Source organism: Cynocephalus volans, chromosome 3 (assembly GCF_027409185.1).
Source record: "Cynocephalus volans isolate mCynVol1 chromosome 3, mCynVol1.pri, whole genome shotgun sequence".
Taxonomy (NCBI): domain Eukaryota; kingdom Metazoa; phylum Chordata; class Mammalia; order Dermoptera; family Cynocephalidae; genus Cynocephalus; species Cynocephalus volans.
The window spans coordinates 34,423,095-34,567,273 of NC_084462.1; the positions used below are offsets into that span (position 1 = coordinate 34,423,095).

At 37.3% G+C, this 144,179-nt stretch overlaps 1 protein-coding gene across 1 annotated transcript; it reads left to right on the forward strand.

The window, feature by feature from the left end:
* Positions 1-20,436: 20,436 nt before the first annotated feature.
* Positions 20,437-87,195, forward strand: SEPTIN14 (septin 14). Its single transcript, XM_063089247.1, has 7 exons — positions 20,437-20,450; positions 23,102-23,288; positions 26,867-27,028; positions 43,864-43,960; positions 61,542-61,710; positions 62,934-63,066; positions 87,016-87,195. The coding sequence occupies exons 1-7, from the start codon at positions 20,437-20,439 to the stop codon at positions 87,193-87,195; spliced, it is 942 nt and encodes a 313-aa protein (XP_062945317.1).
* Positions 87,196-144,179: the final 56,984 nt, after the last annotated feature.

Genomic DNA, 144,179 nt, shown 5'->3' on the forward strand with positions numbered 1-144,179 from the left:
TCATTAATGTATCAATCACCTCAAATATTTATCATTTCTTTGTGTTGGGAATATTCAAAATTCTCTTTTCTAGCTGTTTGAAAATATACAATAAAGTATTATCAATTATAGTCACCCTACAGTACTGTAGAACACTAAAACTTATTGCCCTTATCTAAGAATAATTTTGTATTTATTAACCGACCTCTCACAAACCTTCCTCCCTCCTCCTACCTACCATTTACTAACCATTATTCTACTCTCTAGTTTTGTGAGAAGCTTTCTTTCTGTTTATGAGTGAGAACATGCAATATGTATTTCCCTTTGACACTCCATTCTTTCTTATTGGTTTATGAGTCTGTTTTTATGCCAGTACCATGCTGTTTTGATTACAATAGCTTTCTAGTATATTTTGAAAAGAGGATGTGTGATGCTCAAGATTTTGCTCAAGATTGCTTTGTTAGTATGAATATTTTAACAATATTAATTCTTCTAATACATGACCATATGATATATTTTTATTTATTTGTGTCTTTTTCAATTTTTAATCAATGTTCTATTGTTTTAGTGTAGAGATTTTCTTACTCTCCTTCCATAAATTTATTTCTAAGTTTTTTTTTTTTAGCTTTTGTAAGTGGGATTGTTTTCTTGCTTTTTTTTTTTTTTGACAGTTTTCTGTTAGTATATAGAAATGTTACTTACTTGTGGTATGTTGATTTTCTATCCTGCAATTTTATTATACTAGTTAATTCTAACAGTTTCTTGGTGGAGTCTTTAGGGTTGTCTAAACGTAAGATCATGTCATCTGCAAATATGGACAATTTAACTTCTTCCTTTGTAATTTGGATGTCTTTTATTTTCTCCTGCTTAATTTCTGTAGGTAGAACTTTCAGTACTATGTTGAATATAATTGGCAAAAGTGGGTATACATGTCTTTTTCCAGATCCTATAGGAAAAGTTTTCAACTTTTTCCCATTCAGAATGATGTTACTTGTGGATTTGTAATATGCAGTTTTTATTGTGTTGAAGCACATTCCTTCTTTATCTAATTTGTTGAAAGTTTTGATCATGATGGGATTTTGAATTTTGTCAAATGCTCTTTCTGCATCAAGTGAGATGATCATATGGATTTTGTCCTTCATTCTGTTAATGTGATGTATCATGTTTATTGATCTGTGAATGTTGAACTATCCTTGCATCCCTGAAGTGAGTCTCACTTGATCATGGTGAATGATATTTTTTAAATGCATCTTTGAATTTGGTTTCCTAGTTTTTTGTTGAGGATTTTTGCATTGATGTTCATCAGAGATGTTGGCCTGTAGTTTTCTTTTCTTTGTTGTGTTCTTATCTGGTTTTGATATCAGGGTAATGCTATCCTCAGAATAAGTTTTGAGGTATTCCTCCTCTTTAATTTTTTGGAAATGTTTGAGAAGTATTTGTATTAGTTCTTTTCTTAAATGTTTTGTGGAATTCAGTGGTGCAATTATCAGGTACTGGGCTTTCTTTGGTGAGTGACTTTATTACTGGTTGTTGAAATGTACATACTAAACAAAGCAATCTAAAGATGTAATGCAATTCCTATGAAAATACCAATGTAATCATTCACAGAAATAGAAAAAATAATTATAAAATGCATATAAACTCACAAAACACCTTGAATAGACAAAGCAATTCTTAGAAAAAGAAGAAAGCTGTAAGCATTATAGTACCTGACCTCAAAATATACTAGAAAGCTATATTAACAAAGGCAGCATGGTTTTGGCATAAAAACACACACATAGACGAATAGAAAAGAATTAAGATCCCATAAATAAATTCACACTTTTAAAGCCATTTGATTTTTTGACAAAGGTGCTGAGAACAGACAATGAGGAAAGGGCAGTTTATTCAATAACCGATGTTGGGAAAACTGAATATCTACATACAGAAGTATTAAATCAGACCCTTATCTCTTGCCATATACAAAAATTAATTCAATGTGGATTAAAGACTTGGATGTAAGATCTAAAACTATAAAACAATTAGAAAAAAACATAGGGGAAGAGCTCTGCAAAATTAGTTTAGGCAATAATTTTTGGGGTATGAACTTAACAGCACAGGCAGCAAAAGCAAAAATAGACAAATTGGATTATATAAAACTAAAAATTCACACAGAGAAAATATTTGCAAACTATACACCTGACAAGGGGTTAATATTCATAATATTTAAGAAACCCTTCAAGCAACCTAATAGCAAAAAGGCAAATAACTGAATTAACAAATGGATAAATGACCTGAATAGATGTTTCTCTAAAGAAGACATAGTAATGGCCAAAAGGCATATGAAAAAAAAATGCTCAGCATTACTAATTGTCAAGGATGGGCAAACCAAAACCACAATAAGTTATCACATCACTCTTGTTAGAATGACTATGATAAAAAAGACAAATGATAACAAGTCTTGGCAAGGATGTGAAGAAAAGGAAGCCCTTGCACCCTGTTGGTGGTAATGTAAATTAGTACAGTCACTGTGGAATATTGTATGAAGGTTTCTCAAAAAATTAAAGATAGGGGCCAGCCCCATGGCTCACTCAGGAGAGTGCAGTGCTGATAGCACTGAGGCCACAGGTTCAGATATTATATAGGGATGGCAGGTGCACTCACTGGCTGATCATGGTGCAGACGACACCAAGCCAAGGGTTGCGATCCCCTTCAGTAAAAAAAAATAAAATTAAATTAAAAAATTAAAGATAGAACTACCCTATGATCCTGAAATCCCACTACTGGGAATATATTTAAAGGAAAAATATCAGTATGTTGAAGAGATATCTCTATTCCCATGTTTATTGCAACACTATTCACAATAGTCAAGTAATGGAATCAACCTGTTTATCAATGAATGAATGGATAAAGAAAATTTGGAACATGTACAAAATTGAATACTATTCAACCATAAAGAGAAGGAAATTCTGTCATTTGTGATGACATTGGTGAACCTGGAAGAAATTATGTTAAGTGAAATAAGCCAGGCACAGACAGACAAACATTGCATGATCTCATTTATGTGTTGAATCTAAAAAAGTTGATCTCGTAGAAGTAGAGTGTAGAATAATGGTTAACAGAGGATGGGGTGGTCATCGAGAAGGGAGATGGGGAGATGTTCAAAACTATATAATTGCACTTGGATAAGAGGAATAAATTCGAGAGATTATTTACAGCAAGGTGACTATAGCTAAGGACGATATGTTGTATTCTTTAAAAATGTAAAGAGAGTGGATTTTAAGTGCTCTCGCCACAAAAATAATAACTATGTGACATAATGCATTTGCTAATTAGCTAGATTTAGCCATTCTACAATGTATACATAATTATAAATATCATGTTGTACATGATAAATGCATACAATGTTATCTATCAATTTAAAAATTGCTTTGGTTTTTTGGGTCTTCTGTGCTTCCATATGAATTTTGGAATTGTTTTTCTATTTCTGTGAGAAATGTCATTGAAATTTTGGTAGGAGTTACATTGAATTTATAGATCACTTTGGGTAGTATGGACATTTTAACAATCTTAATTCTTCTAATCAATGAACACAGGATATCTTTCAATTTATTTGTGTCTAAATTTATTTAAATCAATATTTTATAATTTTTGGTTTCTAGATCCTTCACATCCTGTGTTAAATTAATTTCTACATCTTTTACTTTTTTTGATATGATTATAAAAGTGATCATTTTCTTAATTTTGGGGGGTAGTTTATTGGTACTTCATAAAAATTCTAATTTTTGTATCTTGATTTTGTATCTGCGATATTACTAAATTTTTTATTTGTTTGAATTAGTTTTGGTGGAGTCTTTAAAGTTGCTTTATATAAGGTAATGTCTACAGCATACAGACACTTTACCAATTCTTCTTCTATTTAGATGCCAATTATTTTTCTCTTCCCTATCTGCTTTGGACTTGTAGCACTATACTGAATAGAAGTGTTGAGAGAGGGAAGTCTTGTCTTGTTCCTGATCTTAGAGAAAAAGCTTTTAACTTTTCCACATTGAACATTATGTTACTATAAGCTTGTCATATATGGTTTTTCTTATGTTGAGATTAATTTCTTTTATACCTAATTTGTTGAGAATTCTTACCACGAAAGACTGTTGAATCTTTTCAAAAGGTTTTTCTTCATCTGTTGAAATAATTTTGTGCTTTTGTTTTCTATTTATTTAATGTAGCACATTTATTTATTTTTTTTTAATTTTTAATTTTTTCTTACCATATTCATTGTTACAAATCATACCTATTCTTTATGCCCCTTATCCAATCTCTCCTCTTCCCTCTCTCCATTCCACTTTTTCCTCCTCCTTCCTCTACCCCCTCCCCTCCCTACTCTAATAACCATAGATTTGTTCTCTCCATCTGGTAGATAAATTGTTCCTATGCTGGTTTGTTGCCTAGATGATCTGTCCAGTACTGAGACAAGTATGATCACTTCCTCCCCATTATCATAAATGAGATGCTTCTTCTGTTACTCTGGAGTGTTAATGTAGTACATTTATTGATTTGCATATGTCAAAACATCCTGATATCCCAAAGATAAATCCCATTTGATCATAGTGTATGACTCCTTAATATCCTGTTGAATTTGATCTAGTATTTTGTTGTGGTTTTTTGTACCTCTGTTCATCAGGGATATTGGCCTTTACATTTGTTTTCTTGTAGTGTCCTTTTGTGGCTTTGGTATCATGCTTGTGCTGGCTTCATAATATGAGTTTGGAAGTAGTCCTCTTTTTTGATTTTTTGGGAAGACTTAGGAGTATTGGTATTAGTTCTTTAAATACTTGGTAGAATTCAACAATGAAGCCATCAGATGCTGGGCTTTTCTTTGATGGGAGAGCTTTTATTATTGATTTGATCTTTATACTCATTATTACTCTGTTCAGACTTTCTATTTCTTCATGATTTAGTCTTGGTAGGTTGTACGTTTCTAGAAATGTATCCATTTCTTCTAGTTTTTTTTGAATATTGACATATCATTGTTCATTTGTGGTATTTGTTGTAATGTCTTCCCTTTCATTTTAAATTTTATTTATTTGAGTCTTCTCTCTCTCTCTCTTTTTGCAGTCCACCTATAGATTTGTCAATTTTCTTTATCTTTTCAAAGAAGCAACTATTAGTTTCATTAATCTTTTAAGTAGTTTTTTATTATGTATTTTATTTACTTTGCTATAATCTGTTTATGTCATTTATACTAACTTTGGGCTTGGTTTATTGAGGGATAAAGTGATACTTGGTGTGATTTCAGTCTTCTCATATTTAAGTGTTGTTTCATAGTCTAACATATGATCTATCCTGAGAGATCATTTATGTGCTCTTGAGGAGAATGTGTATTCTGTTGCTGTTGGGTGGAATGTTGTGAATATACCTGTTAGGTCAATTTCGTGTATAGTGTAGTTCAAGTCCATTGTTTTCTTTTGATTTTCTGTTAGGATGATCTATCTATTGTTTAAAGTAGTATTTTGAGGTTCTCTACTATTATTGTGTTGCTGTCTGTTTCTCTCTTCAGATCTCTTAATATTTACTTTATATACATAGATGTTCTGTTGTTGGTTGTGTATATATTTACTATTGTTATATCCTCTGTATGAATTGACTCCTTTATCATTATATAATAATTTTCTTTGTCTCTTTTTAGTTTTTGACTTAAAGTCTATTGTCTGATATAAATATAGCCACTCCTGCTCTCTTACCATTTCCATTTGTATGAAATATCTTTTTCCATCCCTTCACTTTTAATCTGTGAGTGTCCTTGAACTTAAAAAGTGAGTCTTTTGTAGGTACCATATAGTTGAGTCTTGTGTGTGTGTGTGTGTGTGTGTGTGTGTGTGTGTGTGTGTGTGTGTGTGTGTGTGTGTGTGTGTGTGTGTGTGTGGCTGGTATAGAGATCTGAACTCTTGATGTTGGTGTTATAACACCATGCTCTAGCCAACTTAGCTAACCTGTAAACCCCACCCCCAGCCCTTTTTTAATCTAGTCTGCCACTTTGTGTCTTTCGATTGGAAAGTTTTGTCCATTTTACATTTAAGATATTTATTGATGGGTAAAAACAGCTAACCTGCAAACCCTACCCCCAGACCTTTTTTTTATCTAGTCTGCCACTTTGTGTCTTTTGATTGGAAAGTTTTGTCCATTTACATTCAAGATATTTATTGATGGGTAAAAACTTACAATTAAATTTTTTTAATTGTTTTTTGACTGTTTTGTAGATTGTTTCTTTCTCTCTTGCTGTTTTCCTTTGTGATTAAATGATTTTCGGCAGTGGTATGCTTTAATTTTTTGCTTTTTGTCCTTTGTGTATCTATTTTAGTTTTTTGTCTTGTGTTTACCATGAGGCTTACATAAAACATCTTATAGTTATAACAGGCTCTTTCAAGCCAATAACAACTTAACTTTGATTGCATAAAACAAAACTGTACCCTTTTATTACCCCTCCCAACATTTTATGTTTTTGATATCATAATTTACATCTTTTTATATTGTGTATGTGTTAATCAATTATTGTAGCTGAAAATATATTTAGAAGTTTTGTCTTTTAACTTTTATGTATAGATATAAGTGATTTACACATCACCAGTGTAGTATTAGAGTATTCAGAACTTGGCTATATACTTGCTTTTACCAGTGACTTTTATACTTTATGTATTTTCATGTTACTCAAAAGTGTCTTTTTCTTTCAGCTTGCAGAACTTTGTTCAGCATTTCTATTACAAGGCAGGCTTAGTGGTGATAAACTCCCTCAGTTTTTGTTTGTCTAGGAAAGTCTTTATCTCTTCTTCACTTCTGAAGAACAGTTGGGACAAGTATAGTATTCCTGGTAGGCAGGTTTTTTCCCCTTCAGTATTTGAATATATTATCCTACTCCATTTGACCTGAAAGATATTTATGAGAAATCTGCTGATAGACATACTGAACTTCCCTTGTATGTGATATACCTCTTTTATCTTACTGCTGTAGGATCCTATCTTTGTTTTTGGTTTCTGACAATTTGATTATATGTCTTGGAGTGTTTATGTTTGGGTTGGATCTAATTGGAGACCTTTGATCTTTCTGTACCTGGATGTTTATATTTCCCCCCAGATGGCAAAATATGCCATTATTTCCTTAAATAAATTTCTGCTCCATTTCCTTCTTCTGTTTCTTTGGGGGTATTAATAATTGCATGTATTGGTTCACTTGATAAGTTTTATAATTATTGTAGTTAAAAAAATCTTTTTCATTCATCTTTTTCTTTCTGTTCCTCTTACTGGGTAATTTTAAATGACCTGTTTTTGGGTTTACTGTTTCTATCTTCTGCTTGATTCACTCTGCTATTGATGAGTTTTATTGAATTTTTCAGTTTAGTCATTAGGTTCTTACGTTCCAGAATTTCTATTTTGTTCTTTTTTCCCATCTTTTTGTTGAACTTCTCCTTTTGCTCATGATTTGTTATCCTGATTTTATTGTATAGTTATCTATCTGTGTTCTTTTGTAGCTCACTGAGCTTCTTTAAGATGATTATTTTGATTTCTTCATATGGCATTTCCTAAATGCCCATTTCCTTAGTGGTAGCTACTGGTGCTTTATTTCATTCCTTGTGGTGTCATGTTTCTGATTGTTTGTAATCCTTGTGGCCATGTGTTGATGTTTGTGCATTTGAGTAAGTTGGTACTAATTGCAGTCTTTGCAGACAGGTTTCACTAGGGAAATTCCTTCACTAGTAAGTCTGTATATAGGATCTGGGCAGGCTGTCCCAGTGTGGTATGCAAGTGGCATTGCTGCTGAAGTTCATAGGTTGTTGGCTTGGTGCTTGGGTCTGCAGGTGGGTGGCCTTGTGCCTGTGCTTATGGGATTGGGCATAAAACCTGGGTCCATGGGAGCTGGCCTTCCATCAGAGTCCCCTGGTGTAGACCTGTTGACTAGGCCCATGGGCCTGGACCTGAAGCCTAGGACCTCAAAATTGTGCCTGGTGCTTAAACATATATAAGGGCTGCCTGAAGCCTGGGTACTTGAGGGTTAATCTGGTGTTGAGACAAGCTTACATCCTGAGTTTCCTGGTGCTGATATGAGTCTGGCATCTGGGTCTGTGGACATGTGTCTGGAGCTTGAGTCTGTGGGAGTGGGCTTGAGTGCTGGGTCTGCAGGGGTCATACTAAAGCTTCAGTCCATGGGGGCCATCTTGGTTCCAGACTGTACTGGTATGGTCCTGGGCTCTGAGTCTACTGGAGCCTGGGACTGCAGTGACTGTCTTGGAGCCTAGGGCTGGCCTATTGCTGGAGTGATGCCAATTTTTTTTTGTGATGTGGTCAGAGATCTGCTGTCTAAGAAAATTTTAAGTATATGGTACGTTATTATTAACTAAAGTCAGTATGCTGTACATTAGATCTTTAGCACTCACATCTTATAATGGAAAGATTATAACTTTTGATAAATACTTTCTCTTTTTCTCACCTCCCACTGAACTAACTGATGCCATGAGTTTGAGTTTTTAAAAAATATTCCACATGTAAATGAGATCATGCAGTACATGTCTTCCTGTGTTTAGCTCGTTTCCCTTAGTATGATGTCCTACAGTTTCATCTATGTTGCAAATGGTAGTATTGTCATCTTTTTAAAGGCTGAATAATATTCTATTATATATATATATAATACAACTTTTCTTTATCCATTTATCTATTCATGGACACTTAGGTTGTTTCTATGTCTTTCTTGGCTATTGTAATAATGCTGCAATGAACAGGAGAGTGCAGATATCTCTTTGAGATAGTGATTTTATTTCATTTGGGTATATACCCAGAAATTGAATTTCAGGATCATATGATAGTTTTATTTTTAGGTTTTTGAGGAACCTCCATGCCATTTTCAATAATGGCTGTACCAATTTACATTTCTACCAATTGTGTGCAAGGGTTCTGTTTTTACCACATTCTCACAAACATATCCTGTCTTCATATTTTTGATAATACCAGTCTATCAGGTGTGAGAGGATATCTCATGGTGGTTTTGATTTTCATTTCCCTGATGTATGTAGTGATGTTGAGCATATTTTCATACCTATGTTCACCACTTGTACATATTCTTTGGGAAAATATGTATTCAAATATTTGCCCATTATAAAATTTGATTATTTGTTTATTTTTTGGTATTGAGTTGTATGAGTTCCTTATATACTTTGGATATTAACACCTTATTTGGTATATGGTTTACAAATTTTTCTACCCTTTTATAGTTTGCCTTTTCATTTTTTTGACTTTTTTTCTATGCAAAAACTTGCTTATTTAATGTAGCCCCATTTAGGTATTTTTGCCTTTCTTGCCTGTGCTTTTGGTGTCAAATCTAAAAAATCACAGCTGAGATCAGTGTTAGGGAAATTTACCCATATGTTTTCTTGTAGTAGTTTTACAGTTTCAGATCTAATGTTTCAGGTCTTAAGTCTTTTACTCATTTTGAGTTAACTTTTGTGTACAGTATAAAATAAGAGGCCAATTTTTTTTATTTGCCTATGATTAATCAGTATTCTGAATATCATTTGTTGAACAGGCTGTTGTTTCCTTATTTCATGCCTTGGCAACTTTGTCAATAATCAATTGACTATAAATGTATGAGATTATTTCTGTGCTCTCTATTCTGTTCCAATGGTCTATGTGTCTGTACCATGCCATATTGATTACTATAGCTTTGAAATATACTTTGAAATTAGGAAGTGTGATGTCTTCAGATTTGTTCTTATTGTTCCAGATGGCTTAAAACTATTCAAGGTATTTTGTGGTTATATCAGAACTTTAGCATTGTTTTTCTATTTCTGTGAACAATGTTATTAAAATTTTGATAGAAATTTCATTGAATGTATAAATCCCTTTGGGTAGTATGAATATTTTAACAATATTAATAATTTTTTATTCAGGGAATTTATTTTTAATTGAAATGTATTGATTGCACATATTTATGGGATAGAGTTATATTTCAATATGTGTACAAAATGTGAAATGATCAAATCAGGGTAGTTAGCAAATCAATCACAAAACTTATTATTTCTTTCTAATGAGAACATTTAAGTATCTCTTCCTAGCTATTGGATAACATACAGTAAACTATTGTTACTTATAGAGGCCTGGCACTACTATACACCACTAGAACTTATTTTTTCTATCTAGCTGTCAATTTGTGTTCATTAACCACCCCAGCTTTTAAGATTCTCTCTTTGTCTCTGAGTTTTGCCAATTTGACTATAACATGTCTTGGAGAATTTTGGGTTGAATACGTTTGGAGATCATTGAGCTTCCTGGATCTGAAGATCTGTGATTTTTCCTATACCTGGGAAGTTTTCTGCCACTATTTTGTTGAATATGTTTTCAATGCAATCTCCGTTTTCCTCCCCTTCTGGAATACCCATGACTCGGATATTTGAGCGCTTAAGGTTGTCTGATATCTCTCTCAGATTTTCTTCAATGCCTTTGATTCTTTTTTCTTTCTTTTTGTCTGCTTGTGTATTTCAAACAGCCCATCTTCAAGTTCAGAGGTTCTCTCTTCAACTTCGACAAGCCTGCTGGTTAAACTCTCCGTTGTGTTTTTTATTTCGCTGAATAACTTCTTCAGTTCAGCAAGTTCTGCTACATTTTTTTTCAGGACATTGATTTCCTTGTACATTTCCTCTTTCAGGTCCTGTATACTTTTCCTCATTTCATCATGATGTCTAGCTGAGTTTTCTTGTATCTCATTCAATTTCCTTAGAATTATCACTTGAAATTCCTTGTCAGTCATTTCAAGGGCTTCTTGTTCTATAGGATCTAGAGTTTGAGATTTATTAACTTTTGGTGGTGTACTTTCTTGATTTTTTGTATTTCTGGTATCTTTTTTTTTGATGTTTATTCATTGTGGCAGGGGGTTTCACAGTCCACCGGTTTGAGACTATTGACTAACTAAGATGTTACTGTGGTTGCCAATTTGGTATGACTACCTCCGTGACTGCTCCGTTGGCCTCTAGTGCCTTGTGTGTCTGGTTGCCTCGGGTCTTGGTCCTCTCCGGGGAGCCACCTCTCTGGTCAGCTTGGACTCTGCTGGGCTGCTGGATCACGTACCACAGGGTGTGTGATCTCTGCTGAGCTTTCACTTCCCGTGCAGGACTTCTCCCTGTTCCATGTGCTCTGGCCTAGGCTGTTGGATTGTGCAGTGGAGACCCCACAGGGTGTGTGGTTTCTATCGAGTCTCCGCCTCCCTGGCCGGACGTCTCCCTGCTCTGTGCACACTGGGCTGGGCTGGGACGTGTCTTCTGCAACCCTCATCTATCAGCTGGGCCTTCAAGACCCTGCTCGGCACCGCCTCGCCCAGGAAGTCAACCAGGTTTCTGCTAGGCACAGACGACCGGTCGCTCTGGGTGCCTTTGTAGCACTGTGTAGATCTTTCTCGAGATTTATCACCTTCCTCCTGGTATCGTGGTTATTTGTGTACTTGTCTTATCTCCCACACCAGAGCGTGAGCTCCTCGGGGGAGGAGCCTGCAGCACACTGTTCACCTTTGTATTCCCACAGCACCGACTGAGACCGGTGCCTGCCTGCAGTCAGCTCTCTGGCAGGTTCAAGCGGACTTGGGAACTCTCCAACCACACTATTCCTAACCAAAAATTGGTTAGGCGTTTTTCCGAACTGGTGGCCGCAGAGATGGAATCTGCCTCCCAGTAACAGGAAGTTTATGGGGGGCCGGAGTCCAGGGTGTGGTGGAGTGACAGTCGGCCCCACCCGTACTTCCTTGCCCTCCCGACGCTGGCCGGGGACGACCCATGCCACCAGGCCCGCCAGAGAACCACAGAGGGAGTGGGAGGGGAGGCCAGCCTGCAGGCCCTGGGAAGCCCCGCGCTGGGGCAAGCAAGTGGGAAGGCTCAGTGAGGAGCCGAGCCGGGCGAGGAGGACAGCCTTGGCTGAGCCCCGCCGGAGCTGCCACACCTGAGAAAATGGAGGCAGCCCCAGGGTGGTGAGTGGCCCGGTGATGCAGGCGGAAGCCTGGTCGGGGGTCATTCACAGGGCTGTGCCAGGTCGTGCGCTCATTCTCTGCCTCTGGTTTGTCGCCTTCCCCGTTCTCGGTTCCCGCTGCCTCAGGCTGCTCGCTCGGTCCCGCGGTGCGGCTCGGGCCCTCCCAGGAATCTTCTTTTATGCCGGCCTGAAACCTTGAATCATGAATAGGGCAGCTGGCCGCCTTCAGCGCGGCCCCGTCCTCCGGGATCCTGTCTGCATCCTCAGCAGCCCTGGCACTGTGTTCCCTGTTTAGAGACTCGCTTTTGCAGCTAAGAAACAGTTCTTTTCCTGCTCCATACTTCAAAGCTGTTGCCTGTAAATGAGGCAGCCTCTCCTGCCGAGGGCAAAGTGGCGGTCAGCCCCCACGACCGGCCACCAGCAGCGGTCCTCCCTTAAGAGATGGCAAGAGGAAGGTCCACAAGTTTCCCGGCTGCCTAAGGCCCAGTGGCCACCTTTTCCACCTCAGCTACTCCGCGCCAACCGCCACAGCCACCACCATCTTGAAAACCCCTCCTAACCACCCCATAACTATCCTTCCTTCCCACACCCCTTTCCAGCCTCTACTAACCACAATTCTACTACTTCTAAAAGTTTAACTTATTATTTTTCTTAGCTTTAACACGAGTGAGAATATGTGCTATTTATCTTTCTGTGCCTGACTTATTTCATTTAACGTAGTGTCTTTCAGGCTCATCCATGTTGTCACAGATGACATAATTTTATTCATCTTTATAGCTGAGTAGTATTCCACTGAGTATATGTACTACATTTTCTTTACCCACTCATCTGTTTATGGACACCTAGATTGATTCCATGTGAATAGTGCTGCAGTAAATATGGGGTAGCAGATATCTCTTTGGTATGCTAATGTTTTTTCCCTTTGGACAAATACCTAGTAGTGGATCACTGGATAATATGGTGGTTCTAATTTTAGCTTCTGGAGAAATCTCTACCATGTTTTCTGAGGCTGTACTAATTTACATTTCCACCAGCAGTGTATAAGAGTTTCTCTTTCTTTGCATCCTCACCAGCATTTATTTATTTATTTTTGGTAATAGCCATTCTAACTAGGGTGAGATGACATCTCATGCAGTTTTGATTTGCATTTCTCTGATGATTAGTGATGTTGAGCATTTTTTCATATACCTGTTGGCCACTTGTGTGTCTTCTTTTGCGAAATGTATATTCAGGTCATTTGTCCATTTTTAAATCAGATTATTTGTTATTTTGCTTAATTTCCTTGTATATTCTGGATACTAATCCCTTGTTGGATACATAGTTTGCAAGTATTTTCTCCCATTTTACTGTTGCCTCTTTTGTCTGTTTGCCTCTTTTCTTTGCAAATATTTTCTCCCATTCTGTTGTTTGCTTCTTTGCTCTGTTTGCCTCTTTATTCTGTTTGCCTCTTTTCTCTTTTTGTGTTTAGGCTTTTTAGTTAGAGGTAATCTCATATGTTTATTTTTGATTTTATAGCTTGTGCAGTAGAAATCTTTTCCATAAAATTTTCACCCAGCCTCATGTCTATGAGTGTTTTCCCTATGCTTTCTTCTAGTAGTTTTACAGTCTTGACTTACACTTAAGTCTTTAATCCATTTTTGAGTTAACTTTGCTAAATGGTGAGAGATGGGGTTCTAGTTTCTTCTGCATGTGGATATCAAGTTTTCTCCGTACCATTTATTGAAGAGGCTGTCCTTATCCCAATGTATGTTCTTGGCCCTTTTCAAAGATCAGGTGGCTATAAATGTGTGGATTTAGTTTTGAGTTCCTTTTTCTGTGCCATTGGTCCAGTACCATGCTGTTTTTGTTACTATCACTTTGTAGTATATTTGGAAGTCTGGTATTGTAATGCCTCCTGTGTAGTAAAAAGAAGCTGTATTCTTTTTGCTCAGATTTGCTTTGGCTATTTGGGGTCATTTGTAGTTCCATATGAATATTAGGATTTTTTTCCTACTTCTGTGAAGAATGGCTTTGCTTATTTTTATATGGATTGCATCAATTCTGGAGATCACTTTAGATAGTAGGGTCATTTGGCAATATTAATTCTTCCAATCTATGAATATGGAATATATTTCCATTTTTTAGGTCCTCTTCAACTTTTTTCATCAGTGTTTTGTGTTTTTATTGTAGAGGTCTTTACCTCCTTGGCTAAGGTTTTTACTAGGTATTTTATTTTATTTTATTTGTGGATATTGTAAATGAGTTTGCTTTCTTGATTTTTTTTTCTGCTAGTTCATTGTTGGTGTATAGAAATGCTACTGATGTTTGCATGTTGTTTTTGTATGCTGCAACTTTACTGAATTTGTTTATCAGTTCTAAGAGTTTTTTGAGGAGTCTTCAGGTTTTTCTCTATATTTAAATATGTCATCTGCAAAGAGATAATTTAACTTCCTCTTTTCCATTTTAGATGCCCTTTATTTATGTCTCTAGCCTAATTGCTCTGGCAAGAACTTCCAGTACCATGTTAAACAGGAGAGTGGGAATTCTTGTCTTGTTCCTATTCTTAGAGAAAAAGCTTTCAACTTTTCCCCTTACAGGAGGATATTAGCTGTGGGTTTGTAATCTATGGCCTTTATTGTGTTGAGGTACTTTCTCCTTCTACATCCGAACTGTTGAGAGTTTTTATCATGAAGTGATGTTGAATTTTGTCAAATGCTCTTTCTGTGTCTATTGAGATGATCGTATGGTTTTTGTCCTTTATTTTGTTGATGTGGTGTATCACATTTATTGGTTTGTATGTGTTGAACATATTGCATCCCTGAAATAAATCCCATTTGATCATACTGTATAACTTTTTGATGTGCTGTTGAATTCAGTTTGCCAGTATTTGGTTGGGAATTTTTTGCATCTATGTTTAACAAAGATACTGTCCTGTAGTTTTCTTTTTTGGTTGTGTCTGTGTCTGATTTTGGTATCAGATTATACTGGCCTCATAGAATGAGTTTGGAGAATACCCTCTGTTTGATTTTTTGGAATAGTTTCAGAAGAATTTGTATTAATTCTTTTCAAAATATTTGGTAGAAGTCAGCAGTGAAGCTGTTCAGTCCTGAGTTTTTCTTTGTTGGAAGACTTCTGATTACTGATTCAATCTCATTGCTCATTATTGGTCTGCTCAGCTTTTATTTGTTCTTGGTTCAGTCTTGTTAGGTTGCATGTGTCCAGAAATTTGTTTATTTATTCTGGATTTTCAAACTTGTTGACATATAGTTGTTCATAATAGTCTCTAATGGTTCTTGGTATTTCTGTGGCTTCAGTTGTAATGTTTCCTTTTTCATTTCTGATTTTTTTATTTGAGGTCCTCTCTCTTTTACTCTATCTAGTATTTTCTCAATATTGTTTATCTTCTCTGAAAACCAACTTTTTATTTTATTGATCTTTTGCATCATTTCTTTTTGTCTCTATTTTACCTTAGTTCTGCTCTGATCTTTATTATTTCTTTCCATCTGCTAATTTTTGAGATGAGTTTTTTTCTTGCTTTTCTAATTCCTTGATGTGTCACATTGTTCCTTTGAAGTCTTTCTACTTTTTTGGTGTAAGTACTTATTGCAATAAACTTCTCTCTTAGTGCTACTTTTGCACTATTACATAGGTTTTGGTATGATGTGTCTTTGTTTTCATTAGTTTCAAGAAACTTTTGATTTCATGCTTAGTTTCTTGTTTGATGCATTGGTCATTCAGGAGGATATTGTTTAATTTTCATGTATTTGCATAGTTTCCAAAGTTTTACTTTTTATTGTTTTCTAGTTTTACTTCTTGTGGTATGAAAAGTTACTTAAGATGATTTCAGTTTTTTGAAATTTGTTCGTACTTTATTTGTGGCCTAATGTGATCTATCCTGGAAAATGATCCATATGCTGATGGGAAGAATGTGTACATTTTCTGCAGTTCTTGGATGAAATATTTTGTAAATATTTGTCCAGTCCATATGGTGTAACATGCAGTTTAAATCCAATGTTCTTTGCTCAGATTTTGTCTGGATGATGTGTTCAATGTTGAGAATAGGGTGTTTAACTCCTTGAACACTGTACTAGGGTGTATCTCTTCCTTTAGATCTAATAATATTTACTTTATATATATGGGTGTTCCAATGTTGGGTGCATATATATTTATAATTGTTATATACTCTTGCTGAATTGATCCCTTTATTATTATAGAATATACTCGTTTAGTTTCTTTTTATGGTTTTTGGTTTAAAGTCTATTTTCTCCTACATCGATATGGCTACTCCTTCTCATTTTTTGTTTTCATTCATATTGAATAACTTTTTTTATACATTCACTATTAGTCTATGTGTATTTTTACAGGTGAAGGGAGTTTCTTGTAGGCAGCATATAGTTGGGTCTAGATTTTTAATCAGCCAGTCTATTTCTTTTATGTGGAGAATTAAATCGATTTGCATTCAGGGTTGTTATCAAAAGGTATTGCCTTACTGCAGAGCTGACATTTCATTAATTTTTAATGTTTTTTTAAAAAAATATCATTTGTTCCTTTCTTCCCCTTTTATTATTTGTCTTTGCTGTTTGTTGGTTTTTTGTAGTGGTAAGATATAGTTTCTTTCTCTTTCTTGTTTGCATATCTGCTGTAGCAGTGGGTTTCATTCTTTCTCGTGTGTTCATGATGGTAATTATCATTCTTTTGATTCCAGATGTAGGCCTCCCTTAAGCATTTCTTATAGGGCCTGAGTTGTGGTGGTGAATTCCTGCAGTTTTTGTTTGTTTGCAAAAGACACTATTTCTCTTTTATTTCTGAAGAATAGCTTTGCGGGGTCCAGTATTCTTGACCAGCAGTTTTTTTCTTTTAGTACTTTGAATATATCATTCCATTCTATGTTGGCTTGTAAGGTTTCTGCTGAGAAATCTGCTGTTAGTCTTATGGCATGTCTCAGAGAAGACTTTTTTGGGTTGTACCTGTTTGGGGATCTTTGAGACTCTTGAATCTGGAAGTCCATATCTCTCTCTATACTTGGGAAGTTTTCAGCTGTGATTTTGTTAAATAGGTTTTTGATGCCTTTTTCTTTCTCTTCCCATTAGGAACACCCATAATACAGATACTTATATTATTAAGGTTTCCAAGAGTACTCACAGACTTTCTTTATTTTTTAAAATTCTTTTTTTTTTTTTTTTTGTCTGCCTAGGTTATTTCAAAAACCTGTCTTTGAGTTCAGAATTTTTTTCTTCTGCTTGTTGAAGTCTGTTGGTTAAAATCTCAGTTGTATTTTTTAATTAATTGAATGAATTCTTCAGTTCCAAGGTTTCTGCTTGGTTCTATTTTATGGTATCTATTTCTTTGTTGAATTTCCTCTGAAGTCCTGTATTGTTTTTCTCATTTCATTGTGTTGCCTATCTGTATTTTCTTGTATCTCATTGAGTTTACTTAAGATTATTGTTTGGGATTTCTTTTCAGGCATTTCATAGGTTTCCTTTTTGGGGGGTTCTGGTACGAGAATTACTGTATTCTTTTAGGGGTATCATTTTCTTTCTTTTTTTTTTTCATATTTCTAGTATCCCTATGTTGATGTTTGTGTATCTGGTGGAATAGTTGCTTTTTCTAATACTCTTCTCTATTTGTTCAAGTCTGGTGTTAGAGGTTTCTATCAAGTTTTTCAGTTTAGATAACATATTCTTTATTTCTAGAATTTCTGTTTGGTTTTAAAATTTTATTATATTTCTCAAGTTCCTGTTCTGCTTCTGAATTGTTTTTCAGGTGTTATTTACTTATCTATATGTATTTTCTTGCGACTCCCTGAACATCTTTAAGATGATTAATCTAAATTCTCTATCAGATATTTTTATGGATAACTGTTGTTGTTGTTTGGTGATGTCCTATTTCTCTGTTTTTTCTCAGTCCTTGTGTCTTTACATTGACATCTTTGCATTTGAGGAGATGGCTACCTCTTCCAGGTTTTGTGGGTGTTCTTTGGTGGTGGTAGGACTTTCCTGCTCAATATCAGAGCTTTATCTCTGGCCTGCAGTTCTTTTCATCCTGCGGTGTGTTTATAGCAATGACCACCACTTAAACACTGCACTGGCATTAACTTGATGTCCTGCTGTTAATTACTGGGTGACTTATTGTGGGGACTGGAAATTGAATGCTGTGCCTGAGCTAAATTGCTGTCTTGCTGTTGTTTATCAGTCTGGGGAGTTTTTGCATGAATTGGGTTTCAAGTTTTGTTTTTTTAATCACTTCTGGATCATAGGGAGACTCCACAGGAGCAACTGAATTGTGTGGAAAATTCAGTTTGGGAGAACACTTATTCTATTTTATAGAATAATGTGTTGTCCAATTCCAGCCTGGGACTGAGTCTTTCTGACAAACTGTGGCCTCTGGGGCACTCTTGTGCTGGCCATTCTCCACTGTGTGGTGCCCATGCTGATTGGGATGCATATCAGCTGCCATTATTGTGCTTCAGTGCACCCCTGGTGGATTGGCTCCCCCTCTGGCAGTCCAAATGTTTACTGTGGGGCAGGTACTAGATGAGTCCCCTATGAAGACTCAGACCTCTGAACTATTTATATTTTCTTGTGTCTCCTTTGGTTTCATTAAGATCATTATTTGAAATTCCTTTACAGGCATTTTGTAACTGTCTTTTTCTTTGGCATATGTTACTGGAGACTTATTGCATTTCTTTGAGGGCATCCTGTTTCCTCGCTTATTCATGTTTCTTCTGTCCCTGTGTTGATATCTGCACATCTAATTGAGTAGTTCCTCTTCCTAATTTCATGGAATGGATTATTTAGAAATGACTTTTTTCTACAGGTGTGTCCTGGAGTTTCAGCTGGATATATTGCATAGGCTTAGGTTCTGGGTGGACTCAGTAACATAGTCCTGTGCAGTTCTTTGGTTGTAATCCTCTTCAGTGATGTCTGCAGGAATTTGTGCCAACACTGGCACTGTTTTGCAGGGTTGAAGACTCTGGGCTGGTTGTTGGGCCATGCATGTGTGAACACAGAGGGCCAACCATTTGTTAGGTGGTCTCACTAGTCTGAGAGTCACTGCCTTATAAGCCATCTGGTCAGGCATCAGCACAGCTCTGACATTATCTCTCCCCAGGGGTGGGGTGCTGCCTGGATGAGCTTTTGGGCTGGAAACAGGTGTGTGTGCCTTGGTGCATCAGGGCCAGGTGGCTCTATGGAGGCCACCTCGAGGCTGTGGAGCCATCACCCAATCTGTTGTCAATCAGAGAGTAGGTGTGCAGTGATGCAGCAGGGCCCAGAAGTTCTGTGGAGGGCTGCAGGATCAGAAGTTAAACTGGAGCAAGCCTGCAAGGGAGTAGCAAGGCTCAGCAGCTCTGTAGTCTCCCACCAGTGAGAGGCAAGCCACTGTCCAGTTCACTGTTGATCAAGGAGTAAGTATAAACCTGAGCAGGGCCTTGCAGCTCTAGAGACCTTCTGTCGGGGGGTAAAACCATTACTCAATGTGCTGTTGGTTAGGAAGCAGTTGTACAGTGGTGCAACAGGGCCTTACAGCTCTGTAGATAGCCACTGGATCAGCTGTTGAACCTGGAGTAAGCCTGCAAAGATGCAGGTCGGTCCAGCAGCTCTGTAGAGGCCTGCCACAGGGACAGAAAATTGCTGCCCAATTGACAGTCTGTCAGGGAGCGTGTGTTCACTGGTACAGCAGTGCCTGGAAGTTTTGACAAAAGCATAGTCATCATTCACCAGCATAATTTCACATGGGACCATTCCATCACTTTCAAGATTCTCTTGTGCTTCTCTTTTGTAATCAGCTGTTCCTCCCACTCCTCAACTCTTGGAAACTATTGATGTATTTTTTATTCTGATGCAGAGTGTTATATAACTTCCCTGAAGACCCTGTTTGTCCTTAGACTCTGGGCGAATTGGTTTCTCTGCCACCACAGTTCTCCAATGAGATTTTTTAAAAGTCATAAAATTTAAATTACTCTGGCTTTTTTTGTTGTGGTGGTAAAAGTGGGAGCAATGCTTTTTATCCCATAGGAAAAAATAGGACCTCCTCTGATTTATTTTTGTGCCCTTCCTCACATTTTGACATCACAAAGTGCTTCATGCTTGTTTTCTATTTTCTTATGCCCCAGCATTTCTCCAAAGAATTCCTTTTTTTTTTTTAACTCAGAAATTGTGTTTAGAAACAAGTATCTGGGCACCAGATATTCTATTTGATACTAGATTGTCATTCCTTCTAGGCCCTCTCAGCAGACACAGTTTAAAAATAATGTGTGTGTAGTAATCTCCCTCTCTAAGTTCTGTAGCACCAGTAATACATATGGATATATAATCCATCTGTATTTATATTTTAAACCCCCAATGGTTTATTTTAATACTCTTAATTTCAATCTAAAACCATAAGGTTTATTGCAGCTTTCTTCCTTTCCTTGATTGCAACTTCTTTCTACAATAGTGAGAAACCTGGCTTTTCATATCTATATTACATTTATTTATTTATTTAACCCTAGTGTGCACATAAAGTTATGTTGAATTGTTAGCCCATTCCCTGTGAGAAATAAGTATACTAAATAGAGTACTGTATTTGTGTAAAGCTCTTTTTGTCCTTAGCCTTGCTGTTTTCAGTTAAAATGTGGTTGTATTATTTATTTTAAAAACAGGTCATTTTTTATAGTTCATATTCCATTTTCCATTTCTCTTACATTCTGGTTGATATTTTTGAAGATGATACAGATCCTATTTTATTTTACATGTATTTACATTATAAAATTCAATATTTTCTCTTTTCTATTTGGCAGCTGCACGTTTCATCGGAGGTTGACATCAAAAATCAAAAACAAAAACAATAACCTGACACTTACTCTTGTTTCAACTAGATGGTAGATGATATTTTCCTGAACCATCCTCAGTTTTAATTGTCAGATTTTCTGATCTTTCTATGGGGAAGTATTTTGGGGGGATCTAGTTTAGTTTTAAGTTAAAGCACAACTGCTGGCATCTGTTTTATTTCCTAAGTGTATTTAAATACTCTTAATCTAGAAAGCATAGGGAAACACTCTAGGAAGTAGGATTCAGACTTTATTAATACAACCCTCAAAAGCATAGGCAAGCAAACGAAAAATAAACAAATGGGATTGTATCAAACTAAAAACTTCTGCACAGCAAAAGAAACAATTAACAGAGCAAAATGAGTACCAACAGAGTGGGAGAAAATACTTGCAAAATATACATCTGACAAAGGATTAATATCCAGAATATACAAGGAACTCAAACAACTTAACAGCAAAAAAACAAGTAACCCAATTAAAAAATGGGCAAAGGAGCTGTGTATTAGTCTGTTTTTGTTGTTATAACAGAATACCTGAAACTGGGTAATTTATAAAGAGGAGAGGTTTATTTGACTTACGAGTCTAGGACAGTTGCATCTGGCACGGGCCTCAGGCTGCTTCTACTCATGGTGGAAAGTGGCAGGCAGCCAGTGGCGGGTACAAGCAGATCACATGGAGAGAGGAAGCAAGAGAGAGAAAGAGAGAAGGTGCCAGGGTCCTATAAACAACCAGCTCTCATGGGAACTAATAGAGCGAGATCTCACTCAGGACTCCCACTCCTCAGGGAGAGCATTAATCCATTCATGAGGGATCCGCCCCCATGACTCAAACAGCTTCCAACACTGCCACATTGGGGATCAGATTTCCACATGAGTTTTGGTGGGGACAACACATCCAAACTCTATCAAGTTGAATAGGCATTTCTCAAAGGAAGATAAATGAATGGCCAACAGACACATGAAAAAATGCTCAACATCACTCAGCATTTGGGAAATGCAAATCAAAACCACATTGAGATACCATCTCACTCCAGTTTGGATGGATAGTATCCAAAAGACTGAGAATGATAAATACTGGTGAAGATGTGGAGAAAAGGAGACCTCCTACATTGTTGGTGGGACCACAAAAGGTCCAGACTTTATGGTAAATCATATGGAGGTTCCTCAAATAATTACAGATGGATCTACTGTATGATCCAGCTATTCCACTGCTGGAGGAATGGAAGTCATCATGTTGAAGGGATACCTGTACTCCCATGCTTATTGCAGTGCTATTTACAAAACCAAGAGTAGGAACCAGCTCAAATGCCCATCATCAGATGAGCAGATAAGGAAAATGTGGTATATCTACACAATGGAATACTACATTGCTACAAAAAAAAATGCAATACTACCATTCACAGCAACATGAATGGACTTAGACAAAATTATATTAACTGAAATAAGTCAGGCACAGAAAGAAAAATACCGCATGTTCTCGCTTATTTGCGGGAGCTAAAATAAATAAATAAATATACAAACAAATAAATGGGTCAGGGGGAAGAAGAACAATCACAACAATTCCTCGGACTTGTTAAGACAAGTGAACAGATATGATGTTGATGGGTGGGAGTGGGGAGAGGGAGGGAGGAAAAGGAGGCCTTGTAGAGGGACACAAAAATCAACTAAATCATATATTGATAAATTTAAGAAAAAGTAATACTTTCAAAATTAAAATAAAAAAATAAATAAATATGCTTAATCTATAGGCCCCTCAAAAAGATCTTTCCTTTCTCTGCCTCCTTCTTTGGGATTTATTTATTTATGTATTTATTTATTCATGTGCATTGCTCTTTTTAAATTTTATGTACAATAAGACTCACTCTTTGTGATGCATACTTCTATAGGTTTTTAGAAAATGCATAGAAATGTATATTCACCATTTCCGTCATGATGTAGAATAGTTCTGCCACACTCCAAAAGTACCTTGTGCTTTAGTCTATCTGTCCCTGATGCTACAGCGTACTAATTATTTTAGTTTTGTAATAATAACCTGATTTCTGAAGAGTATGTCTTTCTTGGTTTTCTTTAATATATATTGGACATTTTTGGTCTTTTGTGCTTCTATATACATATACACATAAAAATCTTTTTGATTGTGGTTGCTTTGAGTTGATACATTATTTTACCATTTCTATAAATGATGTAAATATGGGTCTTATTATTGATTTGAAACTGTTGCCTTTGTATGAGCATGTTAAGCGTTTTTATCATTATGGCGAACTGTTTAGTGCACATATTAACTGTTTATTAAATGGTGAAAAGGCATACTTCTGGTTTTTTTAATCTGTAATGCTAAATGCTTAAATAACCATTTTTTTTAGCTACCAACTGATAGTTGACTACATAGATGCTCAATTTGAGGCCTATCTTCAAGAAGAACTGAAGATCAAACGTTCCTTCTTTGAGTTCCATGACTCTCGTATCCATGTGTGCCTTTACTTCATTTCACCTACAGGACATTCTTTGAAGTCCCTTGATCTACTAACGATGAAGAACATTGACAATAAGGTGTGTTTGATAAATTCATCAATGTTTTAAGATTTAATATTAATTTTGAGATAATAACATATTTTAAAGGTAATTGCACACAAGTACCTATTACTTTGTAATATGTGTATATATTATAATTATTTTTTCTGTTAATTTTAAAAGCATTTGTATTAGTTTGCTAGGGCTACACTAACAAAATACCACAGACTAGGTGGTTTTAACAATAGAGATTTATTTTCTCACAGTCCTGGAAGCTAGAAATCCAAGGTCAAGGTGTTGGCAGATTTGTTTTTTTCGAACACCTCTATTGTTGCCTGGCAGATGGCTAGCAGGTGGTTGTCTCTCATTGTGTCCTTACCTGGTCTTTCCTTGGTGTCTCTTTGTATGTCCAAGTTTCCTCTTTTTATAAGGACACCAGTCAGATTGAATTAGGTTTCACTGTAACAGTCCCATTTTAAATTAATCACCCCTTATAAAGACTCTATCTTCAATTACTGTCACATTCTGAGGCACTGGGGTTTAGGGCTTCAACATAAGAATTTTTTTTGAGGTGGGACAATTTGATAATTTCAATCTTAGCTTACTTTCCAGAAAAATTTAGTTAAAAACATATCCATTTGGAAAATGAGATGCACATAAAAAATAATAAAGTAAAACTTTGGTTAATTTTGTTTATGCTTAAATGGTAATTCAGATCATGGTCATTTGCCTATACAGTAATCCCCCCTTATCTACGGGGAATACATTCCATGACACCCAGTGGATGCCCGAAACTATGGATAGCACCAACCATCTATGCTTTTTATCTATACATACAAATCTATAATACAGATTAATTTATAGATTAGGCACAGTAAGACATTAACAGCAATAACTAATAATGAAATAGAACAGTTTTAATGATGTACTATAATAAAAGTTATGTAAATGTGGTTCTGCTCTTTCTTAAGATATTTTATTCTGCTGAACTCACTCTTCATCTTGTGATGATGTGAGATGACACAAATGCCTAAGTGATGAGATGACGTGAAGTGACTAACAGGGTGGTTCACATCTCAGGAGGGAAGAAGTGAGATGGCACAAGGTTTCATTACACTCAACAGCATGCAATATAAAACTTATAAATTGTTTATTTCTGGAATTTTTCATTTAATATTTTTGGATCATGGTTGACCATGGGTAATGAAAACTGGCAAGTGAAGCCACAGATAAGGGGGGACTGCTGTGTTTTTGAAATTGAATTTACTATATGGCACTATAAATAATCCATTAATATTTGACTGGTACCTCTGATAGTGGGAAACAAAGTTTTTGTGATCCTGGCTACTGTTCTATCATAGAGGATTCATAATGCAAGAGCATGAAGGCAGCTACTGCTTGCTGTATAGAAACAGCCAAGAAGAGCTTAATGTCTTCTAGAAAAATTTCTTGGGATACATGTAAACTTCCTTTTGACAGGCTTTAATTCCCATGGCTGTAGGAAAATCTTGATAAAATCAGTATGAGACTGTCTATTTGATTACATTTTATAATCATTTAGCAGTTTTACATAGTTTGTATGTAAAATCATTTTATTAAATATACATAAATGTCAAAATATGCAACTTTGTAGTTTTATTCATACAGAGAGAATGTAATGTTGTATATGTAAAGGTCACAGGATGTGCTGTCAGTGGAAACAGCTTTTCAATATTTGTTTAATTACTTGTTAACTTTCTGTGACCTTGGGAAAATATCTTGAACTGTCTGGGATTAAAAGAATGGGCAGTGTGTTCCAACTGTCTGCTTTCAAAACCTGACCCTACCGCTTGTTAGCTGTGTGGCTCTGAGAAAATTACAAAACCTCAATTTCTTTGTAGTATTTGTGAAACTCTTCTGTAAGTCTAAAATTATTTTACATAAAAAGTTAAAAAGTATATATATTTAAAAACAGAGGGCCAATATACTTGTGAAAGAAACTGTCATATCACCAGATTTGTTTCTACCCTCAGCCTTTGTAGAACATACTGTCTTCAACTTTATTTAGTTGAAGAGAAGAAACATTTTAAAGTTAGGTTCACTTTATCAAAGAAGTTTTAACTTTTGCTCTGCACTGTTTAAACTGGAAAGAAACTTTGTCCTTACCGTCAGATGTCATAAGTAGTTGAAAGAAGTTAGATTTCTAGTTAAATTAAGAGCTACCTCAATTTCTTGATTAGGAGTACATTCAATAGTCAGGGACACACAATTTTATTTTTAATTCTATGGTCACCTGTTATCATCAAACCATTTTTCAGATATAAAACATTCCTAATTTTCACAAGGACCATAAAAGGGTAGGCCAAGATGTGTATGTGTCTATTGTCTTCTCTTCCAGGGGGTTCGGTTTTCCTTGCAGTGTCTTTTCCTCTCAAATCTGAACACCTGAGGAATTATTGATATATTTCTTATATGTTAATGATTTACTATCACTGGAGGATGTCTTTTTCCAGCTCTCTCACCAATACAACCCCAAACATTTACTTTAGGCTTAAATCTACCTTAGCAGCTGTCTGCTCTTTACTGTGGAAGCTCTTATTTTTAGATATTAAAATTAGACACAATTTTGAACATCTATGTTATAATATTGAAGCCCTGGATTTGCCCAAGAATTTTTTTTAAAATGTGCCTCCAGATATCTGAAACAAAAGCAATTTACCAATCTGATATTTACTCATTCTTAGTATGTTACAAATCTAGACATGGTGTGCTATGATGTAGTAAAATATTTAAACAGTAAAAAAAATATTTTAGAAATTTGCATATTGTTATTTTCTACAAATTTTAGTTATTTAAATGTAAATGTGGAGACAGGAGTGATCACATTGTAGCACTGGGGAAAAAGTTTATGGGTAAAAATTCAACCTCAAATATGTAAATATCAACTTCAAATTTGGAAATATTCCCTTTTATAAATTACAAACGAGTGTATTGTTAGTAATGTGATCTACACACACACACACACACACACACACACACACACACACACACACACACACACACACACACACACACACACATCCTAAACTTTAGGATATGGTAACCAAAAAAGTCAATATTATTTTTAGGTGGTCTGTAGAAAACAAGCTAATCTATGTGCAATGACATCTGGGTAGAGCAAGGTGTGTGAAAATGGGACATTGATTAAGATTGATTTATGGCGGTGATGTACATAAATGGCAAGTAGAAGGACAAAATCCATCTCTTACATGATTTTGATAAAGGTGTCTCATTCTGACTTTTATTACTCAGTTGAATAACAAATAAAATTGATAATAAATTAAGTAGTCTACTTTATCCTACAACTTACGTTTTACTCATTCCAGTTGTGTTGGAAGTGCAAAAGAATTGTAGAAGAGAAAAAAGGTTGAGACTTCTGAATCTGATTTCTGATAAAAGATGAAACTTTTAAAGTACTGATGATTTTGAAAAACAATTTTATTAGGAAGACATGACAGCCAGCAATTATCTAGTTACACAAATTTATTGTCAGAGATTGCAAGGTTTTCACTGTGAAAACTACAGGAAAAATAATAAATCCTCAATGGTGAGATTTTATTTGTCTTCCTTTTCAATAGGTGAACATTATACCAGTGATTGCCAAAGCTGATACAATTTCTAAAAATGATCTACAGACATATAAGAGTAAGATAATGAATGAATTGATTAGCAATGGCATCCAGATATATCAGTTCCCAACAGATGATGAAACTACTGCTCAGGTGAACTCCTCCATGAATGTAAGCTTCCAACTGTTGAATATTAATTCTGTTTCACACATGGAAATAAAGATATAATTAATTTTTTTTTAATTTTAAAATTTTATTTTTTTCATTGTACATGTTTATGAGGTACAGTTTGTTGTTTTCAGTACATGCATATATTGTATACTGATCTGATCAGGACAGTTAACATATCTGTCACCTAAACATTTATTATTTCTTTCTGGTCATAACATTCAAAATCCTCTTTGCTAGCTGCTTTGAAATATAAAATAAAATATTGTTAGCTATTGTCACCCTAGGGCACCAGAACTTATTCTTCCTATGCAACTATGATTTTGCGACTTTGTATCAGTGTACCAACCCTTTCCCTGCTTCCCCCTTTCCCTCCCTTTTCCTGCCTCTGGTAACCACCATTTTACTCTATTTCTCTTTTTTCCCCCCTCTCTTTTAAATTTATTTTTCTTAATTGACCCATGATAATTGTATATATTTATGGAGTACAATGTCATATTTGGGTGCATTCACTTTGTGTGCAATGATCATATCAGGGTGCTCAATATATCCATACCTCAAACATTTGTCACTTCTTTGTGTTAGGGACATTCAACATCATCTTGACTGGCTATTCAAAGATACACGGTAGTAGGTTTTTAACTGTAGTCTCCTTATATTCCTAGAGGACACTAGATCCCATTCTTCCTATCTCTCTACTGTTTTGTTTCCACTGACCACCCTCTCCCATCCTCTCCTTTCCCTTCTCCCCACTGCTCTCTAGTAACCACGATTCTACTTTCTACTTTTACTATGAAATCAACTTTTTTAGCTTCCACGTGAGTGAGAACATATAGTATTTCTCTCTCTGTGCCTGGGTTATTTCACTTAACATAATTTTCTCCAAGCTCATCCATGTTGATGAATGGCAGAGTTCTTTTTTATGGCTGGGTAGTATTCCATTGTGTATATATACCATATTTTTGAATATACAATTTATAAGTAACAATATTATTAATATATTGTCACTTGTATCTGACAAAGAGACTATAAGCAAAGTATTTTTTTCAAAATCCAGTGTGGTTAAAATATTTTTTTCTTTTTGATTTCAAAAAATGTTTGCTGGGAACCATTTTTTTAAAAACATATTTATTTAGATTTAGTTTACATACTATACAATTCACCCATTTAAAGTATACAATTCAATAATTTTTGGTGTATTCACAGATATGTACAACCATCACAACAGTCAATTTTAAAACATTTTTATCTCCTCAAGAAGAAATTCCATACCATTTAGCTCTTTTCCCCTCCTATTTCTCAGCCTGTGTCCCTCCCTACCCAGCCTTAGGCAAACACTAACCTACTTTCTCTCTCTGTAGATTACTCTGTTCTTGGCATTTTATATGAACGGTATCTTTTTCATCTGGCTTCTTTCCCTTACCATAACGTTTTCAAGGTTCATCCATGTTGTAACATGTATCAGTATTTCATTCCTTTCTGTGGTCAAATACTGTTGCATGGATATACCACATTTTGTTTATCCTTTCATCAGATAATGGATATTTGGGTTAATTCCACCTTTTGGCTATTATGAGTAATGCTGCTATAAACATCTGTTTACAAGTCATTTGTGGATATATGTTTTTATTTCTCTTGGGGATACGTCTAGGAGTGGAATTGTTGGGTCATCTGGTAACTATGGCTAATCATTTGAAGAACTCTAGACTGTTTTCCAGAGTGACTGCTCCAGTTTATAGTCCCACCAGAGGTTCTGATTTCTCTACTTCCTTGCTGTGCTTGTTATTATCTGAATTTTTTATTCTACCTCGTGTATGAAGTGGAGCCCATTGTGGTTTTAATTTGCATTTCCCTGATGACTAGTGATGGGGAGCATCTTTTCATGTGATTATTGTCTATTTGTATATCTTCACGGGAGTAAAGTCTATTCAGATATTTTGCCCATTTTTAGATTGTGTTTTTGTCTTTTTATTATGTTATAAGCTTTCTTTATATATTCTGAATACAAATTTCTTATCAGATATATAATTTGCACATATTGTCTCCCATTCTGTGGGTCATCTTTTCACTTTCTATTTGGTGCCTTTTGAGGCACAAAAGTTTTTAATGTTGAGAAAGTCTAGTTTATCTACATTTTTCTTTCATGTCTGTGCTCTTGGTGTCATACCTGAGAATACTTTGCCAAACTCAAGGTCATAAAGTTTTACCCATATGTTTTTATCTAAGGGTTTGTAAAAATTGTGGTAAAATATGCATAACGTCATAACATTTACCATCTTAACCATTTTTAAGTGTACATTTCAGTGACATTGTACATTCATATTGTTGTGCTACTATCATTACCATCCATCCACAGAACTCTTCTTATCTTGCAAAACTGAAACTCTGTACCTATTAAACAATAACTCCCCATTTCTCTCTCTTCCCCAGTCCCTGGCAACCACCATTGTACTTTCTGTCTTTATAAATTTGACTATTCCATGTCCTCCCGTAAGTGGACTCAATATTTGTTTGTTTAAATATTTGGCTTGTTTCACTTGGCATAATGTTCTCAAGCTTCATCAGTGTTGTAGCATGTGTCAAAATTTCTTTCCTTTTTAAGCTGAGTAACAATATTCCGTTGTATGTATGTGCTGCGTTTTGTTTATTCCTCTATCCATCGATGGACACTGGGATGCTTCCACCTTTTGGCTATTGAGAATAATGGTGTTATGAACCCAATGTTCAAATATTTTTTTGAATCCCTGATTTTAATTTCTATGAGTATATGCCAAGAAGTGGAGTTGCTGGATTGAATGGTAATTCTGTGTTTAATTTTTTCAGCTTTATTGAGGTATAATTGACAAATAAAAATTATATTTGTTTACAGTGCACAACATGAGGGTTTTTTTTATATATGTATACATTATAAAATAATTACCACAATAAAGCTAATTAACATCACCATTACCTCACATAGTTATCTTTTTACCTCACATAGTAAGAACTATATTACCTCACATAGTAAGAACATTTAAGGTCTACTCTCTGAGAAAACATTAAAAATACTGTTATAATTTCTCTTTAAAAAAACAAATTTCACAATTTTATTTTGTATATTTAAGGTATATAATATGATGTTGCATATATATGTTAACATGTTTACATATATACAGTAAAATGTATATATATTTATATACATGTATATATGTTTACATATATACAGTAAAAATGTTACTATAGCACAGAAAATTAACATATCTATCATTTCACATAGTTACCCATTTTTTGTTTGTTTGCTTTTGTGACAAGAGCAGCTAAAATCTACTCAGCACGAATCCTATATGCAGTGTCGCTTTGTTACCTATAGTCTTCATGTTGTGCATTGGATCTCTAGACTTGGTAATTCTACATATCTGCTGCTTTGCATCATCTGACATGCATTTCCCATTTCCTCCCTCTGAGGCCCATAGTAACCACTGTTTTATTCTCTATCACTGTATATCTGATTTTTAAAAAATATATTTTTTAAATATAAGCGAGATCATGGAACATTTTTCTTTCTGTTTATGGCTTATTTCACTTAGTATAATGTTCTCCAGACTCATCATATTGTGGCAAATGGAAAGATTTTGTTATCCACTGATAAAGAAAAAATTATCAACAAGACAAAAAATAACAAATGTGAGAGAAAGGTGATCATCTTTGTTCACTGATGAACACCTAGGTTGTTTCCATATCTTGGTTATTGTGAATAACTGCTTCAGAGAACATGGGAGTGCAGATATATTTATAAGATGGTGATTTTATTTCTTTTGAGTGTATGCCAAGAAGAGGGATTGCTGTATCACATGGCAGTTCTTAAGAAACCTCTATACTGTTTTCCATAATGGCCATACTAACCTACATTCCCACCAAGAGTGTACAAGAGTACTCTTTTCTTCACACCCTTGCCAACATTTATATTTTGACTTCTGAATAATAGCCATCCTAACAAGTGTTAAGTGGTATCTCATAGTGGTTTTGATTTGCATTTGCCTAATGATTAACAATATTGAGCACCTTTTTCATATGCCTGTTGGCCTTTTTATTTATTTTTATTTATATTTATTTTGTGGGGTACAGTGTGTTGTTTCAATACATGACTATACTGCACAGTGATTCACTTAGGGTAGATAGCATAGTTTTGCGCCCATTAGTCCACCTCTTCTCCTCCTCCAAAACCCCCTCCCCTCCCAGCCTCAGGTAACCATTATTCTACTCTCTACATCTATGAAAACCACTTTTTTATTTTTGTTTTTTAGATTCCACATATGAGCAAGACCATGGGGTATTTGTCCTTCTGTGCCTGACTTGCTTCACTTAACACGATGGCTTACAGTTCCATCCATGTTGCTGTAAATAATAAGAAACCATTTCTCTTTATAGCTGAATAGTATTCCATCATGAATATATACCACAGTTTTTTAAATCCATTCATCCATTGATGGGCATTTGGGTTGATTCCATCTCTTGGCCATTGTAAATAGCATTTTGATGAACATGGGAGTGTACATGTCTTTATGATATATTGATTTCATTTCCTTTGGGTATATACCCAGTAATGGGATAACTGGACTGTAAGGTAGATCTATGTTTAGTTCTCTGAGGAACCTCCATACTGTTTTCCACATTGGCTGTACCAATTTACATTCCTACCAACAAGGTAGGAACGTTCTCTTTTCTCCCACATTTGTTATTTTTTGTCTTGTTGATAATAGCCATTCTAACTGGGGTGAGATGATATCTCATTGTGGTTTTAATTTTCATTTCCCTGATGGTTAGTGATTTTGAACATTTTTTCATGTGATTGTTGGCCGTTTGTCTGTCTTCTTTTCAGAAATGTCTGTTCAGGTCCTTTGCCCATTATTTAACTGGGTTATTTGTGGGGGTGTTTTGCAGTTGGGTTGTTTGAGTTCCTTATATAAGAGTCTATTTCTGATGTGTAATTTGTAAACACTTTCTTCCATTCTGCAGGTTGTCTCTTCATTTTGTTGATAATGGCCCTTGTGCAGAAGCTTTTTAGTGTGGTGTATTTCCATTTGCATATTTTTGCTTTAGTTGCCTGTGCCTTTGTAATCTTGCTCAAAAAAGCACTGTCCACTCCCATTTCATGTAGAGTTTCCCTTATGTGTTCTAGTAGTTTCATAGTTTTAGGTCTTAAATTTTGATCTTTAATCCATTTTGAGTTGATTTTTGTGTACTGTGAGTGTATTAGTCCGTTTCTGTTGCTTATAACAAAATACCTATAACTGGGTGATTTACAAAGAAAATGAAATTTATTGCTTACAATTCCTGAGACTGGGAAGTCCAAAGTCCATCTGGTGGTGATGACAGTGCCCCATGGGTCTCACGTTGCAAGATGGTGGAAACACAGAGAGCAGAGAGAGAGTGAAAGACAGACTCTCCTCTTCTTTCAAACCCCCAGAACCACACCCCTGACCATCATTTTTAATCCATTCTCTACTGCACGTCCTACAACCCAATCACCTCTTCAAGGCTCCATCTTTCAATTACCATAATAGGATTTCCCACCCTCTTAACAGTCACAGTGGGGGCAAAGTATCTAATACGTAAAACTTGGGGGACACAATTCAAGCTTTAGGGAGTTTGGGGGGGACAATTCAATCCACTACAGTGAGAAATAGGGGTCTAGTTTCATTCTTCTGAATGTCGACATCTAGTTTTCCCAGCACCATTTATTGAAGATGCTGTTCTTTCTCTCACTGTATATTCTTGGCACCTTTGTCAAAAATCAATTGGCTGTAAGTGTGTGGACTTGTTTCTGGGGTCTCTATGCTGTTCCATTGGTCTTCTTGTCTATTTTTATGCCAGAACCATGCTGTTTTGGTTGCTATAGCTTTATAGTATATTTTGAAGTCAGAAAGTGTGATACCTCCAACTTTGTTCTTTTTGTTCAAGATTGCTTTAGCTATCCAGGGTATTTTGTAGTTCATATAAATTTTAAGATAGTTTTTTAAAAAAATTTCTGTGAAGAATATTGGTATTTTGATAAGAGTTCTGTTGAATGTGTAGTTTGCTTTGGGTAAGTTGAACATTTTGATGATGTTAATTATTCCAGCCCATGAACATGGGATATCTTTCCATTTATTTGTGTATTCTTCAGCTATTTTCACCAGTGTTTTATAGTTTTGATCACAGAAGGCTTTCACCTCCTTGGTTAAATATACTCTTAGATATTTAATTTTTTTGGTAGCTATTGTGAATGGTATTACTTTCTTGATTTCTTCTTCAGCTATTTTGTTATTGTCACATAGGCAGGCTATTGATCTTTGTGTGTTAGTTTTGTATTCTGCCACTATACTGAATTCATTTATTAGTTCTAATGATTTCCTGATGGAGTCTTTAGGGTTTTCTGTGTATATGTTCATGTTATCTGCAAATAGGGATAATTTGACTTCCTCTTTTTTGATTTGGATGTGCACTATTGTTTTCTCTTGCCTTATTGTGCTGGCTAGAGTTTCCAGTACTATGTAGAATAGGAGTGGGAAAAATGGATGTCCTTATCTTATTCCAGATCTTAGAGGAAAAGTCTCTAATATTTGTCCATTTAGTATATTATCTGCGGATTTGTCATATATGGCTTTTACTGTGCTGAGGTACGTTCCTTCTATTCCTAATTTGTTGAGTGTTTTTATTATGAAGGGGTGTTGGGTTTTATCAAATACTTTTTTTGCATCTATTAAATGATCATGTTTTTTTCCTTTATTCTGTTGATGTGATGTATCACATCTATTGATTAGCATATGTTGAACCATTCTTGTATGCCTGGGATGAGTCCCACTTAATCATGTCAATGGTCTTTTTAATGTGTTGTTGGATTTTGTTTGCTAGTATTTTGTTGAGGATCTTTGCAAGTGTATTCATTAGGGATAGTGGTCTGCAGTTTTCTTTTTTTATTGTATCTTTTCTCAGTTTTGGTATACAGTTAATGTTGGCCTCATAGAATAAGTTTGGAAGTATTCCCTTTCCTTCATTTTTTGGAAGAGTTTGAGAAGAATTTGTATTAGTTCTTTAAATGTTTGGTAAAATTTGGCAATAAAGCCATCTGGCCCTGTGGGTTTCTTTATTAGGATAGTATTACTGCTTCAATCTCATTACTCATTGTTGGTGGGTTTAGGTTTTGTAGTTCTTCATGATTCAACCTTGGTAAGTTGTTTGTGTACAGGAATTTACCCATTTCTTCTATGATGTCCACTTTGTTCACGTATGGTTGTTTGTAATAGACTCTTATTATCTTTTGTATTTCTGTGGAATCAGTTGTAATGTCTCCTTTTTCATTTCTGACTTTATATGTTTGAGTCTTCTCTATTTTTTCTCTATTAGTCTACCTAAGGTTTCTTATTTTGTTTGTCTTTTGGAAAAACCAACTCTTTGTTTTATCAATCTCTTGCATTTTTTTTATTTATTATGTATATTCATGAGATTCAAATTACCAGAAATTGCTTTTATACCCGTGTCCACACCCAATTGTCCCCCACCCACTCTACCCTCTCCCTCTCTGCCCACTCGGTTTTGTGGCCCTAGGAATGTTCCCTCCCCTGGAAAATCACCGCACTACTGTGGTCTTTCTTTCCTTCCTTCCTTTCTTAGCTCCCACATATGAGTGAGCACATGTGATATTTATCCGTCTGTGTTTTGCTTATTTCACCCAACATAAGTTTCTGAAAGTTCATCCATGCTGTTGCAAATGGGAGTATTTCATTTTTTTGTGGCAGAGTAGTATTCCATGGTGTGTATACACACACACACACACACACACACACACACACACACACACACACACACACACACACACACACACACACACACACACACACACACACATATATGTATAACAGTCTTCTTATCCAATCATCCATCAATGGACATTTAGGTGGGTTCCATGTCTTGGCTATTGCAAACAGAGCTGTGATGAACATGGGAGTGCAGGTATCCCTTGGAAAGGATGATTTCCATTCCTCTGGATATATACGCAGAAAAGGGATTACTGTATAATTACTTAAGTTCCATGTATATTCTGGATATTAATCCCTTGTTGGATGTATAGTTAGCAAAAATTTTCTCCCACTCTGTAGGTTACTGTTTGACTCTGTTGATTATGTCCTTTGCTGTGCAGATGCTTTTTAGTTTGATATAGTCCCGTTTGTTTATTTTTCTTTTACTGCTTGTGCTTTCAGACTCATGTTCATAAAGCCTGTGCCCAGACCTAATTGCTGAACTGTTTCACCTATATTTTCCCTTACTAATTTTACATTTTCAGGTCTTATACTTAAGTCTTTAATCCATTTTAAGTTTATTTTAGTATATGGTGAGAGATGCATATCTAGTTTCCTTCTTCTGCATATGAATATCCAGTTTTCCCAGCACCACTTATTGAAGAGGCAGTCTTTTCCCCATTGTAGATTTTTTGTTGCCTTTGTCCAGTATCAGATGGCTATAAGCAAAAGGGGTGATTTCTGGGTTCTCAATTCTATTCCACTGGTCCAAATGTCTATTTTTATACCAGTATCATGCTGTTTTGGTTATAATAGCTTTGTAGCATAATTTGAAGTCAGGTAGTATTATGCCTCTGGCTTTATTTTTTTGCTCAGGATTGCTTTGGCTATGCAGGGTCTTTTGTTTTTCCATGTGAAAAGTAAGATTGTTTTTCCATTTCTGTGAAGAATGTCATTGGTATTTTGATGGGGTTTGCATTGAATCTGTAGACCACTTTGGGTTGTATAGACATTTTCACAATGTTAATTCTTCCAATCCAGGAGCATGGAATATCTTTCCATCTCTTTGTGTCTTCTTTAATTTCTTTCAGAAGTGGTTTGTAGTTCTGATTGTAGAGGCCTTTCACCTTCTTGGTTAAATTGATCCCTAGGTATCTTATTTTTTGTGGCAATTGTAAATGGACTTATTTTCTTTGTTTCTCTTTCTGTTAATTCATTATTTCTGTATATAAATGCTACTGCTTTGGGCACATTTATTTTGTATCCTGCAACATTACTGAAGTTATTAACCAGCTCTAGGAGTTTTTTGATAGAGTCTGTAGGTTTTATATATATAAATTTATATTTTATCATATCATCTGCAAATAGAGAACGTTTGACTTCATCTTTTTCAATCTGGGCTCCCTTTATTTCTTTCTCTTGCCTGAATACTCTGGCTACTATATCTAGTACTATGTTAAATAGAAGTGGTGAGAGTGGGCATCCTTGTCTTGTTCCTGTTCTTAAGGCAAAGGCCTTCAGTTTTTCCCCATTCAGAATGATACTGGTGGTGAGCTTTTTGTAAATGGCTTTTATTGTGTTGAGATATTTTCCTACTATACTTAATTTGCTGAGACTATTTATCATGATGTGATGTTGAAGTTGTCGAATGCTTTTTTAGCATCTATTGAGATAATCATATGGTCTTTGTCCTCGAGTTTGTTGATGTGGTGTATCACAATTACTGACTTTTGTATGGTGAACCATCTTTGTGTCCCTGGGATGAATACCACTCAATCGTGGTGTATACCTTTAAGAAAACGTTGCTGTATTCTGATTGCTAATATTTTGTTGAGGATTTTAGCATCTAGGTTCATCAAGCATAGTGGCCTATAATTTTCTTTTTTTCTTTTATCTTTATCTGGTTTTGGTATCAGAGTTACATTGGCCTCATAGAATGAATTTGAGAGAGTAGTGTCTGATTCAATTGTTTGGAATAGTTTGAGGAGAATGGGTATTAACTCCTATTTAAGAGTTTGATAGAATTCAGTTGTAAAACCATCTGGAACCAGACTTTTTTTGTTGGAAGATTGCTAATTACTGCTTCAATCTCCTTGCTTGTTATTGGTCTGTTCAGGTTTTCTGTCTCTTCTTGGTTCAGTCTTCATAGTTTGTGTGGGTCTAGAAATGTGTCCATATGTTCAAGATTTTTGTATTTGTTATCATACTGTTGTTTACAATAGTCTCGAGTGATTCTTTGTATTTTGGTGGTATCGGTTGTAATGTCTCCCTTTTCATTTCTGATTTTTGTTATTTGGGTCTTCTCTCTTTTTTTGTTAACCTACCTACTGGTTTGTCTATTTTACTTATCTTCTCAAAAAACCAACTTTTTGTTTTGTTAATCTTTTCTATTGTTTTTTGAGTATTTCATTTAGTTCTGCTCTGATCTTAATTATTTCTTTCCATCTACTACCTTTAGGTTTGGATTGTTGTTGATTTTCTTTGAGGTATAGTGTTAGGTCATTTATGTGAAATCCTTCCATTCTTTTGATGTAAGCATTTATAGCAGTAAATTTACCTCTTGGTATGGCTTTTGCCATATCCCACAAGTTTTGGTATGATGTATCTATATTTTCATTAGTTTCTAGAAATTCTTTGATTTTCTGTTTAATTTCTTCTTGGACCCATAGGTCATTCAGGAGCCTAATATTTAGTTTCCATGTATTTGTATAGCTTCCAGCATTTTTCTTATTGTTTATTTCTAATTTTAGTCCATTATGGTCTGAAAAGATAGTTGGAATGATTTCAATTTTTTAAAATTTGCTGAGATTAGATTTGTGACCTAATATGTGCTCTGACTTAGAGAATGTACCATGACTGATGAGAAAAGTGTATTCTTTAGTTGTTGGGTGAAATGTTCTGTATATATCTGCCAAGTGCAGTTGGTCTAGGGTGTAGATTAAATCCTATGTCTCTTTGTTGACTTGTTGCCTGGATGATCTGTCCCATACTGAGAGAGGAGTGTTCAGATCACCCACTATTAAAGCATTAGGTCCTATTTCTTTCTCTAGGTATAAGAGTGTTTGGTTTATATATCTGGGTGCTCTGGTATTGGGTGTATACATGTTTATGGTATGTCTTCTAGCTGGATAGATCCCTTTATCATTATATAATGGCTTTCTTTGTCTTTTTTTAATGTTTTTGGTTTAAAGTCTATTTTGTCTGATATAAGAGGAGCTACTCCTGCTTGATTTTGGTTGGCATTTGCATGCTATAACTTCTTGCATCCCTTAAGTTTTAGTCTATGTGTGTCTCTACAGGCGATTTGGGTCTTCTGAAGACAGCATATACTTGGGTTTAGCTTTTTAATCCAGTCAGTCAGTCTGTTTCTTTTGAATGGGGAGTTTAGTCCATTCACATTTAGAGTAGTTATTGACAAGTGTTGCTTAATTCCTGTCACTTAATTGCTTCTTGTTTAGCTGGTTTAAACATCTTTTGATCATTATTTCCTCTTTTGTTTCTCTTCTTCAATGTTAGTTGGGAATTTAAGGTGGAATGATTTAGCTTCTTTCTCTTTCTTCCTGGCATTTTTGTTTTAACAGTGGGTTTTGCTCTTTCTTGTGTATTTGTGATGATGATCACCATTATTCAGATTCCAGATGAATGACTCCCTTGAGAATTTCTTGCAGGGCTGGTCGTGTGGTGGTGAACTCCCACAACTTTTGTTTGTCTGGGAAATACACTATTTCTCTCGTTTCTGAAGGAGAGCTTTGCTGGGTAAAGAATTCTTGGCTGGTAATTTTTTTCTTTTAGTATTTTGAATATATCTTTTCACTTTCTTCTGGCCTGTAAGGTTTTAGTTGAGAAGTCTGCTGTTAGTTTGATGGGGGTTCCCCTATAAGTAACCTGATGCTTTTCCCTTTCTTCTTTTAGAATTCTCTCATCTTTGAGCTTTGCAAATTTTACTATGTGTCTTGGGGAGGATATTTTTGTATTGAATCTGTCTGGGGACCTTTGAGCTTCCTGGATCTGAAGGTCTGCATCTCGCCCTACACCTGGGAAGTTTTCTGTTACTATTTCCTTGAGTAGGTTTTCAATACATTTTCCTTTCTCCTTCCCTTCAGGAATACCCATGATTCAGATGTTAGAGTGCTTGAGGTTGTCTGCTATCTCTCTTAGATTTTCCTCATTATTTTAAATTCTTTTTTTCCTTTTTTTGTCTACCTGGGTTATTTCAAAAAGACCATCTTCAAGCTCTGAAATTCTTTCTTTTGCTTGCTCTATCCTGCTGCTCAAGCTCTCAGTTGTGTTTTTTATTTCACTGAGTGAATCTTTCATTTCTAGAAATTCTCCTACACTCTTTTTTAAGGTATTAATCTCTTTGTAGATTTCCTCCTTCATATTCTGGATATTTTTTCTTGTTTCATTGTATTCTCTAATTTAGTCTTCCTTTATTTCTTCAAGTTTTCTTAAGATCATTGCTCAAAATTCCTTTTCAGACATTTCAAGGATTCCCTATTCCATGGAGTCTGATTTTGGAGCATTATTGTACTCTTTTGGTGGTGTCATTTCTTGATTGTACTTCTAGTATTTTTTCATTGATGTTTGGTCATTTGGTAGAGGGTTTGCTTATTCTATTACACTGAATTTGTCTGTAGAGTGGCCCTGGTTGCTACAGTGGTGGTGAATTGTCTTTGCTTGACCGTAGGTATGGTGGTAGTTATGTTAAACCACCTTGGTTCCTGTTCCAGAATCTGTGGTCATAGAGTGAGCTCCTTGCACAACAGAATTCTGCTGGGCACACCTCAGCGGGACAGACCCCACAGACTGGTGCTTCTCCCGGGACCAAAGAAGAAGGGTGCAGGGTACGGGGAAGGGCCGCCTCTAGGTGCACCATACTGCCACTGCTGCTGCTGCTGGGCTCACCTCTCCTGGTCCAGGGAGGGGGAGGGCCTGTGTGTAGCTGCGTGGTGCTGCCACTGCTGCCACTGCTGGGCTTACCTCAGTGCATTTCTGTGCAGCACGGGCAGGCTGGGCTGGTGTTTACCCCTCTGGGTCCAGGGAGGGGGGAGAGGCCACATCTAGCCATGCGGTGCTGCCACTGCTGCCACTGCTGAGCTCACCTCGGCATGGATTCTGTGGTTTGGGGGCCAGGCAGGCTGGTGCTCACCCCTCTTGGTCCATGGAGGGAGAGGGGCCAATTCTTTTGTATTTTTAAATGAATTTCTTATTTAATTCTGCTCTGATCTGTTATTTTTCTCATACTGATTTGGTGTTTGGTTTGTTCTTATTTTTATAGTTCTTTGGGGTGGGATGTTAGGTTGTTTATTTGATGTCTTCTTTTTTTGATGTAGGTTTTTATTGCTTTAATGTTCCCTCTTACAATTACTTTTGCTGTATCTCATAGGTTCTGGTGTGCTGTGTTTTCATTTTCATTGGCCTCTGGGAAATTTTAAATTTTCTTTTTGATTTATTCTGTCCCATTCATTGTTTAGGAACTTGTTTAATTTTCTAGTATTTGTACAGTTTCTAGTGTCCCTTTTACTACAGATTTCTAGTTTTATTTCATTGCTGTCAGACAAGTTTGATATACCTTTGATTTTTGAAAGTTTTTTGAAGCTTGTTTTGTGACCTAACATATGGTCTATCCTAGACAGTGTTTCATGTGCTACTAAGAATAATGGGTAATCTGCAGCTGGTTGACGAAATGTTCTATATATGTCAGTTAGATCCAATCAGCCTAGGGTAGAAATTAATTCTGATGTTTCTTGGTTAATTTTCTGTCCTTTGGTGAAAGTGGGCTGTTAAAATCCCCAGCTATTATTGTGTTGGAATCTCTCTCCCATTAAGTCTAATAGTAATTGCTTTATGTATCTGGGTGCTCCAGTGTTGGGTACATAGATATTTAGAATTGTTATATCCTCTTTTTGAATGGATCCCTTTATCATTGTATAATGACCTTCCTTATCTTTTTTTTTTAACTTTCATTACTTGACGTCTACTTTATTTGATATAAGTAGTATCAACTACTTTTGGTTTTGTTGGTTTTTGTTGGTTTCCATTTGCATGAGATATCTTTTTTCCTCCCTTCACTTTCATTCAATGTTTATCTTTATAGGTGAAGTGAGTTTCTTGTAGGCATTATATTGTTGGTGTATGTTTTGTAATTTATTTAAGCACTCTTTGTTTTTTAATAGGGGAATTTGTTACTGCCAGTGTGTGTCACCTCTCGCAGGGTGACAGAGATGCAAAGATTACTCAGAGCCCATGTATCCAGAGCAATGAGAGGCCCAAAGGAGCTGCACCCAGGGAAAACTCCTTCAAGAGAGGAGAGCCCAGGCACAGCCCCGAGTCAGGTCTTTTCTCAGCTTTTATTGTACAGGCAAGGTTACAGAAGAAACACAGGTGGTTCATCAGTCATAGTGAAAATATAAACAAACTGGCTACATGACACTTTTCATTAAAGCAGGTGTAACTTAAAATAGTTCAAGCAATTTACCATCAAAAGGAGTCATAAAACTCAGCTATGTGATGTACAAAAAGAAACAATAAGATAATCACCATAGCAGCACTTAGCTCCCCAAGAAACTTAAAGAAACAGCTGAGGGTAAGATGTGGAACATCCCTCAAACACTAACTAGCAGAATAGCCTTGAAGATTTTAGCTTACATACTTTCCCGTCATTTATTGCGAAAGACCAAAAAACTTCCACAGGACTAAAGTCTTTGACGTAGATAAAAGAACTAAAGCACAGCAAAAGTGATTGCTCTGGGGTGCAGTTGCCCTTGCAATCACTTTTGCTGTGCTTTAGTTCTTTTATCTACGTCAAAGACTTTAGTCCTGTGGAAGTTTTTTGGTCTTTCCCAATCTTAGCATTCCTATGTGTATTTTTAAAGAGTTGGGCTATGGCTTAAACTGCAGGACTTTGGTCCTGCTAAACTAAGGACTTTGGTTCTACTATGATGTAGGATATTGCTCTGTGAAATTTATTAATGCCAATATCCTCCACAAGTGTGTTACTATTTTTTTTGGTTCAGTTCTACTGTGTTTCTTTGTGGCTGAGTGGTTTTCTCAAGCTATATATTTTGACTTCTTGCTGTTTATTTTTATGTCTCATAAGTTTTCGTATTATGGTTACTATGAGGCTTACAAAAATTATTTTATAATTATAACAGATTGCTTTAAAGTAATAACAACTTAACTCTGATATCAGAAAAAAGAAAAAAACAAAGCCAATTCCACACTTTGGCATCATTCTAACTTACTTTTTGACCTTTTGTTGTTTCAAGTTTCATCTTTTAATATTGCCTGTCTTATACAGTATTTATTATTGTCTTGCTAGGTTTGTTCTTTAGTCTTCATACTAAAGATATAAATAATTTATTCACCACTCTTACAACATTGGAGTATTCTAAATTTGTCTGTGAAATTAATTTGTTAGTGGGTTGTGCACCTTCAAATGTTTTCTTGCTACTCTTTACTGTTGTCTTCTTGAAGAATTTCCTTTACAATTTCTTGTAAGGCAGGTCTAGTATATGATAAATTCCCTTAGCTTTTGTTTGTTTGGGAAAGACTTTATTTCTCCTTCATATTTGAAAGCTAGTTTTTACTGGATACAGAATTCTTGGTTGATATTCTTTTTCCTTCAGCACTTTGAATTTATTATCCCATTATCTTCTGGCCTATAGCATTTCTACTAAGAAATTCACTGGGAGACATATTGGAGCTTTGTTGATTGTTGTGTGTTCTTTTCTCTTGCTGCTTCAGTATTTTCTTGGTCTTTGGTTTTTAATAATTCAATTATGATATTCCCTGAGGTGTTCCTCTTTGTATTGAATTTGAACTTGAGTCTGCTGTACCTGGACACTGTCTTCTTTTCCCATATTTGGGAAAATTTTTGTCATTATTTCCTTAAATATGCTTTCTATGTCTCTTTTTTGTGTCATTTTTTTGAGTACATCAATTATGTGGTGGTTATTTTACTTGATGAGGTCCTATAATTGTGTTCAGCTTTTCCTTATTCATTATGATAGTAGCTGTGGGTTTGTTATATGTGACCTTTTTGTGTTTAGGTACATTTCTTTTATACCTTATTGGGAATTTTTATAAAAAAATCAGGATAGTGTGCTGAGTTCTATCAAATGTTTTTTCTACATCTATTGAGATGATCATATGGTTTTTATCCTTCATTTTGTTGATGAGATGTATTATGTTTACTGATTTGCATGTGTTAAACTAATTTTGGATCCCTGGTATGAATCCCACTTAATTATGGTAAATAATATTTTTAATGTGCTGCTGGGTTCAGTTTTCTTGTATTTTTGTTTGCTTGCATTTTGTTGAGGATTTTTGCATTTCTGTTTGTGAGAAGTATTTTTGCATCTATGTTTATGAGATCTACAGTTTTCTTTTTTGTGTGTGTGTCCTTGTCCGGGTTTTGTATCAGGGTAATGCTGGCATTGTAGAATGAGGTTGGAAGCATTTCCTTCTGTTTAATTTTCTAAAAGAGTAGGAGAATTGGCATTCGTTCTTCTTTAAAAATTTGGTAGAATTTAACAGCTAAGCTATAAAGTCCTGGACTTTTATTTGATGGGAGACTTTTTCTTACTTAATCTTGTTGCTCATAATTACTCTGTTCAGATTTTTAAAATTTCTTCTAGGTCAATCTTGGTAGGTTTCATGTGTCAGGAATTTATCCATTTTCTCTAGGTTTTGCAACTCATCAGTGTATAGTTGTTCGTAACCATCTCAACTGGGGTTTTTTTTGACATTTCTCTGATATCAGGTATAATAGCTCCTTTATGATTTTTGATTATATTTATTTGAGTCTTTTCTCTTTTTTGTTAGTCTACTAAGAATCTTTTTTCCTTCTGTTTTTCACAGCAGGATGCCTTATTTTTGGCCTTACTTAGTAGATAATTTTCAAGTACATGCATGGCCTGATACAAAAGCTTACATGTTTGCTACTAAGTCCTAAAATCTTATGCAGAGTGGACTCCATCTTTGATTGCACTCTCTGTTGTTTCTGTAACAGAAATAAGAGTAACATAGTAAGCCATATTGGTATGAGGAAATTTAAATCATATTATTCTTATTTTCTAGGGACTGTTACCTTTTGCTGTGGTGGGAAGTATGGATGAAGTAAAAGTTGGGAAAAGGATGATCAGAGGCCGTCACTACCCTTGGGGAATTTTGCAAGGTAAATATAATGAAAGAGAGCAAGGTGTGGAATGATTAAGTTAAATATATAGTGTATGTCATCCATAGTCTCAAAATACCATTTTAACTTGAGCTGATATTGGTAACTCTTGCTAACCTATAAATTAACAGACACTAATGAGGAACATGGGTTCTGTTTTAATTAAGCTAATGCTTAATTGGAATATGATTTATTCTCATAGCATTTTGCTAGCTGCTGCTTTAGGCCAAAATCTACAGAAGATAGGCAGAATCTCCTTCTTTATCACAATGTGTTATATTATCTCCCTCTGCATGAACCATGACATTAAGAATGTTGGGAAGCATTTTGAGACAAATTAAAGCAGAAATAGTAGTGTTTAAATATGTTACATAAACTAGTTGTTCTTTAATTGAAAAAGCACTTTTAACTAGTCATTAGAAAAGAGAATGACAAGCTATTTTAAAAACAAAGAAATAAAATTTACTTTTGGCTAAATTATAACTTTGACATTTATATTAGTTATCTAGCATCATAATAAGTACTATAATAGATACTAATTTGTCTTGTTCATATTTTGTGGTACTAATTACTGGAAAATAAATTATTTCTACCTGTACAGGTTTCCAAATGTTGTTTTTAAAATTGACATATTAAAAATTTTATATTTATAAAACATACGTAAAAACAACATATTTTCATATGTTATATGTAATACCCATATATTAATATCATATATATTACCCATATTATTATATATATATATATATTATGTGTAGATGTATAATATTGATAATATACACAGTAAATAATATATTGTGGTCAGTTTTCTGGACATAATAAACACAGAAGAGAGCCATATGAATTGTTTTTGAATTAATTGTTTTTAATTAATTGTTAATTTACAAAAATTGTATTTTTTATGTACAACACGATGTTTTGAAATATGTATACATTGTGGAATGGCTAAATCAATCTAATTAACATGTGCGTTACCTCACACCTTATGTTTGTGGTAAGAATACCTAATATCTCCTCTCTTAGCAATTTTCAAGAATACAAAATGCCGTTATTAACTATGGTCACCATGTGTTACAATAGATTTCTTGAACTTGTTCTTATCTAATGGAAATTTTGTATCCTTTGACCAACATCTTTCCAATCTGCCCCAAGCCCTCACCATTTTACTCTATTTTTATGAGTCCAACGTTTTTAGATCCCATATATAAGTAAGATCCTGAAGTATTTATCCTCCTGTCTGGCTTATTTCACTTAGCAAAATGTCCTTTAGGTTTACACACATTGCTGCAAATAACAGTGTTCCCTTCTTTATTAAAGCTAAACAGTATTCCATTGTGTATATGTACTACATTTTCTTTATTCATTCATCCATTGATGAGCACTTATGTTACTTCCATATCTTGGCTATTGTGAGTGCAGATATCTCTTGGACATGCTGATTTCCTTTCCTTTGGCTATATACCCAGTAATGGAATTGTGAAATCATATGGTAGTTCTATTTTTAATTTTTCCGGAACCTTTAGACTGTTTTTCATAATAGCTATACTAGTTTACTTTCTCACCAGCAGTATGCAATTTTTCCATTTTCTCCACATGCCCATCAACACTAACCATTTGTTTTCTCGGTAATAACCATTCTAACAGGTGTGAGGTGGTATCTCATTGTTGTTTTAATATGCATTTCTCTGATGATTAGTGATCTGAAGCATTTTTTTCATGTACCCATTTGCCATTTGTGTGTCTCCTTTTGAGAAATATCTATTCAGGGTTTTTTTTTTTTTTTTAATCAGATATCAGATTATCTTCTTACTATTCATTTGTTTCAGTTCATTATATAATTTTGCTATTAGTCCCTTATCAGATGTATGGTTTGCATATATGTTCTTCTGTTTCATAGGTTGTCTCTTTACTTTCTTGATTTTTTCCTTAACTGTGCAGAAACTTTTTAGTTTGAATTAGTTTCACTTGTTTATTTTCATGTTTCTTGCCTGTGCTTTTGAGTTTATATCAAAAAAATTATGTTTCGTACCAATATTTGTAGTTTCCCCCTGTTTTCTTCTAGTAGTTTTATACTTTCAGGTCATACATTTAAATTTTTAATCCATTTTTAGTTGATTTTTGTAAATGGAGTGAGATAAGTGTCTAATTTCATTCTCTTGCATATGAATATTTAGTTGTATAAACACCATTTATTGAAGAGACAGTCTTTTCTCCATTGAGTATTCTTGATTCCTTTGCATATTTTTATTTCTGGGTTCTCTATTCTGTTCTATTGGTGTATGTCTCTTTTTCTGTGCCAATACCATATTCTTGATTTCTACAGCTTTTTAGTACATTTTGAAATAAGGTAGTGTGATGCCTCCTGCGTTGTTCTTTTTTCTCAAGATTTCCTTGACTATTGAGGGTCTTTTTTGGTTTCATAGAATTTGGAATTTTGATAGAAATTGCATTAAATCTGTAGATTGCTTTGGGTAAAATGGACATTTTAACAATATTCTTTCAAATCATGAAAATGAAATTTTTTCATTTGTATGTTTCTTACTTATTCAACTTTTCCACCAATGTTTTATAAATTTCAGTGTACAGATATTTTACCTCCTGCTTACATTAATTCCAAATTTTTTATTTGTTTTTGGAACAGTTATATGAGGGATTGTTTTCTTGATTTTTTGAATCATTTATTGTTAGCTTATAGGAATGCTAGTGATTTTTATGTGTTGAATTTGTTTCCTGATACTTTATTCATTTATCAATCTAACAGGTTGTTTTGGTTTTGTTTTGTTTTTTCGTTTTGTGGAATCATTAAGGTTTCTATATCTAAGATCATGTCATACGCAAACAGAAACAATTTTATTTCTTCACACTTCCTATTTAAATGCCTTTTATTTATTCTCTTGCCTAATTGCTTTGAACTTGCAACACTATATAGAATAGAGGTGCTGAGAGTGGGAACATTTGTCTTGTTCCTGATCTTTGAAGAAAAGCTTTAAACTTTTCTCTGTTGGGAAAAGACATATATGAAAAGCTGTGGGCTTGAACGATGAAGTACATTCCTTCTATACCAAATTTGTTGAAACTTTTGATAATAAAAGAATGTTGAATTATGTCAAATGCTTTTTCTGTATCTATGAAGGTGGTTATGTGATTTTTATTCATTACTCTGTTAATGTGGTTAATTACACTCATTTGTATGCATATGATGAGACTTCCTTGCATTCCAGGGATAAATTTCAATTAATAATGGTGAGTGATTCTTTTAATGTGATGTTGAATTCAATCTGCTAGAACTTTGTTGAGGAGTTTTGCATCTATGTTCATGAAGGATATTGACCTGTACATTTCTCTTATTGTAATATCCCTGCATGGCTTTGGTATCAGGGTAAAGCTGGCCTTATAAAAAGAGTTCAGAAGTATTTATCTTTGATTTTGGGGAAGAATTTGAGAATGATGGTATTCTTGAATTTGGTAGAATTCAGGACTGTAGCCAGCAGGTCCTAGGCTTTTTTTTTTTTTTTCCAAGATGTGAGATGTTTATTACTGTTTCAATCTCCTGACTCATTACTGGTCTGTTTAGATTTTTATTTTCTCTTGATTCAATGTTGGTACACTATCTGTACCTAGGAATTTATTTATTTCCACTAGGGTTACCAAATTTGTTGGCATATAATTGTTCATAACAATCTCTTGTGATTCTTTGAATTTCTGTGGTATCAGTTGTAATGTCTCTTCTTCAATTTCTCTCTTCTTTTCTTGGTTTATCTGGCTAAGGATTTGTCTATTTTGTTTATCTTTTCCAACATGCAACTTTTGCTTTTATCGATCCTTTCTATTGTTTTCTTAGTCTTTACCTCATTTACACCTTCTCTGATTTCTGTTATCTCATTTATTATGCTAATGCTGAGCTTAGTTTCTTCTTCATTTTCTGTTTATTTGAGGTGTAATGTCAGGCTGTTTACCATCTTTCAAATACAGATATAAAATGGTATAAGTTTATGTCTTAGAACTGCTTTTGCTGCATCTCATAGGTTTTAGAGTGTTGTGTTTCCACTTTACTTTGTTCCAAATAAAATTTGTCACTAAAAATTATTAATATTGAATTGATTCAAACATGTAAAATAATAAACTATTCTTAACATTTAATGCTATTTGCATTCATAAAGATATTGTTTGTCAACATTTTAAATTACAATTATAACTTTAATGTGGCTAATTCTTTTTAATAAAAATTTTTAAATTGTCAGGTAACATTGTATATATTTATCATGTGCAGCATGATGTTTTATTTTTTTATTTTTATTTTTATTTTCTTTTTTTAAATTTTATTTTATTTTGTCAATATACAATGTGGTTGATTATTGTGGCCCATTACCGAAACCTCCCTCCCTCCTCCCTCTCCCCCATCCCAACAATGTCCTTTCTGTTTGCTTTTTATATCAACTTCGAGGAATTGTAATTGTTGTGTCTTCTTCCCTCCACCTCCAGGTTATTTGTCTATTTATTTATTTATTTTTAGCTCCCACAAATAAGTGAGAACACGTGATATTTCTCTTTCTGTGCTCGATTTGTTTCACTTAATATAATTCTCTCTAGGCCTATCCATGTTGTTGCAAATAGCAATATTTCATTCTTTTTATAGCAGAGTAGTATTCCATTGTGTAGATGTACCACATTTTCCGTATCCACTCATCTGATGATGGACATTTGGGCTGGTTCCAACTCTTAGCTATTGTAAAGAGTACTGCAATGAACATTGGGGAACAGGTAGACCTTCGACCTGATGATTTCCATTCCTCTGGGTATATTCCCAACAGTGGGATAGCTGGGTCGTATGGTTATGGTAGATCTATCTGCAATTGTTTGAGGAACCTCCATATCATTGTCCATAGAGGTTGCACCATTTTGCAGTCCCACCAACAATGTATGAGAGTTCCTTTTTCTCCACAACCTCGCCAGCACTTATCATTCACAGTCTTATGGATATTAGCCATCCTAACTGGGAGGAGATGGTACCTCAGTGCGGTTTTGATTTCCATTTCCCAAATGCTGAGTGATGTTGAGCATTTTTCCATGTGTTTGTTGGCCATTTGTATATCTTCCTTTGAGAAATGCCTGTTTAACTCTTTTGCCCATTTTTTAACTGGGTTACTTATTTTTTTGTTGTAAACTTATTTCAGTTCCTTGTATATTCTGGTTATTAATCCTTTGTTAGATGTATATTTTGCAAATATTTTCTCCCACTCTGTTGGTTGTCTTTTAACTGTTAATTGTTTCTTATGCTGTGCAGAAGCTTTTTAGTTTGTTATAATCCCATTTGTTTATTTTTCCTTTGGTTGTCCATGCTTTGGGGTCGTATTCATGAATTCTGTGCCCAGTCCTACTTCCTGAAGTGTTTCCCTTATGTTTTCTTTAAGAAGTTTTATTGTTTCAGCGTGTATATTTAATTCTTTAATACATTTTGAATTGATTTTGATATATTGTGAGAGGTATGGGTCTAGTTTCATTCACCTGCATATGGATATCCAGTTATCCCAGCACCACTTGTTGAAGAGGCAGTCTCTTCCCCAGTGTATAGGCTTGGTGCCTTTGTCAAAGATCAGATGGCTGTAGGTGTGTGGGTTGATTTCTGTATTCTCTATTCTATTCCATTGGTCAGTGTGTCTGTTTTTATGCCACTATCATGCTGTTTTGGCTTTGTAGTATAGTTTAAAGCCAGGTAGTGTTATGTCTCCTGTTTTATTATTTTTTTTGCTCAGCAATGCTTTGGCTATGCATGGTTTTCTGTTATTCCATATAAATGTCTGGGTAGTTTTTTCCATTTCTGAGAAAAAATATCATTGGTATTTTGATGGGGATTGCATTGAATTTGTAGATCACTTTGGGTAGTATGGACATTTTCACAATGTTAATTCTTCCAATCCAAGAGCATGGGATATCTTGCCATCTTCTTGTGTCCTCTTTAATTTCTCTCAACAGTGGTTTGTAGTTCTCATTATAGAGATATAACTCAATTCCTAAGTTTTTTTTTTCCAGTGGCTATTATAAATGGGCAAGCTTTCTTGACTTTTCTTTCTGCATGTTCACTATTAGCGAATAGAAATGCTACTGATTTTTGTGTGTTGATTTTGTATCCTGCTACTTTGCCAAAATCATTTATCAACTCCAAGAGGTTTTGGCTAGAGGCTTTAGGCTGTTTGATATATAGGATCATGTCATCTGCAAAGAGAGACAGGTTGACTTCATCTTTTCCAATCTGGATGCCCTTTATTTCCTTCTCTTCTCTGATTGCTCTGGTAGTACTTCCAACACTATGTTGAATAGGAGTGGTGAGAGTGGGCATCCTTGTCCAGTTCCTGTTCTTAAAGGAAAAACATTCAGTTTTTCCCCATTCAGGATCAAACTGGCAATGGACTTATCATATATGGCTTTAATTATGTTGAGATACTTTCCATCTATACCTAACTTGTAGTCTTTATCATGAATGGGTGTTGAATTTTATCAAATGTTTTTTCAGCATCTATAGAGATGATTATATGGTCCTTGTGTTTGATTTTATTGATAGGGTTTATCACACTTATTGATTTGTATACATTGAATGAACCTCACATCCCTGGGATGAATCCCAATTGATCAGGGTGTATAATTTTACTTATTGTTGCTGTATTCTAATAGCTAGTATTTTACTGAGGATTTTTGCATCTATATTCATCAATGATATTCTCCGGTGATTTTCTTTTTTAGTTGTATCTTTACCTGGTTTTGATATCAGGGTGATGTTTGCTTCATAGAATGAGTTTGGGAGAATTGCCTCTGTTTCAACCTTTTGGAATAGTTTGTAGAGAATTGGTGTCAATTCCTCTGTGAATGTTTGGTAGAACTCTGCTGTGAACCCATCTGGTCCTGGGCTTTTCTTTGTTGGGAGCCTTCTGATAACAGCTTCAATCTCTTTTACTGTTATTGATCTGTTCAGATTTTCTCCATCATCTTGTTTCAGTTTTGTCAAATTGATCCATTTTCTCCAGATTTTCAAATTTGTTGGCATACAGTTTTTTATAGTGGGTCTCAAATGATTCCTTGTATTTCAGAGGTATTTAATAACACCTTTTGCATTTCTAATTTTTGTTATTTGGTTCTTCTTTCTTCTTTTTTTAGTTAGCCATGCTAATGGTTTGTCAATTTTATTTATCTTTTCAAAAAACCAAATTTTTTGATTCATTGATCTTTTCTATCATTTGGGGGGTTTCAATTTCATTAAGTTCTGCTCTCATCTTAATAATTTCTTTCCATCTGCTAACTTTGGGTTTGGATTGTTCTTGTTTTTCTAGTTCTTTAAGGTGAAGTATTAGGTTGTTCACTTGCCATCTTTCCATTTTTCTGAAGGAGGCATTTAATGCGATAAATTTCCCCCTTAGTACTGCTTTTGCAGTATTCTACAGGTTTTGGTATGATGTATCATTGTTTTCATTAGTTTCAATAAATTTTTTGATTTCCTGTTTGATTTCTTCTTGGACCCATATGTCATTAGGTAGAATGCTGTTTAATTTCCATATGTTGGTATAGTTTCCAGAATTTCATTTGTTATTGATTTCTAACTTTAATCCATTATGGTCTGAAAAAATACATGGGATAATTCTAATGTTTTTGAATTTGTTGAGACTTGATTTGGGACCTAACCTGTGATCTATCCTGGAGAATGATCCATGTACTGATGAGAAGAATGAATATTCTGAGGTTGCTGGATGGAATGTTCTGTAGATACCTGCCAAGTCCAATTGGTCTAAAGTGTTGTTTAGATCTTGTATTTCTCTGCTGATTCTTTGCCTAGATGATCTGTCCAATACTGATAGTGTGGTGTTCAGGTCCCCTGCTATTATGGTATTAGTGTCTATTTCCTTCTTTAGGTCTAATAGAGTTTGCTTTATAAACCTGGCTGCTCTGACCTTGGGTGCATATATATTTATGATTGTTATTTTTTCTTGTTGGAGCAATCCTTTTATCATTATGTACTGGCCCTCATTATGTCTTTTTATGGTTTTTCGTTTAGACTCTGTTATTTTATCAGATATAAGAATAGCTACTCCAGCTCATTTTTCATTTCTATTTGCATGTTTGCATGGTAAATCTTTATCCATCCTTTCACTCTTAGTCTATGTGAGTCTTTATAGGTGTGGTGGGTCTCTTGAAGCAGCATATAATTGGGTCCTCCTTTTTAATCCAGTCAGTCAGTCTGTGTCTTTTGATTGGAGAATTTGATCCTTTTACATAAAGAGTTGTTATTGAAAAGTGTTGATTTACTCCTAGCATTTTATTGATTTTTGTTTGGATGTCTTAAGTGTCTTTTGTTCCTTTCTTTCTGATTTACTGTTTGTCTTTTGTATTTGTTGTTTTCTTGGGTTGTACATAATCTTTTATTTCTCTTCATTGTGGGCATTTTTATTTTACTAGTGGGTTTTGATTTTTCTTTAGATTTTATGGCTGTGGTAGTTATTTTTCAGGTACCAAACCCGGCACTCCCTTGAGAATTTCTTTTAAGAGTAGTCATGTGGTAGTGAACTCTTGCAGTTTTGTTTGTCTGAGAATATACTATTTCCCATTCATTTTGGAAAGATGGTCTTGCTGGGTAATGTATTCTTGGCTGGCAATGTTTGTCTTTTAGTATTTTGAATATACCATCTGATTCCTTTCTGGCTTTTAGGGTTTGTGCTGAAAAGTCTGATGTTAGTCTGATTGGGGCTCCCTTATAGGTGATATGACGTTTCTCTTGCAGCTTTTAAGATTCTCTCTTTGTCTTTGAGTTTTGCCAGTTTGACTATACCATGTCTTCAAGAAGACCTTTTTGGGTTGAATACAGTTAGATATCTTTGAGCTTCCAGAATCTGAATATCTGTTTCTTTTTCTATACCTGGAAAGTTTTCTGCGACTATTTTGTTGAATATGTTTTCAATGCAGTCTCCTTTTCCCTCCCCTTCTCGAATACACATGACTCAGATATTTGAGTGCTTAAGGTTGTCTGATCTCTCTTAAATTTTCTTCAATGTTTTTAATTCTTTTTTCTTTCTTTCTTTTTCTTTTTTTTTGTCTGCCTCTGTTATTTCAAACAGCCCATCTTCAAGGTCAGAAGTTCTCTCTTCTGCTTCTGCAAGCCTGCTGGTTAAACTCTCTGCTGTGTTTTTTATTTTGTTGAATGAATTCTTCAGCTCGGGAAGGTCTGCTACTTTCTTTTTCAGGGCATTGATTTCCTTGTACATTTCTTCTTTCAGGTCCTATATACTTTTCCTCATTTCATCATGTTGTCTAGATGAGTTATCTTGTATCTCATTTAGTTTCCTTAGAATTATCACTCAAAATTCCTTGTCAGAAATTTCAAGGGCTTTATGTCCTAAAGGATGTAGAGCTTGAGTGTTATTACCTTTTTGTGGTGTACTTTCTTGATTTTTCATATTTCTGGTATCTTTCCTTTGATGTTTAGTCATTGTGGCAAGGGATTTCACATTCCACTGGTTTGACAGTATTGTCTGGCTAGGATGCTGCTGGGGCTGCCCCTTTGGCATGGCTGCCTCAGTGTCTACTCGGTTGCCCACAGGCATCTCTGGTGTGTGGTTACCTTGGGCCTCAGGCCTCTCCAGGGAGATGTCTCTCTAGTTGTCGCTCACTCGGCCAGGCTGGGGGTGGAGTCTGGTGGTGATGAGGCCTACCTGCTCTGTCACACACTGGCACTGTTGGGCGTGTGGTCTCCGCAGATCTCAAACCTCTCCAGCAGAGTGCCTCTCTGGTCAGCGTGCACTCAGCTGGGCTGGGGATGGAGTCTGTTGGTGGTGAGGCCTACCTGCTTGGTCATGTGCTGGCACCAGGGGGCATGTGGTCTCCACAGATCTTGGGCCTCTCCAGCAGGGCACCTCTCTGTTCCTGGGTTCTCTATTCTGATCCATTGTTCTGAGTGTTTTTATGCCAGTACCATTTTGTTTTGGTTACCACTACTTTGTAGCATAATTTCAAGTGGCTTTATTTTTTTGCTCAGGATTTCTTTGGTTATTTGGGGTCTTTTGTTGTTCCATATGAATATTATGATTGTTTTTTCTATTTCTGTGAAGAATGTCATTGGTATTTTGATGGGCATTGCATTAAATCTGTAGTTCATCTTGGGTAATATGGATGTTTTCACAATGTTAGTTCTTCCACGTCAGAATATGGAATATCTTTCTGCCTTTTTGTGTCGTCTTTAATTTCTTTCAGCAGTGATTTGTAGTCCCCATTGTAAAGATATCTCAACTCCTTGGTTAAATTGATTCCTAGGTTTTTTAAATATTCTTGACAACTTTTGTAAATGGGCTTGCTTTTTGATTTCATATTCTGCTAGTTTGTTATTGGAGTATAAAAGTGCTACTGATTTTTGGGTGTTGATTTTGTATCCTGCAGCATTACTGAAACTGTTAATCAGCTCTAAGAGTTTTTTAGTGGAGTCTTGGTTTTGCTGTATATAAGATCCTGTCATCTGCAAAGAAGGACAGTTTGACTTCCTCCTCTCCAATATGAATGCCCTTTATTTCTTTCTCTTGCCTGATTGCTCTGGCTAGTACTTCTAATATTATGTGAAATGGGAATGGTGAGAGTGGGAATCATTGTCTTGTTCCTGTTCTTAAACTTCTGAAACACCAGTGATTTGGATGTTTCTGCATTTAAGGCTGTTTGCTAGCTCTCTTAGATTTTCTTTATTTTCAAATTCTTTTTCATTTTATTTTCTGTCCACTTTGGTTATTTGGAAAAGACTGTCTTTGAGATCAGAAGTTCTTTCTTCTGCTTATTTTAGGTTGCTATTTACATTCTCAGTTGTAGTTTTTATACATTTATTGAATGAATGTTTCAGTTCCAGGAGTTCTGCTACATTCTTTTTTATGGTATTTTTCTCTTTGTAAATTTCCTTCTTTGTGTCTCATGTTGTTTTTCTCATTTTGTTGTGTTGTCTCGCTGAGTCTTCTTGTATCTCACTGAGTTTTTTTAAAGATTATTACTTGGAATTTATTTTCAGACATTTCAAGGGTTTCTTGTTGTTTGTGGTCTTGTATTTGGAAATTATAGTATTCTTTTTATGGTTTCATATGTTTTTTTTCTTCTACATTTATACTATCTCTACGTCAATGTCTGGTCATCTGGTAGAGTAGTTCCTTCATCCATTACTCTGGTTGGCTTTTGAGGAGAAAGACTCCCTCCTTTAGATTTGTTATATACTGCCTATTAGTTGGGGTCTTTTAGCTTTGGTTCTAGGTACACTCAGTAGTGTCAGTAGTTCTGGTGGGTACTGGCAGCTATGTCTGTGGCTGGGACTGTGTGCAAGGCTAGGCCCATGTGGGTGAGTGGGGCCATGTGGGCAGCCATGCAGGTGACTGGATAGTTGCATTCACACATGAGGGTGAGGCTGCATAGGCAGCTGTTGTGGCTGGTACCTGTGTCTGGGGCTGTGAGGGCAGTGGGACACCTGGGCCCACATGAGCAGGTTGTGACTGGCTTAGGCAGCTGGGGCTGCATGGGTGGCCAGGTAGCAGATCCAATGTGGGCAGGTAGTGTTGCTCAAGTGGCTATGTCGGGTCACTTGGGTGGCCAGGTGGCTAAGTCTGCATGGGTAAGTGGGGCTGCATGGGGAGCTGGATGATTGTGGCTGTGCAAATGGCTAGAGAGTTGGGCCCACATAGGTGGATGGGGCCACAAAGGTGACTGGGCCATTGGAGTCACACTGGTGGCTGGGGTCACACAGGCTGCTGGAATGCCAGGTGGGTTGTGTGGCTGGGTGCACTCTGTGGGAAAAAGTCACACATAGGGAGAAGGGTCATGGATCTGGGGCTAGACAAATGTACAGGTCACCATAGTGGTGGTAGTGGTGGGCTGAGACAGGAACAAGAAGAGGATTATTCCTGAGAATTGCTCACAGCTGAGTATATTCTTTCTGTCACAAGGGAGAATTCCTCCTGTGGTGATCCTGGTATCAGAGACATGGTGACAGCTGAATCCCCATGATTCTTTCTCCTCTAAAACACCCTTCTTGGTTTTTGTGCTCCACAGGTTCCTCACCAGACTCCTGATGCTCTCCCATGCTCTCCCACCAATGTTCTCCCCTGTACTTAGCTGTCCTTTCCTTTCTCTAGTCCCTTTTTGTGGGAGGATTATATGTTGAGTTCCTCTAGTCTGCTATTTTGCCCTGCCTCTGGGATGTTAGCCCTGTTCATTCTTTTTTATTTATTTTTTCTTTTTTGTTTTTCTGTGTTATTCCCAAACTGCTATGTTCAAGGTCAGAAATTCTTTCTTATACTTGATCTAGTCTGTTATTGAGACTCCAAGAAGTATTTTTTATGTCGTTCACTAAATTCTTCAATTCCAAGATTTGTTTTATTTTTTAAATGATATCTATCTTTTTGTTGAATTTCTCACTTAGATTGTGAATTGGTTTTCTAATTTCATTGAAATGTTTGTCTATATTTTCTTGTATCTCAGTTTTTTAAGGTCACTAATTTGAATTCTTTTTCTAGAAAGTTGGCAATTTCTGATTCCTTGGGATCATTTACTGGAGCATTATTTTGTTTTGTTTTTTTGTTTATATATTTTTTGGGTTGTGTCATGTTACCTTGCTTTTTCATGTTTCTTCTTTCCCTGTCTTGATATCTGTGCATCTAGTGAAATAGTCACCTCTTTGAGTTTTGTTTAGTGGCTTTCATGGGAGAAGACTTTTACCTACAAATGTGTCCTAGGGTCTTGACTGGGTAGAGTGCAATGACTTTGTTCCAGACAGATGCAATAGTGTAGACTCCGTATAGTTTCTTCAGGTATAATCCACTTTCCCTGTGTCTATGAGTGACTCAGTGACCTACACTTGTGAGGTTTGTCATGGTGGATGGGGGAGAGATTGCTGGATTGGTTCACAGGCCAGGGATGTGCACATTCACCTCGTTGGTCAGTCATCTTAGGAGGTGGCTCACTGGTTGCCAGATTGATTATCAGGCTTGGGTGTGGGTGTATGGCATGTCAGGGTCTCTGAAACTGGTTTGCCAGTGGCCAGGTCACTGTGCTTCTTCTCTGATCTCAGATGGGTCCACCAGAGCCACTTTAGCCAAGCTGTTTCTCACTTGGGTTCATGTGCATGTGATGGCTGAAAGACTCGGGAGCAGGTCTTCCAGAGGTGTGACAGCTGATCTGTTTCTCTGAGCAAGGGGTGTGGGTGCACTTTGGCTCAGCTAGCTGAGTGTAGGTCTGTCTGCCAGTGACCTTTCTGCCATGACATTTCTTGGGGCCTGAGGCAAGTTCATGCTTCCCTTAGTGGTTCAGGAGCTGATCTGCCAAGGTCAGAGTTACTGTGCCACTTCTCAGGAAGTGGGTGATGCCACTAGGTGGGGCTGCAGTGAGGGGGCCTGTCCACCTGCTTCTTGGGTAATGAGTGGGGCTTCTAGCCAGGCCTGTACTGAGGGGGCATGTCTTACTGCTTGGACTGTTCACAAGACTGCTAAGCAGGTCTGCAGTGAGGGGCCCAATCAGCCACTTCACAGCTGGTATGCATGGCCACTAGGCAGATCTGCAGTGAGAGGGACTGTCCAGCTGCTTTGGGGCAGTGGGTGGGGTCACTAGGCAGGTCTGCAGTGAAAGGGCCCATGCAACTGCTTTGGGGTGGTGGCCAGGGCTGATAGGCAAGCCTGAAGTCACGGGCCATCCAGTCACTTCTGGGACTGTTGGCAAGGGTGCTTGATGGGACTGTTCAGGGTGGAATTGCCTAGGTGCTTCTTCGAGAGGGCACGGATGAACTTTATTTTCATCTGCTTAAGGGCATATTTGTTAGGACAAAGACCCATGAGCTATTTCACTGGCCTGGAGGCTCAGGTGCACACAACTCAGCTGGTGTGGCTGGGGGCAGGAGGAGGAATGGCAGGCAGTTCACCTGAGAAGAGTCCGCCTGATCTCTGGCTGGGTATGTAGGAGTGCATCAGGTCAGCAGGTCTAGATTTGGCGTCCCAGACTGCAGAACTAGAATCACAGCTACTGTGAGCCCAGGTTTCAAGCTGCTGGGATTAGGGCATTGGGATGAGGGCAGACATTTAAGGCTGGGGAAACTCTGTTGGCTACTGACCCAAGGGCAGGGTGTACTCCCATAATGGCTTTGGTTTCAAGATGGTGCTGTGCTGCCTAGGCTTGCATCACAAGGGTGGGGAGTGGGGAGTGCAGAATTTGTGCTAGTGTTCTAGAGTGAGGCAATGTGAGTTCTAGGCCTCTTCCCACACTTGACTCTGGGTTTGTCCTGCCAAAGGATCTGCCAGCCTCTGTGGTGAGGATAGAGTTTGGTGTGGGTCCTCTGCCTAACTTTTTGCTGCAAGGGAAAATTCCTCCTGCACTGATCCCAGAGTTGGAGATGTGGCAGCTGAGGCTGTGTGCCTCTCTCTCTCTGTACTGTCATACTGAGCATTCATGATCCACAGGGATCTCACTAGTCTCCTGCCGCACCCCTATGTTCTCCCACTGATGCTCCCATCAATATTTAGCTGTCTCTTAGTTGTTCTGGTCTTTTTCTGTGGAGGAGAAAGCACCCTGGGTGCCTCTCTATTTTCTTATCATTCTGATTATAAAAGATACTTGTTACAATTTTAACCTTCATAAGCTTTTAAATTTTTTAAATGACATATAATACTTGTCTATATTTGTGGAGTATGATATATTTTTTTGTATACATTATAGAAAGATTCAATCAGACTAATTAACATATCTATTATCTAACAAAATATTTTTGTGTGGTGAGAATGTTAACAATCTATTTTATCAAATTTGAAATATAAAATACATTATCTTTAAATGTGGTCATCATGAAGTGCAATAGATAACTAAAATTTAGCCTTCCATTCTAACTGATTCTTTATACCATTTGATCAACAAATCCTTTCCCTTTTTCTCCGTTCTCTAGTAACCAACTTTCTACTCTCTCTTTCTATGAAATTGACTTTTTAAAATTTCATATATAAAGTGAGGTCATATAGAGTTTGTCTTTCTGTGCCTAGCTTATTTTACTTAGCATAATATCCTTCAGTTCCATCTATGTTGTTGCAAATGACAAACATTCTTCTAAGGCTGTATAGTATCTCATTGTGTATATACATCACATTTTCTTTATCCTTTCATTCATTGATGGACACTTAGGTTGCTTACATATCTTGACTATTGTGATTAATGCTGAAAAAATAAAATAATTAGGAGTAAATTTAACCAAGCGGATGAAAGATCCATATACTGAAAACTATAAAACATTGATAAAAAAAAATCAAAGATGACACAAACAAATGGAAAGATACCCCCTGTTCATCAACTGGAAAAATTAATGTTATTAAAAATGCCCATACTACCCAAAGTGATTTACAGATTCCATGGCATTTCTATCAGAATTCCAATGTCATTTTCAACAAAAATTTTAAAAACCCTAAAATTTATATGGAACCAGAAAAGACACCAAATACCTAAAGTAATCTCAAGAAAAAAGAACAAAGATTGAGGAATCACACTGCTTGATTTAAAATTATATTATAAAGTTATTGTATTCAGGACAGCATGGTACTGGCATAAAACAAGCACATCAACCAATGGAATAGGATAGAAAGCCCATAAATAAGCCCAAGTAGTTATGATCAATTGACCTTCAACAAAGGTGCCACAAGCACACCATGAGGAATGAACAGTCTGTTCAATGGATGATCTTGGGAAAACTAAATATCCATATGGAGAAGAATAAAAATAGACTTATCTCACACTATGTACAAAAACCAACTCAAAATGGATAAAGAACTTAAACCCAAAACCTGAAACTTTAAACCTATTAAAAGAAAACATGGAGGAAAATATTCACGACATTGGTCTTGGCAATGATTTCTTGGACAGATTTTCAAAAGCACAGGCAAGAAAAACAAAAAGAAACAAGTGAGATTGGATTAAACTAAGAAACTTCTGCACGGCAAAGAAAACAGTTAATAGAGTGAAGAAAAAATTAATGTATTGGGAGAAAATATGTGCAAATCATCCATCTGTTAAAAGGCTAATATCCAAAATATATAATATTCTTGCTGTTTACTTAAACAATTCGAGCAAGAAAAAAATTATTAAAAAGTGGAGAAAGAATCTGTACAGTCATTTTGCAAAAGAAGAGATATGAATAGCGAACAGATATATATTAGAAAATGATCAATATCAGGGAAATGCAAATTAAAACCCCAATAATATATCACCTCATGCCTGTTAGAATGGCTATCAATAAGACAAATGATAACAAGTGTTGGTAAGGACATGAAGAAAAAGGAACACTTATGCACTATTGGTGAAAATGAAAATTAGTACAGCTATTTCAGAAAATGTTATGAAGTTTCCTCAAAAAAACTAAAAATAGAACAGACATTCCACTTCCAGGTTTATATCCAAATGAATTTAAATCAATATATCAAAGAGATATCTGCATGAAAATGTTCATTTCAATTGTTTTAAATTTTCTAAGAGTTATTTTGTGGCCTATGATGTATCCTGGAGAGTTTCTGTGTGTGCTTAATAATAATAGGTATTCTGTTGCTATTGGATGGAATGTTCTGTATATATCTGTTAGGTCTATTTGGTTTAAAGTGTAGTTTAAGTCTAATGTTTTCTTATTGATTTTACGTTTTGATGATCTGTCCATTTTTGAAAGTGAGGTTACAAAGTTCTCTATTATTATAGTCTATCTCTCCCTTCAGATCTATCAATATTTGCTTTATATATTTAGGTGTTTCAATGTTAGGTGCATATATACTTACAATTGTTATATCCTTTTGACGAACTGACCTCTTTATCGTTATATGATGACCTACTTTAGTTACATGAGTGGAGATATTGCTAGGACAACCAAATGGATAATTTAGAAATCCTCTAAAAACACAAGATACAATCATTTAGGAAGGAGAATAATTCTACGTACATTTCTTTAACTTAAAGTCTATTTTATCTGATAGAAGTATTCCTACCAGGTCTCTTGACTTTCACTTTCATGAAATATCTTTTCCATCCCTTCACTTTCAGTCTATGTTTATCCTTAAATCAGCCATGTAAACTTATTGATTGATTTTGAATATTGGCTAATGAAGTCTCATAAATATGTTATATAAACAGAATTTAATAACTAAAGAATGCACAATTTTTAAGGCCTTTCTGTTAGCAGAATTTGCTTCAATAAAGTTGTTTAGCAAAGTTATATTACAAATCCTGTTAGCACTCTGTGAAATACCTTGAGTAGTTTGTAAAATACTAACACAATTATTAATAAAAGCCTATAGCATATACTCATATAAATTGTTACTTAAATATTTTAAATTTATTCTTTAGGTAACAAATTTAAAGCAGATTTGCTGACCTGTTGGTAAAACTCCGTCGATAATTGATATGTATAGTACAACCTCAGTTCTGTGGTTAAAAGAATTACAGCTATTAATGAGACTGATCACTTTGTTATTTTAAATTTATTTTTTATCCATGCATTTATTCATAAATACATGTTAATTGTCAGGGAGTGATAATGAATGTTGTGGATTTATCATTGTTTTCTGACTAGTGGAAAATGAAAATCACTCTGACTTTGTTAAACTCCGGAATATGCTTCTTTGTACCAATATGGAAAACCTGAAAGAACAAACTCACAGTCAGCAATATGAACGTTATCGATGCTGCAAACTTCAGAAAATGGGCTTTGCAGATGTGGGCCCAGACAACAAGCCAGTTAGGTGGGTAGAGATGTTGCTAACACAACCAAATGGATAATTTAGACATCCCCTAAAACACAAGATTCAATTATTTGGGAATTAGAATAATTGTCCTTCTCTCATCCTCGGTGATCCTGAGTTTTAGGTTTATTACTTATCTTCAGACTTAGATGGAGATAGTACGAAAAACATAATGCAAGGTCCCATTTATATGCAGAAATATGTGTATCTAGTATGTTTATATGTTGAAATGTGTATCCAAGAAAAAAACAATTATTTTGCTTTAATTTTTGTATATAATTATATGAAACAGAGGCTCAGGAAGGAGGTAGGCAAATATTAGCAAAGACTGAGAAAAATCAACAAAGGATATTACAAATTTTTTCATTGAAATATATTGATTGTACATATTTATGGGTTACGGATTTATAATTGAATACATGTATACAATGTGTGCTGATCTAATCAGGGTAATCAGCATTTTTATCATTGCAAAACTTCATCATTTCTTTGTGATGTGAACATTTGATCTGTCTTCTAGTCATTTGACAACATGGAGGAAATCATTGTTAATTATGGATTCCTGGGTCGACTGTACACTAATAGAAGTTATTTTTTCTATTTAGCTGTAATTTTGTATCCATTAGCCAGTCTCTAACTTTCTCCCCTACCTTCTTTGGCATAAGATATTGAGAAGGATTTGATGGAGGAAAGAGTTGAGAAGCAGCAGCATAATGTCCAGGAAGTCAAGTGAAAAAAGTTTGGGAACAGGTGTATTTAGCTATACTGAAGTGGAATAGGATTTGTGCTGCAAAAGTATGACAATGTAGTATAAAACCAGTTATATCATTTATGTTTCTGTGAAGACAACCAAAACTGAACTATCTTACATGAATAATATTTTGAAAAATGCCTAGATTTATATTAACTGTTTTGAAAATAGTCTCATATTTTAGAGGTTTTGCCAAATTTTATTATCAAAAGATTTAAAGAAGTATGTTATATTGGAAAGTGGCAGAAATAAGAAAATTCTAGTATTCTTTACATGCTCACATATTAAATATTGTGATTGTAAATTAAATTTTTACATCTCATGATACAGAAATTTTTATTTTGTGTTGCTATCTATATGTGGGGGACTATTGGTAAATGTCCTCATGTAGAACCTAATGTACAATATATACATTTATATGTTTATTTATATCAGCATTTTGACATGAGAGTAATTAAAATTTTTATTTTAGTTTTCAAGAGGTCTATGAAGCCAAAAGACAAGGGTTCTATGATCAATGTCAAAGGGAAGAAGAAGAGTTGAAACAGAGATTTATGCAGAGAGTAAAGGAGAAAGAAACAACATTTAAAGAAGCTGAAAAAGAGGCAAGTACTGCCAGTTTGATATAGTTTTATTTATTTTTAGGAATTCTATTAATTTGGGGGTTTTAATATCAAGAGTTTAATTGATGTTTTTGGAAGATACTTGCTGTTTTTCAAAAAGTAGCTATTTACCATGAAGGCTTTGAATATAGCTTTAACAAAATTACAGTCTATAATTTAATTTTTTCTAGAGCACTTGAATAGTTTTCCATTTAAATGAATCCTAAAATAATTTTATAAAAGTATTTACTTTTATTTATAATTTGAATTTTATGCATAAAACTTAATTTATAGCACATTCAAACTATTTACATCTGTGGAGTCATGTACTTTCAAACTCTACTACCGCATTAAAAAATTTCCTTCCCTTTTATAAATAAGTAGGTAGGTGTTGACTAATGCAATCCTTTATTAAGAGAACTTTAATTGGTAATTTATTTGGATTCATTGTTCATTTTATGATGTTTACAAGAAACTGGAAAGGGAAGCTATTCATATAGTTTTGATTATTTGCCACAAGTAAGTTTTTGGTGAAGCAATATATTTGGAACCATAATTCCTTTCTCTCAAGTGCAGGTAATGTTAGTTTAAGAACACTAAGTTTTCATAGGTGAATTGAAACATAACTTCCTGTTTTCATAGAAACAAGGTAGTGATTAGTTGCTATGGACCAGATGTCTCAGTCAAGAACAGTTGAACTATACACAGTTGTAATTATATACAGTTATATTACAGTTGTAATAGAAATTGTATGACAGTTATAACAGAAATTCCATTAGCTTTGGTATAAAGGGAAAGTTTGAAAGTATACAAGGTTATCTAATAGCATCTAAGAACAGGAATTACAGCTGGATTTCATGAAGACTGAAACCCAAAGTAGGAAGTGACCAGAAACGAAAGCAACCATTTAAAATTTCTATTTCTCCTCTGCATCACTTCCCTTAGTTATGGTTTTTATGTCTTTACATTGACTTTATTTTTTTCTCCCTGGAGATCAGTTTTTTTCCCATTTAAAAAAAATATTTTCTTTCAGGAAAAACTGACCACAGCCTAATATTGGTTGTGCAAAGTGATGAGTAGCAGAGGTTCTTAAAAGGGTTTAATAATGCCTGTAGGTAGGAACAAATAAATTTCTGGTAGAAAGAAAATAACTAAGATTCTAAGGACATTCACAGAGAACAAGGTGACATGGAAACAGGCTCATCTGGCTTGCTCAGAAAAGGAAGAGCTTTATTTTTAACATGGCAAATAAACAGCACTCTGATTACAACTGGCAAAGAAAATAGAGGCTCATGGAGGAGAAGTAAACTTTTCAAACACGACTACTAGATGGATCAACCAGAATTTAAACTAAGTCTTTAAAATTTATCTTCTTATTTCTTGTATTTTTTCAGATAATTGCTTCTCTGTACATACTATTCCTGTTAGTTTGTCTTCCTCTTACTGAGTTATAATTCTTTATATATTATAGATAGTACTCTTTTGTTTTCTAAATATTTGTAACATCTCTTCTAATCTACCATTTTGTAACCATTATTTATATTTCTCATTTTAAATTTTATTGAGTAGGTTGGGAGAATTAACATCTTTACCAATACTGTGACATACTCCAGGGACACTAAACTTATCTCTATTTATTCAGACTATACTTTCATGTTCCTTAGAAAATTATTTAAAATGCATATAGGGCTTTCTCATACTTCATTGCACTCATTCTTAACATCTGAAACTTATCCTTGCTATTTTATAAATGGGACAAGTTTTTCTTTTGTATATAGAAGTTGAGGAGATTAAAACATTTTAAATTAGTTCTAATAGTTCTCAGTTATTTGGTGTCTTTTATTTGAATAATTATATTATTTGAAAATTAGTGACACTTCTACCTTTAGAATTGGTTTGGCTATTTGGGATCTTTTGTTGCTCCGTATGAATTTTAGGATTGTTTTTCATATTTCTGTGAAGAATGTCATTGGAATATTGGTGGGGATTGCATTGAATTTGTAGATTGCTTTGGGTAGTATGGATATTTTCACGATATTGATCCTTCCACTGCAAGAGCATGGAATGTCTTCCATCTTTTTTTTTTTTTGTCTTTAATTTCTTTCAGTAGTGATTTGTAGTTCTCTTTGCAGAGTTATTTCACCACCTTGGTTAAATTGATTCCTAGATTTTTTTGTTTTTTGGTTTCAGTGACTATTATAAAGGGGCTTACGTTCTCGATTTCTTTTTCTACTAGTTCATTATTGGAGAGTTAAAATGCTACTGATTTTTAGGTGTTAGTTTTGTATCCTGCAACATTGCTGAAATTATTAATGACCTGTAAGAGTTTTTTGGTAGAATCTTTAGGTTTTTCTATACATAGGATCATGTCATCTGCAAATAGGATAATTTGACTTTTTCTTTTCCAATCTGAGCACCCTTTATTTCTTTCTCTTACCTGATTGCTCTGGCTAGTACTTCTAAGTCTATGTTAAATAGGAGTGTGATCATTGGCATCATTGTCTTGTTCCTGTTCCACTCAGGATGATGTTGGCAGTGGGTTTATCACATATGGCTTTTATTGTGTTGAGATACTTTCCTTCTGTACCTAATTGCTGAGAGCCTTTATCATAAAGCGATGCTGAATTTTGTTGAAAGCTTTTTCTGCATCTATTGAAATAATCATATGATTTTTGTTCTTGGTTTTGTTGATGTGGTGTATCACATTTATTGACATCCATATGTTGAACCATCATTGTCTCCCTAGGATGAATCCTACTTGATCATGGTGTATACGTTTTTTAATGTGTTGCTGTGTTCTGATTGCTAATATTTTGAGGATATTTGCATCTATGTTCATAAGAGATATTGGCCTGCAGTTTTCTTTTTTGTTGTTGTTGTATCTGTATTTGGTTTTGGTATGAAGGTGATGATGGCCTCATAGAATGAATTTGGGAGTGACCTCTGTTTCAATTTTTTGGAATAGTTCAAAGAGAATTGGCATTAATGCCTCTTTAAGGTTTGGTAGAATTCAGCAGTGAAGCCATTCAGTCCTAGGCTTTTATTTGTTGGGAGACTGATGATTATTGCTCCAAATTCACTGCTTATTATTGGTATGTTCAAGTTTTCTATTTCTTCTTGGTTCCGTCCTGATAGTTTGTATGTTTTTGGAAATGTATTCATTTCTTCCAGATTTTGAATTTTTTTGGCATATAGTTGTAATAGTCTCTAGTGATTCTTTGTATTTCCATGGTATCAGTAATGTCACCTTTTTCATTTCTGATTTTTGTTATTTGGGTCTTCTCTCTTCCTTTTCTTGTTAATCTAGATAATGGTTTGTCTATTTTGTGTGTCTTCTCAAAAAACAACTTTTTGTTTCAGTGATCTTTTGTTATCTTTGGGGGGTTTTATTTCATTTAGTTCTGCTCTGATCTTCTTTTTAATCTATTAATTTTGGAATTGGATTGTTCTTGTTTTTCTAGTTCTTTAATATGTAGCATTAAGTTGTTTATTTGAATTTTTCTTTTTCTTTTTTGATGTAAGCATTTATTGCACTTCCCTCTTAGTACTGCTTTTGCAGCATCCCACAGGTTTTGATATGTGTCTTTATTTTTTCTGGTTTCAAGAAATTTTTTGATTCCCTGTGTATTAGTCTGTTTCTGTTGCTTATAACAAAATACTGGAAACTGGGTGATTTATAAGAAAATGAAATTTATTGCTTACAGTTTTGGATGCTCAGAAGTCCAAAGTCTATGGAACACATCTGGTAGAGGTGGCAGTTATGCACTATTGTAAGATGGTGGAAGCAGCCTCATTTACTGTCCTCATTCCCTCTCCTTTAAAAACCCTTCAACCTATGCCCATGACCATCATTTTTGATCCATTCACTGTGGCATAGTCATACAATCTAATCACCTCTTCAAGCACCCTCCTCCAAATTACCATAATAAGATTTACTGCCCTCTTAACACTGTCACAGTGGTAGTTACATTTTGGGAGGACATTCAATCCAAGGCATTCTGTTTATTTTCTTCTTAGACCAATACATCATTCAGATGCCTGTTGTTTATTTTCTGTGTATTTGTATAGAGTCCTAAGTTTCACTTATTATTAATTTCTGGTTTTAACCCATTGTGATCTGAAAAGATACTTGAAATTATTTCAATTTTTAAAAATTTGTTGAGACTTGATTTGTGACCTAATGTGGTCTACCCTGGAGAATGTTCCATGTGCTGATGAGAAGAATGTATATTCTGTGGTTGTTGGATGAAGCATTCTGTAGATATCTGCCAAGTCAAATTGGTCTAAGGTATAGTTTAAATCCTGTGTTTCTCTGTTGATTTATTTCCTGGATGATTTGTCCAGTGCCAAGAAAGAGGTGTTCAGGTCCCCCACTATTACCATATTGGGGTCTGTGTCTTTCTTTAGGTCTAATAATGTTTACTTTACATATCTGGGTGCTCTGGTGTTGGATGCATACATATTTCTAATTGTTATGTCTTCTTGCTGGATAGATTCCATTATCATTATATAGTGGTCTTCTTAATCTCTTTTTGTGGTTTTTGGTTTAAAGTCTATTTTACCTGATGTGAGAATAGCTATCTCTGCTTGTTTTGGGTTTCCATTTGTGTGGTATATGTTTTTCCATCCCTTCACTATAAGTCTGTGTGTGTCTTTACAGGTGAGGTGAGTCTCTTTAAGACCACATATAGTTGGGTCTAGCTGTTAATCCAATCTGTCAATCTGTGTCTTTTGAGTGGAAGAGTTTAATCCACTTACAGTTAGGGTTGTTATTGAGAGGTATTTTCTTACTCATGGCGTTTTATGACTTTTGTTTAGATTTTTTGAATATCTTTCATTCCTTTCTTCCCCTTTTATTATTTGTCTTTAATGTTTGTTGATTTGTTGAGGTGGTAAGATTTAGTTTCTTTTTTCTTTCTCAGTTGCATTTGTGTTTTACGAGGGGCTTTTATTCTTTCTTGTATATTCGTGATCATGATTATTGGTTTTTTTGATCCCAGATGCAGGATTCCCTTGAGAATTTTTTGCAGGGCTGGTTGTGTGGTGATGAATTTTTGCAGTTTTTGTTTGTCCGGCAAAATTCACTATTCCTCCTTCATTTCTGAAGGTTAGACTTTCTGGGTATAGCATTCTTTGCTGGCAGATTTTTTTCTTTAAGTAGTTTGTCATTCTATTTTCTTCTTGCCTATAGAGTTTCAGTTGGGAAGTCTGCTGTTAGTCTGGTGAGGAGTCTCTGATAAGTGATTTGATACTTTTCTTTTGCTGTCTTTAGGATTCTCTTTGTTTTTGCATTTTACCAATTTGACTATAAGTGTGTATTGGAGAGGATTTTTTGGATTGAATCTATTTGTGGATCTTTGAGCTTCCTGGATCTGAAGGTCTGTGTCTCTTCCAATATTGGGGAATTTTTTCAATATTATTTCATTGACTAGATTTTCAGTGCCTTTACCTTTCTCCTCCCCTTTTGGAACACCTATGATTCAGATGTTTGTACTCTTAAGGTTGTCTGCTAGCTCTCTTAGACTTTGTTCATTTTTTAAAATTCTTTTTTCTGTTTTTGTCTGTCTGGGTTGTTTCATAAAGACTGTCTTAGAGATCAGAAATTCTTTCTTCTGCTTGCTCTAATCCGGTGCTTAAGCTCTTCGTTGTGTTTTTTATTTCATTGAATGAATCCTCCAGTTCCAGGAGTTCTGCTATGTTCTTTTTTAAGGTATTAATCTCTTTTTCATTTTCTTCCTTCATATCCTGGTTATTTTTTCTCGTTCCATTGTGTTGTCTGAGTCTCCTCCTATCTCACTGAGTGTGCTTAAGATTGTTGCTTGGAATTCCTTTTGAGTCATTTCAAGGGTTTCCTGTTCTGTATTCCTTTGGCAATATCATATTTTCTTTCTTTCTTTCTTTTTTTGTTGGTTATGAATGTTCATGAGATACAAAACTGACTGTCACCACTCGTGCCCAAGATGTGATGGCCAGATCCATACTGGCAGCATGCCCATTACCACAAATTGCGATTGTGTGTCCCCCACCCAATTATCCCTGACTTCCCTCCAATCCCCCTTTCCCTAACTCCATTTTGTATCCCTAGGTATACTCTCTCCCTCTGCAAGTCCAACACATCACTGTGGTCTTTCCTTCTGGCAGTGTCATATTTTCTTCTGTTTATTTTTCTTCATATTTGTAGTATCTTTACATTGAATTATGGTCATGTGATAGATCAGTTGTTTCTCCCACTACTCTGGAGAGGACTTTGAGGAAAAAGCCTCCCTCCCCCTTTTCCAGGCTTCTCTGGTGACTCTCCTTATGTCAGTGCAGTTAAATATATGGCAGGCCACCTGCATGATGGTTGTGGCTGCTACTTTGGTGGCACTATCCTTGCAGCAGTAGAGGCTGTGGTTATGGTGTTGTGGACCACCTCCATGGAAGCGGGCTGGGGCCACCCAGTTGCAGTGACACTGGCTCCTGCCTTCTGTGTGGCAGGTGGAGGGCTGCCTGCAACTTCTCCAAGCCTGGGCCTCCTTGGTCACAGTGGCACTGATTCCTGCCTTCTGTGCAGGTGGGTGGAGGACTGCCCATGGCTTTTTCCTGCCTGAGCCTCCCTGGGCCTCCCTGAGCCTGCCTACAAATAAAATTAATAACTTATACTGATGAGCCCTCTTACTTTATGTGAATGTTATAATTTAATCTTTATTTTGTCAATAAAAAAGGATAAATATTAAATGGAAAAATCAGAATATAAAATTATGTGTACATATCTACTAATTTTGTTCTCATGCACACAGATACAGAAAAAAGACTTCAGGGAAAAGAGGCTTGTAGGAATTATTTTAAACTAGTTACCTCTGGAGGATCCTAAGATGACGGTGGCTGTGGCGGTTGGTGCAAAGTAGCTGAGGAGGAAAAGGTGGCCACTGGGCCTTAGGGAGCTGGGAAACTTGTGGACCTTCCTCTTGCCATCTCTTAAGGGAGGACCACTGCTGGTGGCCGGTCGTGGGGGCTGACCGCCACTTTGCCCTTGGCAGGAGAGGCTGCCTCATTTACAGGCAACAGCTTTGAAGTTTGGAGCAGGAAAAGAACTGTTTCTTAGCTGCAAAAGTGAGTCTCTAAACAGGGAACATGGTACCGGGGCTGCTGTTGACACTGCCAGGATCCCGGAGGCTGGGGCCACGCTGAAGGCGGCCAGCTGCCCTATTCAGGATTTGAGGTTTCAGGCCAGCATAAAAGAAGATTCCTGGGAGCGCCCAAGCCGCACCACAGGATGGAGTGAGCAGCCCAAGGTGGCGGCGGCCAATAACAGGGATGGTGACAACGCAGAGGCAGAGAGGGAGCCGCCTGACCCGGCACAGCCCTGTGAGTGACCCCCAGCCTGGCCCTGCTCGGGGGACGGACACCCGCCCGGCTTCCGCCTGTCCCACAGGGCCACTCACTAGCCCCGGGGCAGCCTCCATTTTCTCAGGTGGTGGCGGCTCTGGCCCAGCTCGGCCAAGCCTGTCCTCCTTGCCCGGCTCGGCTCCTCACTGAGCCTTCCCACTTTCTTGCCCCAGCGCAGGGCTTCCCAGGGCCTGCAGGCCGGCCTCACCTCCCACTCCCTCCACGGTTCTCAGGTGGGGCTGGTGGCATGGGGCATCCCTGGCCAGCGTTGGGAGGGCAAGGAAGTATGGGCTGGGCCGACTGTCAATCCACTGCACTCTGGGCTCCGGCCCCCGGTAAACTTACTGTTACCAGGAGGCAGATACCATCTCTGCGGCCACCAGTTTGGAAAAATGCCTAACCGATTTCTGGTTAGGAATAGTGTGGTCAGAGAGTTCCCGAGTCTTGGAGAAGGCCTTTTGGGTTGAATACGTTTGGAGATCGTTGAGCTTCCTGGATCTGAAGATCTGTGATTTTTCCTATACCGGGGAAGTTTTCTGTCACTATTTTGTTGAATATGTTTTCAATGCAATCTCCGTTTTCCTCCCCTTCTGGGATACCCGTGACTTGGATATTTGAGCGCTTAAGGTTGTCTGATATCTCTCTCAGATTTTCTTCAATGTCTTTGATTCTTTTTTTTTTTTTTTTTTTTTTTGTCTGCTTGTGTTATTTCAAACAGCCCATCTTCAAGTTCAGAGGTTCTCTCTTCAACTTCAACAAGCCTGCTGGTTAAACTCTCCGTTGTGTTTTTTATTTCACTGAATAACTTCTTCAGTTCAGCAAGTTCTGCTACATTTTTTTTCAGGACATTGATTTCCTTGTACATTTCCTCTTTCAGGCCCTGTATACTTTTCCTCGTTTCATCATGAGGTCTAGCTGAGTTTTCTTGTATCTCATTCAATTTCCTTAAAATTATCACTCGAAATTCCTTGTCAGTCATTTCAAGGGCTTCTTGTTCTATAGGATCTAGAGTTTGAGATTTATTAACTTTTGGTGGTGTACTTTCTTGGTTTTTTGTATTTCTGGTATCTTTTTTTTTGATGTTTATTCATTGTGGCAGGGGGTTTCACAGTCCACCGGTTTGAGACTATTGACTAAGATGTTGCTGTGGTAGCCAATTTGGTATGGCTACCTCCGTGACTGCTCCGTTGGCCTCTAGTGCCTTGTGTGTGTGGTTGCCTCGGGTCTTGGGCCTCTCCGGGGAGCCACCTCTCTGGTCAGCTTGGACTCTGCTGGGCTGCTGGATCACGGGGCGGTACCGCAGGGTGTGTGGTTCCTGTCGAGTCTCTGCCTCCCTAGCCAGACATCTCCCCATTCTGTGCGCACTGGGCAGGGCTGGGATGTGTCTTCTGCAGTCCTTGTCTATCAGCTGGGCCTTCAAGACCCTGGTCAGCACCACCTCGCCCAGGAACTCTACCAGGTTTCTGCTAGGCACAGACGACTGGTCGCTCTGGGTGCCTTTGTAGTACTGCGTAGATCTTTCTCGGGACTTATCACCTTCCTCCTGGTATGGCAGTTATTTGTGTACTTGTCTTATCTCCCACACCAGAGTGTGATCTCCTCGGGGGAGGAGACTGCAGCACATGGTTCACCTTGAATCCCCTGGTGCCTGCCCGCAGTCAGCTCTCTGGCAGGTTCAAGTGAACTTGGGAACTCTCCGACCACACTATTCCTGACCAGAAATCGGTTAGACATTATTCCGAACTGGTGGCTGCAGAGATGGTATCTGCCTCCCGGTAACAGGAAGTTTACCGAGGGCTGGAGCCCAGGGTGCGGTGGAGTGACAGTCGGCCCAGCCCGTACTTCCTTGCCCTCCCGACCCTGGCCAGGGACGCCCCATGCCACCAGCCCCACCAGAGAACCGCAGAGGGAGTGGGAAGGGAGGCCGGCACACAGGCCCCGGGAAGCCCCGCGCCAGGGCAAGCAAGTGGGAAGGCTCAGTGAGGAGCCGAGCCAGGCGAAAAGGACAGGCTTGGCTGAGCCGGGCCAGAGCCACCACCACCTGAGAAAATGGAGGCAGCCCTGGGGCCGGTGAGTGGCCCGGTGGGGCAGGCAAATCCGGGCAGGGGTCCACCCCCCGAGCAGGGCTGGGCCGGGAGTCACTCACAGGGCTGTGCTGGGTCGGGCGGCTCCCTCTCTGCCTCTGCGTTGTCACCGTCCCCGTTATCAGCCACTGCCGCCTCGGGCTGCTCACTCGGTCCCGCGGTGTGGCTCGGGCACTCCCAGGAATCTTCTTTTATGCCGGCCTGAAACCTCGAATCCTGAATAGGGCAGCTGGCCACCTTCAGCGCACCCCGGCCTCCGGGATCCTGGCAGCGTCAACAGCAGCCCCGGCGCCGTGTTCCCTGTTTCGAGACTCGCTTTTGCAGCTAAGAAACAGTTCTTTTCCTGCTCCAAACTTCAAAGCTGTTGCCTGTAAATGAGGCAGCCTCTCCTGCCAAGGGCAAAGTGGCAGTCAGCTCCCACGACCGGCCACCAGCAGCGGTCCTCCCTTAAGAGATGGCAAGAGGAAGGTCCACTAGTTTCCCGGCTGCCTAAGGCCCAGTGGCCGCCTTTTCCACCTCAGCTACTCAGCGCCAACCACTGCAGCCACCGCCATCTTAGGATCTGCCTCTTTCCATTTTTTTGTATCCTCTTTAATATCTTTCAGAAGTGGTTTGTGGTTCTCATTGTAGAGGTGTTTCACCACCTTGATTAAATTGATCCCTACGTATTTTATTTTTGTGTGTGACAATTGTAAATGGGCTTACTTTCTTAATTTCTCTTTCTTTGAGTTCATTATCTGAGTATATAAATGCAACTGATTTGGGGGCATTTATTTTTTATCCTGCAACGTTACTGAAGTCATATGTTTTTTTTGTATCAATTAACATTCTTTCATTTTCCTTAAGGAACACCCTTAAAAATTTCTTCTAATTTCCAGTGGTCATAAACTCCCTCAGCTCTTTCTTGTCTGGGAAAGACTTTTTTTCTGTTTATTTTTGACATATATCTTTGCCAGGTATAGTATGACATCTGGCAGATTTTCCTTTCAGTGCTTTGAATATATTATCGCATTCCCTCCTGTCCTGCTGTTTCTTTTGAGAAATCTGCTGATAGTCTAATGAACATTATTACCTTGATGTGTCATGTCCCTTTTCTCTTTTGTTTTCAGCATTCTTTTTTCTTTTACTTTTGATGATTTGATCATATTGTGCCTTGATGAGGGCCTGTTGGCATTAAACCTATTCAGAAATCTTTGAGCTTAATGGATCTAGATGTCCATATATTTCCCAAATATGCATATTGATTTGCCTAATGGTGTCCCACTGGCTTTCTTCACTTTTTTCATTCTATTTTATTTTTTTCCTCTGAGTGGATAATTTCAAAATACAGATTCTTTTGATTCATCAGGTATCCTGTTGAAGTTTTCTATTGCATTTTTAAATTTTATTTGTTAAATTCTCTGTGCTAGGATTTCTGTTTGGTTCTTTTTTTGATTTCTGTCTTTTTGTTGAATTTCTTATTATGTTCATGAATGTTTTCCTGATTTCTTTGAGCTGTCTATATATATTCTCTTGTATTTCACTGAGCTTCCTTAAAATCATTATTTTGAGTTTTTTCCCCAGGCAATTTGTAGGTCTCCATTTCTTTGGATCAATTATCTGAGAATTATTGTGTTTCTGTGGTGGTGTCATGTTTCTTTGCTTTTTTATGTTTCTTGTGTCCTTGCATTGATCTATGCAGTTGGTGGATCAGTCACCTTTCTCAAACTTTACACACTGGCTTCTGTGGAAAGATTTTCATCTGCAGATGAATCCTAGAGTGCCATTAGGGTGAGGCGTGGTGACAGTCATTGTGGAGGATGCAGTGGTGTAATTTTTATGCAGCTTGACAAGCTGCAATCTACATCAGGAAAATTGTGGGTGCCTTAGTAGCCACAGGAATTTGTAGGAGTAGTGGTGGCTGCAATAAGCTGTTAGGATGCTTGGTGAAAGGGCTTTTAGAGTCATCTTATTATCATTTTTTACACAGGGGGAAGTCTATGTGAGGTGGTTCCCCTGTGCATTGGTTCTGATACAGCCCATAGGCATTCACAGTTGTGCTGGGTTCCAGGTCTCAGGTGTTTGAAATGGCTGTGGAGCTGGGCTTCTTGGTTTAGGGGTTCATGGAATGACCATGGCCCCTGGAACCTAAGGCATGGGTTCAGATGCTAAGGTACATGTATGCAGATTGCCCATGAAGCCAGGAACGGGGACTCTGAGTAGAAACCTCAGCAGCTCTAGCCCACAGAGAAGGGATGTAGCTGTCATTCTGTCCCTGGGGATAAAGATGCAGCACTGGCATGGCTCCAGGGAAACAGGGGTGCTCTGGAGACTCAGGCTTGGAGGAGCTCATGTTCCAGGCTTATCTGGGCACAGCTGCCAGTTGGGCTCCAGGAGATGAGGCACCATGGAATGCTGACGCTGGCCTCTGGGTTGGTGAAGTGATGCAGTAGCCCAGTCTCTGGTTGGCATGGTGCAGTGGCATAAAGGATCTAGCAGTGGCAGGGTGTGGATCAGACCCTGGAGGGCGGGTCAAATTCAGGGATGACTCTGTCCCTGGGTGGTGGGACATCTCAGCAGCTCTCACTCTGGGAGACAAATCTTTTTGTGGTGAGGTGGGGACCACAACTTTTTAGTTCAGAGGGTGGAGTGGCACAGCTCAACCAAGGCTCTGCTTCCTGAGGAGGTGGAGTGGCAGTCACATCAGCTCTGACCAAGGAAGTGTAGCTGCAAGGCTTTTCCAAGGCTCTGTTTCCTGGGGAGACAGGATGCTGTAACAGCTGAGTCCTGGCAGGTATAGATGTATGGCTAAGATGAAGCTCTGTTTCTTGAGGAAGTGTGGTGCCACATCAGCTTGGCTGTGGGAGGCATGGCTGCGTGGCTCAGTTGAGGCTCTGTTTTTCTGGGCAGTTAGGTGCTGCATTGGCCAGATCCCAGTAGATGCAACTGTATGGCCCAACAAAGGCAATGTTTTCCAGGGAGGCAGGGCACTGACTCAGTTCAGTTCTCAAGGGCGCAAAATGCAACCCTGACTGGGATCCTGGGGATATAGAGTGGCTTCACAGAAGCTTGGCCCAAGGACTTGGCTCACTGGTGATGTATCAGCAGTGCAGTGGCAGTAAGGCCCCAGAGTTGTAGAAATGGAGCCCCCAGAAGCAGCTGCAAATTAGCAGTGACTTCGGTTCAAAGATGGTGTGGTGTAGTAGCAGCTTAGCCATGGGGGTGGGGCACAACACTGGCTCCTCCTCAGAGAGGTCTGCTGCTGAATAGAGTCTAGGCAACTTCCATAGCTGGGCTCAGCAACTGTTGAGAACTGCAGGAGCCCCCAGTGTCTGTGGTGGTAGTGAGGGCTGCAAGGGATCTCTTGCTTACATTTTTTCCTGCAGGGGACAGTCTCTCCTTGTTCTGAGTAGATCCTCACTGGGGGATGGAGTGGCAGAGACAAGGTGTTTTTATATGCAGCCATCCTGGGTTTGTGTACTCTACAAGATTTTTGCTACTTCTTTACTATACTCTGGTGTTCTCCTTTGGGTATTCTTGTCAAGTTATAGTCGTTATTTTGGTTTCGTGTATGTGTGTGAGGGAGGAGATTAGCATTAGGAACTTCTACTTGGCCATTGACATCACTCCATTATGAAAGAAACTATTCTGTTTTAGGAACAGCATTATTGAGGGTTAATTGGCATAACTGCACATATTTAAAATATACAATGTAGTAAGTTTTGACATATGAGTACACTTGTGAAATCATTACCACACTAAAAATATTGAATCTATATCAACTTCAAATGTCTTCTTAATGCATTTTGTAATCTCCCTCACTCAGCTCTCCTACCCACATCTCTTCCTTTCCTCTATCCACAGGCAGCCATCGATGTATTTTTTTAAATTGTATATTATTAGTTTTTATTTTCTACAAGTTTGAGATGGAATCTCAAATTATGTACTGTTTTTGTCTGCTTCTCTCATTTGGCCATTTTTAAATATTCATCTAAGTTGTTTCAAGTATCAATAATATCTTTATTTTGGGGTTTTAAAATATTGAACATTCTATATACAATATTCTAGTCTTTGTATGGAGACATGACTTCATCTTTTGGGGGGCTAATACCAAGAGTGAAGTGGCTGGGGTATGTGGTAGACGCATGTTTAGCTTATTAAGAAATTGTCAAGCCATTTTCCTAAAATGATTGCATCGTTTTAACATTCTCCCAGCAGTGTATTAGAATTCCAGTATAGTGTTAACTTTATTGTGGCATTAATTTGCATTTCTCCAAAGACTATTATGTGGAATGTTTTCGTCAGCATATTTGCCATCTATATATCTTTGGTGAAGTGTCTTTTCAAATCTTTTGCCTACTTTTTTTGAAACTGTTTGTTTTCCTATTCTTGAGTCTTAAAGTTATTTATAAAGTCTGGACACAAGTCCTTTCAGAGATATGTGATTTTGAAATATATTTTTCTAATCAGTTGCTTATATTTTTATTGTTTTAACAGAGGATTTTAAAGAGAGGTTATTTTGATGCCATATTACAAAAGTCCAAAGCAAGGACTTCAAAAAGTCACAAAGATTTTATCCTACATTTTCTTCTAGAAGTTTTATAATTTTAGATTTTATATTAAGTTGAGGTTAACTTAATTAAATTGGAGGTACTTTTTTGTTCTATGATGCTATGTATGGATAAAAGTTTTCTCTGAATATGTATATGAAACTGTCCAGAACCCATATTTTGAAAAGATTATCCTTTCTCAGCTGAAATATCTTTGAATTTTTTTCAGAAATCTATATGCTTTGTATGATCTTGTCTGTCTCTGGACTATAATATCCCATTGATATATTTGTTTGTCTTGATGCCAACACCACAGTGTCTTGATTACTATAGCACTGTAAGAGTCTTTACTTTAGGTAGTGTAAATTCTGCTATTTGTTGTTTTTTTTAAAAGTTATTTTTGGCTACTGGGTCTTTGAATTTCCATTTTAGAGTAAGATTATCAAGCGTCTAGAAAAATACCCAATTTTGATTAATGTTACATTAAATCCATAAATCAATTTGTGGAGAATTGGTATCTAAATATATTTAGTCTTTTGACTTATGAAAATGATATATCTCTTTATGTCTTTCATAATTTCTTTCAGCAATATTTTGTAGTTCTAAGTTTATAGTCTTATCCATAATTTGTTAGATTTATCCCTAAGTAGTTTACTTTGTGATTCTATTTTAAATAATATTGTTTTTCACTTTCAATTTTTAATTGCTTGTTGTTAGTATACAGAAATTAATTTGTGTATGAATTTTGTATCCTGCAACCTTGCTAAACTTACTGATTATTTCTAGTAGTTTTTTTGTAGAATCCATAAAATTTTCTACACAGTCACATCACCTAGAAATAAAGAGAACTTTTTCATCCTTTCCACTCATTTTGTTTTCAAGTAAGAACCCAATAAGAGATAACATATTGCAATTGGTTGTTATGTATATTATTGATTAATACAGGACAGTCTCTATTTGAGTTGTTTTTTAATGTAGACATTAGAGAAGTGAGTTTTCAAAGGTAGGCAATAGGCATAATTTTTTAAAGTTAGTAATTTATACTTATGGGATAGCACAAAAAAATTACTATAAATTTATCGTATCTCATAAGTCATGATTCTTACATTTACTAATGGGAAGAGAGACAGAAATGTGATTTATAACTATTTTAAATATATAAAATACCATACAAGTATTTCTTATATAAATGTATACATATAATTTAAAACAGAAATTATAAATTTAGGTGGGCCAAAATGACTAACAGATAAGAACAGAACACTGTTACTCAACAGGTGTTCCGTGTGGTTCAGTGTCAGTTTTTTTTGGGGGGGGGGGTTCAAGTTTTTTTATGTGTCTGTGTCCAAAAAGTGTATTTTTAAACATATGATGAGGAATTTAAACATAATATACAAAATCTGAAGTTGTCTTGTGAGTTTCAGATAATAAATTTGCATAACTTATTTTATAGAGCAAGGTCACTCATTGTGACTTTATAGTCAATATAGTTAATATTTAGAACCGTGGTTATCCTGATGATAAAGACCATTCGATTAGAAGCCAGACTTCATAAAACTGGATGTCTTCAATTTAAGTGCTAAGAGTAAAAATATAATTTATTTTCTAAATCAGAACACTTTTACTGATGAAAGATATCAATAATAATTACACAGAGGCAACAGGTATAATCTAGGACAGTCTTGAATAAATTGGGATGTTTGTTCACTGTTCAGTTTACTGATGATATTTTAAAGAAAGTCATAACAGTAAAATACTGGAAGTTACTAATATGAAATTATTTTTGGAAACATAAAACATCACAGAATTTTATATTATAATGAGATATTTAAAATATACTTATTGATATTGTCTCTCTTATGAAGGAATCTAGATATATTTAGATATATGTATGTATAGATAGATGCTAGGTAAAGTGCAGATATACACTTACCAACTACTAACTGTGTCCTGCATAGTTAAATAACTAAGAAATCATGTTCATTTATTAAATGTATTAAAAAGAAGTATTGCAATGTCTAACAACAAATTAAAAAGAGTATATGTCAAAAGCAATGTTGACAGAGATGGCAGCAGGATACAAAATCAATTAGTAGAGTATATATCCTGAAGAGCACCGATGACTAGTTATCAATACCTCAAAGAACCATTGCTTATGGAGCATTTGAAAATACATTTAACGTAAATGCCTGCCACACATGTATTAAACAGATTTTTGTTATCAAAACCCATGAAACACAAAGTTATACTCACCTTTTGCTATGTAATTGAGGCTTTCCTGTTTCTAACTTTTCTGAAATTCGTAATCTACCTTATGAATCACATATCACTCTGCTACTTGATAATATTTGTTAAGCATAGGTCACTCCTCATTCTATTAAACATTGCTATTTTTTTTTTTTACCAGTAAGGGGATTGCAACCCTCCGCACAGTGTGGTCTGCACCACACTCAGCCAGAGAGCACACCAGCCATCCCTGTATAGGATCCGAATCCACAGCTTCTGTGCTACCAGCGTGGCACTCTCCCAAGTGAGCCACGGGGCTGACCCTAAACATTGCTATTTTTAATGGAAGCTCCTGATGTATACCCTTTCCAAGTCCCAAACAAACTTCTCCCTTCCAAATTTACAGGTATATGTGCACACATAGCTTAGAAAGCCCTGGCTCAACCTTTAAACATGCAGAAACACAATTACTGTATCTGTGCTTTTAAAGCATGAACAATTTCAATCAGCAAGAATTGATGCACTAGTGCAGCTGAGCCCACTGGTGCCAGCCAGCCAGTGGAACCGTGCAGCTCCACCCAGTCCCCTCACCCCACCGCCTTGGACCCAGGCAGGGGGGGAGCTCCAGACCCCACCCCACCACCCCAAACTGGCACCGTGCAGGTGAGCCCGGTGGTACCAGCCAGCTGGCAGAAATGCATGGCTCCATGCGGACCCCCACCCTGCCGCCTTGGACCCAGGCAGGGTGGGAGCTCCAGGCTCCACCCCACCACCCCAAACTGGCACCACACAGGTGAGCCCACCAGTGTCAGCAGCCTGTGAAACCTCATGGCTCCTTGTGGCCCCCTCACCTGCCACCTTGGACCCAGGCAGCGGGGGGAGCTCCAGGTCCTGCCCCGCCACCTTGAACCAGTATGGCACAGGTGAGCCCACTGGTGCCAGCCAGCTGGTGGAACCACATGGCTCCACGTCGCCCTTCATCCTGCCTCAGACCCATGGGGGAGCATCAGCCTATGGATCTGACCCACTGAGTTTGACCCAGCAGAACTCCACACATTAGGGGCTCATTCTATGACCACAGAGTCTCAAATGGAAACCAAGTTGGTTTAACATAACCAACACCACACCTACTGTCAAATAAGACAGTGCACCCCCAACAATAGAAATCAAGGCCACTCCACAGCCAACCTCAGTGTAATAGAAGAAGCAAACCCCCTACCAAATGACCAAGCATCAGCAAAAAGCACTAGAAGTACAAACGATAAGAAAAAATGACACCACCAAAAGGATACAGTAATACTCCCAAATCAGACTCTGTGGAACAGGGAATCCTTGAAATATCTAAAAAAGATTTTCGAGTAATGATCTTAAGAAAACTTGAAGAAATAAAGGAAGACTCAATTAGAGAAAACACAATGAACTAAGAAAAAACATCCAGAATATGAAGGAGGAAATCTACACAGAGATTAATACCATAAAAAAGAGTGTAGCAGAACTTCTAGAAACGAAAGACTCACTCAGCAAAATAAAAATCACAACTGAAAGCTTGAGCAGCAGGGTAGAGCAAGCAGAAGAAAGAATTTCAGAGCTTGAAGATAGTCTTTTTGAAGTAACTCAGGCAGACAAAAAAGAAAAAGAAAAAAAGTTTTAAAATAATGAGGAAAACCTAAGAGAGATAGCAGACAATCTCAAACACTCTAACATCGGAATTGTGGGTATTCCTGAATGGCAGGAGAATGGAAAAGGTATCAAAAACCTACTCAAGGAAATAGTAACAGAAAACTTCCCAGGTGTAGGGTGAGAAACGGACTTTCAGATCCAGGAAGCTCAAAGGTCCCCAAACAGATTCGACCCAAAAAGATCCTCCCCAAGACATATTATAGTTAAATTCACAAAGCTCAAAGACAAAGAGAGAATTCTACAAGCAGCAAGAGAAAAGCATCGGGTCACTTGCAGGGGAACCCCCATCAAACTAACAGCAGACTTCTCAACCAAAACTCTGCAGGCCAGAAGAAAGTAGAATTATATATATATATTCAAAATAATAAAGGAAAAAAACTGGCAGCTGAGAATTCTTTACCCAGCAAGGCTCTCCTTCAGAAATGAGAGAGAAATAGTGTATTTCCTAGACAAACAAAAGTTGTGGGAGTTCACCACCACACGACCAGCCCTGCAAGAAATTCTCAAGGGAATCATTCATCTGGAATCTGAATAATGGTGACCATCATCATGAATACACATGAAAGAGCAAAATCCATAGTTAAAACAAAAATGCCAGCAAGAAAGAGAGAGAAGCTAAACCATTCTGCCTTAAATCCCCAACTCACATTGAAGAAGAGAAATAAAAGGGGAAATAATGATCAAAAGATATTTAAACCACCTAAACAGCAATTAAATGACAGGAATTAAGCAACACATGTCAATAACTATCCTAAATGTGAGTGGGCTAAAATCCCCATTCAAAAGACACAGACTAACTGACTGGACTAAAAAGATAGACCCAAGTACATGCTGTCTTCAAGAGAACCACCTCACCTGTAAAGACACTCATAGACTAAAAGTGGAGGGATGGAAAAAGATATACCATGCAAATGGAAACCAAAAACGAGCAGGAGTAGCTATTCTTATATCAGACAAAATAGACTTTAAACCAAAAAACATTTAAAAAGGCAAAGAAAGCCATTAAATAATGATAAAGGGATCTATCCAGCTAGAAGACATAACAATCATAAACATGTACACACCCAATACTGGAGCACCCAGATATATCAAGCAAACACTCTTAGACCTAAAGAAGGAGATAGGTCCTAATACATTAATAGTGGGTTATCTAAACACCCCTCTCTCAGTATGGGACAGGACTTCCTGGCAACGAGTCAACAAAGAGACACAGGATTTAATCTACACCCTAGACCAACTGGACTTGGCAGGTATATACAGAACATTTCACCCAACAGCTAAAGAATACACTTTCTTCTCATTAGATCATGGTACATTCTCCAGGATAGACCACATATTAGGCCACAAATCTAGTCTCAGCAAATCTAAAAGAATTGTAATCATTCCAACAATCTTTTCAGACCACAATAGACTAAAACTGGAGATAAACAATAAGCAAATCGCTGGAAGCTATACAAATACATGGAAAATAAATAATAGGCTCCTGAATGACCTATGGTTCCAAGAAGAAATTAAATGAAATTAAAATTTCTAGAAACAAATGAAAACAAAGATACATCATAACAAAACTTGTGGGATACTGCAAAAGCAGTACCAAGAGGGAAACTTATTGCAGTAAATGCTTATGTCAAAAAAATGGAAAGACTTCAAATAAACGACCTAACGCTATGCCTCAAAGAACTTGAAAAACAACAACAATCCAAACTTAAAGGCAGTAAATGGAAAGAAATAATTAAGATCAGAGCAGAACTGAATGAAATAGAGACCCGAAAAACAATAGAAAAGATTAACAAAACTAAAACTTAGTTTTTTGAGAAGATAAATAAAATAGACACACCAACAGCTAGATTAACAGAAAAAAGAGAGAGAGAGAGAGAGAGAAAAGACCCAAATAACAAAAATCAGAAATGAAAAGGGAAACATTACAACTGACACCACAGAAATACAAAGAATCATTAGAGACTATTATAAACAACTATATGACAACAAATTTGAAAATCTGGAAGATATGGATAAGTTTCTAGACACATAAATTACCAAGACCAAACCAAGAAGAGATAGAAAAGCTGAACAGACCAATACCAAACAAGGAGATTGAAATGATAATTAGCAATCTTCCAACAAAAAAACGCCCAAGTCTGGATGGCTTTACAGCTGAATTCTATCAAACTTTTAAAGAGGAGTTAATACCAATTCTCATAAAACTGTTCCAAACAATTTAAACAGACTCTACTCTCCCAAACTCATTCTATGAGGCCAACATAACTCTGATACCAAAACCAGATAGACACAACAAAAAACGAAAATTACAGGCCAATCTTCTTGATGAACCTAGATGCTAAAATCCTCAACAAAGTATTAGCAATTAGAATACAGCAACATATTTAAAAAGTTATACACTATGATCAAGTGGGATTCATCCCAGGGATGCAAGGATGGTTCAACATACAAATGTCAATAAATGTGATACATCACATCAAGAAGCTCAAGGACAAAGACCATATGACTATCTCAATACATGCTGAAAAAGCATTTGACAAAATTCAACATTCCTTCATGATAAAGACTCTCAACAAATTAGGTATAGAAGGAAAATATCTTAACACAATAAAAGCCATTCATGAGAAGCCCACTGTCAGTATTATTCTGAATGGGGAAAAATTGAAGGCCTTCCCCTTAAGGACAGAAACAAGACAAGGATGTCCACTCTCACCACTTCTATTCAACATAGTTCTGGAGGTACTAGCTAGAGCAATCAGGCAAGAGAAAGAAATAAAGAGAATCCCAATTGGTGAAGATGAAGTCAAACTTTCCCTATTTGTAGATGACATGATACTATGTATAGAAAAACCTAATTTTTTTCTATAAAAAAATTCCTAGAGCTGGTGAATAACTTCAGTAACATTGCAGGATACAAAATAAATGCCCCCAAATCAGTAGCATTTATATACTCAAATAATGAATTAACAGAAAGAGAAATAAGGAAGTAAGCTCATTTACAATTGTCACAAAAAAATACGATACCTAGGAATCAATTTAACCAGTGAAGTTAAAAACCTCTACAATGAGAATTACAAACCACTTCTGGAAGAAAGAAGACACAAAAAGATGGGAAGATATTCCATGCTCTTGGATTGGAAGAACTAACATTGTGAAAACGTCTATACTACCCAAAGTGATCTACAGATTCAATACAATCCCCATCAAAATACCAATGACATTCTTCACAGAAATGGAAAAAAACAATCTTACCTTTCATATGGAAAAACAAAAGATGCCGAATGGCCAAAGCAATCCTGAACAACAACAACAAAAACAAAGCTGGAGGCATAACTCTGCCTTACTTCAAATTATACTACAAAGCTGTTGTAACCAAAACAGCATAGTACTGGTATAAAAATAGACATTCAGGCCAGTGGAGTGGAATAGAGAATCCAGAAATCACTCCTCAGGCTTATAGCCATGTGATATTGGACAAAGGCAACAAAAAATCTACACTGGGGAAAAGATTGCCTCTTCAACAAGTGGTGCTGGGAAAACTGGATATCCAAATGCAGATGAATGAAACTAGATATGCATCTCTCACCATACACTAAAGTCAACTCAAAATGGATTAAAGACCTAGATATAAGACCCAAAACTGTAAAATTACTAAGGGAAAATATAGGTGAAAAACTTCAGCAGTTAGGTCAGGGCACAGGATTTATGAACATGAACCCAAAAGCACAAGCAGCAAAAGAAAAAATAAACAAACAGGACTATATCAATCTAAAAAGTTTCTGTACAGCAAAGGAAACAATCAACAGAGTGAAAAGACAACCTACAGAGTGGGAGAAAAATTTTGCCAACTATGCATCCAACAAGGGACTAATATCCAGAATATACATAGAACTCAAGCAATTATACAGTAAAAAAAAAAAAAAAAAAAAAAAAAAAAGACCCAATTTAAAAATGGGCAAAGGAGCTGAATAGACATTTTTCAAAAGAAGACATACAAATGGCCAACAGATATATGAAAAAATGCTCAACATCACTAGTCATCAGGGAAATGCAAATTAAAACCATGTTGAGATACCACCTCACTCCAGTTAGACTGGCTATGATCAAAAAGATAGTGAATAACAAATGCTGACGAAGGTGTGGAGAGAAGGGAACACTCCTGCATTGTTGGTGGGAATGTAAATTGGTACAACCACTTCGGAAAACAATTTGGAGGTTTCTCAAACAACTACAGATAGATCTTCCATATGATCCAGCAATCCATTTTCTGGGTATATATCCAGAGGAATGGAAATTATCATGTTGAGGAGATATCTGCACTCCCATGTTTATTGCAGCTCTGTTTACAACAGCCAAGATATGGAACCAGCCTAATGTCCATTAATAGATGACAGGATAAGGAAACTGGTATATATACACCATGGAATACTACTTTGCCATAAAAAAGAATGAAATTTTCTCATTTGCAACAACATGGATGAACCTGGAGAAACTTATGTTGAGTGAAACAAGCAAAGCACAGAGGAATAAATACCACATGTGCTTGTTAATATGTGGGAGCTAAGAGAGGAAGGCAGGAATGAAAGACCACATTAGTCCCATGATCCAACAGAGGGAGGGAACATTCCTAGGGCTACAAATTGGAGTTGAAGGGAGAGGGGTAAGGGGAGAGAGGTTGGGGGATAATTGGAAGGGGACAAAGGGTACAATAGTAATTTCTGGTAATGGCTATGCCCCCAATATAAATCTGGCCCCCACATCATGGGCAGGAGGGGGGACAATCAGCTTTGTATCTCATGAATATTCAAAATAAATAAATTTTTAAAAAAGAATTGATGCACTAATGGCTACTCTCTGAAGAGGATTTGCATAAAATAATAAACTCATAGATCTATAAGAGACTTCAGTAATCATCTATTTTTTCTTCCCATCCAATATTCATAGCTAATCTGTCTGTTGTTGAATACTTTTCAGGTTAGGGAACTAACTTACTCAGAAGAGAACCCATTCCATTTAGGAGTAGTTAACTTTTGAACCCTTTATATATTGGGATGAAGTTTAGCTCTCTCTGGTTTCTGCCCTTGGCTTCTCATGTTTAAATGAAATGTTTTCTCAGTGATTTTTTGCTGTAATTTACAGTTACCAGAACCCCACATCTTCAGCTTTTTCAATCATTCTTCATGTCTTTGTGTGTAAATGCTCCTTTGCTTCTCAGGGCTAAATATGCAACCCCAAGAGATATTTGTTTCTAACAGATGAGAAATAATTCGTGTTTAGAATCATAAATCTCAACCTTTGTTGTATACTAAAATTACCTGGGGAAGTTTAAAAAGCACTGATGCCTGGGTTTCAGCTCCAGGTAGTCTGATGTGATTGATCTGGATGTAGTCTGAGCAGTGGGAGATTTACCAGCTCACTGGATGCTCATAACAAACACCCAACGTTGAGAACCACTGGTCTCAACACTGTGCTTGCATTCTTGGCAGCCATATCAGTCTGCTGATAAGTATTGTGTCACTTCAAGCCCCTAGCATATATAATTTTTATAAAATTAAACCACAATTAAGCCTGTTCTTTATAGTTTTATGCCATACAAGCCCTACCCTAAAAATAAACATACGAAAACCTTCTCTGATGCATACAAGCAATCCATGTGTTCTAAAACAAAGTCATGTCAAAGACCCAGGCCTCCCTACAATAAAATCCAAGGTGATAGTGCCTCCTCATGTGGCTAAATTTATTTTAAGCCCCACAAATTAAATAAGATCTCCTGAGAAAATGAAAAGCAACTGAATAAGTCCTTGAAATATTTTTAAAATATCTTAAAAATATTATTCACAGCTGTGGGTTTTATTACATTTGATTCAATGGGAAAACATTTAAAATTAAAATTTTTAAAAATTTCATATCTCTTTGTTCACTTTAATCACAAATTTTTAAGGTCGTTTTTAATATCATGCACTACTCTGATTAGGGTATGTTTGATAAACAGAAAATAAAAGCATGTTCTTTTAAATGATCTGCCACACTGTGCTCTGAGTCATAACTGCACCTTTGTTTCACAGCTACAGGACAAGTTTGATCATCTTAAAAGGGTTCAACAAGAGGAAACAATGAAACTTGAAGAAGAGAGAAGACAATTGGAAGAAGAAATAATAGATTTTAATAAAATGAAGGCTGCCACTGAATCATTACAGATTCAGATGTGCACCAATATAAAGAAGGACAAAGATCGTAAGAAATAGTCCTCTTTTATGATTCTGTTGTAGAGCCCCATCATTCCCTATCCCATCTTCCTGTGAGATGTCTTCACAGCATTGAACTCTGTAGTTCTGATTTTTAAAAATTTGTGTGCTTATTGTATATGTATTTTTTCCCAAGTAGAGTGTGAACTCCTTGACAGCAGGTACCTTGTCCATCTTATTAGATGTATCTCCAACACTTAGAACATAAATTAACCCAAATATGGCACTCAATGAGTATTTGCCAAAATGAAAAATACTAAAGAAACATACAGCATAGTGTAAAAAATTTGGTTAGGTGGGAGAAATCTTTTAGTACCACCCTACCTGTGGCTCCAGTAGTGACTTTTTGATTTCATATCTGAGTAGAAGCTAGGTGCTTTGTTGGGGACTAATAGGCATAAGAAATTATGTTATAAAAAGCTAAATATTAAGCTCAATTTTCTTATCAAATTCTACTGACAGTAAGTTCTTGGTAATTTTTGTTATAATAATGGATTGGGTTTTGCTTGTAACTCCTATGCTTCGATGTCAGACCTAGTAAAACTGATATTAGATAAAAGATACAAAAGCTAGTGAGAGCCAGAGTACAATGGGAAGCCAGAGTAGAAATTAGATAATAATATTATGCCTTATATGTTTTGGGTATATGTTAAAATTAAAGTTATCTGAATTTATATCCTGAATTAACTGTATTTACGGTGTTTTTGTCAGTTCACATATTTGAGTGTGGCTGACTTTGCCATGACTCATTCTATTAAAATACTACCTTTGAGCAACTTCACCTCTTTTTCCTCCAACTAAATCTGGATTAGTGCACAGACTTCTCATGTTCCTAAAAGAGTAATGACTTTTTCTGTTTAAATTTTATCACTCCGTTCATTTCACATGCACATTTTTTCAAGATATCAGAATATTGTAAATTAACCTCAAAATATTTTTGAAATTATAATCTCTGGTTATAAAACACTTACTTCATAAAAAGTTTTATGTGAAAAATATGGAGGAAGGGAGGTACATCCACAATGATTTTTATATATGTTGTTAAATCACCTTATAGATTTTATAATTTGGGGGAAGGAAGAAGTCTACTACATGATCTTTTAAAATGGAAACTCTTTGTTTTGTTCACTTATGGATCTATTGTGAGATCCAGAACAATACCTAACACATATTGGCAATTATTAGTTGAATAAAAGAACACAATGATAGTACATTTGCTATATTATGTGCATGAATAGTTTAATTTAGATAATTGGTATTCAAAAGATAATTAACATAATTTGTTCCTGCTTTTTGACATGCTTGTGATATGTATTGCTAGAGACTTTTATCTTCCCATTCTTTCATTTTAAGCCAATATTTTAAAAATTGGAATCACCATTGTTATTCAATATATAAAAAACAATTACTTTGTAAAAATTATCACTGCTGCATTTGAAAATGGATGTTTTAGGTAATAATGAATCTATAATTTTGTTGTTGTTGTTTTTACAGCATAGAAGGCTTCATGCTAAAAAGAACTGTTTCTCTTTTTCATTTATTTTTCAAATGTATAAAATGGTGTCAAATAGTAGCATAAGGAATATTTTTGCACCTGTCATAAAACTTTTAAAAATTAGTGTTTTTTAATATAACTTTTAAATATAAATAAAATTACTTTTCTCTTTAAGCTCCAGTTTTACGTAAAACAGGTTCCAGATTTATGTACCAACCACAGAAAGTTTTAATGTCAGAGTTGCTAATTTCAGTCACTCATTTCCTCAATTACTGCCTTCTTTTGTGTTTAGTTGATTTTTTTTTTTTGTAGTGACATGTTTTGTTTCCATTTTTATTTCCTTTTGTGTCTGTTCTGTATTTTCTTTGTGGTTACTATGAGAATCACATAGTAATTCATTGTTATAATTACAAGTTAAAACAATCTTATTTGAATTGATAGTCACTTAATTCAGGCATACTCCAAAACTCTAAGAGACATGCTTTGTTTATCTGAGTTTAAACTTAATTCTGAATGGGATCCTTGTGTGACTATTTTCAGAGAGATTTTCAATGAATGTTCTCTTACCACATATCCAAATCTGTTTATAAAAACATTATCACGTGCACATTCTAAACAAGAATTTCTGCAAGATATTACATGAGTTCTACATTATGGGGCTTTGTCTCACTAAGTTACACTGAATTCTGAATGGGGAACCGTCTCTGAGAATTTTCCCAGAGATTTCCATGAATTGTCTCTTACCACTTATTTATAATGGTATTTACCCAAACCTGTTCCAAACTAGTGTTTCTACAAGCTGTATGGGAATTCTACATACGTTGTGGTGCTATGCTTCACTTAGTTAAGCTTAATTCTGAATGGGAAACCTTGTGTGACTATCATTAACAAGAGATTTTCAACAAATGTTCTCTTACCACAAATCAGTGCTGTTTATAATGGCTTTTTCCCAAACATATTCCAAACAAGAATTTCTGCAAGATATATGTGAGCTCTGTATTATGGTAATTTGTCTTCCTGAGTAACAATGAATTCTGAATGGGATGCCTTCTGCTACTTTCTATCACAGAGATTTCCATGAATTCTCTCTTACTATGTACTTAAATTTGTTATATTGGTGTTTTCCAATACCCATTCCAAACCAGAATTTCTAGAAACTATATATGCAAGTTCTACATAGTGGTGCTTTGTTTCACTGAGTTAAGATTAACTCTGAATGGAGAAACTTGTGTGACTATCTTTCACAGAGATTTTCAATGAATATTCTCTTACAGTTTATCCAGTGCTGCTTAGGATGGCATTTTTGCATACATGTTCCAAACCAGAATTTCTGCAAGCTGTCTGTGAGTTCTACATTGCGATGCTTTCTTTCACTGAGTTAAGCTGAATTCTGATTGGAGACCTTGTCTGAACATCTTTTACAGAGATTTTCAATGTGTGCTGTCTTCCCATATATCCAGATGCTACTTAAAATGTAGTTTCCCCATACGCATTCAAACCAGAATTTCTACAAGCTTTATGCGAGTTCTATATTGTGATGCTTCTTCTTTTTTTTTTTTTTTTCCTGAATGGTGAACCTTGTGTGAGTATCTTTCACAAAGATTTTTGATGAATAGTCTATTACCACATATCCAAAGCTGCTTAAAATGGCATATTCCTATATGATTGCAAACCAGAATTTCTGCAAGCTATAGGCCAGTTCTACATGATGATGCTTTACTTCACCAAGTTAAGCTAAATTCTGAACGGGGAACCTTTTGTGACTGTGTTTCACAAAGATTTTTAACAAATGTTCTCTTAAGATATATCCAAAGCTGCTTATAATTTCATTTTTCCATACACTTTCCAAACAAGAATTTCTGCAAGATATACGCAGGTTCCATAATGTGGTACATGGGCTTCCTGAGTTACACTGAATTCTTAATGGGGAACGTTCTGTTAGTGTCCTTCACAGAGATTTCCACAAATGTTCTCTTACTGTGTTTTTAAGGTGCTTTTAATATTTTTTTTTGCCAATCCCCATTCCAAACCAGAATTTCTGTAACTGTATCCAAGTTCTACATTGTGGTGTTTTCTTTCCTTGAGTTAAGCTGAATTCTGATTGGGTAACCTTGTGAAGCAGCTTTCACAGAGATTTTCAATGAATATTCTCTTGCAATATATCCAATGCTACTTAATATGACATTTACCCATACACACTGCAAACCAGAATTTATACAGCTTTATGTTAGTTCGATATTGTGGTGCTGTGTTTTACTGATTTATTCTGAATGGTGAACCTTGTGTGAGTATCTTTCACAAAGGTTTTCAATGAATGTTCTATTACCATATATCCAAACCTGCTTACAATGGCATTTTCCTCTACTCATTCCAAACCTGAATTTACGCAAGCTCTATGTGAGGAGTTTCCCATTGTGGTGTTTTGTCTCATTGAGTTAGGCTGAGTTCTCAATGCAGAACCTTGTGTGACTATCTTTTACAGAGATTTTAAATAACTGTTCTTTTGATATATCCAAAGCTACTTATAATGGTGTTTTCCCATTTATATTTGAAACCAGAATTTCTGAAAGGAATGCAAGTTGTACATGGTGGTATTTTGTTTCACTGGATTAAGCTTAATTCCAAATAGGGTTCCTTCTGTGTGTCTCATTCACAGAGATTTGCAATAAATGTTAACTTCCCGCATATAATGGTGTTTAACCATACACATTTCAAACAAGAATTCGCAAGCTAAATGTGAGTTAGCATCTGGATATATGGGAAGACAGCACACATTGAAAATCTCTGTAAAAGATATTCAGACAAGGTCTCCAATCAGAATTCAGCTTAACTCAGTGAAAGAAAGCACCGCAATGTAGAACTCACAGACAGCTTGCAGAAATTCTGGTTTGGAACATGTATGCAAAAATGCCATCCTAAGCAGCACTAGATAAACTGTAAGAGAATATTCATTGAAAATCTCTGTGAAAGATAGTCACACAAGTTTCCCCATTCAGAGTTAATCTTAACTCAGTGAAACAAAGCACCACTATGTAGAACTTGCATATATAGTTTCTAGAAATTCTGGTTTGGAATGGGTATTGGAAAACACCAAAAGTACATAGTAAGAGAGAATTCATGGAAATCTCTGTGATAGAAAGTAGCAGAAGGCATCCCATTCAGAATTCATTGTTACTCAGGAAGACAAATTACCATAATACAGAGCTCACATATATCTTGCAGAAATTCTTGTTTGGAATATGTTTGGGAAAAAGCCATTATAAACAGCACTGATTTGTGGTAAGAGAACATTTGTTGAAAATCTCTTGTTAATGATAGTCACACAATGTTTCCCATTCAGAATTAGCTTTGTAGTATAGCTTAAAGTCAGTAGTGTTATGCCTCCAGCTTTATTTTTTTTGCTCAGCATTGCTTTGGCTATGTGTGGTCTTTTGTTATTCCATATAAATGTCTGCATAGTTCTTTCCATTTCTGAGAAAAATGTCTTTGGAATTTTGATGGGGATTGCATTGAATTTGTATATCACTTTGGGTAGTATGGACATTTCCACTATGTTGATTCTTCCGATCCTAGAGCATGGGATATCTTTCCATCTTCTTGTATCCTCTCTAATTTCTCTCAGCAGTGGTTTGTAGTTCTCATTATAGAGATTTTTCACCTCCTTGGTTAACTCAATTCCTAAGTATTTTATTTTTTTGGTGGCTATTGTAAATGCGCAGGCTTTCTTGATTTCTCGTTCTGCATGTTCACTATTGGAGAAAAGAAATGCTACTGATTTTTGCATGTTGATTTTGTATCCTGCTACTGTGCTGAAATCATTTATCAATTCCAACAGTTTTTTTGTAGAGGTTTTAGGCTGTTCGATATATAGGATCATGTCATCTGCAAACAGGGACAGTTTGACTTCATCTTTTCCAATCTGGATTCCCTTTATTTCCTTCTCTTCTCTGTTTGCTCTGGCTAGTACTTCCAACACTATGTTGAATAGGAGTGGTGAGAGTGGGCATCCTTGTCTAGCTCCTGTTCTTAAAGGAAAAGCTTTCAGCTTTTCCCCATTCAGGATGATATTGGCAGTGGGTTTGTCATATATGGCTTTAATTATGTTGAGATACTTTCCCTCTATACCTAACTTATAGAGGGTCTTTGTCAAGAATGAGTGCTGAACTTTATCAAATGCTTTTTCAGCATCTATAGAGATGATCATATGGTCCTTGTGTTTGAGTTTATTAATATGGTGTATCACATTTATTGATTTGCGTATGTTGAACCAACCTTGCGTCCCTGGGATGAATCCCACTTGATCGTGGTGAATAATTTTACGTATGTGTTGCTGTATTCCGTTTGCTAGTATTTTAGTGAGGATTTTTGCATCTATATTCATCAAGGATATCGGCCTGTAGTTTTCTTTTTTGGTTATATCTTTACCTGGTTTTGGTATCAGGATGATGTTTGCTTCAAAGAATGAGTTTGGGAGATTTGCGTCTGTTTCAATCTTTTGGAATAGTTTGTAAAGAATTGTTGTCAATTCCTCTTTGAATGTTTGGTAAAATTCTGCTGTGAATCCATCTGGTCCTGGGCTTTTCTTTGTTGGGAGCCTTCTGATAACAGCTTCAATCTCCTTTATTGTTATTGGTCTGTTCAAATTTTCTACGTCTTCATGGTTCAGTTTTGGGAGCTTGTGTGTGTCCAGAAATTTATCCATTTCCTCCAGATTTTCAAATCTGTTGGCGTATAGTTGTTTATAGTAGTCTCGAATGATTCCTTGTATTTCAGATGAATCAGTTGTAATATCGCCTTTTTCATTTCTAATTTTTGTTATTTGAGTCGTCTCTCTTCTTTTTTTGGTTAGCCATGCTAATGGTTTGTCAATTTTATTTATCTTTTCAAAAAACCAACTTTTTGATTCATTGATCTTTTGAATTGTTTTTTTGGTTTCAATTTCATTCAGTTCTGCTCTGATCTTAATGATTTCTTTCCATCTGCTAACTTTAGGTTTGGATTGTTCTTGTTTTTCTAGTTCTTTAAGGTGAAGTGTTACGTTGTTCACGTGCCATCTTTCCATTCTTCTGAAGTGAGCGTTTAATGCAATAAATTTCCCCCTTAATACTGCTTTTGCAGTATCCCACAGGTTTTGGTATGATGTATCATTGTTTTCATTAGTTTCAATAAATTTTTTGATTTCCTGCTTGATTTCTTCTTGGACCCATATGTCATTAAGTAGAATGCTGTTCAATTTCCATGTGTTTGTATAGCTTCCAGAGTTTCGTTTGTTATTAATTTCTAGTTTTAATCCATTGTGGTCTGAGAAAATACATGGGATAATTCCAATTGTTTTGAATTTATTGAGACTTGATTTGTGACCTAATATGTGATCTATCCTGGAGAATGATCCATGTGCTGATGAGAAGAATGAATATTCTGAGGTTGTTGGATGGAATGTTCTGTAGATATCTGCCAAGTCCAATTGGTCTAGAGTATTGTTTAGATCTTGTGTTTCTCTACTGATTCTTTGCCTAGATGATCTGTTTAATATTGACAGTGGGGTGTTCAGGTCCCCTGCTATTATGGTGTTAATGTCTATTTCCTTCTTTAGGTCTAATAGAGTTTGTTTTATAAATCTGGCTGCTCCAACATTGGGTGTGTACATGTTTATGATTGTTATGTCTTCTTGATGGATCAGTCCTTTTATCATTAAGTAGTGTCCGTCATTGTCTCTTTTTAGTTTTTAGTTTAAAGTCTATTTTGTCAGATATAAGAATAGCTACTCCAGCTCGTTTTTTCTTTCTATTTGCATGGTAAATCTTTTTCCATCCTTTCACTCTTAGTCTGTGTGAATCTTTATGGGTGAGGTGGGTCTCTTGTAGGCAGCATATAGTTGGGTCCTGCTTTTTGATCCAGTCAGCCAGTCTGTGTCTTTTGATTGGGGAATTTAAGCCTTTTACATTAAGAGTTGTTATTGAAAGGTGTTGATTTATTCCTAGCATTTTATTGGTTGTTTGGTTGTCTTAGGTGTCTTTTGTTCCTTGCTTTCTGATTTACTGTTTGGTTTCTGTGTTTGTTGGTTCCTTAGGTTGTAGATAGCGTTTTTGTTTGTTTGTTTTCTCTTCATGAATGCCATTTATATTATACTAGTGGGTTTTGATTTTTCTTGGGTTTTTATGGCAGTGGTAGTTATTTTTCAGGAACCAAACCCAGTACTCCCTTGAGGATTTCTTGTAAGGGTGGTCGTGTGGTAGTGAACTCCCACAGTTTTTGTTTGTCTGAGAAATACACTATTTGCCCTTCATTTTGGAAGGATAGCCTTGCAGAGTAGAGTATTCTTGGCTGGCAATCTTTGTCTTTTAGTATTTTGAATATATCATCCCATTCCTTTCTGGCTTTTAGGGTTTGTGATGAAAAGTCTGATGTTAGCCTGATTGGGGCTCCCTTATAGGTGATTTGACACTTCTCTCTTGCAGCTTTTAAGATTCTCTCTTTGTCTCTGAGTTTTGCCAATTTGACTATAACATGTCTTGGAGAAGGCCTTTTTGGGTTGAATATGTTTGGAGATCGTTGAGCTTCCTGGATCTGAAGAGTTGTGATTTTTCCTATACCTGGGAAGTGTTCTGTCACTATTTTTTTGAATATGTTTTCAATGCAATCTCCGTTTTCCTCCCCTTCTGGAATACCCGTGACTCGGATATTTGAGCGCTTAAGGTTGTCTGATATCTCTCTCAGATTTTCTTCAATGTCTTTGATTCTTTTTTCTTTCTTTTTGTCTGCTTGTGTTATTTCAAACAGCCCATCTTCAATTTCAGAGGTTCTCTCTTCAACTTCGACAAGCCTGCTGCTTAAACTCTCCGTTGTGTTTTTTATTTCGCTGAATAACTTCTTCAGTTCAGCAAGTTCTGCTACATTTTTTTTCAGGACATTGATTTCCTTGTACATTTCCTCTTTCAGGTCCTATATACTTTTCCTCATTTCATCATGAGGTCTAGCTGAGTTTTCTTGTATCTCATTCAGTTTCCTTAGAATTATCACTCGAAATTCCTTGTCAGTCATTTCAAGGGCTTCTTGTTCTATAGGATCTAGAGTTTGAGATTTATTAACTTTTGGTGGCGTACTTTCTTGGTTTTTTGTATTTCTGGTATCTTTTCTTTGATGTTTATTCATTGTGGCATGGGGTTTCACAGTCCACCAGTTTGAGACTATTGACTAACTAAGATGTTGCTGTGGTTGCCAATTTGGTATAGCTACCTCTGTGACTGCTCAGTTGGCCTCTAGTGCCTTGTGTGTATGGTTGCCTCGGGTCTTGGGCCTCTCTTGGAGACCCACCTCTCTGGTCAGCTTGGACTCTGCTGGGCTGCTGGATCACGTAACACAGGGTGTGTGATCTCTGCTGAGCTTTCACTTCCTGTGCAGGACTTCTCCCTGTTCCATGCGCTCTGGCCTGGGCAGTTGGATCGTGCAGTGGCGGCCCAACAGGGTGTGTGGTTTCTGTCGGGTCTCCGCCTCCCTAGCCGGACATCTCACCACTCTGTGCACCCTGGGCTGGGCTGGGACGTGTCTTCTGTGACCCTCGTCTATCAGCTGGGCCTTCAAGACCTTGCTCAGCACTGTCTCGCCCAGGAAGTCTACCAGGTTCTGCTAGGCGCAGACGACTGGTCGCTCTGGGTGCCTTTGTAGCACTGTGTAGATCTTTCTCGGGACTTATCACCTTCCTCCTGATATCGCGGTTGTTTGTGTGCTTGTCTTATCTCCCACACCAGAGCATGAGCTCCTCAGGGGAGGAGCCCACAGCACACAGTTCACCTTTGTATCCCCCCAGCGTGGACCAAGTCCGGTGCCTTCCTGCAGTCAGCTCTCCGGCAGGTTCAAGCTGCTAGTTCTTGAACTTTTCCTGGAAAGAGCTTCTACCCTCAGCCGTACAAGTACCCTTTCTTTTCGAGTGTTTGAAGATCATTCTTTGATTCAATATAGGTTTGCACAACTACCACATGTGAGGCAGTGTCTAGATGCTGGGGATGATTTGCATTAGCCATGTGAGTAGAGTGCACACCTAAGTAGTCTTCAGTCCCCAGGTAGCAAAGTTTCTTTTCTTCTCCACTGAAATGATCCTATGGACACTCAGTCTGGCTTCATTTTCACATCCAATTTCCACCCAGAATGCTGTGAAATACAAGTGTGGGTTCTTTCAACAGGCTCACTTCTGATTCTATGGCTTCTGCTTCATTTTCAAAATAAGTTTCTGAGGCTGGGAAGTCCAAAGTCCATCTGGTGGTGGCAACAGTGACCCAGGGCTCTCACATTGCAAGATGGTGGAAGCAGAGAGCGCAGAGAGGGGCCTCTACTTTTTAAAATGTACTTTAGAGCCTTGCAGGCTATCTCATCACTCTTTCCACACACACACCTCCCATGTTGCCCCGCGAGGAAGGGACAAAGGGAGCACAGGGCAGAGAAGTGCAGGGACTTCCCCCTGTTATGGTACTCACCCTGACACTCAGGTGGATTACTTCACTGCGACTACCGTGGTTGCGGGGCCACTCCGCTGGTTGATCACCCTTCGCCGACCTTCTTTCATGACTGAGCACCCGGGGGCCTCACTCGCTTGCCTTTCACCCACGAGTTTTAAAAACTCCTCACACGGGGTACCACTCTGTCGGGTCCGCCGCCGGCCAACCCGAACAGCCCTAGCCTCGTTCCTTTCGGTGGGCGAGCAAATGGCCCGGGATTCCTCTTTCCCTCCTGTCCCCTTTGGAAGGAGATGGGGGAAGAAAGCCGTGAAGAGAGGTGAGCACACCGCCGGCCCCAAACACAGCCTGGTTAAAGGACACTCCGATGGGGGTTCTGTCAAGCAGTTCCGTTTATTATCACACAAGCACTTGCTTTTAAAGGCAAATGGGGAAGGGAGGTTTTTTACATAATCTTATCAGCCTAAAGGTCAAGAGAGCATGCATCCTGTCTCAATGCCTAGCTATTGCAACCTCGAGCGCAGAAGCGCGTATTTGGCCAATAAGGGCTAAGGCAAGGTTCCTGCAGTCACCCCCACCCTACTTCCTCCCGGCGCAGTCTTAGGCTGCCACATTAATACGCCCTTGTAAGCCCATAATGGTGCTGCTTGTAATGTCACTTAAGGTGGCGTTAGTTTTTAAAGCCCGACATAGAGAGCACTAACATCTATAAAGCAATTGTGTTTCACAGGGCCTATTTTCCAAAGCCCTGTAGTTTCAGGTTTAGCCTAACCTTTTGAAATTACATATAGAAATGTTAACCTTGCAAAAGACAGGAAACTTTCCTCAGGCTAAAGTCTTTGTAACACACCAAAGTTGCGGGCTCAAGAACAGACAAGTTACTTGATATGTAAAACACTGGGGAAATTGCTGTAGGGAAAAACACTGCTTGCTAAGATCAAGCCTTTGTTGGTGGATTGACTCAACCTTTTGCAAATTGCATTATGGAATGTCACTTTGCTTGTTCCACTGATGTTACCAGCCTATACTGTTAAACTATACTTAGCTATTACCCCACCTGTGTTCTTTTCCTGTATCTTCCTGGTCTGGAGAATAAATGCTGGGAAAGAACCCTAGTTCGTGGTTAATTTCCAAAGGAAGGAATGCCTCTTGAGGGTTCTGGGTAATTAACCCCTTTGGGGTCTCTCACTGCTTGGAAGAGATGGGCCTTGAGTAATCCTTTGCATCTCTGTCACCCAGGAGAAGAGAAATGATAAATACGTGTGAGACAAAGCAACAATCAGGATAGTGCTGATGACACAAGAGGGCTGATTTCAGAATAGCGGTGAGGTCGGTAGAGTGATGAGGTCAGAATAGGGCTGATGTCAGTATAGTGCTGATGTCAGAATAGTGTTGATGTCAGAATAGTGCTGATGTCACTATAGGTCTGATGTCTGAATAGAGCTGTTGTTCATATATTGATGAGGTGAGAAAAGTGCTGATCTGAGTACTGTGCTGATATCAGAATAGTGCTGATGTCAGATTAGTGTTGAGGTTAGAAGAGAGCTGTCTTCAGAATAGTGCTGACATCAGTATAGTGCTGATGTCAGAATAAAGCTGACATCAGAAGAGTGATGACCTCAGAATAGGTCTTATGTCAGTTAGTGATGCCATCAGAATAGTGCTGATATCTGTATAGTACTTAGGTCAGAATATTGCTGATGTAACTATAGTGCTGTTGTCAGATTACTGCTGATGTCACCATAGTGTTGATGTCAGTATAGTGTTGCTGTGATGTCAGAATAGTGCTGAGGTCAGAGTTGTGCTGATATCAGGATAGTGCTGATGACATGAGGGCTGATTTCAGAACAGTGCTGATGTCAGTATAGTGGTGAGGTCAGAATAGTGCTGTTGTCAGAATAGTGCTGATGTCAGAATATTGCTGATGTCAGTATAGTTCTGATGTCAGAATAAAGCTAACATCAGAACAGTGATGAAATCATAATAGTTCACACATCACTACAGTGATTCTGTCAGAATAGTGCTGAGGTCAGTATAGTGCTTAATTCCAAATACTGCTGATGTCAGAGAAGTGCTGATGTCTCTATACTGCCCCTCTCAGGATAGTTATGCTGTCAGAGGAGTGCTGATGTCAGAAAAGTGCTCATATCAGAGTAGTAGTGATGTGAGTATATTTCTGTGATCTGAAGAGTGCTGATATCAGAATAGTGATGACATGAGAATAGTTCCGATGTGAGAATTGTGCTGATATCAATATAGTGGTGATGTCAGAATAGTTCTGATGTGAGAATTTTGCTGATGTCAGTATAGTGCTCCTGTCAGAATAGGGCTGATGACAGAATACTGCAGATGGCAGAATAGTGCTCCTGCATGATTTATGCTGAGGTCACAATAGTTATCATGACAAGTTAGCACTGCCGTGAGAATAGTGCTGATGTCAGAGTAGTGCCAACATCAGTATAGTGCTGATGTCAGAATGGTACTGATATCAGTATAGGGCTGATGTCAGAATGGTACTGATATCAGTATAGGGCTGATGTCAGAATGGTACTGATATCAGTATAGTGCTGATGTCAGCCTACTGCTTATGTAACAATAGTGCTGTCATGAGAATTGTGCTGATGTCAGTATTTTGCTTATGTCAGATTTGTGCTGATGTCAGATTTGTGCTGATGTCAGTATACTGCTGCTCTCAGAACAGTGCTGCTGTCCAAACATTGCAGATGTCAGAATAGTGCTGATTTCAGAATAGTGGTGAGTTGAGAATACTGCTCTCATCAGAATAGTGCTGCCATCAGAATAGGGCTGACATCAAAATAGTGCGAATAGTCAGAATTGTACTGAAGTAACAATAGTGTGGTCATCCTAAGAGTGCTGATGTCAGTATAGCCCTAAGGTCAGAATACCAGTGATGTTAATATAGGGCAGATATCAACATAGAGCTGATGTCAGAAAAGTGCTCATGTCAAAATAGTGCTGATGTGAGAAGGGTGCTGATATCAGAAGAATGGTGACGTGAAAATAGTGGTGACATAAGAATAATACTGACATCAGGATAGTGCTGATTTCTGAATATACTGATGTCAGAATCGTGATGATGTGAGGAGAGTGCTCATGTGAGAATACTGCTAATGTGTGAGCAGTGCTGATATATATATAGTGCTGATGTCTGAAGAGTCTGATGTCTGTATGGTGCTGATGTCAGGATAGTGCTGGTAACACAAGATTGCTGATCTCAGACTTGTGCTGATGTTAAAATAGTGCTGATTTCAGAGTAGTCCTGATATCAGAACAGTCCTGAGTTCAGTATAGTGGTGAGTTCAGAATAGTGCTGTTGTCAGAATAGTGCTATTTTCAGTATAATGCTTATGTAAGAGTAGTTCTGATGTCAGTATACAGCTGCTGTCAGAATAGTACAGAGGTTAGAATAGTGCTGATGTCCGAATAGTGCTGACATCACAAGAGTGCTGATGTTAGAAGTGTTGTTGTCAGAGTTGTGCTGCTGACAGAATGGTGCTGATGTCAGTGTAGCGTTGATGTCATAATAAAGCTGACATCAGAATAGTGATGACCTCAGAATGGGTCTCATGTCAGTTAGTGATGCCTTCAGAATAGTGCTGATATCTGTATAGTGCTTAAGTCAGAGTATTGCTGATGTAACTATAGTGCTGTTGTCAGATTACTGCTGATGTTACAATAGTGTCGATGTCAGTATAGTGTCGCTAGGAGAATGGAGCTGATGTCACAAGGGTGCTGATATCAGAATAGTGCTGATGTCAGAGTTGTGCTGATATCAGGATACTGCTGATGACATGAGGGCTGATTTCAGAACAGTGCTGAGGTCGGTATAGTGGTCAGTATAGTGTTGCTGTGATGTCAGAATATTGCTGAGGTCAGGATAGTTCTGATGCCAGAAGAAGGCTTACATCAGAACAGTGATGAAATCATAATTGTTCACACATCAACATCGTGTTTTTGTCAGAATAGTGCTAATGTCAGTATAATGCTGATGTCAGAATAGTGCTGACGTCTGTAAAATGCCCCTCTCAGGACAGTCATGCTGTCCGAGTAGTGCTAATGTCAGAAAAGTGCTGATGTCAGAATAGTAGTGATGTGAGGATATTACTGTGGTCTGAAGTGTCCTGATATCAGAATAGTGATGATGTTAGAATAGTGCTGATGTGAGAATTTTGCTGATATCAATATAGTCCTGATGTGAGAATTGTGCTGATGTCAGTTTAATATTCCTGTCAGAATAGTGCTGATGACAGAATAGTGCTTCTGTCTGAATTATGCTAAGGTCACAACAGTGGTCATGACAAGTTAGTGCTGCTGGTACATCTATTTGTAATTGTTTGAGGAACCTCCATACCATTTTCCATAAAGGCTGCACCATTTTGCAGTCCCACCAACAGTGTAGCAGGGTTCCTTTTTCTCCACATCCTCGCTAGCATTTGTCTTTCTCAAGTCTGTTGGATATTAGCCGTCCTAAGTGGAGTGTGATGGTCTGTCAAAGTGGTTTTAATTTGCATTTCCTGAATGCTGAATGATGTTGAGCATTTTTGGTGTGTCTGCTGGCCATTCTTATATCTTCCTTTCAGAAATGCCTGTTCAGCTCCTTTGCCCATTTTTAAATTGGGTTACTTGGCTTTTTGCTGTTGTTTGTGTTCCTTGTATATTCTGGTTATTAATCCTTTTTTGTATTCTGACAATGAACTGGCAGAAAAAGAAATCAAGAAAGCTAGCCAATTTACAATAGCCAACAAAAACCCAAAATGCCTAGGAATAAATTTAACCAATGATGTGAAAAATCTCTGTGATGAGAACTACAAACCACTGTTGAAAGAAATTAAAAAGGACACAAGAAGATGGAAAGATATCCCATGCTCTTGGATTGGAAGATTTAACATTGTGAAAATGTCCATGCTACCCAAAGTGATCTACAGATTCAACACAATCCCCATCAAAATTCCAATGATATTTTTCTTAGAAATGGAAAGAATAATCCTAATATTCATGTGGAAGAAGAAAAGACCATGAATAGCCAAAGAAATCCTGAGCAAAAAAAAAAAAAAAATTGAAGCCTGAGGCGTAACACTACCTGACTTTAAACTATAATAGTAACCAAAACAGCATAGTTCTGAAATAAAAACAGACACATGGACCAATGGAAAAGAATAGAGGATCCAGAAATCAACCCATGCACCTAGAGCCATCTGATCTTTGACAAAGGCACCAAGGCTACACACTGGGGAAGAGACTGCCTCTTCAGTAAATTGTGCTGGGAAAATTGGACATTCATATGTAGGAGAATAAAACTAGACCCATACCTCTCACCATATACCAAAATCAACCCAAAATGGATTAAAGAATTAAATACACATCCTGAAACAATAAGACTCCTTAAAGAAAACATAGGGGAAACACTTCAGGAAGAAGGACTGGGTACAGACTTTATGAATGTGATCCCAAAAGCACAGGGAACCAAAGGAAAAATAAACACATGGGATTATATCAAATTAAAAATCTTCTGCACAGCAAAAGATACAATTAAAAGAGCAAAAAGACAACCAACAGAGTGGGAGAAAATATTTGCAAAATATACATGTGACAAGATTAATAACCAGAATATACAAGGAATTCAAACAACAGCAAAAAAACAAGTTTTGAACATTTTTGTATATTCATACAGAAAAATTGGTATGTAATTGTATCTTCTGTGTTGTGTTGTCTTTATATGGCCTTGCTATCAGTGTAATTCAGGCTTATGGAATGAGTTTGGAAGCGCTCTCTTTGCTTCCATTTTGGGAAATTTGGGGGTATTGGTGTTAATTCTTTAATTATTTGGTAAAATTCACTTGTAAAAATTTTGTTTTTGGACTTTTCCTTGTTTGGATGCATTTGTTTACTGTTTTTTACAGTGTCTTAGGTGTGTGTGTGTGTGTGTGTGTGTGTGTGTGTGTGTGTGTGTGTGTGTGTGTGTGTGTTTATGTGTATATATATGTGTGTGTGCGTATATACACGTATATATGTTTTTCAGTTTTTTGTGTGTGTGTGCCAGCTGGCCTGTACTGATATGTATATTCTTTTCAAAAGTGATTTGTAGTTTAGTTTACACAGATCTGAAGGTTTTCTTTTTTCTTTTTGGTTCAGCTTAACTCAGTGAAACAAAGCACCACAATGCAGAACTTGCATACAGCTTGCAGAAATCTTAGTTTGGAATGAGCATGAGAAAACACAATTATAATTATAACAGCATTGAATTGAACGTAAGAGAACATTTGTGGATATATCTATGAAGATACAGAAAGTTCCAATTTGGATATCAGTGTAACTCATTGGAACTAAGCACCACAATGTAGCTCTCACACACATGGCAAAAATTCTTGTGGGGAACACATATCTAAAAAGGCCCTTACAAACAGCATTGGGTATATGATAAAAGAACTTTTGTGAAAATCTACATGAAAGATAATCACAGAATGTTACACATTGAGAAATCAGTGTGACTCATTGCAAATAAGCACCACCATGTAGAACTCACATATATCACACAGAAATTCTAGTTTGGAACATGTATATGAAAATGAAGTTATAACCAGCATTAGGTATATGTTTTGGGAACATTTGTTGAAAATCTCTATGAAAGATAATCACACAAGGTTCTCCCTTCAGAACTAAGCTTTACTCAGTGAAACAAAACACCACAATGTTAGAAGTGACATATTGTTCAGAAATTCTGGTTTGAAATGTGTATATGAAAACACCATTACTTTAGACTGAAATGCACACAGAGAACATTCAGAACAGATAACATGGAAATCTCTGTGAAAGATACTCACAGAAGGCTCTCCATTCAGAATGCGGTGTGTCTCAGTGAAACGGATCACCACAATGTAGAACTCACATGTATATTGCAGAAATTCTTGTTTGGAATGTGTACAGAAAAACACCATTATAAGCAGCTTTGGGGTGATGTTATTCACTGACAGTCTTTATTAAAAAGACCGAGAATAACAAATGCTAGCAAGGATGTGGGGAATGGTGAACGCTTCTACACTGTTGGTGGGACCATAAACTAGCACAGCCATTATGGAAAACAGTATGGAGGTTTCTCAAACAACTTGAGATACAGCTGCCATATGATCCAGCAATCCCACTGTTGGGTATATGTCCAGAGAAATGGAAATCATCATGTCGAAGGAATACCTGCACTCCCATGTTCATTGCAGCTCCATGTACAATAGCCAAAATATGGAACCAACCAAAGTGTCCACTGATGGATGACTGGATAAAGAAAAGGTGGTCTATATACACAATAGAATACTAACCAGCCATAAAAAAGAATGAAATTCTTCCATTTGCAGCAACACGGATGATCCTGGAGAAAATTATGTAAAGTGAAATAAGCCAGACAAAGAAAAAGAAATACCCCATGTTCTCACTCATAACTGGATGCTAGGAAGGAAGGGAGGGAGTGAAGGAGGGAAGAAGGAAGGAATTAAGAAAAGAAAGAAAAGACCGAAACAATAAGTTGAACTTTCATATGGAGAGAACAAACCTAAGGATGCTAGAGATGGGCGAGAGAGGGAGGGAGTTTGAGAAGTGACACGTCAGGCAAAGGGCATAATGAAAGATCACAATTTGTAACAATGAATATGTTAATAACAAATAAAAATTTTGAATTAAAAAATTAAACCAAAAGAGTAATAATAAATGCTTGAAAGTAAAAAATAAAAAAATAAATGCTTGAAAATAAAAAAGAGATAGCCACACAAGAATCCCAATTCAGAATTATGCTTCATGTAATGAAAGAAACCACCACAATGTAGAACTTGCATATATCTTGCAGAAATTCTTCTTCAGATCATGTCTTTGGAAATGCCATTATAAGCAGCTTTGGGGATATGATAAGAGAACATTCACTGAAAATCATTGTGAAAGATAGCCACACAAGGGTCCCTGTTCAGAGTTAAACAACTCAATGAAACAATGCACCATAATGTAGAACTCACATATACATTGCAGAATTTCTTGTTTGGAACATGCATATGAAAATGTCATTTGTAGGATAAATGCAGGACATAGCCCTATTCCCATGTATACTACAGTTCCCTCACCCCCATAGGAGATGAACCCTAGCCAAGATAGTTATGCAAGGAAAGTCACATTCTCTTTAAGACAAACAGAATACTGAAGGGAGTGGGAACCCTAAGTAAATGAAAAATCACTCTGGCATCAGGAGAGTAGCAGATAGATTAACCAGGCAGATCTCGGGTGTGCTCTATGTGAGCTGGGTGAGGGCCTGCACATAAGCCTGGAAATGTCTTACACCCCTACTTTGATCTTTTAACTGCATAACTGTTGTATGTACTCTGTGGAGGCTCAGACTTTTTGCCAACTGGCTGAACCAAAATGTAGAACTCACATATATGTTGCAGAAATTCTTGCTGGGAATGTGTATCTGAAAATGCCCTTTGTAGAGCTAAGGCTGGGTCTGGAGCCCACAGACCCCTTGAGCCCATTCAAAAACCCTTCATACACAGGTGTATGAGCTAGATAACCAGCAAAAAGGTCCTTGGAGCCCTGGTAGAAGTAGGAATAGTCTTTATTCAGCACACATGCATCTAAGAGCTAAGCAGTCCACACAGAGAATCTCAGAAATTCAACTGCTACCAGGAAGGCCCAAAGTAAAACTCAAACTGAGCAGCTGCCAGCAGAGTAAACATGTTCTATTGTTAGATGCTAGCTCTCTGCCACCAGCCTGCTTTACAAACTGCAGAACACACAAAAGAAATTAACTAGAAAGATACATGGGTGCACATGCACACCAATTCCACCCACACACAACTTGTTTACAAGAAATGTTGAGGGAGCTTGACTAAATTATCCTATTTCCTCCACACCCTTATAAATAGAATTGGGCATGTGGTAAGAGAATATTCATAGAAAATTCTGTGAAAGATACTCACAGAAGGTTCCCCACTCAGAAATCAGTGTACTCCAGTGAAAGAAAGCACCACAAGGCAGAACTCCTATATTTATTGTGGCAATTAGTTTTTGGAGTATGTACAGGAAAACTCTATTATGAGCAGCATTGGAAATATGGTAAAAGAACATTCATTGAAAATCTCTGTGAAAGATAGTTGCACCACAATGTAGAACTAGCATATAGCTTGCACAAATTCTGATTTGAGATGGATGTGGGATAACACATATACAATAGCCTTATATACACCATAAGTGAACTTTCATGGAAATCCCTGACAAAGATGCTCACAGAAGGCTCCCCATTCACAGTTCAGTGTAACTCAGTGAATCAAAGCAACACAACATAGAACTTACATATATTATATGGAAGTTCTAGTTTGGAACCTGTATGGGAAAACGCCATTATAAGCAGCATTGAGTATATGGTAAGAGAATATTCATTGAAGATGTCTATGAAAGATAGTCACAAAACATTCCCCTTCTAGCATTATATTTAACAATGAAACAAAGCAACATAATGTAAAATTGTCATATAGCCTGAGGAAATTCTGATTTGGAAGGGGTAGGGGGGAAAACATTATAATAGAATTAAATTCATGGTAAGAGAACATTGTTAGTAATGTCTGTGAAGATACATAAGGTTCCCCTTTGGATTCAGTGTAACTCAGTCCACAAAAATAAAGCACCACAATGTAGACTTCTCATATATCTAGCAGAAATTCTTGTTTGGAATGTGTATATGGAAAAGCCATTTGGGGTTTCAAGATGGCGGTGGCTGCGGCAGTTGGCGCGGAGTAGCTGAGGTGGAAAAGGTGGCCACTGGGCCTTAGGCAGCTGGGAAACTTGTGGACCTTCCTCTTGCCATCTCTTAAGGGAGGACCGCTGCTGGTGGCCGGTCGTGGGGGCTGAGCACCACTTTGCCCTTGGCAGGAGAGGCTGCCTCATTTACAGGCAACAGCTTTGAAGTATGGAGCAGTAAAAGAACTGTTTCTTAGCTGCAAAAGTGAGTCTCTAAACAGGGAACACAGCACCAGGGCTACTGTGGATGCAGACAGGATCCTGGAGGCCGGGGCCACGCTGAAGGTGGCCAGCTGCCCTATTCATGATTAGAGGTTTCAGGCTGGCATAAAAGAAGATTCCTGGGAGCGCCCAAGCCACGCCGCAGGACCAAGCAAGCAGCCTGAGGTGGCGGGAACCGAGAACGGGGAAGGCGACAAACCAGAGGCAGAGAGTGAGTGCCCAACCTGGAACGGCCCTGTGAGTGACCCCCGACCTGACCCTGCTCGGGGGGCTGACGCCCACCCGGCTTCCACCTGCATCACTGGGTCACTCACTGCCCTGGGGCTGCCTCCATTTTCTCAGGTGGCGGCAGCTCTGGCCCGGCTCAGCCAAGCCTGTCCTCCTCGCCTGGCTCGGCTCCTCACTGAGCCTTTCCACTTGCTTGCCCCAGCGCGGGGCTTCCCGGGGCCTGGGGGATGGCCCCACTCCCACTCCCTCCATGGTTCTCTGGTGGGGCTGGTAGTGTGGGGCATCCCCGGCCAGTGTCCGGAGGGCAAGGAAGTATGGGCGGGGCCAACTGTCACTCCACCACAACCTGGACTCTGGCCCCCTGTAAACTTCCTGTTACTGAGAGGCAGATACCATCTCTGCAGCCACCAGTTCAGAAAAACGCCTAACCAATTTCTGGTTAGGAATAGTGTGGTAGGAGAGTTCCCAAGTCCGCTTGAACCTGCTGGAGAGCTGACTGCAGGCAGGGACCGGACATGGTCTGTGCCGGGGGGATACAAAGGTGAACCGTGTGCTGCGGGCTCCTCCCCCGAGGAGCTCACACTCTGGTGAGGGAGATAAGACAAGCACACAAATAACCATGATACCAGGAGGAAGGTGATAAGTCCCGAGAAAGATCTACACAGTGCTACAAAGGCACCCAGAGTGACCCGTCGTCTGTGCCTAGCAGAAGCCTGGTAGACATCCTGGGCGAGGCGGTGCCGAGCAGGGTCTTGAAGGCCCATCTGATAGACGAGGGTTGCAGAAGACACATCACAGCCCAGCCCAGTGCGCACAGAGTGGGGAGATGTCCGGCCAGGGAGGTGGAGCCTTGACAGAAACCACAACCCTGTGGGGTCACCACTACATGATCCAACAGCCGGGGCCAGAGCGCACAGAACAGGGAGAAGTCCTGCACAGGAAGTGAAAGCTCAGCAGAGATCACACACCCTGTGGTACGTGATCCAGCAGCCCAGCAGAGTCCAAGCTGACCAGAGAGGTGGCTCCCTGGAGAGGACAAAGACCTGAGGCAACCATATACACAAGGCACTAGAGGCCAACTGAGCAGTCACAGAGGTAGCTATACCAAATTGGCAACCACAGCAACATCTTAGTAAGTCAATAGTCTCAAACCGGTGGACTGTGAAACCCCATGCCACAATGAATAAATATCAAAAAAAAGATACCAGAAATACAAAAAACCAAGAAAGTACACCACCAAAAGTTGATAAATCTCAAACTCTAGATCCTATACAACAAGAAGCCCTTGAAATGACTGACAAGGAATTTCGAGTGATAATTCTAAGGAAACTGAATGAGATACAAGAAAACTCAGCTAGACCTCATGATGAAATGAGGAAAAGCATATAGGACCTGAAAGAGGAAATGTACAAGGAAATCAATGTCCTGAAAAAAAATGTAGCAGAACTTGCTGAACTGAAGAAGTTATTCAGCGAAATAAAAAACACAACGGAGAGTTTAACCAGCAGGCTTGTCGAAGTTGAAGAGAGAACCTCTGCACTTGAAGATAGGCTGTTTGAAATAACACAAGCAGACAAAAAGAAAGAAAAAAGAATCAAAGACATAGAAGAAAATCTGAGAGAGATATCAGACAACCTTAAGCGCTCAAATATCCAAGTCACGGGTATTCCAGAAGGGGAGGAAAACGGAGATTGCATTGAAAACATATTCAAAAAAATAGTGACAGAACACTTCCCAGGTATAGGAAAAATCACAACTCTTCAGATCCAGGAAGCTCAACGATCTCCAAACATATTTAACCCAAAAAGGCCTTCTCCAAGACATGTTATAGTCAAATTGGCAAAACTCAGAGACAAAGAGAGAATCTTAAAAGCTGCAAGAGAGAAGTGTCAAATCACCTATAAGGGAGCCCCAATCAGGCTAACATCAGACTTTTCATCACAAACCCTAAAAGCCAGAAAGGAATGGGATGATATATTCAAAATACTAAAAGACAAAGATTGCCAGCCAAGAATACTCTACCCTGCAAGGCTATCCTTCCAAAATGAAGGGCAAATAGTGTATTTCTCAGACAAACAAAAACTGTGGGAGTTCACTACCACACGACCACCCTTACAAGAAATCCTCAAGGGAGTACTGGGTTTGGTTCCTGAAAAATAACTACCACTGCCATAAAAACCCAAGAAAAATCAAAACCCACTAGTATAATATAAATGGCATTCATGAAGAGAAAACAAACAAACAAAAACGCTATCTACAACCTAAGGAACCAACAAACACAGAAACCAAACAGTAAATCAGAAAGCAAGGAACAAAAGACACCTAAGACAACCAAACAACCAATAAAATGCTAGGAATAAATCAACACCTTTCAATAACAACTCTTAATGTAAAAGGCTTAAGTTCCCCAATCAAAAGACACAGACTGGCTGACTGGATCAAAAAGGAGGACCCAACTATATGCTGCCTACAAGAGACCCACCTCACCCATAAAGATTCACACAGACTAAGAGTGAAAGGATGGAAAAAGATTTACCATGCAAACAGAAAGGAAAAACGAGTTGGAGTAGCTATTCTTATATCTGACAAAATAGACTTTAAACTAAAAACCATAAAAAGAGACAATGACGGACACTACTTAATGATAAAAGGACTGATCCATCAAGAAGACATAACAATCATAAACATGTACACACCCAATGTTGGAGCAGCCAGATTTATAAAACAAACTCTATTAGACCTAAAGAAGGAAATAGACACTAACACCATAATAGCAGGGGACCTGAACACCCCACTGTCAATATTAAACAGATCATCTAGGCAAAGAATCAGTAGAGAAACACAAGATCTAAACAATACTCTAGACCAATTGGACTTGGCAGATATCTACAGAACATTCCATCCAACAACCTCAGAATATTCATTCTTCTCATCAGCACATGGATCATTCTCCAGGATAGATCACATATTAGGTCACAAATCAAGTCTCAATAAATTCAAAACAATTGGAATTATCCCATGTATTTTCTCAGACCACAATGGATTAAAACTAGAAATTAATAACAAACGAAACTCTGGAAGCTATACAAACACATGGAAATTGAACAGCATTCTACTTAATGACATATGGGTCCAAGAAGAAATCAAGCAGGAAATCAAAAAATTTATTGAAACTAATGAAAATAATGATACATCATACCAAAACCTGTGGGATACTGCAAAAGCAGTATTAAGGGGGAAATTTATTGCATTAAATGCTCACTTCAGAAGAATGGAAAGATGGCAAGTGAACAACCTAACACTTCACCTTAAAGAACTAGAAAAACAAGAACAATCCAAACCTAAAGTTAGCAGATGGAAAGAAATCATTAAGATCAGAGCAGAACTGAATGAAATTGAAACCAAAAAAACAATTCAAAAGATCAATGAATCAAAAAGTTGGTTTTTTGAAAAGATAAATAAAATTGACAAACCATTAGCATGGCTAACAAAAAAAAGAAGAGAGACGACTCAAATAACAAAAATTAGAAATGAAAAAGGCGATATTACAACTGATTCATCTGAAATACAAGGAATCATTCGAGACTACTATAAACAACTATACGCCAACAGATTTGAAAATCTGGAGGAAATGGATAAATTTCTGGAAACACACAAGCTCCCAAAACTGAACCATGAAGATGTAGAAAATTTGAACAGACCAATAACAATAAAGGAGATTGAAGCTGTTATCAGAAGGCTCCCAAAAAGGAAAGCCCAGGACCAGATGGATTCACAGCAGAATTTTACCAAACATTCAAAGAGGAATTGACAACAGTTCTTTACAAACTATTCCAAAAGATTGAAACAGACGCAAATCTCCCAAACTCATTCTGTGAAGCAAACATCATCCTGATACCAAAACCAGGTAAAGATATAACCAAAAAAGAAAACTACAGGCCAATATCCTTGATGAATATAGATGCAAAAATCCTCACTAAAATACTAGCAAACAGAATACAGCAACACATATGTAAAATTATTCACCACGATCAAGTGGGATTCATCCCAGGGACGCAAGGTTGGTTCAACATACGCAAATCAATAAATGTGATACACCATATTAATAAACTCAAACACAAGGACCATATGATCATCTCTATAGATGCTGAAAAAGCATTTGATAAAGTTCAGCACTCATTCATGACAAAGACCCTCTATAAGTTAGGTATAGAGGGAAAGTATCTCAACATAATTAAAGCCATATATGACAAACCCACTGCCAATATCATCCTGAATGGGGAAAAGCTGAAAGCTTTTCCTTTAAGAACATGAGCTAGACAAGGATGCCCACTCTCACCACTCCTATTCAACATAGTGTTGGAAGTACTAGCCAGAGCAATCAGAGAAGAGAAGGAAATAAAGGGAATCCAGATTGGAAAAGATGAAGTCAAACTGTCCCTGTTTCAAGATGACATGATCCTATATATCGAACAGCCTAAAACCTCTACAAAAAAACTGTTGGAATTGATAAATGATTTCAGCACAGTAGCAGGATACAAAATCAACATGCAAAAATCAGTAGCATTTCTTTTCTCCAATAGTGAACATGCAGAACGAGAAATCAAGAAAGCCTGCGCCTTTACAATAGCCACCAAAAAAATAAAATACTTAGGAATTGAGTTAACCAAGGAGGTGAAAAATCTCTATAATGAGAACTACAAACCACTGCTGAGAGAAATTAGAGAGGATATAAGAAGATGGAAAGATATCCCATGCTCTTGGATTGGAAGAGTCAACATAGTGAAAATGTCCATACTACCCAAAGTGATATACAAATTCAATGCAATCCCTATCAAAATTCCAAAGACATGTTTCTCAGAAATGGAAAGAACTATCCAGACATTTATATGGAATAACAAAAGACCACACATAGCCAAAGCAATGCTCAGCAAAAAAAATAAAGCTGGAGGCATAACACTACCTGACTTTAAGCTATACTACAAAGCTACGATAACCAAAACAGTATGCTACTGGCATAAAAACAGACACACTGATCAATGGAATAGAATAGAGAATCCAGAAATCAACACACACACTTACTGCCATCTGATCTTTGACAAAGGCACCAAGCCTATTCACTGGGGAAGGGACTGCCTCTTCAGCAAATGGTGCTGGGATAACTGGATATCCATATGCAGGAGAATGAAACTAGATCCATACCTCTCACCATATACTAAAATCAACTCAAAATGGATTAAGGATTTAAATATACACCCTGAAACAATAAAACTTCTTAAAGAAAACATAGGAGAAACACTTCAGGAAATAGGACTGGACACAGACTTCATGAATACGACCCCAAAAGCACAGGCAACCAAAGGAAAAATAAACAAATGGGATTATATCAAACTAAAAAGCTTCTGCACAGCAAAAGAAACAATTAACAGAGTTAAAAGACAACCAACAGAGTAGGAGAAAATATTTGCAAAATATACATCTGACAAAGGATTAATATCCAGAATATATAAGGAACTCAAACAACTTTACAAGAAAAAAACAAGCAACCCAATTAAAAAATGGCCAAAAGAGCTAAGTAGGCATTTCTCTAAGGAAGATATACAAATGGCCAACAGACATATGAAAAAATGCTCAACATCACTCAGCATCCGGGAAATGCAAATCAAAACCACACTGAGATACCATCTAACCCCAGTTAGGATGGCTAAAATCCAAAAGTCTCTGAAAGATAAATGCTGATGAGGTTGCGGAGAAAAAGGAACTCTCATACATTGTTGGTGGGACTGCAAAATGGTGCAGCCTCTATGGAAAATGGTATGGAGGTTCCTTAAACAATTGCAGATAGATCTACCATACGACCCAGCTATCCCACTGCTGGGAATATACCCAGAGGAATGGAAATCATCAAGTCGAAGGTATACCTGTTCCCCAATGTTCATCGCAGCACTCTTTACAATAGCCAAGAGTTGGAACCAGCACAAATGTCCATCATCAGATGAGTGGATACGGAAAATGTGGTACATCTACACAATGGAATACTACTCTGCTATACAAAAGAATGAAATACTGCCATTTGCAACAACATGGATGGACCTTGAGAGAATTATATTAAGTGAAACAAGTCAGGCACAGAAAGAGAAATACCACATGATCTCACTTATTGGTGGGAGCTAAAAATTAATATATAAATTCACACACACACAGAAAAAAAACCCGGGGGGGGGGTTAGAAGATATAACAACCACAATTACTTGAGGTTGACACGACAAGCAAACAGAGCGGAGATTGGTGGGGGGAGGGGGGAGGGAGAAGGGAGGGAGTTTTTCGTGATGGGCAACAATAATCAGCCACAATGTATATTGACAAAATAAAATTTAAAAAAAAATACCAAAGGCATTTTTACAGTAATAAAAAGCAATTCTAAAGCTCACATAGAACCACAAAAGACCCCAAATAGCCAAAACAGTCTTGAGAAAAATTAACCAAGCTGAGTCTTCACACTTCTTGATTTTAAAATATATTGCAAAGCTACAACAATTAAAAGAGTATAGTACTGGCATAAAAACAGACATGTAGATCAATGCAACAGAACAGAGGCACTGAAATAAATCCACACATACTCAGCCAACTGATCTTAGACAATGGTGCCAAGAATACACAAGAGAAAAAAGAGTCACTTCCCTGTATCATGTTTAAAAAACTAAATTTTTATATGCAAAAGAATAAAAGTGGCCCTTATACTACACCATACACAAAATCAACTCAAAATGTATTAAAGACTTAAACATAAGAACTGAAACTATAAAACTCTTAGCAAGAAATATAGGGAGATAGTTTCATGATATAGTCCTGGAAACAATTTCTTGAATTTGACACCAAAAGCACGTGAAATAAAAGTAAAAACAGATAATTGAGTCTACATTAAACTAAAAATACAGCTTTAATACAGCACAAAACAAACAAGTGAACAAAAAACAATGAACAGAGTAGAAAGACAATGCATGACGTAGGAAAAATATTTGTAAGACATATATCTAATAATGGATTAATATCCAACTATCGAGGAATTAATTTAAGTAACCACCACAGCTCAATACTAAAAAATAAAAGTGATAAAAGTGTTAAATACAAATTTCTCCAAAGAAGATATATAGATGGTAAACTGATGTGTTAAAAGGTGCTCAAGATCACCAGTCACCATGAAAATGCAAGCCAAAAATGCAATAAAATTTCACCGCTTACCAGTTAGGACAGACATTATATTAAAAAGAAAAAGATAAAAAGTGTTTTTGAGGATGTGAAGAAAATAAAACCCTTTTAAATAGTGATGGAGATCTAAAATATTCCTCAAAATATTAAAAACAGAACTATCAGGTGACCCAGCCTCCACTTCTTAGTATTTATCCAAAGGAATGGAAATCAGGATCTGAAATAGTTATCTGCATTCCCATGTTCACTGTAGCATTATTAACATTAGCCAACATATGGAAACAACCAGATGTCTGTAGCCAGATGAATGGATAAAGAAAATGTCCTGTATACATACAATAAAATGTTATTCATATGCAATAAAATGGGTTACCCTGAAGGAAATTATGCCAAGTGAAATAAGCCAGTTAAATGGACAAATATCTCATATTTCCACTAGATGAAATATCTAAAATATATACCAAGACTGAAACTGAAAGTAACAATGTGTTCCAGGGTCTGAGGGCGGGAGGAAATGAGGAATAGCTGTTCAATGGATATATCATTTTAGTTTTGCAAGATCAATAAGTTCTACACATCTGTACACAATATGCATAGATTTAAAAATACAATACTGTGTATTTAAAAATTTGTCGGGTGCATAGCTGTACCTCCTGGGTTCAGGATCTTGTTTCAAAGATAGTGATTTCCCAAGAATGTGTGTCCAATAAACTTTGTTGAAAATGTACTGGTTTTTATTTTGGTTCCTATCAATTACCAAGAGAAAACAAGGATTCACAATGGCCTGACTTCTTTCAAGGTCACCCATCTAAAAACATACATTTAATATAGTAAAAAAAAAAAAAAAAAAGTCGAGTATAGATATAATGTTAATTGTTCTTATGACAACATAAAAAATTAAATATAAATTTAAACAATGCAAGTCTGTGGTCCTACTCAGTTCTCTTTTTGAATTCTCTAGATTAGGACACTGCCCAGCCATATGTAATGTTCAATGTGTTGACCTACAGTATATAGGTCTGTATAAATTAGCAACTTTGCTTTGTCAATATACAACCATTGGGAGTAGTAGACCAAATACACAGTAAAAGTCTAAGGTCAACAAAATACACAAAGGTGTTATAACTTGAACTGATTTACCTTACAATTTTATCCAAAAATTAATTTCATTATATTAACTGAGTATAAAGTAATGTAAATTTATGTCATTATTGCCAATAATCACATTTTTGTTTGTATAACCTTTCTGTAAACTCCACCCTATCTGTAGATTTAAAACTATTTGTTTAGACAACCACCTTCACTAGTGATGTTAACATAAAAAAAAGTAAGATCTCTCTCATGGGCAAGACATTTCCCTGTATTAGTTTTGTCCAAAAGTAGAGACTGAAAAAGGAATCTCTGTTCACACTTGGGAATATAGGCAAAATTAGGTTTCTGTGACTTTTCTTTATTTGATCGCATATTTTCTGGAGAAAACATGAAGCTATTCTGGCCGAAGGGTTGAATCAATGGTGCCTCCCTGACATTGTTGGAGGGCACATCTTTGCTGTCTGGAAAGTGTGGTTACCACACACACTTGGCTTTCCACTTGTTGCTCAGTATGTCTGATTAGCACCCACAGATAAAGTTCTCTCTGTTTCTTTTTATTCTTTATTTATTATTGGAACGTAGTTGATTTTTTCATATCTGTGGTGTACAGCATTGAATACTAAAACTTGTGTGCAATATCTGATGTTCAAATTAGGATAATTAGCATATTCTTCATTATACAATGTAATAGAATTTTATGGCCCTGTAGCAATTCCTTTTTTTCTCCATCCCCACCCCTTTCCCACCTCTGGTAACCTCCATACTCTTTTTTCTCTTAAAACTTCAATGTATTTTTGTGATTGTTTTATCTTTCTTTGTTTCTTTTTTATCAGCTCCCATATACAGGGGAAGACATGTGGTGTTTCTCTATCTGTACCTGGCTTATTTCACTGAACATAATTTTCTTTGAGTTCATCCATGTTGCTGCAAATAGCAGTATTTCTTTTTTATGGCAGAGTAGTATTCCATTTTATAAATATATCATTGCCTCTTTCTGGTCATCCCACGATGGACATTTAGGTTGGTTCCAACTCTTGGTTATCGTAAACTGAGATGCAATAAACATGAGAACATAGGTGTTCCATTGATATGATGATTTCCATTCCTTTGAGTATATACCCAGCTATGGGATTGATGGTTTATATGCCAGTTCTATCTGTAGTTTTTTGAGGAACCTCCATACAATTTTCCATAATGGCTGAACCATTTTAAAGTCCCACCAACAGTGGAGGAGTTTTCCCCTTTCTCTGCATCCTCACCAGCATTTGTTATTGTCTGTCTCTTTGGTTTTAGCTAGTCTAACCAGAGTGAGATGATATCTTAATGTCATTTTGATTTGCTTTTCCTGGATGCTAAGTGATGTTGACCATTTTTTTCATGTGTCTGTTAGCCATTCATGTATCTTCCTAGAGAAATGCCTACTTTACTTATCCATTTGTTAATTGGATTACTTTTTTTTTACTGTGAAGTTGTTTGAGTTCCTTGTGTATTATGGATATTAATCCTTTGTTGGCTGCATAGCTTGCAAATATTTTCTCCCACTCTAGGTTGTCTTTTCTCTCTGTTAATTGTTTCTTTTGCTGTGCAGAAGCTTCTGAACTAGTTCTCTGTATATCTAATAAGGGGCAGAAAGGCCAGTAAGTATCTTCATATGAAACACTCAATTAATTTTATGTTCCCATTCATTTCTCTGGATAAAATGACTTTATTTACTTGCTATATCAGTTCTCAAGGTACATATCATTTTATATTATGTAGTAATTTTAAACTAGAAGTTTACTAATGCATTCTTTTTATACTAATGCATATTCAGACATGCATGTATCAGAAGGATAAGTTGTAATACTAAGTTTTCATTCAGTTTTCCTTCCTTCATCACAAAACAATTATTTTTTTTATTACCAACAATAGTATCTTTATTTTTTTATCATTTGCCAACCAGAGAGTATGTTCTTTTTTTTTTCATTTTATTTTATTTTTTATTTTTTATTTTTTTTAATTTTATTTTGTCGATATACATTGTAACTGATTATTGCTCCCCATCACTAAAACCTCCCTCCCTTCTCCCTCCCCCCCTCCCCCCAACAATGTCCTTTCTGTTTGCTTGTCGTATCAACTTCAAATAATTGTGGTTGTTATATCTTCTTCCCCCCCCCCCCGGTTTGTGTGTGTGTGTGTGTGTGTGTGTGAATTTATATATTAATTTTTAGCTCCCTCCAATAAGTGAGAACATGTGGTATTTCTCTTTCTGTGCCTGACTTGTTTCACTTAATATAATTCTCTCGAGGTCCATCCATGTTGTTGCAAATGGCAGTATTTCATTCGTTTTTATAGCTGAGTAGTATTCCATTGTGTAGATGTACCACATTTTCCGTATCCACTCATCTGATGATGGGCATTTGTGCTGGTTCCAACTCTTGGCTATTGTAAAGAGTGCTGCGATGAACATTGGGGAACAGGTATACCTTCGACTTGATGATTTCCATTCCTCTGGGTATATTCCCAACAGTGGGATGGCTGGGTCGTATGGTAGATCTATTTGCAATTGTTTAAGGAACCTCCAAACCATTTTCCATAGAGGCTGCACCATTTTGCAGTCCCACCAACAATGTATGAGAGTTCCTTTTTCTCCGCAGCCTCGCCAGCATTTATCGTTCATAGTCTTTTGGATTTTAGCCATCCTAACTGGGGTTAGATGGTATCTCAATGTGGTTGTGATTTGCATTTCCCGGATGCTGAGTGATGTTGAGCATTTTTTCATATGTCTGTTGGCCATTTGTATATCTTCCTTAGAGAAATGCCTACTTAGCTCTTTTGCCCATTTTTTAATTGGGTTGCTTGTTTTCTTCTTGTAAAGTTGTTTGAGTTCCTTATATATTCTAGATATTAATCCTTTGTCAGATGTATATTTTGCAAATATTTTCTCCCACTCTGTTGGTTGTCTTTTAACTCTTTTAATTGTTTCTTTTGCTGTGCAGAAGCTTTTTAGTTTGATATAATCCCATTTGTTTATTTTTCCTTTGGTTGCCCGTGCTTTTGGGGTCCTATTCATGAAGTCTGTGCCCAGTCCTATTTCCTGAAGTGTTTCTCCTATGTTTTCTTTAAGAAGTTTTATTGTCTCAGGGTGTATATTTAAATCCTTAATCCATTTTGAGTTGATTTTAGTATACGGTGAGAGGTATGGATCTAGTTTCATTCTCCTGCATATCGATATCCAGTTATCCCAGCACCACTTGCTGAAGAGGCAGTCCCTTCCCCAGTGAATAGGCTTGGTGCCTTTGTCAAAGATCAGATGGCAGTAAGTGTGTGGGTTGATTTCTGGATTCTCTATTCTATTCCATTGGTCAGTGTGTCTGTTTTTATGCCAGTACCATACTGTTTTGGTTATTATAGCTTTGTAGTATAGCTTAAAGTCAGGTAGTGTTATGCCTCCAGCTTTATTTTTTTTGCTGAGCATTGCTTTGGCTATTCGTGGTCTTTTATTGTTCCATATAAATGTCTGAATAGTTTTTTCCATTTCTGAGAAAAATGTCTTTGGAATTTTGATGGGGATTGCGTTGAATTTGTGTATCACTTTAGGTAGTATGGACATTTTCACTATGTTGATTCTTCCAATCCAAGAGCATGGAATATCTTTCCATCTTCTTGTATCCTCTCTAATCATCACAAAACAATTAAAACTTGTATTTGAAACATGCCTTCTAGTATTTTGGGTAAATTAAACAATAAATACATAAATTGTTTAAAAATCTTTATGATGAAATTAGGTCTTTTTGTTCAGACCACCATCTTATAAAGGGAGTTTAATTAACTTCACATTTGTACAAATTGCCTAGCAGCATTTTGTCATTGAGATCTTCCTCGTCATTGTTTAATTTCATCCATTTCATATTAATGATGTCAGTGTTTAGTGCTCGCTTCGGCAGCACATATACTAAAATGATGTCAGTGTTTAAGCACATGGAATTTTCAAGCCAGGAAATTTCAAATTAGAGGCAGTGAAAATATGGCTCCAGTCATATTAGAAAGAAAGAAAACATAGTAATGACAATGGTGATTTCCCCTTCTTGACCCAGGGAGTATAATAATGTAACTAATGGGGAATGGGGCAATAATGAGAATTATGTACACTAATTTTTCTCCATATGGTATTCCCATTTCATTGAAAATGGGTATTACAGAACAATTTAGCTAGGACAAAATTTAGCACAACATGAACCTCATCAGCTCCTGATCTCTGTGACTGGATATTGATTTTCTCTCACCAATTAGTATGCACTCATCATGAAGAGATAGATGTGAAGTAATCCATTTTTTTCAGTAAGCCACAAAGAATACAATGACAAAAGTTTGGTAAAAAGACACACTTTGCTGTGATAGCATTATTGGGTTGATCAGAGAAACACATTCTCATGCAGTACTGTTTGGATTTTCCTATAAAGACAATATTTTTTATAAGGCTTCTTTAGGGATTTCAGAATTTTTACTTAAAAAAAATTGTAGAAATCTTACTACATACTCAGCACTTTATCACACCAATGTAGATACAGCAAATAAAACATTGTCCATGCCCTTGAAAAAATGAAAAATAACACAAAATTAAATAATTTCCATAAACTATGGAAAATTTGTATGTAGAGGAAAACTCTGGTCTCATGGGAGCCCAGCAATGGAGTAGATAATCTAGACATGATTTGAGAATTGGTGGGACAGGGTGACAGTAGGGATGACTGCCAGAAGGGTATGGAGGTTGACTTGAAAACTGAAGGTTGACACAGAATGTATCATAATTAATCCACATATAGTAATGACATTAATGCTCTCAATGACAATTATGATACATGAGAGTGAAAATATTTGTGATAAACATAATTTTTGCTGCTTTTCCTCTCATGCATTTACTATTTCTTTTCCCCAAAAGATGCATAAATACAACAAACTTTCCAATTTTATTGCCATTAGAACTGTCTTACCAGAAACTGTAAAATTACTAAGAGAAAATATAGGTGAAACACTTCAGCAGTTAGGTTACAGCACAGGCTTTATGAACATGAGCCTGAAAGCACAAGCAGCAAAAGAAAAAAATAAACAAATGGGACTATATCAAACTAAATTTTCTGCACAGCAAAGGAAACAATCAACAAAGTGAAAAGACAACCTACAGAGTGGGAGAAAATTTTTGCTAATTACGCCTCTCACAAGGGATTAATATCCAAAATATACACAGAACTCAAGCAATTATACAGTAAGAAAACAAACAACCCAATTAAGAAATGGGCAAAGGAGCTGCATAGACATTTTTCAAAGGAAGACATACAGATGGCCAACAGATACATGAAAAAATACTCAAAATCACTAGTCATCAGGGAAATGCAAATTAAAAACACATTGAGATACCACCTGACTCCAGTTAGACTGGCAATAATCAAAACAATGAATAACAAATGCTGGCAAGGGTGTGGAGAGAAGGGAACACAACTGCACTGTTGGTGGAAATGTAAATTAGTACAACCACTATTGAAAACAATATGGAAGTTGCTCAGATAACTACAGATAGATCTTCCATACACTTCAGAATGTTGATAAGTTAGCACAATCTCAAGTCAGTGTAGTGACAACATCAGAATACTGCTGATGACAGTATACTCCTTATGTCAGTATAGTGGAGATATCAGACACTGTTCAAATCACAATATGGTTGATGTCAGTATCCTGCTGCTGTCAGAATGGTGGTACTGTCAGAATACTGCTGATGTTATAGTAGCGCCTATGTCAAAATAGTACCAATGTCAAAATGGTGCTCATGTCAGATTAGTGCCGATGTCACCATAATGCTGATGCCAGTACACCGCTTTCAGAATAGTGAAGCTGTTACAATAGTGCTGATGTGAGACTAGTACCGATATAAGGATAGTCCTGATGTGAGCATATTGTTGATGTGAAAATAGTTCTGATGCCGGATTATTACGGACATCACACCATTTCCAATCTCAGGATACTGCTGCAGTCAGAGTAGTGCTGCCATTAGCACAGTGCTGATGTCAAAGTTGTCCTGATGTCAGAATACTGCGGATGTAAGAATGGTGATGATGTGAGTATAGTGCTGATGTCAGAATAATGATGACCTCAGAATAGTGTTGATGTCAGTACAGTGGTGATGGCATAATAGGGCTGAAATCAGAATAGTGATGACCTCAGAGTAGTTCTCATGTAACCAAAGTTCTGGCCTCAGAATAGTGCTGAGGTAAGTATAACGTTGATGTCTGAATACTGCTGATGTCACTATTGTGCTGATATCAGAATAGTCCTGATGTCAGCATTGTGCTGATGTCAGAATAGTGATGATGTGAGTATAGTGATGATGGGAAGATAGTGCTGATATCAGTATAATGATAACGTCAGAAGAGAGTTGATGTCTGAAGAGGACTTATATCCGAGTTGTGCTGTTATCAGAGTAGTGGTGATGTTAGAATTGTGCTGAGGTTAGAATAGAGCTCATGTCAGAAGAATCCTGATGTCAGAGTTGTGCTTATGTCAGAAAAGTGCTGATGTATCAATAGTGCTGTGGTAAGATTAGTACTGATGTGAGTATAGTGCTTATGTGAAAATACTGCTGGAGTCCATATAGTGAAGATATCACAATAGTGGTGTTATCAGTACAGTGCTGATGTCAGAACAGTAATGATGTCAGAATCATGCTGAGGACAGGATAGTGATGCTGTGAGGATAGTGCTGATTTGACTATAGTGCTGAGATCATCATAATGCAGATGTCAGAATGGTTCTGATGTTTCATTGCTGTTGATTTCAGTATTGTGCTAATGTCAGAATAATACTGATGTCAAAAGACTGCTGATGTCAGAGTTGTGTTGATGTCAGAATAGTCCCAAAGTCCAAATAGTTCTGATGTGAAAACAGTACTGAGGTCACAAACAGTACTGAGGACTGACGCCATCATAGTGCTGATGTAAGAATAATGCTCATGTAAGAATAGTGCTGATGTGAGAGCAGTGCTGATATCTTTACACAACTGATGTCAGAATAGTGTTGATGTCTGGATACTACTGGTTTCAATATAGTGCAGGTATCACAATAGTGCTTTTGTCACAACAGTGTTGATTTCAGAAGAGTGTTGATGTCAAATTACTGCTGATGTCACATTAGTGCTGATGTCAGAATAGTACAGATATCAGAATAGTCCTGATGTGAGATGCACCTCCTGGTGCTTGTTTCCATAGAGTGAAACAGCTTCTAAATGGGCAACCTTCTGTGTGTCTTTTTCATAGACATATTCAACAATGTTTTCTCACCCTGTTTGAAGGCCCTTCATTCCCTATGGGATTTCCCATAGAGGATGCAAAATGAAACTCCTTGGAGCTGTGTGCCAGTTCTACATACAACTTCTGTTCACTGGGTGATGCTGGATTCTAAAGGGGGAAGCTTGTAGGACTCTCCTACACAGATTTTCAAGGAATCTTCTCAGGCCTATCCTCAATACTGCCTCTACAGGCCTTTACCATAGAAGTTCCAGACCTGAACTCCTGCAAGATTGATGTGAAATGCTCATTCTGGTGCTTGTTCCATAAAGTTGAACTTGCTTGTAAACGGGCAACCTTCTGTGAGTCTTTCTCACAGAGATATTCAACAATGTTCTCTCACCCTGTTTGAAGGGCCTATGTTCCATATGGGATTTCCCATACAGGTTGCAAAATGAAACTCCTTAGAGCTGTATGCCTGTTCTACATACCACTTCTTCAGTTCTTTGGGTGATGCTGGATTCTAAAGGGGGAAGCTTGTGGGACTCTGTTTCACAGAGATTTTCTGTTGCTTTGCCTCCCAAGGATTTGTCACTTCTTTTCCCCTGGGTGATGGAGCCACAAAAGACTACCCAAAGCCCATTTCTTCTGAGTGGTGTGAAGCCCCAAAAGGGGTTAATCTCCCAGAACCCTCAAGATAAGGGCATTCCTTCCATTTGGGATATTAACCACAAATTGGGGTTCTCTTCCCACATTTATTCTCCAGACCAGGAAGTTTCAGGAAGAGAATATGGGTGGGGTTTTTGCTTAGTTTAACAAGTTTAACAATAGAAGCTGGCAACATTCAGTAAGACAAGCAAGGTGACATTCCATAATGCAATTTGCAAGAAGTTAAGTAGATCCACCAACAAAAGCTTGATTTTACCAAACATTCTCTTCTTACAGCAAATTCCCAGTATCTTTACATATCAATCAGTAACCTGTCTGTCTTTGAGCCAGCAACCTTACTGTCACAATTCTTTATCTTTCAACAGAGATTGTAGCCTGGAGAATATTTCCTGTCTTTTGCAAGGTTCACATCTGAAACTGCAAGGCTTTGGAAAACCACCTGTGAAATACATTTGCTTTGTGTATACTCCACATCTCCCCTGTTTTAATTATTTAAAAGAAAAAGAAAAAGCTATAGATCAGGTTTTCATGGTTAAGACAAAAGCATTTAAAACAAGGTATCATTTAGCATGGGAAGTCTTTTTAATTTACTTCAGGTGAGGACTGATGATGTATGTCATTGTCTCTCAGAGTGGCTGCATCGGCATCATTCCAGGTACTGTGAATTTGGGTGTAATTACCAGTTGTGGAAAGTCTGGAATGGGATTCTGCTCCATATAGTAGTTGATTTTGAGTCCAGAGAGTTTGTTGATATACACCCATCCAGGACATTACTATCTCCAAAGCATCTAATCTTTGTAAAATTTTTTATTAATTACAAGCCTTTTGTTTAAGAACAATATGTCTCATCCAAGTTACAAACACCCTCTTTAAGGCCGAGAAAATTTAGAGACCTGCTTTTGTAGAGAAGATGTTATTACCCACTTTATGATCAAGTCATTCTTCATAAAAGCATTGATGAGCAATATTTTGTGGGGTTTTTTTTGTTTTTGTTTTGTTTTAATTTAATTTAATTTAGTTATGCCAATATACAAAGTGGTTGATTACTGTGGCCAATTACTGAAATGTCCCTCCCTCCATCCACTTCCCCCTCCCTCCCAACAATGTCTTTTCTGTATGCTTGTCGTATCGATTTCAAGGAATTGTAATTGTTATGTCTTCTTCACTCCCACCCCCAGTTTTTTTGTGTGTATTTATTTATTTTTAGCTCCCACTAATAAGTGAGAACATGTAATATATCTCTTTCTCTGCCTGACTTGTTTCACTTAATATAATTCTCTCTAGGTCCATCCATGTCATTGCAAATGGCAGTATTTCATTCGTTTTTATAGCTGAGTAGTATTCCATTGTGTATATATACCACATTTTCCATATCTGCTCATCTGATGATGGACATTTGGGCTGGTTCCAGCTCTTAGCTATTGTAAAGAGTGATGCAATGAACATTGGGAAACAGGAAAACCTTCGACTTGATGATTTCTATTCCTCTGGGCATATTCCCAGCAGTGGGATAACTGGGTCATATAGTAGATCTATCTGCAATTGTTTGAGGAACCTCCATACCATTTTCCATAGAGGCTGCACCATTTTGCAGTCCCACCAACAATGTATGAGGGTTCCTTTTTCTCTGCAACTTTGCCAGCATTTATCGTTCACAGTCTTTTTGATATTAGCCATCCTAACTGGGGTGAGATGGTATCTCAGTGTGGTTTTGATTTGCATTTCCCAAATGCTGAGTGATGTTGAGCATTTTTTCATATGTTTGTTGGCTATTCGTATATCTTCCTTTGAGAAATGCCTATTTAGCTCTTTTGCCCATTTTTTAATTGGGTTGCTTGTTTTTTTCTTGTAAAGTTGTTTGAGTTCCTTGTATATTCTGGATATTAAATCTTTGTCAGATGAATATTTGGCAAATATTTTCTCCCACTCTGTTGGATGTCTTTTAGCTCTGTTAATTGTTTCTTTTGCTGTGCAGAAGCCTTTTAGTTTAAAATAATCCCATTAGTTTATTTTTCCTTTGGATGCCTGTGCTTTTGCGGTCATATTCATGAAGTCTATGTCCAGTCCTAATTCCTGAAGTGTTTCTCCTATGTTTTCTGTGAAGTTTTATTGTTTCAGGGTGTATATTTAATTCTTTAATACATTTTGCATTGACTTTAGTATATGGTGAGAGGTATGGGTCTAGTGTCATTCTCCTGCATATTGATATCCAGTTATCCCAGCACCATTTGCTGAAGACGCAGGCCCTTCCCCAGTGTATAGGCTTGGTGTCTTTGTCAAAGATCAGATGGCTGTGGGTGTGTGGGTTGATTTCTGGATTCTCTATTCTCTTCCATTGATCAGTGTGTCTGTTTTTATGCCAGTACCATGCTGTTTGGGTTATTATAGCTTTGTAGTATAGCTTAAAGTCAGGTAGTGTTATGCCTCCAGCTTTATTTTTTTGCTCAGTATTGCTTGGGTTATGCATGGTCTTTTGTTATTCCATATAAATGTCTGGATAGTTTTTTCCATTTCTGAGAAAAATGTCATTGGAATTTTGATGGGGATTGCATTGAATTTGTAGATCACTTTCGGTAGTATGGACATTTTCACAATGTTGGTTCTTCCAATCTAAGAGCATGGGACATCATTCCATATTCTGTCCTCTTTAATTTCTCTCAACAGTGGTTTGTAGTTCTCATTATAGAGATTTTTCACATCCTTGGTTAACTCAATTCCTAAGTATTTTATTTTTTTGGTGGCTATTGTAAATGGGCCAGCTTTCTTGATTTCTCTTTCTGCATGTTCACTGTTGGAGAATAGAAATGTTACTGATTTTTGTGTGTTGATTTTGTATCCTGCTACTTTGCTGAAATCCTTTATCAATTCCAACAGTTTTTTTGTAGTGGCTTTAAGCTGTTAGATATATAGGATCATGTCATCTGCAAAAAGGGACTGTTTGACTTCATCTTTTCCAATCTGGATGCCCTTTATTTCCTTCTCTTCTCTGATTGCTCTGGCTAGTACTTCCAACACTATGTTGAACAGGAGTGGTGAGAGTGGGCATCCTTGTCTAGTTCCTGTTCTTAAAGGAAAAGCTGTCAGCTTTTCCCCATTCAGGATTATATTGGCAGTGGGTTTATCATATATGGCTTTAATTGTGTTGAGATACTTTCTATCTATACCTGACTTATAGAGAGTCTTTATCATGAATGAGTGTTGAATTTTATCAAATGCTTTTTCAGGATGTGTAGAGATGATCATATGGTCTGTGTGTTTGATTTTATTGATATGGTGTATCACATTTATTGATTTGCATATGTTGAACCAACCTTGCATCCCTGTGATGAATCCCACTTGATCATGGTGTTTAATTTTGCATATGTGTTGCTGTATTCTGTTAGCTAGTATTTTATTGAGGATATTTGCATCTATATTCATCAAGGATATTGGCCTGTGGTTTTCTTTTTTAGTTGTATCTTTACCTGGTTTTGGTATCAGGGTGATGTTTGCTTCGTAGAATGAGTTTTGGAGAATTGCCTCTGTTTCAATATTTCAGAATAGTTTGTAGGGAATTGGTCTCAGTTCCTCTTTGAATGTTTGGTAAAATTCTGCTGTGAATCCATCTGGTCCTGGGCTTTTCTTTGTTGGGTACCTTCTGATAACAGCTTCAATCTCTCTTATTGTTACTGGTCTGTTCATATTTTCTACATCATCTTGTTTTGGGTTTGGGAGTTTGTGTATGTCCAGAAATTGATCCATTTCCTCCAGATTTTCAAATTTGTTGACATATAGCTTTTTATAGTAGTCTCGAATGATTCCTTGTATTTCAGATGTATCAGTACTAATATCACCTTCTTCATTTCGAATTTTTGTTATTTTGGTCTTCTCTCTTCTTTTTCTAGTTAGCCATGCTAACGGTTTGTCAATTTTATCTATCTTTTCAAAAAGCCAACTTTTTGATTTGTTGATCTTTTGTATTATTTTGGGGGTTTCAATTTCATTAAGTTCTGATCTGATCTTAATGCCATCTGCTAACTTTGGGTTTGGATTGTTCTTGTTTTTCTAGTTCTTTAAGGTGAAGTATTAGTTTGTTCACTTGCCATCTTTCCATTCTTCTGAAGTAAGCATTTAATGTGATAAATTTCCCCCTTAGTACTGCTTTTGCAGTATCCCACAGGTTTTGGTATGATGTATCTTTGTTTTTATTAGTTTCAATAAATTTTTTGATTTCCTGTTTGTTTTCTTCTTGGACCCATATGTTGTTAAGTAGAATGCTGTTTAATTTCCTTCTGTTTGTATAGCTTCCAGAATTTCATTTGTTATTGATTTCTAATTTTAATCCATTGTGGTCTGAAAAAATACATGCAATAATTCCAATTTTTTTGAATTTGTTGAGACTAGATTAGTGACCTAACACATGATCTATCCTGGAGAATGATCCATGTGCTGATGAGAAGAATGAATATTCTCAGGTTGTTTGTTGGAATGTTCTCTAGATAGATATCTGACAAGTCCAATTGGTCTACAGTGTTGTTTAGATCCTGTGTTTCTCTGCTGATTCTTTGCCTAGATGATCTGTCTAATATTGACAGTGGGGTGTTCAGATCCCCTGCTATTATGGTATCAGTGTCTATTTCCTTCTTTAGGTCTAATAGAGTTTACTTTAGAAATCTGACTGTTCCTATGGTGTGTATATATTTATGATTGTTATGTCTTCTTGATGGATCAATCCTTTTATCATTATGTAGTGGTCCTCACTATGTCTTTTTATGGTTTTTACTTTAGACTCTATTATTTTATCAGATATAAGAATAGCTACTCCAGCTCATTTTTCATTTTTGCTTGCATGGTAAATCTTTATCCATCCTTTCACTCTTAGTCTATATGAGTCTTTATAGGTGTGGTGGGTCTCTTAAAGGCAGCATATAGTTGGGTCCTCCTTTTTCATCCAGTCAGTCAGTCTGTGTCTTTTGATTGGAGAATTTAATCCTTTTACATTAAGAGTTGTTATGGAAAAGTGTTGATTTACTCCTAACATTTTATTGATTTCTGTTTGGATGTCTTAAGTGTCTTTTGCTCCTTTCTTTCTGATTTACTGTTTGTCTTCTGTATTTGTTGTTTTCTTGGGTTGTAGATAAACTTTTTTTCCTCTTCATTGTTGGCATTTTTATTTTACTAATGGGTTTTGATTTTTCTTGAGTTTTTATGGCAGTGGTAGTTATTTTTCAGGTAGCAAACTCAGTACTCCCTTGAGAATTTCTTGTGAGGCTGGTCATGTGGTAGTAAACTCCTGCAGTATTTGTTTGTATGACAAATATACTATTTGCCCTCCATTTTGGAAGGATAGCCTTGTGGGGTAGAGTATTCTTGGCTGGCAACCTCTGTCTTTTAGTATTTTGAATATACCATCCCATTCTTTTCTGGCTTTTAGGGTTTGTGATGAAAAGCCTGATGTTAGTCTGATTGGGGCTCCCTTATAGGTGATTTGATGCTTCTGTCTTGCAGTTTTTAAGATTCTCTCTTTGTCTTTGAGTTTTGCCAATTTGACTATAACATGTCTTGGAGAAGACCTTTTTGCATTGAATACATTTGGGGATATTTGGGCTTCCTGAATCTGAAGATCTGTGTCTTTTCCTATACCTGGGAAGTTTTCTGTCACTATTTTGTTAAATATGTTTTCAATGCAATCTCCTTTTTCCTCCCCTTCTGGAATACCCATGACTCGGATACTTGAGTGCTGAAGGTTGTCAGATATCTCTCTTAGATTTTGTTCAATGTTCTTATTTTTTATTTTTTTGTCTGCCTCCGTTATTTCAAGCAGCCCATCTTCGAGGTCAGAAGTTCTTTCTTCTGTTTGTGCAAGCCTGCTGGTTAAACTCTCTGTTATGCTTTTTATTTTGTTGAATAAATTCTCCAGCTCAGCGTGCTCTGCTACATTCTTTTTCAGGGCATTGATTTCCTTGTGCATTTCTTCTTTCGGTCCTATATACTTTTCCTCATTTCATCGTGTTGTCTGGCTGAGTTTAGTTCCCTTAGAATTATCACTCGAAATTCCTTGGCAGACATTTCAAGGTCTTCTCGTTCTATAGGATGTAGAGCTTGAGAGTTATTACCTTTGGTAGTGTACTTCCTTGACTTTTCATATTTCTGGTACCTTTCCTTTGGTGTTTAGTCATTGTAGCAAGGGATTTCACAGTACACTGGTTTGACACTATTGTCTGGCTAAGATCCTGCTGGGGCTGCCAATTTGTAATGGCTGCTTCAGTGTCTGCTCAGTTGCCTGCTGGCACCTTGCGCATGTGGTTGCCTTGGGTCTTGGGCCCCTCTGGGGAGGCACCTCTCTGGTCAGGAAGCACTCAGCCAGGCTGGGGATGGGGTCCAGCAACAGCGAGTCCTACCTGCTCAGTCGCATGCTGGTGCCACTGGGCGCATGGTCTATGTGATTTCAGGCCTCTCTGGTGGGGCACCTCTCTGGTCAGCACATACTCCACCAGGCTATGGATGGGATCCTGCGGTGGTGAGGCCTTTCTGCTCAGTCAATGGCCAACCTCTGTGAGTATTTTTCGCAGATATATTTAATAATGTTTTCTCATCCTGTTTGAAGGGCCTTCAGGGTTCCATATGGGATTTCCCATAGAGCTTGCAAAATGAAACTCTTTGGAACTGTATGCCAGTTCTACCTACCACTTCTTTAGTTCACTGAGTGATGCTGGGTTCTAAAGGGGGAAACTTGTGGGACTCTCTTTCACAGAAATCACATATGGAACTAAGTTCTCCCTGTTTCTGCTGAAACTGTTTCCGAAGCCAACCAACTCGGCCTGGGTATATTGTATATAGGTGGTGAACTGGGTCACTTATGGGGTGTCTTCCAGTTGTCTGCCTGGTTTCATAGGCTGTTCATGCTTCATTTTCTGATGAACAACATGTTGTGCCAGGAAACATGAGTTCTCCCAACTCACTGTCAGGCTCATCATTATCCCTGTTTTCACAAGCAGGAGTGACCTGTTGCTGTACTTCAGCCTCCAGAGCATGTACCTGCATTTCCAGCATGTCTGCCTAGTATTTTAAATCTCAAAGCTATGCCACTTCATGAAGTGCCTGTTCCATCTTGGCTTGCCATGCAGTGAACAACAGCCAGACCATCCTGCTAGCCACTTTCTGGGAAGCCTCATCTGCTATGATAAGAGCTGAAAAACCTGGAGAATTTTCACTATGCTCACTGGGGACCCATCCACTTCATCCCATATTTCCATCAGGGCCCAGGTAAACAGGAAAATGGTCATCAGGTACCACATACTCAATGTTGGCCACATTTCCTCCCCCTCCCGAGGGGCTAGTGGCTCCTTTACCTGCTCAGAATCCTGCTGATGATGCCAATTGTCAGGCTGGGTCACAGACCCTTCAAACCTGTCCTGTGCAGGTCGCAAGCTATGTAGTTGGCAAAAGATTCTGGGAAATGTTTGTAAGGTTGACATGCTTTAGTCAGATGTGAGCTCAGTCAGGCAGTGGATCAGAGCCATTGTCTTTTATACTGGAGTATACAATAGTGGCAGAGAGCCAAAGAGTACATGAGTGCACATGTGCAGTGATACCACTTTTACATAACATATTTACAACAGATGCTCAGCTGGATGTGAGGTAAGGGAGCCTGACCATCCAGTCTCCATTTTTCTCACAGAACCACAGCTCAGCTCTCCCTCCTATTGCCTGCTCCTCAGCTAGAGTCCTAGTGTTCCAGTGGTCACCATGTAACAGGGTCTACTGCCGACCAGAGAGCCATGGCTGCAGGCTCTTTGCAGCTGGCTACCAGGAAGTGCCCACTGCCCTGGGCCATCATCAAATTCCTGCCAGGCCCTCACTTCTCATCAGTGAGCTGCTCCATAGATTTGAACCAGACCCCAAATTTCTTTGTTAACCATACAATTTTTGCCCACCATCTGGAGGAGCTGGATTTCCTTGAATATTTTAATTTCCAGGGGTCAGAGTAAAAAGCTTTCTGCAGAGTTTCGGAACTAGACAAAGGCTAGGGCTGCAGTTCACTCTTGCTGAAGAGCTGGTCCTAAATTTGGAACTGGCACTGGTGTTGACTCTAGAGTTAGCCTTAAAGATGGCTGTAGACTTGGATCCAGCATTGGAGCTGGAACAAAGAAAGGCCCAGTGACATAATTCACACTTTACACTTCATTTTCTAAACACAGAAGTCATCTTACTGCATTTAAGAAACATCTCGAATCATGAACCCCACACTCAGAAAGCCTTCTAAACTGCAGTTCATCCCACGCCCTGACTCTGCCTCAGTGAACTGTAGATACTCCAACTTGGGAAAAAGGTGTTCATGATGCTGCAGATTCGAGCTGAGCACATGATGTTTACATAGGCCTGTTTAGGCTGGAAACAGGGAAAGTGCTGAAATTGGCAGAAATTTTTTGAGTACTGGTTTAGCCAGGTGCCAAAAGTGAAAGAGATGGTAATGGGGTAGCCAAGGGAGCAGCAGTGAGAGATATGACATTTCCCTCCAAAATGCTCTCCTATAGAAACTTCGTTTGGCTCTGCACTACTGTGACTGCCCCTGCCCATCCAGAAGACAGATACACCCAACCTCTGAGCCCATATACACTCCCCACTCAGCTGGGAGCACAGAAGGCCCTCCTCCTAGATCTCAAGTACACAAATTATTTTTAGCTTGTCCTGGAATCTGTCTTCCTGGTCAGAATATGGGAGTATGTGTCCTTACCTAGAGGAGGCAGTGAGGGTGTCACATCTGACATTCTTTGACTATGGTGTCTACTTGTGAGAGTCTGACTCTGACTGGAACTGAAGCCCATGACTTACTGTCTCTTTTGTTTATTTAATTATGTCAAGTGTCTAGAAAAGTGGCTGCACAAAGTAGGTCCCTAATGTATGTGTGCTGAATGAATCAACTTCAACCCGAACCTTCCCAGATATCTAAGTAGCCCTGGAATCTCCACTGCCATCACCCAGGGCTCTTTGTTTTGCCCACACCAAAGACAAAAACCTCCAAGGTGAAATCCTAAATTTCATTTTCAAACAATAAAACAAAACTTTGTAACACCCTCATGATGCAGACCCTCAACTGCAAGCACGCTGGGATGCCTGAAACAAATTTTCAGGGTAGTAACACGTCCTATGTTACCATATATTTTTGGTTTTTTGTTTCCATATGCTTTTACAAAACACATAAATTTCTGGGACAGTGAAGAGTCAGACAGATACATTCTTCATAAGAGAGAAAAAATAATAAACATGAACAACGACAGCACATTCAGCAGGCATTTTCAGAGAGACAAGCATGTAGTAACCCCCTGCTAGGAGTGGCCTATCCTCTTTTATTCCTACGAAAAGCATGTGAGGTTCGTCCTCTTACCATCACACTTTTTAGCCCAGCAAATTTAGGATCAGAGAATTGCAGTGATGTTTTCAAGACACAGACAGTAGGTGGCAGAGCCACCACTGTGCCTTGAACGGGATGGGTATTCATAATTTACAGGTGCTCCAGGAACCAGTGGGTGGTGACCAAAGGCCAGAAAGAGCACAGAAATATGATGACATAGGAGGTGTTTCTATCCTGAAAGTTTTGTTTCAGGCATCTCCAGGATGCCTGTATTGAAGATCTGCATCATGACAGTGTTACGAAGCTTAGGGTCAATTCATTTTTCCATTGGGTGGAACAAGAAGGGACATTTAGTCAGCAGCAGCTCCATTAAACCACTCAGAAGATTGAAACTCAGATGAAGAATTGCTAACCACTCGACTCATGCGAGAGAAGTAATACATATTCTACTAGTGAACATTTTTCGAGGGTTTAAAAGGACAATTTGGGCTTTGTCCATTCTTTTGTAAATGATGGCATTAAAAGCTGGAAGACCACACTCTGACTTTTTTTTTTTTTTTTTAAAGAGGCAGAGTACCTTTGTGGTTTTATTCTGACATTCATGAATACACTTCTCATATAAAAGAAAATGTTTTTTAGTATTTAATACAGCTTTATATTACTTTATTTTATTTTATTTTATTTTATTTTATTTTGTCGATATACATTGTGGCTGATTATTGCTCCCCATCACCAAAACCTCCCTCCCTTCTCCCTCCCCCCTCGCCCCTCCCCCAACAATGTCCTTTCTGTTTGCTTGTCGTATCAACTTCAAATAGTTCTGGTTGTTATATCTTCTTCCCCCCACACCAGTTTGTGTGTGTGTGTGTGTGTGTGTGTGTGTGTGTGTGTGTGTGTGTGTGTGAATTTAAATATTAATTTTTAGCTCCCACCAATAAGTGAGAACATGTGGTATTTCTCTTTCTGTGCCTGACTTGTTTCACTTAATATAATTCTCTCAAGGTCCATCCATGTTGTTGCAAATGGCAGTATTTCTTTTGTTTTTATAGCTGAGTAGTATTCCATTGTGTAGATATACCACATTTTCTGTATCCACTCATCAGATGATGGACATTTGGGCTGGTTCCAACTCTTGGCTATTGTAAAGAGTGCTGCGATGAACATTGGGGAACAGGTATACCTTCGACTTGATGATTTCCATTCCTCTGGGTATATTCCCAACAGTGGGATAGCTGGGTCATATGGTAGATCTATCTGCAATTGTTTGAGGAACCTCCATACCATTTTCAATAGAGGCTGCTCCATTTTGCAGTCCCACCAACAATGTATGAGAGTTCCTTTTTCTCCGCAACCTCGCCAGCATTTATCGTTCAGGGTCTTTTGGATTTTAGCCATCCTAACTGGGGTTAGATGGTATCTCAGTGTGGTTTTGATTTGCACTTCCCGGATGCTGAATGATGTTGAGCATTTTTTCATATGTCTGTTGGCCATTTGTATATCTTCCTTAGAGAAATGCCTATTAGCTCTTTTGCCCATATTTTAATTGGGTTGCTTGTTTTTTTCTTGTAAAGTTGTTTGAGTTCCTTATATATTCTGGATATTAATCCTTTGTCAGATGTATATTTTGCAAATATTTTCTCCCACTCTGTTGGTTGTCTTTTAACTCTTTTAATTGTTTCTTTTGCTGTGCAGAAGCTTTTTAGTTTGATATAATCCCATTTGTTTATTTTTCCTTTGGTTGCCCGTGCTTTTGGGGTCGTATTCATGAAGTCTGTGCCCAGTCCTATTTCCTGAAGTGTTTCTCCTATGTTTTCTTTAAGAAGTTTTATTGTTTCAGGGTGTATATTTAAATCCTTAATCCATTTTGAGTTGATTTTAGTATACGGTGAGAGGTATGGATCTAGTTTCATTCTCCTGCATATGGATATCCAGTTATCCCAGCACCATTTGCTGAAGAGGCAGTCCCTTCCCCAGTGAATAGGCTTGGTGCCTTTGTCAAAGATCAGATGGCAGTAAGTGTGTGGGTTGATTTCTGGATTCTCTATTCTATTCCATTGGTCAGTGTGTCTCTTTTTATGCCAGTTGCATACTGTTTTGGTTATTATAGCTTTGTAGTATAGCTTAAAGTCAGGTAGTGTTATGCCTCCAGCTTTATTTTTTTGCTCAGCATTGCTTTGGCTATGTGTGGTCTTTTATTGTTCCATATAAATGTCTGGATAGTTTTTTCCATTTCAGAGAAAAATGTCTTTGGAATTTTGATGGGGATTGCATTGAATTTGTATATCACTTTGGGTAGTATGGACATTTTCATTATGTTGATTCTTCCAATCCAAGAGCATGGAATATCTTTCCATCTTCTTGTATCCTCTCTAATTTCTCTCAGCAGTGGTTTGCAGTTCTCATTATAGAGATTTTTCACCTCCTTGGTTAACTCAATTCCTAAGTATTTTATTTTTTTGGTGGCTATTGTAAATGGGCAGGCTTTCTTGATTTCTCATTCTGCATGTTCACTATTGGAGAAAAGAAATGCTACTGATTTTTGTGTGTTGATTTTGTATCCTGCTACTGTGCTGAAATCATTTATCAATTTCAACAGTTTTTTTGTAGAGGTTTTAGGCTGTTCGATATATAGGATCACGTCATCTGCAAACAGGGACAGTATGACTTCATCTTTTCCAATCTGGATGCCCTTTATTTCCTTCTCTTCTCTGATTGCTCTGGCTAGTACTTCCAACACTATGTTGAGTAGGAGTGGTGAGAGTGGGCATCCTTGTCTAGTTCCTGTTCTTAAAGGAAAGCTTTCAGCTTTTCCCCATTCAGGATGATATCGGCAGTGGGTTTGTCATATATGGCTTTAATTATGTTGAGATACTTTCCCTCTATACCTAACTTGTAGACGGCCTTTGTCCTGAATGAGAGCTGAACTTCATCAAATGCTTTTTCAGCATCTATAGAGATGATCATATGGTCCTTGTGTTTGAGTTTATTAATATGGTGTATCACATTTATTGATTTGCGTATGTTGAACCAACCTTGCATCCCTGGGATGAATCCCACTTGATCGTAGTGAATAATTTTATGTATGTGTTGCTGTATTCTGTTTGCTAGTATTTTAGTGAAGATTTTTGCATCTATATTCATCAAGGTTATCGGCCTGTAGTTTTCTTTTTTGGTTATATCTTTACCTGGTTTTGGTATCAGGATGATATTTGCTTCAAAGAATGAGTTTGGGAGATTTGCGTCTGTTTCAATCTTTTAGAATAGTTTGTAAAGAATGGGTGTCAATTCCTCTTTGAATGTTTGGTAAAATTCTGCTGTGAATCCATCTGGTCCTGGGCTTTACTTTGTTGGGAGCCTTCTGATAACAGCTTCAATCTCCTTTATTGTTATTGGTCTGTTCAAATTTTCTACGTCTTCATGGTTCAGTTTTGGGAGCTTGTGTGTGTCCAGAAATTTATCCATTTCCTCCAGAATTTCAAATTTGTTGGCGTATAGTTGTTTATAGTAGTCTCGAATGATTCCTTGTATTTCAGATGAATCAGTTGTAATACCGCCTTTTTCATTTCTAATTTTTGTTATTTGAGTCTTCTCTCTCCTTTTTTTGTTAGTCATGCTAATGGTTTGTCAATTTTATTTATCTTTTCAAAAACCAACTTTATGATTCATTGATCTTTTGAATTGCTTTTTGGTTTTCAATTTCATTCAGTTCTGCTCTAATCTTAATGATTTCTTTCCGTCTGCTAACTTTAGGTTTGGATTGTTCTTGTTCTTCTAGTTCTTTAAGGTGAAGTGTTAGGGTGTTCACTTGCCATCTTTCCATTCTTCTGAGGTGAGCATTTAATGCAATAAATTTCCCCCTTAATACTGCTTTTGCAGTATCCCACAGGTTTTGGTATGATGTATCATTGTTTTCATTAGTTTCAATAAATATTTTGATTTCCTGCTTGATTTCTTCTTGGACCCATATGTCATTAAGTAGAATGCTGTTTAATTTCCATGTGTTTGTATAGTTTCCAGAGTTTCGTATGTTATTAATTTCTAGTTTTAATCCATTGTGGTCTGAGAAGATACATGGGATAATTCCAATTGTTTTGAATTTATTGAGACTTGATTTGTGACCTAATATGTGATCTATCCTGGAGAATGATCCATGTGCTGATGAGAAGAATGAATATTCTGAGGTTGTTGGATGGAATGTTCTGTAGATATCTGCCAATACCAATTGGTCTAGAGTCTTGTTTAGATCTTGTGTTTCTCTACTGATTCTTTGCTTAGATGATCTGTCTAATATTGACAGTGGGGTGTTCAGGTCCCGTGCTATTATGGTATTAGTGTCTATTTCCTTCTTTAGGTCTAATAGAGTTTGTTTTATAAATCTGGCTGCTCCAACATTGGGTGCGTACATATTTAGGATTGTTATGTCTTCTTGATGGATCAGTCCTTTTATCATTAAGTAGTGTCCCTCATTGTCTCTTTTTATGGTTTTTAGTTTAAAGTCTATTTTGTCAGATATAAGAATAGCTACTCCAGCTCGTTTTTCTTTTCTGTTTGCATGGTAAATCTTTTTCCATCCTTTCACTCTTAGTCTATGTGAATCTTTATGGGTGAGGTGGGTCTCTTGTAGGCAGCATATAGTTGGGTCCTGCTTTTTGATCCAGTCAGCCAGTCTGTGTCTTTTAATTGGGGAATTTAAGCTTTTTACATTAAGAGTTGTTATTGAAAGGTGTTGATTTATTCCTAGCATTTTATTGGTTGTTTGGTTGTCTTAGGTGTCTTTTGTTCCTTACTTTCTGATTTACTGTTTGGTTTCTGTGTTTGTTGGTTCCTTAGGTTGTAGATAGTGTTTTTGTTTGCTTGTATTCTCCTCATGAATGACATTTTTATTATACTAGTGGGTTTGTATTTTTCTTGGGTTTTTATGGCAGTGGTAGTTATTTTTCAGGAACCAAACCCAGTACTCCCTTGAGGATTTCTTGTAAGGGTGGTCGTGTGGTAGTGAACTCCCGCAGTTTTTGTTTGTCTGAGAAATATCCTATTTGCCCCTCATTTTGGAAGGATAGCCTTGTGGGGTAGAGTATTCTTGCCTGGCAATCTTTCTCTTTTAGTATTTTGAATATATCATCCCATTCCTTTCTAGCTTTTAGGGTTTGTGATGAAAAGTGTGATGTTAGCCTGATTGGGGCTCCCTTATAGGTGATTTGACGCTTCTCTCTTGCAGCTTTTAAGATTCTCTCTTTGTCTCTGAGTTTTGCCAATTTGACTATAACATGTCTTGGAGAAGGCCTTTTTGGGTTCAATACGTTTGGAGATCGTTGAGCTTCCTGGATCTGAAGATCTGTGATTTTTCCTATACCTGGGAAGTTTTCTGCCACTATTTTGTTGAATATGTTTTCAATGGAATCTCCGTTTTCCTCCCCTTCTGGAATACCCATGACTCGGATATTTGAGCGCTTAAGGTTGTCTGATATCTCTCTCAGATTTTCTTCAATGTCTTTGATTCTTTTTTCTTTCTTTTTGTCTGCTTGTGTTATTTCAAACAGCCCATCTTCAAGTTCCGAGGTTCTCTCTTCAACTTCGACAAGCCTGCTGGTTAAACTCTCCGATGTGTTTTTTATTTCGCTGAATAACTTCTTCAGTTCAGCAAGTTCTGCTACATTTTTTTTCAGGACATTGATTTCCTTGTACATTTCCTCTTTCAGATCCTGTATACTTTTCCTCATTTCATCATGATGTCTAGCTGAGTTTTCTTGTATCTCATTCACTTTCCTTAGAATTATCACTCGAAATTCCTTGTCAGTTATTTCAAGGGCTTGTTGTTCTATAGGATCTAGAGTTTGAGATTTATTAACTTTTGGTGGTGTACTTTCTTGATTTTTTGTATTTCTGGTATCTTTTTTTTGATGTTTATTCATTGTGGCATGGGGTTTCACAGTCCACCAGTTTGAGACTAATGACTAACTAAGATGTTGCTGTGGTTGCCAATTTGGTATGGCTACCTCCGTGACTGCTGAGTTGGCCTCTAGTGCCTTGTGTGTATGGTTGCCTCGGGTCTTGGGCCTCTCCAGGGAGCCACTTTCTGGTCAGCTTGGATTCTGCTGGGCTGCTGGATCACGTACCACAGGGTGTGTGATCTCTGTTGAGCTTTCACTTCCTGTGCAGGACTTCTCCCTGTTCCGTGTGCTCTGGCCCAGGCTGTTGGATCGTGCAGTGGCGACCCCACAGGGTGTGTGGTTTCTGTCGAGTCTCCGCCTCCCTGGCCGCACGTCTCCCCACTCTGTGCGCACTGTGCTGGGCTGGGACGTGTCTTCTGCAACACTCGTCTATCAGCTGGGACTTCAAGACCCTGCTCGGCACCACCTCGCCCAGGAAGTCTACCAGGTTTCTGGCAGGCACAGACGACCGGTCGCTCTGGGTGCCTTTGTGGCACTGTGTAGATCTTTCTCGGGACTTGTTCACCTTTGTATCCCCGTGGCATGGACCGAATCTAGCGCCTGCCTGCAGCCAGCTCTCCGGCAGGTTCAAGCGTACCTGGGAACTCTCCTACCACACTATTCCCAACCAGAAATTGGTTAGGCTTTTTTCCGAACTGGTGGCCGCAGAGATGGTATCTGCCCCCAGTAACAGGAAGTTGACCGGGGGCCGGAGTCCAGGGTGGTAGCCCCGCCCGTACTTCCTTGCCCTCCTGACACTGGCTGGGGACACCCCACGCCACCAGCCCCGCCAGAGAACCACGGAGGGAGTGGGAGGGGAGGTCGGCCCGCAGGCTCCGGAGAGCCCCGCGCCAGAGCAAGCAAGTGGGAAGGCTCAGTGAGGGGCCGAGCCGGGCGGAGCTGCCAGCACCTGGGAAAATGGAGGCAGCGCCGGGGCGGTGAGTGACCCGGTGATGCAGCCGGAAGCCGGGTGGGTGTCAGCCCCCCGAGCAGGGCTGGGCCAGGGGTCACTCACAGGGCTGTGCCAGGTTGGGCACTCCCTCTCTGCCTCTGGTTTGTCGCCTTCCGCGTTCTCGGCCGCTGCTGCCTCGGGCTGTTCAGTCGGTCCCACGGCGCGGCTTGGGTGCTCCCAGGAATCTTCTTTAATGCCGGCCTGAAACCTCGAATCCTGAATAGGGCTCCTGGCCGCCTTCAGCGCGGCCCTGGCCTCCGGGATCCTGTCTGCATCCACAGCAGCCCTGGCGCTGTGTTCCCTCTTTCAAGACTCGCTTTTGCAGCTAAGAAACAGTTCTTTTACTGCTCCACACTTCAAAGCTGTTGCCTGTAAATGAGGCAGCCTCTCCTGCCGGGGGCAAAGTGGCGGTCAGCCCCCACGACCGGCCAGCAGCAGCGGTCCTCCCTTAAGAGATGGCGAGAGGAAGGTCCACAAGTTTTCTGGCTGCCTGAGGCCCAGTGGCTGCCTTTTCCACCTCAGGTACTCCGCGCCAACCGCCGCAGCCACCGCCATCTTATATTCACATTCTGACTTTTCATGCAGTAATTTTACCTTCTCTTGGACATGATAACTATTCTTAAAAGCAAATTTAGGTAAAATACCTTAGAAGAAGAAGAAGAAGATATGAAAGAGCTATTTGCAAAAAGGGCAAATAACAAATCTAAGTCTTGTTTACAAACATTAGAAGAAAGCAATAACCACCAGAGTGGATAATCTTAAACTTCTCTGACAGAAATAGAATTTGAATCTACATATTTTATAAACTAGTCAGTTTTGTGTTATTTTAACTGGAAAATAAGTAAAATTTTAGAATAAAAGGTATAAATCTGATTTTCTCCTTATGCTCGTATATATATGTACATATGGATATGTGACTTTTTAAATCACCAGATGTATTGATACAACTTATTTATAAAACAGCTGCATGAAATTGGCTTTAAGCAAGTAAGTGCTTGTATGAATTGGTATTTTTCAAACTCTCAGAAATACAGAAACTAATCAAAACGTTTTTCAAATGTACATGATCTGGGATTACTCTTAGTAAATAAAAGCTACTTAAAGTTTGTGTATTCAATTAAAGCAGGCATGACTTAAGAGTCATCAGCATTAAATATAATGCAGACACAAACTTTTATTTTACCTGTTTACTAGGTATTAAACTAAGTTTAAATAAGTTATGTCTGTTACAAAGTTTGGCAGCAAAAAATAACACAATGGTAACAAGCTTTCTTTGGTATCATAATACGACTACCTAAACATACTTTCCCAAATCTCTTCAGCAAATTACACCCTTAGGGTTTGACTAAGCTAATTTAATAATAAACATTATTTAAATACTTAGATCACTTCCAAATAAGATAAATATTGAAACATCAATTGTTTACCATGTTGATCTAGTTTTGGAACTTTATTGTAGTATAACTAAATATACTTGAGTTTGTTAACAAAAACATGATGTGTCCTATTGAAAGACTACACTATAGGGAAATGTGGTTCTGGAAATTATGATTCACAACTTTGCCAAATTACAAAATGCTGATGTGACCATTCACTATTCCTTATTTCCTAGTTTTCACTAAAAATTAAAATTAATAAGAATCAAGAATTTTAATTAATATATGGTGTTTGAAATTACTATAGGTAATATAAGAAAGAACTATGTATGTGAGGAAAATAAGACAGATTTTGTTAGGTGCAGCTACTAGGAATGCAGGATCCATGCTGAGGTGAGCCCAGCAGACACACTTGGCTAGGCAACCGCTCCTCACTCCTTTGAACTGGAGGGGAGAGTCAGGCCATGCTCCCCCGCCCATTCTGTGGTGAGCCCAGCAGAACCATGCAACTAGAGGCAACCCCTCCTGGCTCCTTGGACCTGGAGGGGAATGCCAGCCTGTGGAGTCTGACCCACTGAGGTGAGCCCAGCAGCAGATCTGCTCAGCAGTAGGTGCTCATTCTATGAACACAGATTCTGGACCAGGACCCAAGGTGGGTCATCAACTAAAATATACTATAAGTACAATAAAACAAGAAGAAATGACACCACCAAAAGAATACAGCAATGCTCCAAAGTCAGACTGCATGGAACAGGGAAACCTTGAAATGTCTGAAAAAGAATTCCAAGCAATGATCTTAAGAAAACTTGAAGAAATAAAGGAAGACTCAATTAGAGAATACAATGAAACAAGAAAAAATATCCAGAATATGAAGGAGGAAATCTACAAAGAGACTAATACCTTAAGAAAGAGTGTAGCAGAACTCCTAGAAATGAAAGATTCACTCAATGAAATATAAAAAACGACTGAGAGCTTGAGCAGCAGGGTAGAGCAAGCAGAAGAAAGAATTTCAGAGCTTGAAGATGGTCTTTTTGAAATAACTCAGGTAGACCAAAAAGAAAAGAAAAAAGAATTTAAAATAAAGAGGAAGATCTAAAGAGATAGCAAACAACTTCAAGCACTCTAACATCTGAATCATGGGTATTCCTGAAGGGGAGGAGAAAGGAAAATGTATTGAAAAACCTATTCAAGGAAATAGTAACAGGAAACTTCCCAGGTGTAGGGCAAGATACAGACCTTCAGATCCAGGAAACGCAAAGGTCCCCAAACAGATTCAATCCAAAAAGATTCTCCTCAAGAGACATTATAGTTAAATTTGCAAAGCTCAAAGACAAAGAGAGAATTCTACAAGCAGCAAGAGAAAAGCATTGGGTCACTTATAGGGGAACCCAAATCAAACTAACAGCAAATTTTTCAATCAAAACCCTACAGGCCAGAAGAAAGTGGGATGATATACTCAAAATACTAAAAGAAAAAAATTGCCAGCCAAGAATTCTTTACCCAGCAAGTCTCTCCTTCAGAAATGAGGGAGAAATAGTGTATTTCCCAGACAAGCAAAAGTTGTGGGAGTTCATCACCACACGACCAGCCCTGCAAGAAATTCTCAAGGGACTCATTCATTTGGAATCTGAATATTGGTGACCCCTATCACAAATACACAAGAAAGAGCAAAACCCACCATTAAAACAAAAATGCCAGGAAGAAAGAGAAAGAAGCTAAATCATCCCACCTTAAATTTCTAACCAACATTGAAGAAGAGAAAAGGGGAAATAATGATCAAAAGATATTTAAACAATCTAAACAAGAAGCAATTAAATGACAGGAATTAAGCAATACATGTCAATAACTACTCGAAATGCGAGTGGACTAAGTCCCCTATTCAAAAGGCACACATTGACTGACTGGATTAAAAAGCTAAACCCAAGTATATGCTGTCTTCAAGAGACCCACCTCACCTGTAGAAACACACATAGAATAAAAGTGAAGGGATGGAAAAAGATACACCATGCAAATGGAAACCAAAAATGAGCAGGAATAGCTACTCTTATATGAGACAAAATAGATTTTAAACCAAAAATCATAAAAAGAGAAAAAGAAGACCACTATATAATGATAAAGGGATCTATCCAGCTAGAAGATATAACAATCATAAACATGTATGCACCCAACACTGGGGCACCCAGATACATAAAGGAAACACTCCTAGACCTAAAGAAAGAAAAAGGACCTAATACATTAATAGTAGGTGATCTGAACACCCCTCTCTCAGTATGGGACAGATCTTCCAAGCAACAAGTCAACAAAGAGGCACAGGATTTAATCTACACCCTAGACCAACTGGACTTGGCAGATATATACAGAATATTCCACTGCACAACTAAAGAATACACTTTCTTCTCATTGGCTCATGGTACATTCTTCAGGACAGACCATATATTAAGTCATAAATCTAGTCTCAGCAAATTTTAAGAAATTGAAATCATTCCAACTATCTTTTCAGACCACAATAGAATAAAATTGGAAATAAACAATAAGAAAAACTCTGGAAGCTATACAAATACATGGAAACTAAATAATGTGTTCTTAAATGACATATGGGTCCAAGAAGAAATTAAACAGGAAATCAAAAAATTTCTAGAAACTCATGAAAATAAAGATACATCATACCAGAACCTGTAGGATACTGCAAAAGCAGAACAGAGAGGCAGATTTATTGCAATAAATGCTTACATCAAAAGAATGGAAAGACTTCAAATAAATGACCTAACACTATGCCTCAAAGAAGTTGAAAAACAACAACAATCCAAACATAAAGGTAGTAGGTGGAAAGAAATAATTAAGATAAGAGCAGAACTAAATGAAATAGAGACCCAAAAAACAATAGTAAAGATCAACAAAGCAAAAAGTTGGTTTTTTGAGAAGATAAATAAAATAGGAAAACAAACAAAAAAAGAAATAAAAGACCCAGATAACAGAAATCAAA

Excerpts from the sequence above, each read along its gene's own strand:
- SEPTIN14 (XM_063089247.1), top strand. Across the intron at positions 27,029-43,863 it reads AGGTGAACTCCTCCATGAAT|GGACTGTTACCTTTTGCTGT; the intron begins GTAAGCTTCCAA and ends CTTATTTTCTAG. Across the intron at positions 61,711-62,933 it reads CCAGACAACAAGCCAGTTAG|TTTTCAAGAGGTCTATGAAG; the intron begins GTGGGTAGAGAT and ends TTTTTATTTTAG.